Source organism: Amphiura filiformis, chromosome 16 (genome assembly GCF_039555335.1).
Source record: "Amphiura filiformis chromosome 16, Afil_fr2py, whole genome shotgun sequence".
NCBI classification, from domain to species: Eukaryota; Metazoa; Echinodermata; class Ophiuroidea; order Amphilepidida; family Amphiuridae; genus Amphiura; species Amphiura filiformis.
In genome coordinates this window covers 42482579-42610973 of record NC_092643.1, presented here as the reverse complement: position 1 = coordinate 42610973, position 128395 = coordinate 42482579, and the positions used below count along the sequence as shown (strand labels likewise).

General features: G+C 36.4%; 4 protein-coding genes and 1 long non-coding RNA gene across 5 annotated transcripts; 4 read left to right on the top strand and 1 right to left on the bottom strand.

The window, feature by feature from the left end:
- Positions 1-20943: 20943 nt before the first annotated feature.
- LOC140136027 (neuronal acetylcholine receptor subunit alpha-6-like) lies at positions 20944-51444 on the bottom strand. The gene is given in 9 exon segments (XM_072157732.1): positions 20944-24301; positions 29435-29672; positions 30363-30580; positions 30582-31146; positions 32763-32872; positions 34082-34126; positions 37627-37766; positions 50806-51144; positions 51430-51444. Coding segments are annotated over 8 exon segments (1587 nt in total). The 5' UTR covers positions 50864-51144; positions 51430-51444; the 3' UTR covers positions 20944-24088.
- A 4533-nt stretch (positions 51445-55977) lies between these two features.
- LOC140136026 (uncharacterized) lies at positions 55978-63527 on the top strand. Its single transcript, XR_011856598.1, has 3 exons — positions 55978-56026; positions 62553-63057; positions 63449-63527. It is a non-coding gene; the product is annotated as an uncharacterized lncRNA (long non-coding RNA).
- A 24-nt stretch (positions 63528-63551) lies between these two features.
- On the top strand, positions 63552-85246 carry LOC140172661 (uncharacterized aarF domain-containing protein kinase 5-like). The gene is given in 12 exon segments (XM_072195793.1): positions 63552-63607; positions 64098-64233; positions 66077-66217; positions 68271-68384; positions 73831-73962; positions 75162-75245; positions 76019-76100; positions 76986-77064; positions 77921-77985; positions 77988-78011; positions 79590-79776; positions 85168-85246. Coding segments are annotated over 12 exon segments (1179 nt in total).
- An 11971-nt stretch (positions 85247-97217) lies between these two features.
- On the top strand, positions 97218-111286 carry LOC140172660 (uncharacterized). The gene is made up of 5 exons (XM_072195792.1): positions 97218-98761; positions 105795-106006; positions 107703-107801; positions 109082-109185; positions 111200-111286. Exons 1-5 carry the CDS (start codon positions 97218-97220, stop codon positions 111284-111286), a joined length of 2046 nt encoding a protein of 681 aa, XP_072051893.1.
- A 3505-nt stretch (positions 111287-114791) lies between these two features.
- Positions 114792-116792, top strand: LOC140136025 (uncharacterized). The gene has a single exon (XM_072157731.1). The coding sequence runs from the start codon at positions 115126-115128 to the stop codon at positions 116578-116580; it is 1455 nt and encodes a 484-aa protein (XP_072013832.1). The 5' UTR covers positions 114792-115125; the 3' UTR covers positions 116581-116792.
- Positions 116793-128395: the final 11603 nt, after the last annotated feature.

The following is a 128395-nucleotide window of genomic DNA, read 5'->3' as shown; positions in this document are numbered from 1 at the left end:
TTCAATGCAGAAAGTCAAACCCAGTTTGTCCACACACAGTATTTGAGTGATAAATCTGGTGCTTGGTCTGGTTTAGCACTGTTCAATGTAAATCGAAGATACGTTTACAAGTACCTTAAGCAGGGGCGTAGCAAGCGGGGGGGACAGGGTGGACGAAGTCCATGGGCCCTGAGGGCTCAGGGGCCCTGAGCACAAAAGCGAAAATTAAATAAGGGCTGATAATGGAGAGCAGGCATGGATTTACCATTGGGCCAGGGTACCCAAAATTGCCCAATGCATCTTTCTTTTAACCCAACAGCAGCATGTTTTTTGGCCAAGATAGGACAAAATTGTAAAATTTTCCGTGCTTCGCGCGCATTTAAATAGCGAAATTCATTTTGATCTGGGGCTAAAATAGTCTGAAATTGACGCGTGCTTTGCGCGCAAATTCCTAGTAACATCGGAACAAAATATGTTAGTTTCCTATATATTATACGTAAACCAAAACTTGGCCACTGACTTGAGTGCACGTGCCTTCCTGATCTTCGGCACGTGAGTTCGGGGCCTCCAAATTTTGGCATGGCCCAGGGCCCCCATAAGTTAAAACCCGCCCTGGTTAAAAGGGCCCGTACTGCTACTGTCCATGGGCCCCTGATGCTCTTGCTACGCCCCTGACCTTAAGTAACTTGGAGTCAAATAGTACGAGTATTAATTTCGGTTACTTGTCCCCATTTCAGCATTCAAGATTGAGTGCATATAAATTTCAATATTAAAAGTCGCTCCACTACATATACACTCCACTAGTCGCTCTTACTGCAATTAATACGAGTTTTGACAGAGACGAAAATGCCAATTTTGGTCTTTACTTTTTACCTATTTTAAATTCTGAAGCACCAAATTACATCATTATATCATATAAGAATCAGGCAGTGTTCAATTGCAATCCCAAAAATGCATTGATACTTTTCATACTATAAAGTAAGAATTTATGCGAAGTGGTTTTGAGGATAACACTCAAATGCATCCCATAAACGTGGACAAACTGGATTTTGGCTTTCAGCACTGGTGCCATTTCTTTATTTAACCTTTTCATCCATTTTTGCACAAAACATATTTTTAGAAAGATGCCTTTTAAGAATATGAAATGACACGTTTAAATGTATTTAGTCTAAGTGTGTGAAAAGAGCGTTGAAAAAGTGTAAACGTAGTTTGGACCACATACAAGTAATAATAGAATGATAGATGCCTATTTTCTTTATGTCAGATCACGCGCACGAAAACGATAATTATTTTATGTCATTGAATCTGAAGCATCAAACTAAAGTAGACCTACTATTAAAGGGGGCACTTGCCTTCGTGATCCACAACCTCATCCCACCAACTTCCTCCAACAAAGTTGAGATGTGCATCCCACCAGAAACATAGGACTACAGAATTTTTGTAACCTTTCTGGCAGATTCGGTCTTTTGATCAAGAAATAGACAAAAATTACAATACTGTGACCATGTGGCACTGCAATACATGCAATTAATTCAATATCTGAATCAGCTGAAATGCTGGAAATAAGCTATTTTTCTCGCATATCTATTGAACCATACCCTAAAAATAGAATAACTCAACTCAACCCAACTCAACTCAACTCAACGCAACTTAACTCAACTCAACTCAACCCAACTCAACTCAGCTCAACTCAACTCAACTCAACTCAACTCAACTCAACTCAACTCAACTCAACTCAACTCAACTCAACTCAACTCAACTCAACTCAACTCAACTCAACCCAACCCAACCCAACTCAACTCAACTCAACTCAACTCAACTCAACTCAACTCAACGCAACGCAACGCAACGCAACGCAACTCAACTCAACTCAACTCAACTCAACTCAACTCAACTCAACTCAACTCAACTCAACTCAACTCAACTCAACTCAACTCAATTAACTTAATAACTTTTGGATTTTAACGCCCGCATACCATCAAAACAATATGTTCAAATCGCAATACAAAAACAATTTAAGAAAACAAAAGTATATATACTTAAAGAAAACATGAAGATATACAATGATGAAAACCAATATATAAAAACAAAAACATACATTATAGGGCCTAATGTTTATAGGAAGAAGTTCAAACACATTGTCAATTATGTATAGGCAGTACACATTAAGTGTGTTTATATAAGTGATTTTTTAAAACAATCAATAGTTTTGGCTGATTTGTTGTGCTCAGGAAGTGAATTCCATAAAATCGGTGCTGCAACAATTTTAAGCACAAACTGCGAGATGGATTGTAAGTTTTCAATAGTAATCAGGTGCATTTCCATTAAGACATTTGAAGACAATGAGCATTAATTTGGAGACAATTCAATAGGTAACAGGAAGCCAATGTATAGTTCTTTCAAGATGGGCGTAATGTGGCAAATATTTTTTGTTAATGCGACTCCTGGGCAGCAATTTGAAACCGTTGGGGCCGGTTAGTTGACCATGTGACAATCCACAAAGAAGAGAACTGCAGTTATCTAAGCGAGAAGTTATGCTAAAATCGCGAAATGCTCCTTTAACTATGCGGTTGTCTCAAGTTATTAAACATAGCCAATGATATCAACTCTTGTTATTACAGATTTGAAAACCAATAGCTTTGAATTGATTAATATTCTTATTCTCAGTAAGAAAACTTTAAAGAATGTAACAGACAGAATCACATGCACGACTTATTCTCATTAGGTGCAATATAATTACTGTATTCATTATAATGATCTGGCATCAGACTTGCTCTTGACTCATCACCAATAGAAGCATAAAGCTAGCGTGATATCCCCATATGGTAAAACCACAATCTTTATACCAGATGGTTTTAGTTTCGTAATAAGAAAATTATCTTGATTGAAACTCTTGATTGGTCGTGTTAAAGCGCCACATGACAAACTGATGTATGGTTGTAATTGACAAAAATGACAGCGTTTAAGAAAGTATGGTTTTACTTATCTATATACGAGCGTAGATATCTGTTAATCCCGTATTGTAGTTTAGATTGACTTCTTCTCTGATTACTAACTTGATTTCAGTATAAGTGCCTGCAGATGAAAGGGTTGGCACAGGCTCAAGCACATATTGTATGATCGCATGTTTGGATTATGTTTGTTGATTATTTATATATTTTTTCACAATGATTACAACAAGCACTGATTTCATACTAGAAACATTAAAAACAAAGACAAACATAGATAGTCTGAACAGGTCAGCTTTTAAATAATTTGGAATTATTTGCTCTTATAAGGACTCGTATAGCAAGATTTGCACAGTATTTTAGTGGGACATGAGAGCATATCAGACATATCGAATTGCATTCTGAATGTCCTTTTGATATCAAATAATTTGAATTTTTTGAAATTTGCGATATAATAAAAATTTTATGGCAAATTATTAAAATTTGATATTTTTAATTGTTTGATATTTAACAGTCCTCGAAATAAACTATATATAAATCTAATGATATGTACTTAAAGTTATGTATAGCTGGGATGAAAAGCCGACGATCAATTGAAAATGTTGAACTTTTGTATTGAAGATATGCATTTTCCCAAAATAATAGGTCTTTTGGGGAAAAAATCTATATCTTCAATACGAAAAGTCAAACTTTTCATATGATGGACGGCTTTTCATCCCAGCTACATTAAGTACATATCATTAGATTTATAAAGTTTTCTCCGAGGGCTGTTAAATGTTAAACATATAAATTGTTTAGATAATTTGCCATAAAATCTGTATTATATCACCAATTTAAAACAAACAAAAAATCAAAATTATTTGATATCAGAAGGACATTCCTCGTATTCAGAACACAATTTGATGTGTCTGATGTGCTATCATGCCCCACAAAAATACTTTGCAAACGTTGCTATCCGATCCCTAAAGGAATTTGATTATTCTAGTTGCTTTGGATATGCTCCTCAAAAGTGGTTTATTGACCTTGCAATGCCTATGCAGATGTTTTAAGATGCGCTTGTTTTCAATATCAACTAACTCCCGCAGGATCAGCGAAAGATGACTATGCCTTCTCAAGAATTAAAAAAAAAACCTCCTCAATATTCAAACTTTTCATGGGCAAGGATGATCACCACGGAACCGGATTGTATCAATTTGGATAAGTTTTATGAACAAGGGGTGGCTGGGAGTGGAAAGTTTTCTGTAGTAAATGGAACAATTATATGATTTTGGTATTCTCATAATTACACAATTGAGCAAATCGAGCGTTCAAATTGTCTTCAAAATTAATATCAATTAAATTATCAATAAATTTATGCTAAAAGTGTAAGATTTAACATGTTTTATGCTGTAAGAAATGTTATTATTCTTCCTCTGTATTATCATCCTCAAAAGTGGATTAATGACTTTGCAATTGGATATTCCACTTGACACTCAAACACCCCCTATAATGGAAGACACAACCTTAATCTTCCACACAGGGAGTGTGAATTTCAAATTGGGTTACTTGAGTGGGAAACTCCTTTTGAAATCTACACCCCCTGTGTGGAAGATTAAGGCCATGTCTTCCATAGGGGGTGTATGGATTTCAACTGCATTGAATAACCTAATCCCTGCAGGGCCGTTCCGACCATTAGGCCAAATAAGGCGGTCGCCAACGGCGGCAAACGCAGAGGGGCGCAAAAAAAAGGGGCGCAAAAAGAAAAAACGGGAATGGAGAAAGAAAAGGGAAGAAAAAAAAAAAGCGGAAAAAAAGAAAAAATGGGCAGTATACAAATAGGTAAAACTGATGAGTTATCAAGGGTAACCTGCCTTAACACTTTTTGGTATGCTTTAGTGGGGCGGCAGTGAGAGGCTTTGCCTAGGGCGGCACAATCCCTAGGAACGGCCCTGATATCCCTGTACAGATATTCATACGATTGGTAAACTTTTCATACCGGACCGGATTGTGTTAATTTAGATACAAGTCCGAGTCCGTTTATTCTACCGATAAGGTGAGGTGACTTGAAAGTGATTTAGTAAATATGTCCCAGAGTGTTAAAATAATGATGTCAATTGAATTAATTGTCAACAGATCCATGCAAAATGGATATGCGTTTCAGTACGCTTTAAAAAATGTAATTATCCTGCTCAGATATGCTCCTTAAAAGAGGTTTATTGACCTCGCAATTCCTATGCAGATGTTGTAAGAATTGGTTTATTTTCAATATCAACTAACTCCCAGAGGGTCAGCGAAGGATGCCTTCTCAAGAGTTAAATAAAACCAAAAAAACTCTTTGATATTCATCAAACTTTTCATATTATGATCACCACAGGACCGGATATTATACTTTGGGTATCCGTTTGTACTACAAGGGGTTGCGGGAATGAGAAGTTTACTCTCGTACAAATTATATGGCGCATGGACAATGCTTGGCCAAGCTAAATAAAACATTTTCTCGTAGTCAACTTTCTTTAAGATCTGATATTTTCAAAACAAACATACCCCCGTGTATGTTTCGTAATTTGGAAAATATAACACTCAAAACATCGTCAAAATTGATCAATCGAATTGTCAGCAACTTCATGCTTAAGTTTGAAGTACGATATAATTCATTATTATATTATATTAATATACATCAAATAACATAAATAACTGCACACTAGAAACATTTAAAAACACATCGTGTAAATATTCTGAGTAGCAGCTGTTAAATGATTTGAAATATTTGCTTTTATGCTTTAAGGAATATCCTTATTCTTGTTCTGGATATAATGCTCCTCAAAAGTGGTTTAATGACCTTGCAATCCCTATGCAGATGTGTTAAGAATTCGTTTATTTTCAATATTAACTCACAACCATAGGGTCAGCGAAAGATGATTGACTTCGCACAAATAAAAAAAATCTTCGATATTCATCAAACTTTTCATAGTATACAAGGAGCTGTGGTGAATGACAACATTGAACAATGCTTGGCCAAGCTGAATTAAACACATTATCATATTTCTTTAAGATGCGATAATAAAATTTAAAAAAACCTCCGTGCAGGTTTCGTAATTTGGGAAATATAACACTCAAAACACCGTCATTTTTCAAGATCATTCCTGCTCTCAACATTGTCAATAATATTTTTAAAGGCCGATATCTCAGTTTCCAATTTTATAACACCATAACTTACGAACTCAATATCTTCGCTTAGGAATGTCCGATTTCATTGGAAAAACGGCGTTGTGGAGCAAAATATCTCTTTATTTAAGATATGTAAAACACTCAAAATTGAAAACCTGCCCAAAAGTGTCTTTTTTGATATACCATGTCACATATTCATTAATATAGTCAAGCTGCATGATTTTACAACTTGATTTAAATATTACAAAAAACATCAAATAACATAAATAACTGCACACTGGAAACATTGACAAACACATCGTGTAAATATTCTGAGAAGCAGCTGTTAAATGATTTGAAATATTTGCTTTTATGCTTTAAGGAATATCATTATTCTTGTTCTGGATAATGCTCCTCAAAAGTGGTTTAATGACCTTGCAATCCCTATGCAGATGTTTTAAGAATTCCGCTTATTTTCAATATTAACTTACTCCCATAGGGTCAGCGAAAGATGAATGCCTTCTCACAAATAAAAAAAAAACCTCTTTGATATTTATACAATTGGTAACACTAGGATCCACAACATGTTCATCTATCAGGGCATAGTTCTTCAACTCCAATACATGTGTACATTCATTGGATGACCTTTGAAAATTTGGGTACAAAAACTCAAACTATGCAACTTGAGGTCAAATTTTGCACTATGATTGTTTAATTGAGGTTATTAAATTACGTCATTGGGATGAGGCTATTGTGGTATATAGTGTAAACTTTTCATGGGTTAGGGTGATCACCACGGGACCGGGTTATATCAATTTGGATAATTTCGTTTGTTCTGCTACGAGGGGTTGCGGTGAGCGGAAAGTTTACTGTAGTGAATTGAACAATGTATTTGACACGCAGCAGCATAATATTGTACTCATATATATTATTTGGCAAGTTGAGCGTTCAAATTTTCTTCAAAATTAATGTCAATTGAATTCATACTAAATCATTATACGTTTGTGTATGCTTTTGTGCTCTAAGAATTGTTATTATTCCTGATCTGTGTAATTCCCTACAAAAGTGGTTTAATGACCTTGCATTTCAGACCTATGCCGATATAAAGTTGGTGAAAATGAAATTTTGGTACTACAGTTTCAGAAAGAAAGGGTACGCGACTTATTGTTGGTCGAAGATTTTCATTATCTAAATCAATATATTATTGAAAAATAATACTTCGATGTTTTGCAAAATTTCATTCTACAAATCATATACTTTGAAAACATTTATTGTTGTTAATGAGTTATGTACGTTTTACAAAAGTGTTGTTGTTTCAGCCCTCTTTACAACATAACTCAAGAACCACACAGGACCTACAGAAGTATATACCGTATGTGATATTTGAATTCTTCTACACGCTCGCTATGAAATGATCAATGCAATTTTTTCCAAAGCTCGCTACCATTCGCAAGATGCCGTGAACGTCCAAATCGCAACAGTTTATGGTTCATTTTTGATTCCAATAAAGCCACAGATGAGGGAAACATAGCCGTTTACATGAAGGTCACAATTCTTATATACAAAGGCCAGAATTCTTATATATATATACAAAGGCCACAATTCTTATATACAAAGGCCACAATTCTTATATACAAAGGCCACGATTCTCATATACAAAGGCCACAATTCTTACATACAAAGGCCACAATTCTTACATACAAAGGCATCAATTCTTATATACAAAGGCCACTATATTCTTACATACGAAGGCCACAATTCTTACATACAAAGGCCACAAATCTTATAAACAAAGGCCACAATTATTATACACAAACCCCACAATTCGTAAAAACAAAGGCCACAATTATTATATACAAAGGCCACAATTATTATATACAAAGACCACAATTTTTATATACAAAGACCACAATTCTTACATACAAAGACCACAATTCTTACATACAAAGGCCACAATTCTTATCAACAAAGGCCACAATTATTATACACAAAGGCCACAATTCTCATATACAAAGGCCACAATTCTTATATACAAAGGCCACAATTCTATACAAAGGCCACAATTCTTATACAAAGGCCCTATTTGATGCAATGACATTAAAACATCAATTATCGCCTGTCAAATTCAGAGATAACCTTGTCACTGATTAATTTGATAACCAGGCAGGTTTGGTTCACTCCAGAAGAACTGCTCTCGTTTTGCTTCCTGTTTAATCAACGTCCAAAATGACACAATGTCCAAACCGACGATCGAGTTTTGATTTGATCCCTTAATGCTAACGTTTGAGTAGTATGCTTTAACATGTTTTTAATGCTAAAAGATATGTCATTACTCTTGCTCTAGATAATGCTCCTCAAAAGTGGTTTAATGACCTTGCAATTCATACACAGATGTTTTAAGGATGTGCGTATTCACTGGTGTTTCTATTAATATCACCGCACAACCAGAGGGTCAGCTATAGAATCGCATTATTTCTCCTCGGTACTTAAAAATCGGCAAACTGTACTGGTAACGGGATGTTCACCACGGGACATGACGATATCAAAAAGTTGTGGCCATCTACACCCAGGTTTATATGAATGGCCAAGTGGACCAAAAAACGTGTAAGATTATACGTGTAACCTTACACGTGTAAGATGGCATCTTACACGTGTAAGATTGCATCTTAGACGTGTAAGAATCTAGCGGGTTACTTAAATTGACGAATCATATATAAAGAACCCATAATTAAACCCCAAACAACCAATCATCTTACGCGTATTCATCTTCGACCAATGAAATCTCGCCATAGCATTTCTCAAGTTACACGCGTAAGAATTGCCTGTTAGTGATGGACGGTATTCCAATTTGACTAGTACATACGACGAACGTCGATTAATCTCCGTGAGCCTCAATATTGATATTCGTACCACGGTAGATTTCGCAAACGTTATCATTTTACTTTCACCTCTTGAAATTAATTGATATTGAGTATAAATTGACTCCAGATAACTGAGAAAAAGTAACCAGAAAGTGAGATAAATCGGGCTGTGACCATGACGGTCCAACAATCGGAACATTATTCCTGACAGAGTTTCGGCATACAATACAGCATATTGTAGCACTCATACAAATTTAGAAAATTCCTTGTTTACGATGTTGGAGACGAGCTCCACTTATCCTCGGTACACCGCCAATAATATCGCGTATTCGTCCATCACTAAATTCAAAATCTTACACGTACAAGAAGTCGTGGGTGTTACAAATCTAAAGACGTCTTTACATATTATTGGTCGAAGTTTGCTACGCGTAAGATGATTGGTTGTTTGTGATTTCTTACTCTGTAATTCGTCAACTTAAGAATCCCACTTCATTCTTACACGATGCAATCTTACGCGTATAAGATGTAACCTTACACGTGTAAGATGCAATCTTACACGTGTAACCTTACACGTTTGTCTTACACGTTTTTTGGACCACTTGGCCATTCATAGGTTTATAAATGGTAACGGGTTTGTGGATAAGACCATTATACCCTTTTCAGGTTCTACGATAAGACTTGCCTTGCAGCACGGAAGCCTGCCCTGCGACATTAGATGGAAAAATCCCCCGGGGTGGGGGGAGGTACATCATAAATTCATAATACATTTGGTGGGTATGCTCTCCCGGAATTTAGAGGTGGTGGGTCTTTGGAAGCTGGCGGCGTACTGGTGAAAGAGGGTCTTTTGGAGCTGCGAACAGTCACAATCAAGGGTCTTTCTTTCTTTCGGAATTGCCTGAAAAAAACCCCATAAATGTGCGGAATGAGCAATTTAGGGGTCTTTTAGAGCTGAAATGACCAAAATCAAAGGTCTATCGGAGCTCTAATTTGGTCAAATTTAGGGGATCTTGAGCTGCGAAATCCCGGTCTTTCCGGGGAAACATAGGCTCCGTTGGGACATTTGTGTTTTAAAAGTGCCCCTCTTCCGAAATTAACCCTGTATGAAAAACACTTTTAAAAACCTTACCCTCTACCTTTGTAAACATTTAAAAGTAGTAAACAAACAATTTTGATCGTACAAAATCGTAATTTTATACTACACTACCGTATCCTATACTAGTATAATTGCCATAAAATGTCTGTAAAATCGAGCCTTGTATCCCAAATACTCGCAGATCTTCTTTCATCGTAAGTAAGATGAGACTAGACTTCCAAGTATACTTGACAATAAATTGCTATGAATAAACTTAAGAAGACAGTACACTATGGACCACAATGGCCTCATCCAATTGGCATAGTTCAATAACCTCAATTAAACAATCACAGTGCAAAATTTGACCTCAAGTTGCAGAGAATGAGTTTTTGTACCCAAATTTTTAAAGGTCATTCAATGAATGTGCAACTGTATTGGGGTTAAAGAACTGTGTCCTGATAGGTGCGCATGTTGTGGATCCTAGTGGTTGTACAGCAGCACGGTTACATGCCATGTCTCAGAGACAACGTAAACCATCTGCCTTTCAACATATAGAGAGTTGCAATAGAGGATTGCTATGGGTAAACAAACACGATTGCATTCATGTTACGTGCGTTCATTAGACTAACTTGTCATTTCAATACCTACCTTTTGACAACAGAAAGAGCGATATCGAAATTGAATAACCATCAAGTTATTTATACTCCAGTCGCTGGCGATATGCGATTGGTATCTTACCAATAAGATGCGTCGTTTTTACTTATTCTAAAACTTACAATCCAGTTCATTGGATATATTTTGTCTCTACGATAAACGATTTTAGGTTGGGTATTCTTGACAAATCAGCATGATCAGGAAATATGATCTGGTATGTCATGTTTACGGCAAGCATTTCATTTCGCGTATCATCCATTGGTGACTTTGCAAAAGGTTAGCTTCAATTTAAACGTGCAATCCGAATTAATGTCATGCTTGCCGGCCATAGGATTCAACATAAAAAGTCCCAAGTTTTGAGATATTTTTTCAAATTATCAAGAGCTATCTTAAGAACCACTGAACCAATACTAGGCTATACTAGATATATAGATTGAATAAATTTCTTTTGCACAAAACCAGAAATTAACTCACGATTGACGGTTTCGTCTATCACGATCGAGTTTTGATTTGATCCCTTAATGCTAACGTTTGAGTAGTATGCTTTAACATGTTTTTAATGCTAAAAGATATGTCATTACTCTTGCTCTAGATAATGCTCCTCAAAAGTGGTTTAATGACCTTGCCATCCATACACAGATGTTTTAAGGATGTGCGTATTCACTGGTGTTTCTATTAATATCACCGCACAACCAGAGGGTCAGCTATAGAATCGCATTATTTCTCCTCGGTACTTAAAAATTGGCAAACTGTACTGGTAACGGGATGTTCACCACGGGACATGACGATATCAAAAAGCCCATTAATTTGTTCTAAAAGAGGTTTCGGTGAATGATGGGTGAACAAACTTGATATGCAGCAGAAAACAGACTGTTGCCTGTTGTGGCCATCTACACCCAGGTTTATAAATGGTAACGGGTTTGTGGATAAGACCATTATACCCTTTTCAGGTTCTACGATAAGACTTGCCTTGCAGCACGGAAGCCTGCCCTGCGACATTAGATGGAAAAATCCCCCGGGGTGGGGGGAGGTACATCATAAAGTAATACATTTGGTGGGTATGCTCTCCCGGAATTTAGAGGTGGTGGGTCTTTGGAAGCTGGCGGCGTACTGGTGAAAGAGGGTCTTTTGGAGCTGCGAACAGTCAAAATCAAGGGTCTTTCTTTCTTTCGGAATTGCCTGAAAAAAACCCCATAAATATGCGGAATGAGCAATTTAGGGGTCTTTTAGAGCTGAAATGACCAAAATCAAAGGTCTATCGGAGCTCTAATTTGGTCAAATTTAGGGGATCTTGAGCTGCGAAATCCCGGTCTTTCCGGGGAAACATAGGCTCCGTTGGGACATTTGTGTTTTAAAAGTGCCCCTCTTCCGAAATTAACCCTGCATGAAAAACACTTTTAAAAACCTTACCCTCTACCTTTGTTTGTAAACATTTAAAAGTAGTAAACAAACAATTTTGATCGTACAAAATCGTAATTTTATACTACACTACCGTATCCTATACTAGTATAATTGCCATAAAATGTCTGTAAAATCGAGCCTTGTATTCCAAATGCTCGCAGATCTTCTTTCAACGTAAGCAATATGAGACTAGACTTCCAAGTATACTTGACAATAAATTGCTATGAATATTACTTAAGAAGACAGTTATAACACTATGGACCACAATGGCCTCATCCAATTGGCATAGTTCAATAACCTGAATTAAACAATCACAGTGCAAAATTTGACCTCAAGTTGCAGAGAATGAGTTTTTGTACCCAAATTTGTAAAGGTCATTCAATGAATGTGCAACTGTATTGGGGTTAAAGAACTGTGTCCTGATAGGTGCGCATGTTGTGGATCCTAGTGGTTGTACAGCAGCACGGTTACATGGCATGTCTCAGAGACAACGTAAACCATCTGCCTTTCAACATATGAAGAGCTTTGTTGCAAAACCCCTTACATCCACTTTTGACTTTTTGAGAAAAACAGCTTTTTTTAATTGTGCAAGTATTACTTGTTCGATTTGATTCAATTTGGGATTGGATAAAGTGTTGATGAATAGAAACTAAAAGAATAGGTTTGGGACAATTTTCAAGGCTTCCTATTTATTTTATTATTTATTTTATATCGCACCTTTTGTGGATGTAAGGGGTTTTGCAACAAAATAAATTTACCCCTTTTCTAGAAACCACTTTTGCAATCAAATTTGAGCCCATTTGCTTGCACTACATTATGTAACTTGACAAATGCTTTGAAAATCAAAAAGAAAAATTGAAATATCTCATTTACTTTTTTAATTATGAATTTTTAATTTAATTCGGGAAAATGGCATTTTTTGGGTATTTCCGAAGGTACACCTTTTGTTAATTAAAATGATTTTTTCAAACATAGTGACCCAAAAACAGTTCCTTTTGGTTTTAATAGGTAAAAGACATTCCAGGCTACCATTATACATCAAAAAATTTAAAACAAAACAATTCTATATTCATTTAAAGTTCAGATTTCCGGAAATTCCCTAAGATTTCCCAAACGGGAAATATGCGATTACTCCGGAAGGGAAGGTTGTATGAAGGTCAAACAACCACCAAAATGTGTATTTTCACCCACACTATAATATTATGCCAATAACTCAATTTGGCCAAAAGTGGATGCAAGGGGTTTTGAAACAAAGCTCTTCATATAGAGAGTTGCAATAGAGGATTGCTATGGGTAAACAAACACGATTGCATTCATGTTACGTGCGTTCATTAGACTAACTTGTCATTTCAATACCTACCTTTTGACAACAGAAAGAGCGATATCGAAATTGAATAACCATAAAGTTATTTATACTCCAGACGCTGGCGATATGAGATTGGTATCTCACCAATAAGATGAATTGTTTTTACTTATTCTTAAACTTACAGTCCAGTTCATTGGATATATTTTGTCTCTACGATAAACGATTTTAGGTTGGGTATTCTTGACAAATCAGCATGATCAGGAAATATGATCTGGTATGTCATGTTTACGGCAAGCATTTCATTTCGCTTATCATACATTGGTGACTTTGCAAAAGGTTAGCTACAATTTAAACGTGCAATCCGAATTCTTTCTTAAATTATAAAAAGCTTTCGTAAGAACCACTGAACCAATACTAGGCTTGTTTGTACTCATTTTAATGCATTTTTAATGCTAATTTCATATATGGTCATTACAATTTACGATTGTTTGTTTTTAAACTTTTAATGCCGAACAAAACAAAACTAAATGCAAGTAGTTGGTGTGGTTGAGGTATAAAACAATAATCACATTTTTATTCATTTTTTTAAACAATTGACTGCTCCAATCTTGATATATAGGAATTATACGAGAATACATTATTTTCAAACCATTCAAATACTTAATGATCAGCATGGAGTACTATTTTATACCAACAGATTGAAAATTAGACGTTTTTGTAATATTATTAGAGCAATTATTGGCAAAATGTTATTCCTACACCATGATACCAACTCTTTTTTTAAGTTTTGCTTGGTTTGCGTATTATGTTTCCGACGATACCATTCTTTTAGGGACACCCTATATGTTTTATACCAGGCACTTAAACCAATAAACTGTAAATCAATTGCTTCTTCGTGCAATACAGTCAATGTCGGGAACTCACCAACGGAATAAGGATACACAACTCTTTCTTCCAGCGGCTCAATTTCAGCTTCAGATATACAGGTAAAACGGGGTCATATTTTCAAATATCTAAAACAGACCAACAAGCATAATAGAGTACAGTAAGGTTTGAAAGTAATATTGGATGTAAGATTGAAAGAAAAGGGCAAAAGGGATGAAATCAAAACTCGACCGGCGGTTGATCACCGGTTCCGTCCGGTTTCTATTGTTATAAACAATGGAAACCGGACAATAAACAGGCACTGATCAATCGTGAATTTCAAATCACTGAGTCCGGTACTCTAACCAATGAGATGCACCGTTACCTCGTGCAATTTGGGTCATACCATGCAGGCAGTGACCAATGAGAGGACTTGTTATATTGTGTAAGTTCAAATCAAATGTACTGAACAATATGATAAATGTATACGGATGTCTTTAATATGTGACCTACCACACCAAGCTACACCGAATATTGCCGTGGCAATAACCGAGCCTAAGACAAAATATTGATTGCCAACCACCGATGGCGCTATTCTGAAATAAGAATCGGGACACACCTTGAGCATGGATGTTGAGGATAGCAAGGGGATATTATAAAAATATACTTCGTGCCAATGCCCGAATCTAACTATATTACAAACGATTAAAAAAAGGCAATTTGGACATGCTATCTTCGGTAGATAGCACAGTGTTTAAACAGTATATTTGGACATGCTATCTTCGGTAGATAGCATGTGTTTTAACAGTGCATTGGACATGCTATCTTCGGTAGATAGCACTGTGTTTTAATAGAATAAACACGATGAATTCTTGTCTAATAAAATTCAGTAAACCATTATGCACAACATTACATTATTACCATCCTCATTATTATTTTAAAGTAATGAAATTAACGTAAAAGAAAGCAACAAAAAATCCTAGTCTAAGTCTTTGGCATTGACATATGTGACGTGTCATGTCAAAAGCAGACACTTTTGGGCAGGTTATCAATAAGGTTTTTACATATCTTAAATATAGAGATATTTTGCTCCACAACGCTGTTTTCCCCAATGAAATAGGACGTCCATTCCTAAGCGAAGATATTTAGATCGTAAGTTATGGTATTATAAAATTGGAAATTGAGATATCGGCCTGAGAGTAGGATTTACCTTGAAACGTGTCTAAAAAATACAAGATGCCAGTTATATTCTGGTCTGAAACTATCAGGCAATATTTTTAACAAATATCACAAATTCACAACAAACCAAAATTGTGAAAAATTCACCCCGGGCAGATTTTTGGCTATTTCTCCATTTACGATCCTACCCAAAAGTGTCTGCTTTTGACATGACACGTCACATATCACTGTCACTCTTGTCAAAAAAATAACCTTCAAAAGGAGTCTTGCTCAATTCTAAATACGTCTGTTGGCACCAAAATTGCTCAATACATTGGGCTGTTCCAGAAATTAATGGCACCCCACCCCAAGAAGACATGTAAGTTTGTACCAGAAATTTTTGGGAATAACAAGACCAAAATGTTATCAAAAAAAATGGAATTCCAATTTTGACAATAAAATGATTAAAAAATTGGGAATTCCCAGTGTCCCTAAAGAAGACAGGCACATTTTTGCCAACATTTTTGGGAATTCCCAAGCCAAAAACAGGTGTCTTTTTCTTGGGAATTCTCATGTCTGCTTTAGGGTTGCGAAAATAATGATCATTTTTTTGGGAATTCCCAGAGCAAAAAAATGGTGAAAAATTTTGGGAATCCCATGTCTTCTTTAGGGGGTGCCTTTAATTTCTGGAATAGCCCATTACGTCAAACCATGCACAGACACCTTTAATCACTCATGAACATTAAGCTCCTAAATGTGGAGTTCAGGAACTGAAGACGCTCTTACCCCTATCAAGACTACCATAAGAACATCCGCTTTAGTAATCGCTTGAATGGTAAGTTACTGCGAATTATAAGGATCACAAGCTCAGTTTTATAGTTTAGTCGCTATCTTGAATGCTATAGATACTGCGAATCATAAGGATCACAAACTCAGTTTTATAGTTCAGTCGCTATCTTGAATGGTAAATTACTGTGAATCATAAGGATCACAAGCTCAGTTTTATCAGGTGGTGTATGACGTGCAGTCCCTAAATTCAGTAAATTTTCATCGTCAACCGTGTAATTGAATGGGATTATTTTGAAATTTTAAAACGCTTGAAATATCACAAACAAATAGGCCTATGTTGATAAATAATATAAATACAAGCCAAAACCGTTGGGGTTCGATAATGAACCCCACAAAACTAACCTGAGTATATGGAAAATGCCATACGGCCGGGCGGTTTCACGAGTTGCCGGCTCGATCATGTCATCCGCCGCCTGAGTTTTATAGTCAGTTTTAGTCGCTGTCAATGGGCGCTTAATCGCACACTGATCAAAATAAGCTAAAACAAGTGAATAGTATACTTCATTGCTCCAAAATGTGTATCAGGTCTATATACGGTATAGCAACAATACGAGGGCTTGTTTTTTGTTTTTGTTTTGTTTTGTTTTTTGGTGTTTTTTTTGGGTTTTTGGTTTGTTTGTTTGCTTGGTTGGTTTTTGGTGGGTTTTTTTAAGCGAGCGCAAGACAATTTCATCTATGGAGGTCTTGCCTGAATGGAATGCTGAACTGTGCAGGTGCTACTTAGACCGCCGCCGGATAATTCCAAATGATTGCAAAGTTTTCAAGTCACTCCAGAGGACAGTATTTCATTGCAGCATGTGAAGAAAAAATATTTTGTACATATGCATAAGACAAGACAGTTTTAAGATCGAATGGTGGATGGCACATTAAGAACAGGAACTGTTTAAGCTTCCCCTCAAAGTTTGCCTTTGTTTGATTAAATTTAATTTCATTGTTGAAAAAAAAATGACCATTATACTCGTGTAGCCACACTGCAAAAACAAGTGTTACTACATTAACATTATTTGAGCAACACTTTTTAAACATGTTAAACCGTTAATGTGTTAAAATATTAACATTTGTGTTAAAATATTAACAATTATGTGTTAAAATATTAACACTTTTACACTTTTATTAACACATTAACACTATGATTAAATGAGGATGTTCATTTTTAAATGCTTTAACACGTTAACACCACTTTCCAAAAACAAGTGTTAATATATTAAGTGTTACTTTTTAAACACGTTAAACCGTTAATGTGTTCAAATATTAACATTTGTGTTTATATTTTAACACACAATTGTTAATATTTTAACATAAATGTTAATATATTAACGGTTTAACATGTTTAAAAAGTGTTGCTCAAATAGTGTTAATCTATTAACACTTGTTTTTTTTTTTTGCAGGCAATGGAAAAACTACTCTACTGCCACAATTGTATAAACTGAAAATATTTGTATGCGGGCGGTATTACGTCGATGGGCATTTCGATGTGAAAATGTTTATATTCGTGTAATAAGAGGAAGTATGGTGTGTATGACGGGGTGGGGTATGTGGGGAATAGGTGTATAAGAGGTGTGGGTTAGCGGGTGTTGTGTGCAGTGGGTGGGGGGGGGGGTGGGGTGTGTGTGCAAAAGTACGATACACAAAAAGTATACGGTTCAAATACAAATAACTAAGCCACTTAATGTTGCATAAAATAATCCGGCTAAAAGTTTGTAACTTGTTTTACTATATAGAAACCATTGATCCAAAATATGTATACGATCAGGTCTATACCAAAACTTGTGAGATTTATTTTTTCATTGTTTTCTTATATCTTCAGCGATCATCAAAAATAAAAAGATTGAAATTTGCCTTCGTCTCATTAAACTTAATTTCACTATTGAAAACAATGACCATTATGCTCGTGTAGCCAGGAAATGGAAAAACTACACTACTGCCAAAATTGTATAAACTGAAAATATTTGTGTGCGGGTGGTATTACGTCGGTGGGCGTTTCGAAGCAAAAAATAATGTTTGTATTCGTGTTGTCACACTCGCAGGGTGGGGGTGGGTGTCTGTGTATGGTGGAATAAGGTATGTGGGGGATATGTATATAGGGGCAACGCACTGAAGGGTCTATTGTTCTATTGTGTCCGATTTGAGCGCTGACATATTGGAAAATGTTGCCAATCAATATTCATGATAGTGTACATTCAACGTCCAGTTATCGAAATTGGGTGATTTGTGTTTGGCAGGTGTATATCTGTCTGGGTGCTCTAATTACGTAACGCATCAAGGTTTGGGCATCATTGAATGGCTGCCTAGTGCTGTTATATGCTTAGATTCTATAATAATAATTATTATTTTCTTTATTCATTCATTTATTTTCCTTTCTCTGCACTCAAGTCAAGTTAGCTCAAGTTAGCTCAATCGATAAGGCGTTCGACTATGGTGCGAGAGGTTGCGGGTTCGAACCCTGGCGGTGCCTAGTATGCTCTCGTGGAAAAATTGAGTTAGCTTGAAATTCCCCTGGACAAGGAACTTACTGCTAATTTGTCTCGTTGTAACCCGTACGAAACTCGGGGAGCTGATCCTGGTTGCGAAGGTTATTTGTGGAATGTCTAGGGTGTGCGCTCTTGAAGCAGCAAAGTCCCTGAATTGTTGTTTAATGGTTTATGGAATGATGTGGGGCCGTAGTGGTCAGCGACAACCTGTAAAGTGTGCTGAGGCTTGTGGATCTACGTCTAGGCGTTGTGCCTGTGCGTAGCGCACTATAAATCACTGCGCTTTTTTTTTTTTTTTTTTTTTTTAATTCTTTCTTATGCACACACTTAATATCCCTGAGCAGTGGCGTAGATGTCTTTTTGGCATGGAGGGGATTTTGTTTTAAAGTACCCGGTACAGTGAAACTTATGGTACAAATGCGCACGAAACTTTAGCATAGGCCTATTGAAAATAAACTGGTGAAATATGGGACAAAAGTGGAATAAATTCGCGCGAAGTGCTAAAAATGGCATTTTGTGGCTAAAATGGCAAACTATGAGGTTAATTTCGACAGAAACCAATACACAGGCGTCAATATTGGGGGGGGGGGTGATTACATCGACCACCCCCCTGGCAAAATATTGGGGGGGTTTATCCCCCAACCCACCCAACCCCGATCTACGCCTATGTAATATAGAGCCCTGTGACTCCATCACTCTCCTTCTCCCTCTCCTTCTCCCCCTCTTCCTTTTTTTGTCTTCCTTCCCTCCCCTAAAATCTTGATCACCTCGACCCCTCCTTCACTACCTCAATTGGCCTTGGCTTTTAAAAATGGATATTCGTGATATTATGAAATTATTTGATTTTATTGAACAGGCCTATAACCATGATAACAACATATATAGCTGCGAAGTAGTTAATTATAGAAAGTGACACAGATAGACCTAATATACCTAGCAGCAATGACACGTTGTTACGGACAATCGATCAGCAACTCCATTGAATTTATTTAAATGAGGCGCCTAAATTAAGATAGGTGGTAAATAGTTCTATATCGACGGTAAAGTATGCTTTTGTGTTTATGCGATAACTCAAGCACACCCTTGGGTGTTATTATAACAAAAGGTACCTCTCATCCGTGTAGGCGCTTTCACGTGACTTTCATTTGATCACTTATTGACAGTAGCCTGCCTATAATAATAGCGTTAATGCGCTGTCAGGTCAGTGACCGATTTAATGGCGGAAGCCCTTTGTCCCGAACAAAATGTACCTCTCGATGAATAGCTTGGCGCAAACTCTAATTGGCACAAAGGAACAATATGCGTTACGTAATCTATTTCCTCTCCTTTCTATAGGCCTATCTAACCTCCTTGTAAAGGGGGTGTGATTGCGGGGGTGTCGTGCCAGTGTGTGCCGGTGTGCAAAAGTTCGATAGACAAAAATCATAAGAATCACAGTAACAAAGCCATTTATTTTTTAATGTATACTATTGATTATATATATATTATTTTTAGTACACACGCAATTTACACATTTTTTTACATGTTGCATAAAATAATCCGGCTGGAAGTTTTTGACTTGTTTTAATTAAATATAAAAACCCAAATATAAAGTCTCTGAACATTGGGATGCCGCTTAATGATAATTATTATTTTTTACTCTGCTCATCAAAAAGTTCAAAATTTTAGCAAAATTGTGCTAAATGAGAAGAAAATATTACTAGTAAATATGGGCGATTTCCCATTCCCCCATGTTACACGGGGCCTCATATAGTGTACCATAACTTTTGTTACTGTCAATGTCCTTATTTTACTCTTTCCCTAACACCTACATGTACAGTACTCTAACCCTAAACCTAATCCCTAACCATAACCTCTTACACTATGCGGTATTTAAGCGTTTATGGTTTTGTCTTGAGAGTGCAAGAATAAGATCTCGCACCACCACAAAGAAGTCCCACAGAGATATGTACGTACTAAATTTGACTTAGAAAAACTGCATGAAAATGCCACATTGATGTACTCATACACTTAAAAAATGTAAATCAAAATATTTTTTCATCATATCTGGCTATGAGCTCAGTAATTATTCATGAGCTAATTTGCATAAAATTTACATAATTAATTATTAAACTTGCTTTTCTAAAACCTTATAGTCCAAGCTTTCCAATGGTATGCCACTTATTGGTTTTTACCCAACCGATAACACTGCAACGCAGTAGTTATTAGGATACCTCCACACCACTCAAAAAGTATACCACTTTTCTGGGGTAGGGTTAAGGTCACTCAAGCATATCTAAATATTAAGTGGTGTGAAATCAAGGGCCTGTTTGGCTATTTAAACCAATGTTATACGTGTCAGTTATCATAGGACCTACATATAATTAAAATACATGTTTGACGTCATAAATCCCCTTTCAGTTTTGATTTCATTGGAAGTGATAAGGCACGTTATTATTTATAACAACACCGATTCATATCCTTCATATCCCTCTTATATCATTTATCAACAATGAAAGGTGAATGCACATCAAGATTAATTCATTTAACAACAAACGACCTGATACGTTTATTGTATTTGCACCAAGGAGAGAAATGAATCCACTTTATTTTGTGAGCTGAAATAATTGCTTAAATCTGAGTGAATACGATCTTTTGTGACTGAAGCCACTCCCAATTGATTTCATACGTAAAAATCCGCCGTAGAAGTAGTGATTAATTACCATAGCAATAGGTGAAAGCAATTTTTGAATGTATTGCCATGGACTAGACATACGATGTGACTTTGCAGCATCGCACCAATGATTAAGATATGCATAAAGACCTGGATCGTAATTTTCATACTGCAGTTACTGTTCGTTTTCCTATACACAATACACAGTGCGCTCTCACCATTGACGCGCGACCTTTACAAATAGTGTATGTTATAAGTATAGGCATTTGCCTAGTTAACTTCACTGTGTGAAAAATAACCGACCAATATTTAAAGTATTCTCCAAACTTCTAGCAAATATATATCTCTAACATGACCTAAAATTACAGCTAGGTTAGATGTTCAGAAATATTCGCACTTTGGTAAAATATGAGTGAGGGCAAGGCATAGCTAGCTCATAGGTAGCCAACTCCCCGTGTTAATTGAATGGAGATTTGACCGAAAGTATTGGTAACGGACTGCTCACTTCTGAAGGATGCCACAAAAAAAAAAAAAAAAAAAAAAAAAAAAAAAAAAAAAAAAAAACGGTACAAGCTACATTTAAAGTATTCTCTGAAATTCTAGAAAATATAGTTTTGTAACATGTCCTAAATGTTTACCTAATTTAGGTGTTTGGAAGTATTCGCACTTTTGTGTTTTAGGAAGGATATGTAAACGACAGATAACACCAAAAAATATGCAGAAATTATTTCCAAACCGTGTTAAGTCAACAATCATTATGTTGCTCATTTTCAAGAATGCTGGTTAACAATAAGCAGACCATTGTCTCATTTCGTGAACAAAGGCCCACATACCATTGTTACTTTGTGTTTCCTTTATAATCGGTTACCCAACTGCAACTATAATACCAGCTCATTGCGATGCCGCGCAGGTAAAACAGACACATGTGCACAACCAGAGAAGATCTGATTTAATCAGTTGAGCTGTTTCCAATGAGTGTTATCTTGGCTTAATAGCTTTTAATGGGGTTTAAGTCCTGCAAAGGTCGTGGTGAATTCTACTGTAGACATGACTGCATCATGTATGGAAATTTGACATTATGCAGAGTCCGTGTATGAGTCACTCGCACATGTACAATTAGTGTCTTTGAAAAGAGCTGTGTATTCAATCTATGATTGCACACGTGTGCAATCATATACAAACATGACAGGTGATGAGGGCAGCCTACTTATAGTGCAGGGCAATACATACAAAAATTGTTTTCACCTATATTATTATGGTAATTAATCCCGTTATATCATTATTTCTACGGCGAATAAAGATGTGATCTTTCCTAATTATTGTTCCCTAAAGCCTTTTTCTGTTCCTAAGCAAACAAGGTGAAATAAATCATCAATACAGATTTTAAAATAAAAGATATACCAACAAAAGACAACGAGCAAAATAATGTTACACCTTAGTGACAAACACAGCCTGTGATTTTCGGTTTTCCATTGTGATTTGCCGTTGAAAAGATTAGCTTATTTCTTCTCCCTCAATTTTTTAATGCTGATGGGCAGAAGAGCTATGTTTTTTAGATGAAATTCGCGACGGACAACAGAAATCGCCGGTAGCATTTTACACGTAAAACCCCCACCATACTTTTTTCATTACGTACGCGTCGGACAGTTTCACAAAGAATACAAGTATAGTTGCTTGTCAATAATTACACTTTCTCTTGTTACACTTTCACTACTCAGTGTCAGAAGTGGGTAAATACTATGTGTAATAGCTGCCGGATGCCTTGTGAATATTTGGCAATTTACACACAGTATATATTGTACACATCTACACATGCGGACATGCCAACTATTGCACTTACCCACTTCTGGCACTGAACAGTCGACTTGTTCTCTTGAAGAGACTGTGACAGTTTACCAAACTTTTTTCGCACAACTATATTTGATGTTACAACAGTAAAATGCTTATAGGTCCTAAAGGGGAATCTAACTGAAGATTTTATTGCATCATACATGTAGGTATACTGAGTTAAAATTAAATGTACGTTACAAAGAAAAAGGTTGTTCTGAATTTAAAGCATGCCCATATTTAGCCTCACACAATATTAAATCTTGATTTCCTTAGAGGGCTTCATTCTTAGTACAGAAATATCAAAACTGTGGACGTGCAAGTGTAACCATGTAAATATCCAATTCCATATGCGCTTAGTTTATCCTTCTGCCTTTGTAGTTCATTGAGCCACAATGAAAATCCCTGACATACAGGGCACGACATCATTAACATGGTGTATTTTTATTGATCTCAAGTCGTGATCACACGGTAGGACATAAGTCACTTATTACCGGTAATAAGTCACTTATTGCGGATAATAAGTGACTTATGTCCAATCGTGTGAACACGACTTCAGTTGTGAATGCTTAAGATTCAACTCGGAAAGTTCAACTTTCCTAGTGATTAGGTTATTCCAGAAACTAAATGTACCCCCCCCCCCAAAAAAAAGAAGACATATCATTTTCTACTTTGGAAATTCCCAAACCAGAATTTCATTGGCAAATGGGAATTTCCAGTTTTGGAGTATTCCCTTGAAAAATTGAGATTTCGCAGATAAAAAGATAAAATTTCAAGAACATTTTTGGGAAATCCCATGTCTCCTTTAGTCATTTGAAATGTATATGATACATTTTAGTGAATCCCATGTCTTCTTTACAGGGGGTGCAATTAATTTCTGGAATAACTCATTATGCGAATTCTATTACAAGTTTATAATTCAAGTCATGGTTGCATTTATATATTCATTGTACGTTAGCGATTCCAGGATGATGGGTTCTTCATACACAGGCGTGTTGTGCACTCCAGCTGGTTCCCAAAATAATGGCGCTGGAAGGATAATCGCCATACTACCAAATATGGCTATGAAGAGAAATATCCACAGGAGACACCGATCGATTACCAGACCGACGTATCGCCACTCTTCCTCAGACTGAAACATAAGCAAATAAGAACTGGATAAATACTTTTTGTTTATAAACCTAAGGCAATGGAGCCAACTTAGTTCGATCCTTTAATCGACCACCGATGCTTGTTCTATCCTTATTAGTTAATGGCTATAAGTCTTTTGTTAATGGTTAAGTGATTGAGTGCAATTTGAGAAAAATGGCAAAAACGCGTTTTTCATAGTTTTACGTGATAAATAATAAATTTCGGTGTTTTATATAGCGCCTGTTCCGGATCTAAGAGGGATCAAAGCGCTGTAATTTCGCTGCCATGGTGGATCATCACAATCAGATAGCATCAACTAGGCTGGTGATGAAGTAACTAGATTTCGAGTATACTGAGACTTTAAAAAGGTTTGCTAAGAAAAATTTGTCTAATTTTGTTGTTTTGCCATTTTCAAATACTGCTAATCTAAGAAGGCGATCAAGTCCATTATTGGACCTGGCCTCCTTTTCAGATTAATACAGGGTGAGTCAAAAAAAGTACAATAGAGAAAAGAATCCATTTTTATTTAAGAACCAATTTGAACCGTTTAGGTTTTAAAACATTTTATAAATGATATATCCATTAGTGACCTTGTGTGAAAAAACCAAGGAATTAGCATTTACCGTTTTGTTTTTATGACACATTTTATATCGATACCCAATTTTAATATTTGTCCAAAAAACATCTAAAATTTGAATGTCAGCCCACTCTGTGTAAGGTAGATTTGGAACAACTGCTATTTTCTTAACCTCATTGGGATTGAAATAAAATGGAGCACCCAAATTGTTATTTTCCTTGGTCTTGTTTAAGGAAAAGAAACAATTTTGTTGTTATTTTCATTTTACCTTTACTTTAAAGATGTTTATTCTCTATCAAAAACATACACATTTGTAGGCGGATTTTTTCAAATGTCGAAATGAAATGCGCTCAAATTGAAGTGGAGTGACTTAGAAAATATCCAGTAGGGGGGGCCTAAGTTGGACATATTGGGATTTAAAAAAACTGGAGTTGAAGTTGAGTGAGGTATGAAAGACTTAAAGTAATGTTAGAAAGTTTGTTTGAACAGAAAAAAGAAATTGAAATAACGCAAAAATCAATCTTATTTAAGTTAAAGTCAGTTTCAGAGCTGGTGCCTTTATCGTGCATTGTGTGCTCTCATTCAAAATACATGGTACCTCGTGGACAAATAATTGGGTATCGTAGCAAAAGGACTCATAAAAATTAAACGGTAGATGTGATTGACTCCATTTTTCACAACGGGTGCGTATTAAGTGTGGCATTTATAGAAACTATCAATAATTGGAAAGTTCAACGTGGTTCTTACATAAATATCGATTCTTTGCTCTATTGCACTTTTTTTTGTCTCACCCTGTACAATGAGTTGAACATAAAACCATCTTAGTTTTAAATTATCTATAAATAAAATGTTTTTTTTTATTAAACATACTTTTTTTTTTTTTTTTTAAAGAAGGAGGTCACTATAATACCACCTTTATTTTAAAATATTAAAAGTTTCGATGCAAGAATTGAGGTGGTTATGTCCATGTAGTTTCAATCCAAGAAGGTGACTAAATGTCCACGTGTGTGGACTTGACCCCTCAGGTTGTACCTCTCAGTACTTTTGCACATGGTTTATCACATCATATCACTATAAAACCAACTCATTATTCATGATTTTGTCACCTAACCCCCATTTTAGATCCCGGGTCCTCAATGATGATAAATATTGCATAATAATGTATTGTTCAATGCATTTTTACCGTTAATTCTGACAAATTAGTCATTATTTTTAACAAGCATCGAATTAGGAGCATCGCTGATCGATTCCAAGATCGTACACATCTGGCTGTCATGCCTAACACAAAATGTCATAACAGCAACAAACAAATCTTGCATTGATAAATCAGCCAATAAACGTGGAGAATATTGAAGTGATAACAAACTAGGTTTGTCTAGAAAAGACTGTGATTATTACAATTAAAAATGGCTAATAGAGTTCGAGATGGCTAGAAACCTAGAAAACTGATCAGTTAACAAAATGAAACTATTCCCTCAAGAATTACAAACAAGAGTAGAGCGAATACAAACAAGTACTGAAACTAGGTCGTTGTTCTAGATATAAAACCTTACGGGCCGGTTTCTCGAAGCATGGCTTGTGATCAGGCTTCCAAAGCCATCAGGCTTAAGCCCAATTAGTCATAGTGCTTACAATTTAGCCTCAATTTCACAGCCTGCTGGCTTAGGAAGCCTGATCACTAGCCAAGTTTGTTCAAGAAATCGGACCCCAGCAGACACAAAACGTTTTCGACATCATTCGCAAAAGGTAATAAAAGGTTGTCAGAAAACGTTTAAATGTCGGGTTTTATAAAGGGTACATAAAAGGTATAAAACGTTTTCATAACATTAAATAACATTTGTTGGTAATTTACTGCACAGCAAACACAAATGTTTTACAGAAAACATTTAAATGTCGGGTTATATAAAGGGTATAAAACGTTTTAATAACATTCCAAAAACATTTCTGAAAACTTGGTACAAATCATTCTAAACAGAATGTTATTTTGGGGTTGAAAAAATATTTTGCAAAACATATTTGCCCAAAATATTTACAAAAACGTTTTTAAAATGTTTTCACGACCTTTATATAACCCGACGTTTAAATGTTATTAAAATGTTTTGTAAATAACATTTTAAGAACATTTCTGTGTTTCTGGGGGCAAATATTTTAACATAATGTTATTTTTAAAAGTGTTGACAAAATATTTGGCCAAAAATGTTTGCAAAAATAGTTTACAATGACATTTCGAAAACATTTTAAAAATATTGTTGTAGTGTGTTTTCATACAAAACGTTTTAAAACGATTTCATGACCTTTATAATATTATAACCCGACATTTTAATCTTATTAAAACGTTTTTACCTAAACCAAAACCCAGAATATAACTTATTTAAAACGTTTTAAAAACGTTTTTGTGTTTGCTGGGACCTTACTGTTTTTCCAGTGTGGTGGTTAACAAGTATTTTGTTGCGCGACATTTATTTGTTTGTTTGTTTGTTTGTTTGTTTGTTTGTTTGTTTGTTTATTTATTTATTTATTTATTTATTTATTTATTTATAATCATTAGTTATGTGAAAAAATATATAAAATTATGAATGATTTTTGATGTTATAAAGAAATTTAAAGCAACATTTCAGTAATATTGTTTCGATAGAAGTATCACTTTTGGAGTTCATTGTGCTTAAAATCAGATTTGGAATTGACACCCTTTTTATTTTATATTTTTTATAAGTACGTTGTCACTATGCCACGATAATTGCTTAAGTCATTTTTTGTAATTTTAAGAAAAAGTGCACAAATGGTTCAAGCATCCATTCAAGGGTAGACAAGGTAGTGTTGGTCGAAGCAACCTAAAAATCGATTTTCATTATCTAGTTCAATATATATATTATTGAAAATTAACACCTTAATGTTTTGCAAAAGTCCATTCTGCAAATCGTATACTTTGCAAAGTTGCTTAATTTATTGTTGTTAATGAGTTATGTTCGTTTTACAAAAGTGTAAAATTTTTTTAGTCCAATTTTTTTTATCAATTCCATCACATAAAATAAAAACCAATTAGTCACGGTGTTTGTTTTATTGTCTTATTTATATAACTCATTTAAAGATCCCGGTCAACGTGGTCATTCGTGTGGAATATAATTTCAATGCCCTAATGGAAATGAAGGAGTTGAATTAGTTGAGGAAATTATGCTTTACGTCTTAAGAAAGTGTATTTTTGAAATCACCATACACGAGAGTTGTTGTAAATTAAATCACACGCGTTACACATTGCAAGCGGTACTCATTACATGCATGCTAATCATCTGTTCCCGTTCGGATTCAGTAACACTTCATGAAAATAATTACAAGCACTGAAAAAAATCACTGAGATCTAAATGAGCACTGAAATGAGTATAGCACTGAAATATTTCTGCTTCAAAAAATGCTTTAATGGTGTTTCAGTTATCATTTTCGGTGGGATAAGTGAGTTTCAGTGTGATAACTGGAATTTCCTCGGACACTTATCGCACTGAAACCTACTAATTCCACTGAAATTATTAAATTTTCAGTAGCGTCAGTAATCATTTCAGTGTTACTCATTTCAGTGTTGTTTTGTTGTTACTCATTTTCATATTGTTTCAGAAACTGATAAGTTCAAATTCCATGTGTTTCGCCTCAAAAACGTATCATTTTTGAAATTTTAAGGCAAGTAAAAAATGTTATATTTTTGACATTATGCTCATTTCCCTTGATTATGTCACATTTTAACTGCTCAGTGACAGACGTGGATAAGTGCAATAGCTACCATATTATGTAGATGAGTACAATAAACAGTGTATAAAATTGCCAAATGTATAGGAATGCCAGTGGCCTGATGTGACTTTGCAGGAACCCAGGCAAACATTTAGGCATGAGTCATGCCCATGAACATGCCGAGATCATGCCATGAACATGCCAAGAACATGCCCTATTTTCGCTGGCAACGGGCATGAATTTTCATGAATTTGGGAAATTTTGATGGGTTGTTCATGCTCACACATGAATATTCATGCCCTTGCATGCTTTTATTTTGTCATGCGTTTAGTCAGAGCCTTGGCATGTTCAGGGCATGTTCATGGGTAACTCATGGGCATGAATCGTGGTCAATGTCAAATTCTCTCTACTTCCATGCCCATAAATTCCTTATTCATGGGTAACTCATGGCATGAATCATGGTCAATGTCAAATTTTCTCTACTTCCATGCCCATTAATTCTTTATTCAAGGGCGTCAATTACAATTTTACAGAGTTCAAAAATAACTATGAATCCTTGGCAGAGGATTTTCATGCCATATATAAAACAAAAGAATACCATGTTCATGGCATGAACATATGCTAATTGTTATGAATTCCCGTCGTAAAAGCCTATCCCACAATATGGCATGATTTGCATAGCAACCAGTAGCGAATTTTGGGAATACCCATGGTTTTTTTTTGCCTGGGAAAGCCTGAAAAAGTGCGCGAATTTGGGCAATAAAGCCTAAAAACGGACTGCAAATGTTCAAATGGCAGCTATTGTACTACCCACTCAAGCAGTCGATATGTCCAACCTACCTGGTCAACTATATCGTCCATTCTCAGATTTTCTTCAATAAAATTCAGCCCATGCAGGAGCTCACGCCATTCTCTTTTGATTGGTTTCTTCCTTCTAGAATCGTAGGCGAGTAAGCTTTCATCCATTTCAGAGTCTCTGCCTTCGATTTCTTCCATTAAGGAAGGTGGCATGCCACCCATGCTGTCATCAAGTTGTTTGTATAGGCGATTGTTTTGGACAGACGATTTTATTGGATAACTGTAAAGAAAGAAATGCATTACCAAATAATTGCTGCCATTCTTATGTTTCCGTAAGTCGATCTTATTAGGGGACTTCTGATAGCCACAATTCACTCTTGGAAAAAACCATACAACTTAGAACTTCCCCCTAAGGAAACAAGGGTTCTTCATATGTTCTAAAGACCATTTGAAGACAAACATTTAAAGGTTCACCCGAGGACAGCCAACGAAACCTTTTAGAACCTTTTTTTAAGCGTATTGTATATAACGTCATTTTTGAACATTTAGGTAAAAATAATAAAAAACAACTTTAATTCAAAATGAAACTTTATTTCTGTAACGAAACAGAATTCTCGTTATGGCATGCATAAAAGGTTCAATTTTTACAACGCTTTTATTTGTGCTATAAAGATTTAAAAAATATCATCATAATTATTGAACGGGATTTCGGCTCTGTCACCATTTTGTTTGTCGAGTCCCACTCGCAGTAAACGTGATGACCCATGTTGCAAACCCAATTCGAAAAAAAGCCCACTTTCTTCTGTAAAAAATATTGAAAATCATCCCTTTTTCGAGGGTTCACAAAAGGTCCGTTTTTCTCTATAAACGTTAAAATCAACCTTTTAAAGGAAAAATTCACAAAAGATCCACTTTTTACCCAAAGAAATATCTTGGCTACGAGCCTGGTTATGATCTATTGGTTCCTTACCTGTTGTATGTATGGTTAGTGCGCATTGATTTCTCCATCTTTTTCTTCATCTTTTTCTCTTTCTTCTCCTTGAGAACTTCCGGTCTTTCCATCATCAGTAACCATGGCAACTGTTCCAAAAACACTCGCCTCACCCAAGGTGACATAACGTGTGTGTAGACTGTTCTGAAATGCCAGTTGATGGTGACAACGGTTGCCACAATGGACAGAGAACACTCGCATTCCCATCGTGAACAACATGTATTGTCCAATTAGGGGTATCGTCTTTGACGTTGGCGGAATTAGATCCGGTATAAGCAGTAAGAACACAATTAAAGCAAGGAGGACTGAGATGGACAATGTAATCTTTTCCTGAGCATCGGATGGTAGGTAGAAGACTAAGACCGTCATAAGTGAAATCAGTACGCATGGGATTACCAGAGTAATGACGTAAAACAACGGGTTTCTATGCAAAACAAAATAATACGTCACGTCAATGTACGTTTCCGCACAACAAGGGTACTTGATCGTGTGACGTTCCACGGGCGTCTCGACCATTTCCCACTCTCCGTTTTCACGATAATTTTCACGTTCAACTTTGTCGCTTAGAGGTTGTAAGTCGACCAAGCTACCATCGTATGTCCATGTGCCGAATTTCATACGACATTGCTGTTCGTCGAATGGGAAGTATGAGATATCGATACTGCAGGAGCTGCGGAAGATGGCGGGAGGATTCCATGCCACGGTGCCGTCAAATCGTATGTTAGCACTGTTTGTTACGTCAACTGCATAGTTGCCTTCAGCTCTGAAATGGAAAGAATTTGAAGCAGAATATAGTTATAATAAAGAATGTTGTGCATGATGTGTATTAACTAAAACTTCAATAATCTTCTTCAGGTGTCTTACTTGTGTTTCAGTTTCGGTATCCCTTAGTTTCTTCAACACTTCACTTGTCCGGCACGGTAAACCATAACCATAACCCCAACGCTAACCCCAACTCTAACGCCATTGCCCTAACATAACCGTTTTAAAAGTTCTAAGTTATCTGGTCTTTGTTGTTGATTGGCTACCATAAATTCAAATGTTGTACCGCGGTACCGTATAAGTTCTCTTAGATCAGTATATAATAGCTAGAGCAGATATTATTTGGTGTACTCTTCTAGCTATTATATGTATTTTAGAGTTAGTGCTCGTACCAAACTGAAGGATCTGGGAAAAACATTCCCAGTTGTTAAAGAATTTGAGATGTAATATAATGTGCACAAGGAGAGTACATTGTATATGTAGAAACAAAAGCATCTAAAACAGATCCAGAACACAAGCACATGCATAGATTATCCACACACTGGGCAAAAGTATTCGACAAACTGTAAGTGCAACATCCATCCAATATCCTGTCGAATTACCCGGGTCGAATTCACATTACCATAATCATGATGATACATACTATACAATGTACTTGCATGGACATTAAAATTAGATTTATCAATGTAAAGGAAGGTGTCCACTGTGGTGACATGCCGGTATCCCTGTGACGGAAGGACAGAAATCCGTACAGAGAGGAAGAAACTCCATTCCACCAAATGTCCAGGTGAGTTAAGAATGATAGCTAAATGGTTTAATTGGTCATTCTGCAATGTGTCTGGGACAGGTAAATGGTGGTGGGAGAATTAGTAATTCACAGATGTATCGGGTGGAAGAAATCAACAGCCGTAGAAGACAAAGGTCCCTCAAGGTCTGGGGAAGTTAGAAGAAAGAAAGGTACGTGGCTACCCCATAAGGCACCAGATGACCTTGAATCAAATATATTGGTTTGTGTGTTAATAACGTGTTTAAATGGCATTTCTGGAATAACCAGGTGACCTTATTAATGCAATTAAAATTCCCGAGTCTCCCATCTCTTGCAAGACGTTGGCCATCTTTAACTGTTATTTCTCCCGTGCAAACTTAACTCATAACCAATTCTCTAATACGTTGCAGAAACCAATTATACCACTTGTCGACCATAAGGGGATCTGAATATTTTATTTCATCCTCTTTGCGTTCAAACGGATGTCCTTCCGCCATTGTGAAACTCGCATGAAGAAACCGTATAGCTGACAACATGCCTTTCAATTCATCTGATCATGCAAATAACATTACCATCTCTGGTACGTAATGTAAAATCAACAGGCTTTTGGATGAATGTTCAAGTTTCAGTTGGTCAAATTCATCTTTTTCAGCGATGTTGCAAATACTTTGTCAAGCCTTAGAATACGTAGCAACATTGTCCTTTAACTTTAGAACAGGGTGCGCGTATAATGTACTGCCTACTCCTTGAGCGCATTATATCGATGATATCTTATTTGTGGAGTAGCTTGGCTAAGGAGAACAACAAAATAAGGCGTCTGTCATAGGTATGAAAAGTTGATGGATTCTTACGTATTGTAAAGAACGATATCAGGAACCCATAGTTGATCAATAGGTATTTGCATTACTTCGATGCCCTCAAAGTCTTTCGGATCCCACACCAGCTTGTAATCTTTCCATTTCTGAAGTGAAATTAACAAAATTATAAACAAACTCATTAAGCATCAGTTGTAAATTAATTATATTATATTATTAAATACTTTCACAAAACTTTAAAATGATATCGTCGCAAGCCTTTCCTTTCATATCAATTGCGAATTGCTGAGTACGTATATTTGGTATATCGTTGGTACTTTCATCAGGTTCTCACCAAAATCGGTTTCAAGCTAGGATATCAACAAGTACTGTACAAAATAGCAAACTTCAGAAAAGGGCAGCCCACCGTTGAGCTATGCGAACATCAAAGTTCAGTGATATTTGTGACTATATTTAGGTTTCATAAAGAAAGCGCCATTCTACTCTTCGCAGGGACAATGGGTCAAGCTTTTATTTAAGGGATGGGGTATGAACGTTTGGACAGTATTTATTGTAGGACATTAGAGCACATCAGACATATCGAATTGCATTCTGAATACGAAGAATGTCCTTCTGATATCAAATAATTTTGATTTTTGAAATTCGCCATGTAATACACATTTTATGGCAAATCATTAAAAATTGATATTTTTGACATTTAACAGTACTCGAAATAAACTTTATAAATCTGATGATTTATACTGGAGGTGTATGCATGTGGTGTGAAAAGCCGACGATCAATTGAAAATTTTGACCTTTCGTATTAAAGATATGGATTTTTTTCCCAAAACACCAAAAAAAATTAGGTCTTTTTGGGGAAAAAAATCCATATCTTCAATATGAAAGGTCAAAATTTTTAATTGATCGTCGGCTTTTCCTCCCAGCTACATACACTTTAAGAATATATCATTAGCTTTATAAAATTTACTTCGAGGACTGTTATATATCAAAAATGTGAAAAATATCAAATTTCAATAATTTGTCATAAAATTTGTATTATATCGTGAATTTCAAAAATGAAAATTATTTTATATCAGAAAGACATTCTGCGTATTCAGAATGCAATTCGATACGTCTGGTGTGCTCTCATGTCCCACAAAAAATACTGTCGAAGCGCTTAAAACGCTCATTCCAGATCCCTTAAAAAGCCAGTGAAAAGTTTAAACTTCTTTTTGCTATCCACAGATATAATAAAGCTACATCTACTTTCTTGTATACATTTAATGCATTCTTATTGACCCAATTCCAAAAGTTACTAAGAGATTATAAAATATTTTTAATGGAATATGGTTTTTTTTCTGTATATATAAACTAACCTGTTTTAGCCACACACTCGTAATCATGATCTGGTTCTTCTCATCCTGTGAAGTAATAAAGAATAAAAAGCTGAAATCATATTTTATTAATTGGCAAAGCAATATTATCACCGCGATATAAGTGCGTTAGTGTCATAGAACAGACGGGGAAGTCCTCTTCTGCTTTATGCACTAGCACGCTCGCCACAGGATCGTGAGTTCGAGGCTCGGCAGGACAAAGTGACTCGAATGGCGCAGGATACTTCGATGAATATTTATACGCCTATGGCTGGGCGGTTTGTGACAAAATGGTGGCAGCGGTGGGATCCTGGTATTTCTTAACACCAGGAGGACCCATCCATTGGAAAGTGTAAAAAATGCCTGATCGAGTATGCCTTGTATCAAGGCCGACCAAACCTGAAGGCGCATGGACGTGCTTTAGGAAGAGGAGGGGAAGTATTGTCACCGAAGTATAAGTGTGTTAGTGTCATAGACCATACGGGGAAGTCTTATTTTGGTCTACGCATAGTGCGCTCGCCTTTTCACCATAGGATCGTGAATGGGTTTGATTCTCGGCAGAACCAAGTAACTCGAATATAGCGTAGGATACTTTGATGAATTTACGCCTAATGGTTGGTCGGTTTGTGACAGGTGGGATCCTGGTGTTTCATAACACTAGGTGGACCTATCCATTGGAAAAATGCCTAAGTGACCGAGTGTGCCTTGTATCAAGGACGACCAGACCTTAAGGCGCGATGAGGTACCTTAGAGGAGGATAGGGAGCATTTTCACAGAGGTATAAGTGCGTTAGTGTCATAGATCATCAGAACCAAGTGACTTGAATATAGCGTAGGATACTTCAATGAATTTACACCTAATGGCTGGTCGGTTTGTGACAAAATGGTGGCAGCGGTGGGATCCTGGTGTTTCATAACACTAGGTGGACATATCCATTGGAAAAATGCCTAAGTGACCGAGTGTGCCTTGTATCAAGGACGACCAGACCTTAAGGCGCGATGAGGTACCTTAGAGGATCAGGAGGATAGGGAGCATTTTTACAGAGGTATAAGTGCGAAGGTGTCATAGATCATAGATCGGCAGAACCAAGTGACTTGAATATAGCGTAGGATACTTCGATGAATTTACACCTAATGGCTAGTCGGTTTGTGACAAAATGGTGGCAGCGGTGGGATCCTGGTGTTTCATAACACTAGGTGGACATATCCATTGGAAAAATGCCTAAGTGACCGAGTGTGCCTTGTATCAAGGACGACCAGACCTTAAGGCGCGATGAGGTACCTTAGAGGAGGATGGGGAGCATTTTTACAGAGGTATAAGTGCGTTAGTGTCATAGATCAGACGGGGAAGTCAGGGGCGTAACCAGCTTTCTTGGTGGGGGTGGGTAACAATTCCAGGTGAATCATTTTGACCCAGTGTTATCGGCTGGCTACGCTATTGCTTAGTTCCCAAATTGTTTGTACGAGTGGAATATTTATGAACCAGATATGGATTTAATGCAGATGACATTGTTTAGTCCAGCTTTCCAGGAAGTGACCGCATGAGCTTTTTGGGCTAAAACGTTGGTGAAATTTGACCGATTTGTTAAGGAGTTCCTAGCGTAATGAACTGAAATCAGTGACCAATTAGCTGGATTGTTTATTGTTGCTTTGGAAAGAACGGTCTATTTCATTGGTCATAACAAATCGCTTTTTGCTAGCGCTTGAGGTGTTATCCAGAAGGGATTAAGAGAAAGACAAACGCTTCATTAAATATACAGTTTCATGTTGAACACCGTTTTAATTAATCGTGTTAATTAATACATTACATGTGTGATCAAGTCATGTAGGGCTTCCAACTGTTATTAATTAACTTATAAAAGCAATTTATGATGGTGGTATAATATATCACACTTCAAGTTATTCACGATAGGCCTGCAATTTTTTTATATTTAATACTGTTGACAATTTCTTACTTTACCTTTTACATAATCTATGAAACGTAGTGTACTATTTTCAACATGTACGTTATATGTTAATCATGACAAAAAATACACAGAGTCAATAGCAATAAGCGATGTGACATTATGACACCCATTAATCAATTCAAAATATCGACATCGTGACTTTGAAACCGTGATTACAGGGACAATGACAGTCAGGGATATAATAATACAATATAATGACGTGGAGGAGGGGCACCACATGCAGGTCCGGCAAGGTCCGTAGAGCTGGCAAAGTAATTGCTTGCGGGCAACTCAACCCAAACCTCCACGTGGTGTCGGATGGATAACGCTAACTTGGGCTCTCGGGGGGGACAGGCTTGGATGCGAGGAAGTCAAGCTAGCGTAGGATCATACAAAGTAATTTGACCACGTTTTAGCCCTTCCTCGGCTGACTCAGCCTGGTGTGGCTCTGAAGAGACACCGTTTGGTTTTTACCACGCAGACAGAGGAACAATCTGGATTTTAGTGTACGAGCAGATACTCAGGAGATATCAACGAGCTAGGCATGAAGAGGATAGAAATAAATATGATGCAGTGAAGCAGAAAACTACGTATTGTGACTGAATGGAATTATACAGGTGCAACTTGACAAAGGAGTGAGTACTGGCGCAAATAACCTCAGTAGTTGAAAGCGCCATACAAATCAACCAAAAAAAAAAAAAAAAAAAAGCACCACATGCAAAAGGTAAATCGGGACGTTCCACTGTGAAACACCTGCGTAATCTATCAGCTCAACACGGGTGTGTCAAAAGACAAGGATGAACAAAGATAATCATTAATTCAGACAATCAAAGAACAGGCAATTGGAAAATTAAAAAGGTTTGCTAATGCAAACGTTTGATCTATCACGTATCATGACACGTGATACCCCATTTAATTCAATGCGTCTTGATTTTGTGTAAGACGGTCATATGATTTACATGCAGCTAAGTTTTAAAAAACTTATTATTTCATAGCGCAAAATTGAGATTTTATCAACACAGAACGCTTCTGGAGCATTAAGGTTTGTTTAGTGTTCCAGGATTTAGGGTTAGGGTTGTTTTGAAATATTTTTAGTGTGTTTTCAGCAACTTTAGGCAATTAAAAAAAAAGTTAAGCAATTTTGTGAAACGTTTAGTAACTTAATGAAATTTTGAGAAAATGTTAAGCAATTGAACACATGAATACAAAACCCACCCAAGTCCATACTTTGGCCAAATTGACTTATTAAAGCATGGGAAATTGTTGCTTATACATAGGCCTATAACCCGATCTTCGTGCGTCTATTGGGCATGTGAAATCATGTATATGTATACTCAGTATGTATGATAGACATTTTTTTAGTTTTCTCAAAATCACATTCCAAGGACTTGGGTGGGTTTTGTATTCAGGTATTCAATTTTATGAAACTTTGAATAACTTAACACGATTTTGAGAAAGTTTTAAGCAAGTTGTTGAAACTTTGAGTAACTTTATACTATTTTGACAATTTTTGACAACTTCGGGCAATTTCCCCTGTGGCATGGGGCCTGATATGTTGTGTGCTAAAAAGCAGTTTTGCTGACCAGTACATGACTATACTTACTATATCTACTAACTGAGATAACGCCACACCCATGTGCACAACGATTATTTCGGAATTGTTGGCCACTGGTCTAATAAGTGGATTGTAGTTGTTCATAAGTTTCTTATACAGGAGATCAGCGCTGCGTGATGGTAGGCATCCTGTAATAAAATAAAACATAATGAAGCAATGTGGTGATTTAAATGTAATAATTTCAAATTATCACTGATTTGTAGGAAAAAAACAGGCCCAGACAAAAGGCAGTAGGCCTATAAAGTAAAATCAGATTGTTAGATTTTCTCAAAAATGTTAATTTTTGCAGGAATTTGCTATGCTATAGTTGGATTCCTTGCATCGATCATTTCTTTTTCTGAAAATGTATACTTTTATATACTTCTCATCATTACATTTAGAGATACAATAAAAAAAACCCAATATCTAAATTACTGACTCGAAAAAGGTATACAGACTAGGCAAGAATTAAAGTTATAAATGTGTGATTTGAAAAGAAAATGTATGCCAAACAGTAAGTATTCTCCCCTGTGATTTGAACTCATCCCAATCATACTAGAATATTGTTACGAGTCTGATACGAGTAATTGTTGACATTGTGGCTTATTTCTAGGTGTAATTGAATGTGCAATGGTAGCTGTAAAGCTTTGCGCCACAGTCCGAATTATTCGACGAGACACACTCCGTTCATGATATACTGGTTATCATGTACAGAACCAGCTTATTTAGTCCCCGCACTATCGGGGAATGGAATCTTCTGCCTAAAGCAGTTAAATGAAGTTGACACTAATTTGGAAGAAGAAATAAGGTAAATGGGTTGAGGGGCAGAATTTTTTGACCAGTTATTGGGCATGGTATATTTAGCAGTAGCACACTTTTGCATCGCAACATAGCATAGAAAAATAGTTTTGTTTTTAAAAGAGAGGCAAATTGACAAAACGTGTGATTTGCTGTTCGCTACACCATGTGCACATACATCCAGATCCTTCATCAATACAATGAAGTTGACACTAATTTAAAAAAGAGAGTAAATGGATAATAAGGGGTAGAATTTTTTGACCAGTCTAATTGGACATGGGTATATTTAGCACACGGCGCTTAAGGCGCTTTTGCATCGCAACATAGCATAGAAAAATAGTTTTGTTTTAAAAAGAGAGGCAAATTGACAGAACGTGTGACTTGCTGCTCGCTACACATGTGCACATACATCCAGAGCCTTCATCAAAACAATGAAGTTGACACTAATTTGGGGTAAATGGATAGAGGGGCAGAATTTTTTGACCAGTCTAATTGGGCATGGGTATATTTAGCACACGGCGATTAACGCGCTTTTGCATCGTATAAAAATAGTTTTGTTTTAAAAAGAGAGGCAAATTGACAAAACGTGCGACTTATTATTATGGTCGGAATGCAGTTCTTCCCTTAATGAAATCCTAATTTGTTCGAGTAACACTTGTAATAAATCTTACATATGATATTCTAATCAAGACAGATTACCACAGAATTATGACACATTATTGAGTAATCTAACGACAAGCTTTCCATGGTCTCGTGAAACGCATCTGGCCAAACGAACGCCTTCCATTAAACAATTAAATAGTACATTTTAACCCCTTGAGCACTACCTGCCGATCTAACATTGCCTCTGATTGGTCAATTACGTGATATCTTCACTTTAATCACCAATCAGAATGGAGCTTTGCAAATAATTCACCACAATATTTTGGGTGGTGAAATTATTCTAACAATGTTGCTGATTGGTCCAATTGATAATGAAAACTTCTTTTTGACCAATAGGCAGGTAGTTCTCATAGGGTTAACCAAGCGGCAGTGGGAGGGGCAATCAAGAATATAGGTATAAAGGTGTGCGGCAAAAAAAGTGAATATTATTATGTGTTTTTTGTGTAGGCCTGTAATATTTTGGAAAATGTATTCTTATTTGCAAAAAATAAATAGGCCTACGTTCTGGGATAAAGTATAAGTTTGTTCTTATAAATACCAATATTTAGTCTATATTTCTTGAGATAGACTCTTCCAAGTAAGGCACTCATTAATTAAACACCTATTTTTTTTTAACCCTTTTCAATTTGGTAGGCCCTACCTATATATGATCATCTAATATGATTTTAAATTCTCGTTGATGCATCACACATGATCTTTCCTTGTTATCATCTTTGGCTTTTCTGACAACTTATTTGTTTTAAACCAAATATTGTTAACGTCTTCCAGTTCTTCAGTTTATTAATTAAAGGAAGTCTCCGGCAATCACAACTTATGCCTTATATGTAAGAAAAATAATTATCAAGCACAAATCAAGTGGTTTTATTTAAAGCAAACTCATAATTGACCATCAAAACGAATAAAAACCTCCGTCTTTCATCAACACGCGATATTCAAAATTCCCGGGCGCCGAAATTATCGTGCAATGATGACGTCCCATACAATGAAGGATGACGACAATTGATCACAAATAACCATTACGTTATTGCCGGATACTGATTGCCGGAGACTTCCTTTAAACTTATTTTACTACTGATATTTTCACTTGAATGCAGAATTGTGGTGTCATCAGTAAGTAGTTCATATTCAACTTACAAAGTCATAAATCAGCATAAACTCCATAGAATAATATTTGGAGAGTTCAAGGCCGTTCAATTAATACGCGACGCTCACATAATGCAGATTAATATGGTAGTTAGTGCTGTTCATACATGGAGTACCCGGAAACGGAAAATCGACATTCATGTAATTCTTGCATCTTCATTTATTTTTATCGTATCTATAATGTAGGCCTATGTAAACCATAAAGATTATCGGATAAAAATGAATGTAAAGATTGATTTGGATGAGGAAGTGGAGCCAGACATATTTTATAAGTGCAGATGTACGCAGTGGCGTAACTGGGGAGGGGGGGGCAACGTGCCCCGGCGCTACCACTAGGGGGGGGCACCAAAATCAGCCTCACTTAAAATATGCCGATGCCATTCCCATACCCACGCGTCTAAGATAGGCCCTATTTCAGTTTCAGTTTATCTAGTTACGCCACTGGATGTGCGTAGATTTTACACACGAAAGATGTATTAATACGGTCTATGTCTTTAAAAAAACATGTTAAATTTGAATCATCTTTATGTATATAGAGATAATTAATTTTGTTCTCTGTACGGTTAACGAAAATGCCTATATTAATCCATTCAAATGTCTTTCCACAATATGGGCACATTTCTTCCGCTGTATGTATATATCTTTTATATTAGTTAATGAAATGTATAAGGGTTTACTGAATCTCTGGAATTGTGTTTATAAAGCATGCATGCGTATGACCTTGGACCAGTAGTAAGCTCTTTAATTGATCGAGTTCATTTACCGAAGACACCATCTTTCGTCATGAGATCATGTTCCGCTCATTACCAGTAGTAAGCTTTTTAAGGGGGTACTACACCCCTGGCCAATTTTGTGCCTATTTTTGCATTTTTCTCAAAAATTATAGCGCATTGGTGACAATTAAGATATGCATGTTGTAGGGCAAGGACTACAACTATTGCTCTGAAAATTCAGCAACTCAAGTCAAGTAGTTATTGATTTATTGATCAAATACTGGTTTTCCCTCATTTTTGACTGCAACTCCACAACTGCTATATGTGCCGAAATAAAATTTTCAGTGCAGTAGTTGTAGTCCTTGCCCCTATAATATACATATCTTACTTGTCACCAATGCACTATAATTTTTGAGAAAAATGCAAAAATAGGCACAAAATTGGACAGGGGTGTAGTACCCCCTTAATTGATCGAGTTCATTTAGGCCTACAGAAACACTATCTATCGTCATGATATCATTCCGTTCATTGAAAACCTAACCACCAGACTTGATATTAAGTATATGGTATATATATATATGGAAGACTAATCTGAATATCTGGGGTGTGTCGGGAGATATGGTGTCAAATAATGTTTGATAGAAAATGTGCTTTCCATAATTTTAACATTGTGTTGCTCATAATGTATGGTGGATTTAAGGGTACATGCTATAGGAATAAAGACCAATCGAACATATTCTTGTTTATGCCATAATATTGTAGTCTTTCAACCCTTTGAGTTGTGTGGGGGAGGGGTGTGTCTGGTGGGGGTGTGTGTGGCGGTGGAGGGGGGTTAAATTGATGAATTTCTGAACGTTGTTCTGATATTATCATTTTTGGCCTTCACAACTACACAACTATAAACAAATTCTTATTTTTTTTCCCATTAACAATACATCTGAAGTGAAATATATTAAGCATAAACAAGTATTTATATAGAATTTCTGTCGTTTGGAAAGGTTAGTTCTGCAATTAGGAGTTGTCTTTCACACTTGTCTGGTTGCCAGTTCAATGGCAAACCTTCTGAATAAAATGAAGAAATGAAAAAGGTATATGACCGGGCAAATCAAGACAGTTTTTGCTGTGTAATTCAGCAATTTGTCAAAATGATTATCTGTTCATCATAATATGCTTGTAGGCTATACAAAAGCTGTAGCTTACAATTATGTGGAATCAAAAATGAAAATGACACCAGTATCGGCTTATATTAAAACTGATACAAAATTAGAGTGAATTTAAAGCCATACAAACGTTATTTTGAAATGAATTATTTTTTTCCCAAACCTGCAGATTTGTTGGGATATTATACACATGTCACGACCTTTACCATCTATGACTTAAGGGGGTACTACACCCCTCGATAAATTTGTGTCTATTTTTGAATATTTCTCAAAAACTAATAACACAGTGGTAACAAAATTTATGTATATTATTGGAGCAAGGAATCCAATTACTACACTGGAATTTCAGTGACCCAAGACAAGCGGTTTGTTATTTATGATAAGAAATAAGGTACCGATAGGATGTACCTCATTTCTTATCATAAATAACGAACCGCTTGTCTCGAGTCACTGAAATTTCAGTGTAGTAATTGAATTCCTTGCCCCAATAATATACATAACTTTTGTTACCAGTGTGTTATTATTTTTGAGAAAAATACAAAAATAGTCACAAATTTACCACAGGGGTGTAGTACCCCCTTAATTATATTCAGCTAAATTCGTTGTACTGACAGGAAAACATAAAATAATAATTGTCTTTATTAAGGGGTGTGGTATGACAGTATTTATTGTGGGACCTGAGAGCACATCAGACATATCGAATTGAATTCTGAATATACGAAGAATGTCCTGCTGATATCAAATAATTTCAACTTTTTGAAATTCGCGATATAATACACATTTCATGGCAAATGATTAAAAATTTATATTTTTGATATTTAACAGCCCTTGAAGTAAACTTTATAAATCTAATGATATGTACTTAAATGTATGTAGCTGGGATGAAAAGCCAACGATCAATTGAAAATTTGAGGTCTTTTGTGGAAAAAATGTAAAATTGTAAAAAAATGTAAAATTTGTATTATATCGCGAATTTCAAAAAATTCCAGATTATTTGATATTAGAAGGACATTCTTCGAATTCAGAATTCAATTCGATATATCTGATGTCATACTAGATGTACTCTCATATCCCACAAAAAAAACTGTCGAAACGTTCATACAGAGCCCGTAAGATAATGAATCCCAAATAGAACTCCACGTTAAACGACCAAGATAGTAAGTGGATTTTCTTTTAATTTTTACCTCGTTGTGCGGCTCTGCGTGCTAGCCATGCGCTTCAATAGAAAAAGTTCAAGTTTTGAAATATTTTCTCAAAATATCAAGAGCTATCTTAAGAAGTACTGAATCAATACTAGGCTTGTTTGTACTCATTTTAATGTATTTATCATGCTGATTTCAAATATGGTCATGAAAATTTACATTTCTGACATTTTTGAATTTTTAATTTTTTTTTGAAACTTGTCGTCTGCAGTCGACATCCAGGTGAAGAGAGTTAAAATGATCAGAAAACCTTCCTCATAATTTTGGCAAAGAATATTGATAATGACAAAAGAAGTCCAACTGGGCGATAAAGGATGCTATTGCTGATGAGAAACTTTGTAGTAGCCTGCTCCGCAGACGAATGAAATGAAATGAATGAGTGAAATAATAATTAAAAAACAATTCGAAATCGTATGGCTTTAACAGGTGAACACCTTTCAATATCCATGCAAACTGTATTATAATGTGGCATATTTTATTTAAACATAATGACATTATGATGATGGATGCGTTACACATCAGTGATGATGTACTCCGGGGGATGTGATGTTTTACGCCGCTGAATCACAACCCACTTCAATCAGTTGTAACACCCAATTATTTCTGATGTTTATTTTCGGTCCAATTGACCATGTAGATATCCATATTAGATAAAATAAATATATGACAATTTATTTATATTAAAATTATGCAACTTGAACGTCCATTTAATGAGATTAAGGTTAGCAACTATTTTAAACACAGCATCTTGCGAATGGTAGTAAGCATTGGCAAAAATTGCATTGATCATTTCCAGGATCACAGATATACTTTTGTGGGTCATGTGGTTCCTGAGTTATGTTGTAAAGAGGGCTGAAAACCAACACTTTTGTAAAACGTACATAACTCATTAACAACAATAAATCAAGCAAGTTTTCAATATATATGATTTGTAGAATGAACTTTTGCAAAACATCAAAGTGTTATTTTTCAATAATATATCGATTTTGATAATGAAAATGGATTTTTTGTTGCTGCTTCGACCAACAATACTTCGTCTACCCTTATAAGAATATGAGTCAAGTAAGCCAATACACACATTTATATTCCATATATTTCTTTGCCGTTCGAGAGCCATTTACCACATATTCCTCTTGCATGTCAGCTTTTTTTGTCTCAAATATTTGAGTGCCAACAACATTTTAGGTAATACTCCTCTCTGACCCACCTTAAACTTAATTAACTATGTAATAGTAATACCCAATGTATCGTGTCATTGTGTTTATTTAATAAAACTAACATGTTCAATTTGATATATTGGTATAGCATAATGAAAAACCTTGAAAGCATAATTATTATTTTTGCATTGTGATCAAATGCTATCTAAATATCGATCAGTGAAAGCTTCGAGAGTACCATATCATTGGCAAGGAAATAACTATTAATATTATCGATAATGCAATCCCTTTGCAAACATTATATTCCTGAATTCTAATACCTCTGACTACATACATGTATATGCCTATACGGTATAATACTAGTCATATTAATATACTGTTGGTAAAATATAATCTTTTGTTAAAAATATTAAAAGGGCATTTCGTTTTCCACGGCCTCATCCCACACTTTTCTCAAAAAAAGGTGAGATTTTTATACCGCTGGAAACCTCTAGCTACATAATGTTTAAGTACAAAAAAATTCTTGAAGATTAATTCGTTTAGAAAAAATATCGTCAAATTTAAATTACGTTATGTATACCAGAACGAACTTACAACAGTGGCCTACGACCGAGCAGTGTAATACACATAATGATAAAAGTCGCAAATGCAAAATCGGAATCAACTGAAATTTTGGGAATGTCATAAAGAGAGGATGCTAGGATTATGAAATACTCCTTTAAATATGTTAGCTTATTCTTTGGTAATTCAGTTAAAATATCACTCTTTTATTGAGTAATAGGGGCCTATTAAATATTTTAACATATTCTTGGGTAAAGATTACCAAAGAATAAGGTTTTTTTCAGTGTATGGCTCCAAATTGTTTCCTTTGGCTATTTAAGTCCCATTCAGCGCATTTGCTCATTGGAAAAGAGTTGGCTCCAGTAATCATAAATGGATATATATATATTGATATTGACCATTGAATTTGAAAGGCATCATGCGCTCTGAAGAATATTTGTTTTCTCAATTACGCCTACATGTTACTCATTTCGGCAACAAATGTACGGTTAATTATGCCCTCCATAATAAATGCAAGTCACTTACATTTTCTTATGGATGGCATAATTAACCGTCCATTTGTTACCGAAATGAGTAACATGTAATTGAGAACACAAATGGACATATCTGCTTCTGGCTCTAAGCCCTCGATTTGCAGTCTCTGAAACTCCGGTAGAATCATACTTGAAGCGTTCTTTAATTTAAAGAAAGGATTCTGCATAATTATCGAGCACATTTAAGACTCAAGTGGCTTCATTTTATAAGCCTCCTTTTTTGCTTAGAGTGTATGGCTGTTGTTATATTTAAATTCAATATAGGGCCTACATCTATGTAGTTGAAATCTAGCACTCTCCTAACCCAAAATCCGGATAATAACCAGGACATTTTAATCTGCAGTAGCTTGCAGTAGAGTATTTTTTTACATGCTCGTATTATATATAAACTAAAACAGGTGGATAGTGTATGCAATATACATTGTCATCTTCCAACGCGGTAGTCGATCAGTTACTATTAAAATAGTTAACGGAAACCGAGAGGAAATTGAACAATTATTACCTTTAACAGTATTTATCAAAATATCATAACTTAATATTCTGCAAATTGCTATAATAGCATAATCAACTAGGAGCTATAGGACTGAGCGGTAAGCCAGATGCAGAGCATTTTCACAGCATGTTTTTGTGTCATTTCAAAGTAACACCACAGAGATATACAAAGGGATAAATACAAGTTTTTCTAATATAGAAACAGACCTACAAATCAAATGATTTCTTTGTGCGTAGAAGAACGTCTTAATTAACTTTATGGTAAAAGTCAACGCCGAGGAATCGGTTATCCCAAGCGGCGACAAATATTACGTGAGCTGAACAAAAATTTAATTTACGCATCCACGTGGTTCTATAAATAGTTCCTATTGCAGCAGAGATAGCTATATGAAGTTAATTTTGAACTGGGCTAAAATATTGCACAGGGTTTTAATATTGGTTTCAAAGTTAAAATGCCTAAAAGAAGAAGATACGCTCTTTACACTCTACACGCCTGTGTTGACTGCAGACGACAAGTTGCCATTTTTTTCATTCAAAAATTTCAAAATGGTAAATTTTCATGACCATATTTGGAATCAGCATGAAAATTGCATTAAAATGAGCACAAACAAGGCTAGTATTGGTTCAGTGGTTCTTACGATAGCTCTTGATATTTTGAAAAGCGAAAAAATATCTCAAAACTTCGACAATTGAAGCCTAGATATCAATCATGGCTAGAGCATAAAGCTTGCTTAATACTGAACTGATAGACCTACACATATTTGTGAAATTAATGTATTTTGTCTATCATGCCTGTCTACACGTTTATATCAATTATAGATGGGAATGATCAATACATAAAAATATATGCATCGATATATTTTTTAAGATGTTTTATATGGTTAAGAAGTTTGAGACGACAATTTCATAAAGGCTACAGTCATAACGCGTATATTAGCAATGATAATTGGCTTTCCATCGGAACATTGGATTACTACGTCTATCATCATTATTGTCATATAAACTTTATGCGCATCACTCAGACTGATCATAAAAATATGACACAACTTACATATGGACTGCTAATGCTAGCGCAATTCTTACTTTACTTCCTTGTATGGACATACCATATCCCTTGTAAGATGCATGCATGCTATCGAGTGCTTAATGCAACAACGTACCATCTGCATGCAATAGCTGCCATGTGCTTTAGTTTTAGATATGTGTGTACAATTTAGAATAAGGAAATTGCCAAATGTCTACAGGGCAGCTACTGCAGATAAGGCTTTCTTGCCCTGACCTCTCGTTACTAATAATCACATTAATATACATCTTGACTCCGCATTGTTTAGCAGCGTAGTCTTACCGTGCATTGGATACCCTAGCAAATCGAATCCAACGGTTCAACATAATATTAAACATCGTCTTAATCTTATCTTGAAAATACATCCCATAGATAACCACTCCCGGTAACTACTTTTCCATCTTTATCCATCTTCTTTTCCTTCTTCTACTCTTCTTTTTCATCTTATGCTTTGCCCTCCTCTTTTTTTCATTTTCTTCGAGCTCTTTCGCCTTCTTCAATTTACTTTTTTGTGTGTTCTTCTCCTTCCCAGCTTCTTCCTTCTTCGTCGTTCTTCTCCATTCCTTTCCTTTACTTCGCTTTCTTCTGTCTTTTGACTCCTTTCTTCTTCCTCTTCACCATAATCATCGCTTCAAATCCTCTTTCAATTCTTCATTATTCCAACATTTTTCTTTATGTTCTACTTCTTGCGTATGCGAGTAAATGTTTACTGTTTTTCTTCTCCTGTTTGACGTTTCAGATATTAAACCACGTACTTACCGATTAGATCTATAGATGTCTTGTCATACAAGAAGACATACACATGTATCATTTCGCTTACCATTATACTGATTGCTAGCTTCCCTTTCACTAATTAAAAGGAACTTTTTAACATTTTTGTGTTCAAAATAAATCATCATGCTTACATGTTTCTGTAACTGAAAACCATAAAATATTTTTCTGACTCATTACAGTACCTTTTTTTTTATCTCTGCTCTTTTAAAAATGAAAGTAACTCTCGTTTCACTTCTTTTCTTCGCTTGAATATATAAATACTTCTTAATTTGATATTTCATGAGAAAGTCATTATACATTGTAATATGTTCCAGCTGGTGCCGTTATTATGGTAATATGGGTGGAATAGAATACAATTTTGGTTAGTCTTTAAACCATGGTGATTTTGTTTGTGAGTGTATTAAAAGATCAGCTGGTAGAGCGAAAGAAATTTAATCAGGAACACGTATATATTTTGAAAGGACGCGCTGAATGAAAACTTTGATGATATGAGTATTAGAAACATAATACACATTTCAGTCGCGAAAAGGGAAAAAGATAATTTCGATTAAAATGGTTAATTACCATTATTTGTAATTACACTCATCTCCATCAGTTATTAAAACATTTCCTATGTGATAAAACATTTTTTCATTATACGTGTGTGAAATCGGGATGAACACGCACTTGAGCACCAAACTCTGTAATAAAGCATTTTGACTAAATTACTTAATGCATCCTTTTGGAACGTCGTTCGACAAACATATAGCCTATGTGGCATAAACTATAACACTAAAATGGGCGAATGACGCAAGAGAGCTCAGACTAGCTATCTCCTTTTTGCTTAAAGCGAGTTGGAGGGGACCATGACCTGGCACTGTGTTTGCACTCAAAATTTGATAATGAGACAAATAAAGCTGACCCACAAAAGGAATGGAATGGGTTCTACCAGGGATATCCCAAGTTTTAAAGGACGATTTTCTCGGAGGAGGAAAAAAGCCGAAAACTCGTTTTTATGATTAATATTATTGGCCTTAACTCAAGAACCGCAAGATCTATGGCAATATAAGGCGATTTATTAGCTTCCTATTTGCTATCAAATCAATGAATTAATGTACATGTATTAATGTTAATAGAAGTGCACTGTAGTTTGTTTTAGTTAAATGGCTAAACCGGGAAAATTTACCTCCTATCATCCCATCCCACTCGCCTTAACGATTTAAACTGACGGTGGTGGTCGTGACATTTTGCACGCATACAGTCACTGGACCGATTACCATTTAGGCGAAAAATCCCAACCTCCTGTTCCAGTTTCTTCATCCAATTTGCCAACTGATGTATTAAATTCTGTGCGCTCATATGGTTTCATCTGTACATGATATGACATTATGCGATCTAGGGCGATCTGGTTATGAAGACCTTAAATGGTAAATAAACAAAATATATTTGGTACTATGAACCAACAAGTTCTTGACGCATGCATATGAAATAGTGAAAATTATTTTTGCCAAAGCCTATATCAAAACCAACCCAGGCCCACTTCCTCACCGCACCCACCCCTGTGAGTTCACGAACACACCCCACCCTACCCCCATACACCCCTCCCCACACCCAACCACGCATAAAATGATCTACCAAAATAACGAAAAGGATATAAAAACGCAGATCTCGAGTCAGTATGGTCATATATCCGTTTAGTGCCCATCATGGACCATGGCTATTTACGACAATCAATACAAATGCATGCAAAATTGATTTGAACCAACAGTATAAAATAATCGTTACAATAATGCATTATTTAAATAAATTCATGTAAAATATTATGTAACAGTATCGTTATTAACTTAAGGTCATTGTTGCGTATATTGTTGTGCACGTGACGTACTTTCAATGATCGTGATCGTGATGCCCGAGTGTAGTCACATCCTCATCAACGAAAACTTGAAATGATACATTAATAATGAGTAAAATATCTTTATTGGATAGTATTTAAAGGTATGACTATATTGATTTATATAATGTGACAGCATGCTTAAAAAATACATGACAAATGAAATACCTATGTGTCAGAACAGTGTCACTTGATTTTTTTAAACATTTTACCCCGTTCATGTTATGCAAGTAATGCAAAAACGTCGTGACTGCATTTTTGTCATTTTACATGAGAAGGGTTTTTGTATGTAATTTGTTTACTAATTTATTATTTTTAACTTTTTTAATTCTTCAATTAAAATTCAAGTAAACTGAGACTTGGAAATAACTTGAAATGGGCACATTTAGGCCTACATATTTTCATATAATCCATTAATATTAAATAATAACTCAATTTCGTCTTTCGTCTTCTGAAAACCTTGTCTAACCTTAAGGGTATTTAAAGGGTATATAACATTTTATAATATTCAAAAATATTTTGAAAAAACTTGCTGCAAAATATTTTAATGTGTTTATTTAAGTGATATTTGGTAACAAATGTTTGTAGAAATATTTTACGACAACATTTTAAAAAGGTTGTTGTTGTGTAATTTTTTTATACAAAATGTTTTCAAAACGTTATCATGACCTTCGTATAATGTTATTCATATTAAAAACGTTTTTACCAAAAATCCCAACCCAAATATATAACCCGTTTAAAAGTTTTAAAAACGTTTTGTGTTTGCTGCTTAACATGGTTTAGGATTTGAGACCAAAACGAGTGCTGAAACTTCATTTCATTTTGAAGTCACCGGCGTCATCGGGTGTTATGGAAACCGTGTTTATACATTTGTAAAAAGTACTACTGTAACATAACGGCCTACCGTAACATTCGTACGACTCAAAATCAAATCAAATTAAGTTATACATAACAGAGCCATAATTTTGATTTAAAACAAAAAGATACACCAGAGAGCATTGGACTCCCAGCTCCCGACCCCTACTAATAGTAATACATCCGAATTTACCCTCTCCTTACCTGTCATGAAGCAACATACGATGACACATATCAGATGCAGTACCAAATTGGAAGACATTGTAACACGAAATCTTCTCAGTCGTCTTAAAAAACACAATTTATTTCCTTAATCTAATCTCTATTCGATAGTACTATCAAGTTCAAATCCCGTCAACTTTGAGCGGATTTCATGACAAATGTTGCCGTGTAGTTTGAGGCCATTTCGTCACCACCAGTGTCCTAGCTCTAGCTCCGGTTTACTTCACTGCTTTATTATTTGTCATGATTGTATCATTCGGCTCCACAGCACTTAGCGAGCGGCGCATCCCATATGCATTATTAATAAGCCGTTGTAAGGATCTGGCAATTGAAATATTTTATTATGTTGAATATTTGCGTGAATCATCTTCTGTTGAAATGTTTAACCCGGACATTTTCTTACAAGCTTGACACCATGTAAATGACTAAGTGTAGACAGGAATGCACAAATGTCAAGTTTATAGGCCTATTTCAAGATGCGCATTACAAAGAGCGCGTTGATTTTCGAGATCATATATTTATGCGTTTTATTTTTTTATTTATTTATTTTTAGTTTAAGCACTTATTGATCATTAAACCATATTCCTTTCTGAACTCAATGCATACTGAAGTCTTTTTCATGGTATCACAAAAGAAGTGTCCTTGGGCACAATTATATGTAAGCACGCAACAGCAAACACGACGAATTTTATTTAAGGGTTTTAGTTTTGCTTGAACGTCTTTGTCAGAGTCTGGTAAGTTTGGTAAGGGGAAAATAAGTCGAAATCGAAGTTGAGAACAAAAGGTCTGTTTACCAAAAACTGGACTGCAAATCCGGGGTAAATAGTGACTAAAAAGATGAAGAAATGCTCTAGGCGGAATACAAATGGTCATAATAAACAGCAGTGTAGCCAGCCTTTTGAGTGTGAGGAGCAAAAGTCAAATTCGTCCCCGGGTTCGTCCCCATTTGTCAATTTTTTGTTCCATTTTTAGTCATTTTAATGGCACTATATACCCTTTGTCCCCGTTTTATCACAGTGGGTGTGTGGGTGTGTGTGTGTATGGAGATCTTCCCCAGCTCCACTTGCTACCGGGGAGTACTTGGATTACTTTTCGACGGGGTGTGCGGCCCGAGCTCTCGAACCCTTACCCATTTCCAAGGGCAATTTTACCGAGAAATAGGGAGGGACCCATATCTAAGGATTTTCCGAAAATTGGGACCCATTATCTATTTTCAGAAAATAAGGATTTTCTGCAAATTGGGACCTATATCTATTTTCAGAAAATAAGGACCCATTTGAGCTTGAAAATAGTAAAAGGATGTCTAAGGATTTATCGTGGAAAACCTACCCATTTGGGCGGTACATCCCCGTGTAGCGTTTGTACCCCCTGGCGGAGGGGGGGGGTTACACTGATAATAAATGGAAACAGGGCGATACTTGAAAGAATGACGAGTGAGCCTTATATACTAGCCTTGAACACAACGACATCTTTAAAAGTTTTCGTGCAAGCAATAGCCTATATCTCGTTTTTTTAGCAACTGATGTCAAAGCGGCCACGGTAAACTGAACTCTGAATTGAACGATGAGCGACTTTTTGGCGCCCTCTACGGAGGCGCCAAAATATAGGCATGACTTTGTGATTCTTTGTAAAAAGCTTCTAATTTCACTCTTGCTAGATTGACTTCGCAATTGTTTTGCTAAAATTATGCCCAGCTCAGAAATAAAACCACAATTTGCTTGGATTTTATTTTATTATTGTTTTCTGATATGCACAGGATAAAATGGTGAGCGTATATTCTTTGTTTAAAATACAAAATTAGGATTTATAAAAACACCAAATAAATCCTGACCTTTGTATGGGTTCAACCAGTTTACCGTGTGCCTTAGAAACCCGATAGACGGTGACATTTGACCATACACTAGGATCCACAACATGCTCATCTATCATGGGAACAGTTCTTAAGCCCTAATACATTTGTAGGCCTACTTTCATCCTTTGAAAATTTGGGTACACAAACTCATACTCTGCAACTTGAGGTCAAATTTTGCACTATGATTATGTAATTGAGGTTATTGGACTATGCCATTGGGATGAGACTATTGTGGTCCATAGTGATAACTTAGATCAATTAACGAGGACTCTACTGATGCCTTTTGTTTGCTAATTACCATAGAATCTATATAGCGGTTATTGCCAAAGTTGCAATATGGTGGCACAATTGGGCGGAAAACTGTATGCAAACAACACGGCATATTAATTATACATGTTCTACATTGTTGTATTTTAAAACACTGAAGACCAAAATTGACGTTATTGCCATGATTGGATCATGGAGGTAGTAAGCCTACTACAACTCTGGCGGAAATTCGTTGCCACACCAGGGCCACACCAGCACGTTCTGGTGTTAAAAGCACGCAATCGAAGCTAAATATGGGATAGTTCCGTACTATTTTGTATAATAGTTGCAAATGCACATTCAGATTACACTTGCCCCTTCCCCACTCCCCACCCCCATTTTCCAATGTTGGGAGACTGTAATGTAGAAATGATGACGATTTTGTCCAAATCAACATTGCAATAGGGGAGCGGGGAAGGATGTTGGCCAATTAACGCTCAGGTGTGGCAACATTTTTCGCCAAGGTTGTAGCTATACTACCTCCATGATTGGATTAAGTAAATCCTGTTATCTACCCAGCAATGTTTGCTTATCATAATAATTGTAACAAACTGTAGACAGAAAAGGCAAACAGACAGAAATTTAGAGTTTTAAATTAGAGAGTTGACAGGAAGTTATAAGAGTTAAATTGTTATGGATATGATTGGTGTAAGAACGAAAAGTTGAATGTCAGATCAAAGTCATCCGAGGTGAATTAAGTAATGTCAATCACAAATTGTTACAGGTCATTTGAGGTGGACTAAGTTTATATTTGGATTGTCAGAACACCTTCCCCAATCAGACACATTTCTCTTGTTTGGCTTGACTTTGCAAAGAGCGTCTAATTTCGGTCAAAATTAATGGACTTCTTTCTATGCTAATATTACATTATTGTTTTAAAGAGAAAAAAAAAAGTATCCAAACAGTTGGGCGCCCGCATTCCTTTTTTAAAGGAATTTTTATTTAAAGCTCCGTAGCCTATAATTTCCAAAATTTCAGTTGTGTACCCCCGGTCTCACCATGAAATAGTAGGCTAGATCTACTATTTTCATGGTCTCACTTCCCAGCAAACACAAAACGTTTATAAAACGTTTTAAGGCTCTCAGTGGTATGAGCGTTTGGACAGTATTTTTTTGTGGGACACGAGAGCACATCCGTATCGAATTGCATTCTGATGAATGTCCTTCTGATATCAAATAATTCAGATTTTTTGAAATTCGCGATATAATACAAATTTCATGACAAATTATTAAAATTTGATATTTTTTAAATTTTTGATATAATAACAGTCCACATACACTTTAAGTACAGGGTAAGTCAAAAAAAGTGCAATAGAGAAAAGAATCCATTTTTATTTAAGAACCGAGTTGAACCTTTTAGGTTTTAAAACATTTTATAATTGACATATTCATTAGTGATCTTGTGTGAAAAAATCAAAGAATTAGCATTTACCGTTTTGTTTTTATGACACATTTTATAGCGATACCCAATTTTAATGTTTGTCCAAGAGACATCTAAAATTTGAATGTCAGCCCACTCTGTGAGCTTCTGTGTAAGGTAGATTTGGAACCCTCAACCATTGCCATTTTCTTAACCTCATTGGTATTGAAATAAAATGGAGCACCCAAAGTGTTTTATTGCCCTTGGTCTTGTTTAAGGAGAAGAAACATTATTTGCTGTTATTTTCATAATTCCCTTTTCTCTATCAAAACCATATAAATTTGTAGGCGGGTTTTTCAAATGTCGAAATGAAATGTTGAAGTGGAGTGAATTTCAAAATATCCAGTAAGTTGGACATATTGGGATTAAAAAAAGTGGAGTTGGAGTCGAGTGAGGAATGAAGGACTTAAAGTAATGTGAGAAAGTTTGTTTGAACAGAAAAAAAAAGAAATAAAAATAACGCAAAATATCAACCTTATCTAAGTTAAAGTCAGTTTCAGAGCTGGTGCATTTATCGTGCATTGCGTGCTCCCATTCAAAATACATGGTACTTCGTGGAAAAATAATGAAATTGCAATGGGTATCGCAGCAAAAGGACTCATAAAAATTAAACGGTAAAAGCGAGTCACTCCCATTTTTTCACAGAAGGTGACAATTGAGTGTGGCATTTATAGAAACTTTCAATAATGGGAAAGTTCAACATGGTTCTTACATAAATATCGATTCTTTGCTCGATTGCACTTTTTTTACTCACCCTGTACATTTATAAAGTTTACTTCGAGGACTGTTAAATATCAAAAATATCAATTTTAATCATTTGCCTACAAATGTGCATTATATCGCGAATTTCAAATAATCATCAAAATGATTTGATATCAGAAGGACATTCTTCGTATTCAATACAATTCGATATGTGTGATGTGCTCTCGGATCTCATGTTCCACAAAAATACTGTCCAAACGCTCATACCAGAGCCCTTAACACTTTGGAGTTTGGTTATTAGGCCTATATAAGGGTCATGTAAACGTTTTAGTATGAAAATGTACGCTACAAAAATATTTTAAAAAGTTTTCAAAATGCTATTGTAAAATACTTTTTTTAAAACATTTGTTGCCATATATTTTGTCAACACTTTATAAAAAACATTAGGCCTATGTTTAAATATTTTCAATAAGTTATCAAAAATGTTTTTGAACGTTATGAACACGTTTTATATAACCCGATATCAAAACGTTCAATCAATCAATCAATCAATTAATCAATCAATCAATTAATTAATCAATCAATCTATCAATCAACCAATCAATCCACATTGAAGCATAGGCTACAGATATTCAAGATAGGAATGCAAATCCTCAATAAAATGGAAGTTAAGGAATAATTTTTATAATGAAAGTAAAAAAAATCCGAAAGCAGAAGAAAACGAATGTTTAAAAAAATAAAACGAAAAAAAAAACCACCCAAACCCCTAAACAAGATTAAACAGGGCGTGGCAAGTGGCAACTGTACAGCACCCCCCCCCCCCCCACATAGCAAAAGTTCAGCCTGGCAAAAGTTGTAAAACATTTACCTGTACTACGAGCTGTGTATACCAGTAAAGCGAACCAGCCGGAAAAGTCAGAATTGGTAGGTTTTGTAAGTCAAAAAAGTTACATTTGAAGGTTTATTTCGTGATTTGACACAAAATAATCTTAAATTTTGTTTTATAGACTTGTATTGTACTGTATGAACAAAGGCACGTCTTTGAGAGCTAGTGTATTGCCATAGAAAACGATGGCAAACCGGTACTGCAGAATTTTGCACTTTTTAAGCTTACCTCCTATAATCAAATTAAGTAATTCTTGGCCAAACTAGAACAATGTGAACGCTAGTGGCTCCGCGATATACACACGCGAATATAGCGTGGTACAGAAGAAAGTATACACGCGCCTTACACTGCGTACACGCTTAGTACACTACATGGACGCAACCCGCATGTCCAGTTTGGCCAAGAATTACTTCTTAATTTGATTATAGCTAGGCTAGCATGTTATACATTGTAGTGAATACTCGCCAGTAAATGGGAATATAGATATAAGTGGAGTTTTGCTGTTTGTTAATGTACTCATTGCATGAAAAATCTTGAATGATGTACTATGATAGTGGGGATTATGCACTTTCTGTTTCTCACACGTTTGAATGGGAATTGGATTGCGTACTTTCCCAATCAAGGGCTTAGGCAGCCAGCCGTGTAGGGAGTGTTTTACACACCCAAATTTGTAAATACACACCCAGTTTTTGTCTACATTATGTGTACATGTACACAGCCATTGCCATTCTATGGAATGGCTGTGTACTAGAGAAAGTCTCTTTTGTTTCAGCCAATTCGGAGTCTACCTTGTTTACATTTCAGAACATGACTTTCTACACCAGTTGTAAGCAAATTAATAGTCCAAACTTTTAGATAGTACCAAAAAATATATAAATCAACATTTAAGAACTTAAACTTAAAGGTCCGTAACCCGATCGACAGCATCATCCCCCGATTTTTTTTCATTGTTGATGAGGTTTTGGTATCACATAATAGATACTATTTTTCTCATTACTATCCTGAAATTTGACGCTCCAAGTCTATGTATTTCGAGAAATCATGAAACACAGCGGATTTTACAGGCTACCAGTTGTTCGCATTTTACACGACACGGGAGTTTTGGGTAGTCATAGAATGAAATCGGAAAAGATTCGGAAGACTTCACCCCAGTACCAATTACGTCCAAAAAAATACATCAAATAGGCCCCCTAATGTCAAACTATAGATGGCGCTATAATGATATAAAACAAAAAACAAAAATAAAGAAATACATAAGAGGCGAAATAAATAAGGAAACATGACCTATATTGTCAAGTATGATACGAGGAATATGAAAAAAAATATGAGAGCACCTCCCCCCCCATTAAAAAATTAGTTAAAAAATAAAACAAAGAAAAATCATAAATATGTGAAAATGTGCATCATATAGCTAAAAATAAAGAAATAATTAAGCGAAGTAAATACAGCTTGGGCTATCTTGTCAAGAATGATAAAGAGCGCAGTGATATGTAATGTTTTATAAGATTAATCAGTATGAATAGAAGGGTATAAAAGCGTACAGGGGCGAGCCGGTTTTCAGTGCCAAGGCGAACACTTCCTGTTTCCACCGGGACATGCGCTCGGCCGTTGTTTGGGGATGCCTGACCAGAATGCAATTCACGCGTACCAGTGTATTGGCTTGCTAATATGCTAATTATTCACATTTATGCTGAAATTGTTCCCGTTTTCTCACATAGATTGATAAAGGGGACAATATTTGACATTGTATGTAAGTTTGAAGAGAATCCATATCCTAAACCGATAGGGTTACCCCCCCTTTAAACTTACCTATTTGCAGTATTTCCTTCTATTTTGTGGAGCCTTCTTATTGTACATGCACAAAGGTATCCTGGTACAAACAAGTGTTTCCAATTTCTGCACACAGTTGTTGGTGCATGGAAAATACTGTATACACATTCACAAGCTAGGATATTCCTCCCATTATGCACACATATGCATGCCTGGCAATACCAATTTTGTATTCAGTGGCATTTTAAGCCACACCCACCCACATGTGCCACATGGCATCTTTCATTGAGAATCAGTCATGCATGCCTACCACATGCAAGAATTTGTTCAGAGAACCAATGACCATGAGGCCACACATGTTTTTTTTTATGTGTGGTGCAATATTATTGGCTGATATCGGGCATATCATTAACCTGTATTGTGTGAATTATCATGAGAGGTCAACTACCATGGCTGCCAGCAGTATCTTACACAGATTTGACTTGAATGCACTGTCTATATCTGCTGTGCATAGTAAGTGAAATGTTGACATTGTGTGAGGTACCTAAATGATCACTGCCATGCTGGCTAAAATTGCAAGAGAGAGTCACTGCAATTTTGCCCTGTTTTTATCAAAGTTTATGAGCAGAAATGGTAATTTAAAACAGGAATATAGGGGAGATTGGGGTTAGTTGGAACACTGGGTAAGTTGAAACATTGTATTTTTTTCTGACACAAAAAATTAATTTGGTAAAATACTGGCACCTAGTAATAGGTATTAGTAAGGGTCATCCACCAAATTAGCAACAGCACTGATGCCCCACCAGTGTTGGCTTGGGAAAGGAATATCTGTTTTTGACTAGCTGACTAATTTTATACCCCTCAGAAAAGATGTGTTATCTCCATGTTGTTTGAAGATTCAGGGATTATTTTTTGAGTATCATAAGCACTAGTAGTAAGTCCCAGAATAATGTTAAATAAAAGTTTTATTGTATTTCTTATTTTGTGTAATGAACTTTGAAATGTAAAAATAGGCATCGGGGTTAGTTGAAACTTTTGAGGTGGGGTTAGTTGAAACGTGATAATCGCATAGAAAAATATGGTTAAAAATTTGACTGTTTAAAGATTTGTAAGATGGTTACCATTTCTTCAATATTGCTTTAATATGGTTAAAAAGCAATAATACAAGCAAAAAGTGCACACAGAAAGTACATTTTATAATATTTTAGGCTTCTCATATTTTTGTCCATGCTGACACTCGTCACCTTGTGTCCAAAGTATTGACCCGCGCTCCCACATATTTATTTATTCATTTTTTCACACTGATTGTATGTTAAAGGGTGCCTTCAAGGGAAGTATAACCCTAATCAACACAATAATAATTATTTTGAAATTTTTACAAGCCATGTTTCAACTAACCCCACCCTATGTTTCAACTTACCCCAGGGGTGGGGTTAGTTGAAACACTTTTTTTCAAATTTTCAAATTGGATTATATGAAAAATCATAAGCAGGTCCAATAAAGTTTAAGGCTGTATTTGTAGCATGTATGTATATGTTTATACTGATATGGTTAGTGTTTCTTGAAAGTAATCGGTTTGCGTTAAAAAGACGATTTTGTGAAAAATGTTTCAACTAACCCCAATCTCCCCTATAATAGAACCACAGCTTGTTAAGATAGGATTCAATGGTAAGTGGAATATGTGATATTTCTGTAGTAATAGCTTGCTGTACATTTTCTCATGTGAATCTTTGTACTTCACAAGGATATTTCTAATGAGCTTTACTCAGTGTATGCCTACATGGCCTATACTTTAGTACACAAATCTTAAATTTACACACCCAGTCTTTTGAAATTATACACCCAAACCTTCAAATCCTGCCTATGACCCTGTTCCCAATGTTTGGTGAGCACATTTCTCCAATATTTTGAGAAGTTGGCATCAAATTTTCTGTTCTATATTGTTCAATGTACACATTACATGTACACATTTTATGGCAAATGAATAAAAATTGATATTTCTGATATTACAGTCCTTGAAGTAAACTTTATAAATCTAATGATATGTACTGTACTTAAAGTGTATGTAGCTGGGATAAAATGCCGATGATTAATTGAAAATTTTGACCTAAAGTTCGTATTGAAGATGGATTTTTTCCTCCAAAAGACCTAATTTTTGTTTTTGTTTTGGGGAACAAAATCCATATCTTCAATACGAAAGGTCAGAATTTTCAATTGATCGTCAGCTTTTCATCCCAGCTACATGCACTTTAAATACCGTACATATCATTATAATTAGAAAGTTTACTTAGAGGACTGTTAAATATCAAAAATTTTAAAAATATCAAATTTTAATAATTTGTCATAAATTTGTATTATATTGCAAATTTCATAAAATCAAAATTATTTGATATCAGAAGGACATTCCTTGTATTTAGAATTCATTTGATATGCCTGATGTGCTCTCATGTCTCACAAAAATACTGTTGAAATGTTCTTACCAGAGCCCTTTAAGCATTATTTTGCTACAAACAAAGAGATTTGAAGAGCAACAAATTTAACCAGAGAAGATGTAAGAAAGAGGAGGTTGATCCAGCTATCCTCAAATAAAATATGTGTGAGACCACCCATTCAAAATGAATCACCCTATTTAGCTGCTTAACAATAGAATACCACAATGGGGTTTGAACCCTTGACATGTGTGATACACAAGTTACAGATAACTACTTTAAGGGATAGGTCAGTGCTTGCATTTCATTATGCCATTCATACCATACATGAAGGCCCTGTCATTCAGTCAGATTTCAGATAAAATATGACTGAAGTTCCATAACAAATTACAATTTTGCTACTTGTTGTCACTTTCAGGTTCTATTATTTATTATAGAGAAGATTTTCAATTATCAGAATATCTTTGATAGGTTTACAGGAAATGACAGGAAAATACATAAAAAATAAAACAGAAATGATCAACAATCACCACTTCTCTAAAAAAAATCCTAAAAATGTCTTCTTTTGAAAATTATACCAAAACGGGCGGATTTTGAGGGAAAATTTACAACACTTGATTTCTTTCTTGTATTATCCACTTGTGGTATCCCATCCAAGCAGCAGGTCCTTTAACACACGCGTTTCATACTTTTCAACAAATTCTCTATATAGAAACATTGGAAATATTTCCAATTCTGGAGTGCAAATCAGTCAAGCGTGGACGGTCACACACATAACATCACAGGATATTTCAAGTGGATGTCTAACTACTTAAGAAATAAAGGGTAATGCATGATCCTTTACACGAAAATAATGTGTCCGAGGCAGTAAAAGCGTAAATAATGGGTGAGGCACAGCCGAACCCATTATTTAAACGCTTTTACTGCCGAGGACACATTATTTATGTAAAGGATAATGCTGCACCCTTTATTTCTATTCTATTACCACAAAATAGTGTGATTTAAAGAGAAAATATCAAATTTTTTGCCCAAATATTTCAAGTTGTTTACCTCAAGGTGGAGCGCATACGTGTAGCCAAAGCGTATGCACATTCCAATAACACAACCTAACATTCCATTCTCCCCTATAAGCAGGTATGCACATACAATAACACACCCCTGACATTCCATTCTCCCCTACATAAGCAGGTGTGCTGTGCGCTCTGCTGTGCGCTGTGATGATAGAAGAACATAAAGTTCGTTGCCCTTGACACTTTATTGCTAATTAATGGTCTGTCACGTGACGCGTTTCAACAAATCACAGTGCGCGATTTTGAATAATGGGTCATGGGGGTAATAGAATTGAGAATAAAGGACTATGAATAGATGCGACAGGATAACCTATGAGATTATCTCAAGGATATAATTTTGTTCTCTCTCCTTTTCTTACATCTTCTCTGATTAAACTAATACTTCACTGATGTGTCAACAATTTGGAGTTACTAGATGCATTTGAGCAGTTTTTACTGTGCTTTACCGTTCCAGATCTGCAAGATCGCTAGTTTTAATCCAAGTCTAGTCTACAAAATATGCCAATGTAACAACTGAAAGAGGAGGTAATTCCTCAAGATGGCAAACAAGAAATGCCTCTAATTTGTACCTAGACTGTCCCACAGTCTCGGTTCGGTCCGGCCTGGATAATGGAACGATAGGCCTACATAATAACATAATAGCCTATCAAAATATGTCATAGTCCTTCACCCCCGATTCTAAATACACAGCGCCCAAAACCAATTCACAGCACCCAAAACCAATTCCTCTTTCTACACAAATTGATGCCACTACACTAATCACACCTCCTATATTGAACGCTAAATTTCAGTGACCGCTCCCCACGTTGGGTTGGTTTTTAATGCTATGTAATCTACATTACCAGTCGTTCTCCACGGACCCGAGGGAGGGTCTAATTTGTACCCTTCTTACGTGTGCATGTCGCTCAATTCTACAACTATGCACCCATGTAAATAAAATTTTGTGCAAAAAAAATATAGTACGGTAATATTTTTGTCAACATTAATTTACTCAATTGAAATTAAAAATTCCAATTATGATTTCTCCCTTAACACCATTGGTGTCCAGGCTGTTTACAGTCACAGTATACATATCACACCATACTGTTCCAATAATTCATATGATTGCAAATTCATGTCACTACATGTGTTACTCTTATTCAACAGGCTTAATAACCCGGTTACCCAATTGCTGCCAGCACTACAGCTTGAATGGTAAAGATCAATCACAAATTACTTGCTTGCCACCTTATTACACACATAAATCTTTGTTTAATTACCATGCTGTTTAATGGTTTTGTTTCTTTACATTTCAGGAAACTTGCAGACATAAGGAAATCTATGGAAAACAACAGGAGGCTTCAAGAAAGCAAGAAAACTACTGTGCAATAATTATCCCCGCTACTGATCACTCCTAAACACATCACGCACAAGAGCATGGTATGCTAACTGCAGCTTGTCTAGCACCTTTGATGATCCAACAGAAAGCATGCTGATAGTTCATTTACCTCGTGTATGTATACGTCATATACCAAACATTCTCACTAGGACGCTTAGCACACATTCTCTCAGCAGAACTCCACATTTGTGCAAAACTTCACAAATATGTCGGCAAACATATAGGCTGAAAACTGATTTGAGGAAGAAATGTATACGAGGGTTTTACTCAGAAGCTGAAGCAAAGCCGCGGATATTTGGTAAGGTGGTGGCTGCACTTGGTGTTATTAATTTATTGACAATAGGAATTGTGTATAGCGCCTTGGACACTCCACAAAAAAGACTTCTATTGGTTCACATTGGATCTGTTGGAAGATTTGTAGGGTAAGTTGACTATCTAAAGATAATGTCCCGGGGGGTACTTGGTACAAATGACCCTACGGGGACGTGCCGCAAACATGGGCAGCATTTTCAGCCTTCTGGTACATGTATATCCATGACCCCTTTTTCTAGCCCAATTTTGGTATATGGATATTGGTCCTTTTTTTCAAAATTTTTGGTATATCGATGGGTCCAAATTTCTTGAATAATTGGCATATTGATGGGTCCACTTTCAAATAATGTACTAAACAAATGAAATGGTAATATAAAAATCTTTTTGTCAGGGGGAAGATCCTGTTGATCACAAAGTATTGTTTACAATGAATGTTTTTAAAGATTGGCTTTATACATACATAAACTTGTATAACAATGTTCCTGTTTCTGTATCTCGTAGCACCGCTGTCACCGGTCTTCAAATATCTCTAGATTACTGGTGGACATTGTATGCGGATTGGATGCCGACTCTGATGACTATGCTAGCCTAATTCAACCATGCCATGAGAGAGCAGCAGATAGGTTATACCACGCTTGCATCAAGCATGGAGGACTCTATGTAAAATCAGGAGGGTGAAAGTGCATATAGGAACAATGCCAAAAACTACGTCACGCCGGTCACGCTATTGTTCGAGTTAAACTACATCATTCGCCATTTTGTAAATATTAACGCATGATCGTTGCTTTGAAGTTTCCACGGATAGTCTGTGGATAGCGCAAGAGCATGCTTTGACCATGCGCAAAAAATGAATATCATGAAGATGTTTAAGATTGATTCTTAGATGTTTCAAAAATTACCGTCATATTGCATAGATTCATCAAAGAATGGTTTGAAGTACTAACCTTATTTAGTAATTTTAAAAATCGGAGAATTTTACAAAATCAATGTTTTTACCTGTCGGTATTACAACTCGTGAAACACATTAGTGATGTGCCTGGGTGACCTAATCTACTAACCTTTAACGTTTCCTCTATGAACTCTAACCCTCCTGCAATATGGCGCCTATTGTCTAGAGTTAAACTACATCATTCGGTGTGTTACGTAATAGCTACGATGCCTATCCCTTTATATCCCTGGTAAAATTAGGCCAGGGTTTAGCGTCACTCAACCATATTCTACCAGAGGTGTATGTGACAACTCTGCATAAACTGGAAGACCAGGCTTTGGTTCGAAGACCAAATGAGGTAATGGATACTATTGGGTTATTCCATTTGAAATCCTCACTCCCCCTGTGGAAGATTTAGCTCAAGTATATCACAGTGGGAGTATGAGTTTCAAATAGAATAGATAATTGAGTATTACTTCCATTTGAAATACTCACTCCAGTTGTGGAAGATATAGGTAAAGCCATAATACAGGGGAGTATGGGTTTCAAAATGATGAACTCTGACCAATTACATTTAAAAGTCATGCTCCCCCTGTGGAAGATACTAACAAAATCTTTCACATGGGTTGTGTGGATTTCAACTGGAATACCCCATTGTTATTATCTGTTCCAGCTCCAATGATACATGTACCTTATCTATGAAAAGTCAATGTACGAGGGTCATTCAAAAAGTTCTACCTCCATTGTCATATTTCTGTTATCTTACATACCAGGAAGTTGAAATGGCCCATGATTATACTCTTAAATCTTGGCTACAAAATAAAAGTTACTTTGATTAAAAGGTTGTTTAGATATGTTGTTTAAAGCAAATACAGATTTGGTACGTCGCGAACGGTCTGAAAAGAAAGGCTGATTTTGATTTTAAAAAAGGTAGGCCACATCTATATGGAAATCATTACAGATTTATTTCTGAAAATGATTAAATTGCTTTATTCTCATTTTCTGTATTTTGTAAGTATATACAAGGTTATTAACAAATTGTTCATCTTATTTTCATGTCAAGGTGCATCCATTGCTTAAAATAAGGACGTAGTTATGAATTGCCCTTATTAAACATGGTTTAGTTGAAATCTGGCAAATTTCACTAACATTTGTGTGTCTGTTGAACCCATGGTTTAAATTATAGAGAGATTGCGATTTCCAAATGTATGTATCGAATGCCTGTGCAATCTATTCAAAATCACTCTCCTGCGACAGGATTTTGAATAGATTGTATGGGCGTTCGATACGTACGTTTGGAAATCGCAATCTCTCTAGTGTAAAATACAATACTTTTTGTACGCTATGCATGCACTTTGTCTTGTTAAAACACTTTTCACCCTGATCATGGGCCATACATATGTTAAAATACAAAATGTTTGCATGCTATACCAGGGCCTAGATTTCTTCTTGGTCTGCAAGAATCAAAATCCATCATAATCACTGCACTTGCTGTATGATACAATGAGAGAAGTTGATTCTCGCAACTGAATCCTACGATAATCATTACGAGAATCGATTCTGTGATTATCGTCGAAATCTAGGCCCTGCTATACACAACCACTGTCCCAATAAATTCTTGTTTTGGAAGCTCAAAGACTTTACATGTACAGCCTCTCTCTAAAAAATGGTATGTATATATCCCTCCGATAATATGCAGCCGGGATTTTTTTGTCTGCCCCCGACAAATTGAAACCTGTCTACGCCCCTGCACCTGACCTCCTTATTTATAGGTTAATAAATGCGTATTACTTGTTGCTCTAGAAATTGTACAAAATAATACACTTGTACTGAGATGTTGCTGCGTCTAATGCACTCCCCCCCCTTCGGGGCTCGTGCATTAGACGCATCAACATCTCAGTACGCGTTATTAACCTATTTCATACACGAGCTAAAAGTGATTTTTGCTCATTTTATAACAAAATCGTCACAAAAAATGTTGGAAAATACGAGCAAATGTAAATGCAGCGACCTGCAAGGAAAATGAATCAATCCTACACGATTCGAACGCGTACGGAAGCACTGCGCGTAGCACGCGGAGTTCGTGTCCGTGCAGTTATACAATATTAATGCACTCCGCGTATTTTTCTAACAGCTTTTCTGATTGGCTATGTGGTTCTAAGAGTGTATGAATATATATTATGCTTTTTGTAACCCTTTAGTTGGATAGATTATTCCATGAAGATTTTGGTACCAAGCCAGAGGAGTTGTTTGCTGATTTTGACCGTGAACCTATAGCCGCTGCTAGTCTAGCACAAGTACATAAAGCTGTCACTCATGAGGGGCAACAGGTTGCTGTCAAGGTATGCTTTATCTTAAGGGACCTTTCAGAGATCTGTTGAGAAGCAACAAATTCTGTAATTTAATTCAAGTTGGTCACTATCAAAATGTGTCTTTTGATAATATAAACCAGAGAAGATGTAAGAAAAGGAGGGAGAACAGAATTACATCCTTGAGATAATCCCGTAGGTAATCCTGTCGCACCTATTCATAGTCCTTTATTCTCAAGTAGTTACACATCTACTTGAAAGTAGCCTTTGATCATGTTGATGTGATGTGTGCTGCTGACCACGGTTGATTAATTTTCACTCCAGAATTGGAAATATTTCCAATGTTTCTATAGAGAATTCCTTGAAAATATGACACGTGTGTGTTAAGTAGCTGTTGCTCTGATGGGATATCACACGTGGATACTGCAAGAAAGAAATGTAGTTTTATAAAAATTCCCACAAAATCCGCCCATTTTGGAACATTATATTAATTATTTAGGGAGAGTGTTTTAGGATTTTGTTAGAAAAGGGATGATGGTTGATCATGTTTATTTTATTGTTTTATGTTTTTTCCTGTCATTTCCTGCAAACCTAATAAAGATATTTTGATAATTGCACATAGTCTGTATCATAAATCATAGAGGTTGAAAAAGAGTCAACAAGCGTGAGAAATTATAATTTGCCATGGAACTTCGGTCATATTTTATTTGAAATATAACTGGATGTTAGGGTCTGCATGCATGGTATGCATAGTATGATGATATACAGACACTGACCTTTCCCTAAAACTAGTAAGCATCAACTTGTGTATCACACCCATCATGGGTTTGAACCCCTTTGTTGTATTTTATTGTTAACCCTGAATAGCGTGATTACTTTTGAATGAGCGGCAGCACACATATTTTGTTTGAGGATAGGTGGATCTATCTCCTTTTCCTCACATCTTCTCTGTATAAACATGAAGTCTATTCTAAATTTTAATTCTTTTGTGTTTTTTTTAGCATGTTGGCTGAATCATATACAGTAGAAGAGTAAAAATGTTCCCAATTTCTTACTATACTTGGGTTCACTTCAACAATGCGATAGACTTTTTCCTTGTCGTGCCGCAGGGCACAAGCTTTTGACAACCGCCCTTTCATGATTGTGTGTATGCTCTGTGTGATTAATGGGTGCACCTTTAGATTTCCAGGGGGTGGCATGGGAGTTTTTTGAAGAAAAAAAATTGCCCGCTATAGGGAGACAAAAAAATTCCCTTACTAGTGAGACAAAAAAAACTTTGCTTCACTGATGAGTAAAAAAAATTCCCCCAACTTTGTATATAAGTATACATTTAGAGGTTAATAACTGCGCATTAGTTATTTGGAGGGCATTGTGAAAAATCTAAACATTTTGCCTTTGGAACCAAGGGATATTCCGAGGTCCAAAGCAAAATGTTTAGATTTTTCACAATGGCCGACATATTACTGATGCAAAGTTATTAACCTCATTCATAACCGTCACTTTAATCTCTTCACCTTACAAAATAACGCAAAAATTTGCTCAAAAGTTTATAAAAATAGATGATTTTTACAACTTCCCTTTCCAAAAATCGATCAGGCTAAAACAAGACGACCAATATCACAATCCCTGCAAATATGGTAGCGCGCAATCCAAATACGGCAGCTAGCGTGCGCGCAGTTTGTTTGACGCACAACAACACGCAAACGCCGGTCAATTGTGTGCGACATTAAAACAATTACGCATTTTGCGGTCAATTGTGAGATATTAATGACCTCGATTTGCGTTTCACAAATAACTAAATGTAATTGGATCGCACACATCGCGTTTATTAATGAGGTTTTGAATAAAATTTAAAACAAAAAAAATTGATGCTAAAAGCAGCAATGTGGCAAAAAAATCCACCTCACCCAAACTCCCATGCCCCCGGAGAATCAAATGGTCGACCAAAGCGCATGAACTGTTGGGAAGGGAAGGCAAGCCTCTAGTGAGTATTCATGATCACCAGTTTGAGACTGGAAGTCTTGTCACCGGTCAATAATGATGAAATCCTAATGGATTAATTTTCATGTATAAATATACCTTGCAGGTGCAGTACATAGATCTTAGAGATCGCTATGAGGGAGACATACGCACCATTGAGATCCTGTTGGACCTGATTGGATGGATGCATCCAACATTCAACTTTAGATGGGTACTAGAGGTGAGAAGAAGGTCATATGCAAGATAGTTAATTATTCCTGGATTGATTGATTGGCATAATTGATTGATTGATTGATAAGCAAGATAGTTAATTATTCCTGGGTTGGTTGATTAATTGATTATTGCTTGATTGATTTATTACTTGATTGATTTATTACTTGATTGATTGATTGGTCGATTGATGATTGATTGATTGATCAATCAATTGATTACCATTAATTGACACCCTTTACCTATAGAAAATTTACAACTTTCCCTTTTTGTTTTGAAGCTGAATAAAGCATGAAGGAGTTTTACATAGAGTAGCAATATCGTAGGGTGCATTATACACTGACGGATGTTAAATCCAAGGTGCATCACGTATAGTGACGGATGTTGATCGCAAATTTACCAAAAAAATGGGCATTGGGAAAACTTTGAATAGGTAAATTGTATAAACTTGCCATTAATGTTCAGTAATTCATGTGTCTGTTAAGTAGACCCTTGATTCGTACATCTCACATATATGTAATAGATTGCCAAATGTCACTATGTTTTGCGCAATTTTTTTGAGAGCTCAACATCCGTATGGATTTTACTGTAAAATGTAGAGCCATCACTATGTAATGCACCCGACGATATAATATACTTCCACGGCATGGCATCGTACGTATACAGAAACTTTAGCGTATAAGTGACTGTTTTTGTTTGAACAGAATCTTCTGGGGCCTGTTGGGAGTAATTTACAATTTGCATGTTGATAGGTAAGATTAATAAATTAATGTTGTTTGATATGCATATCATGCTTTAACCCCATGAGAACTACCTGCCGATTGGCTAAAAAGAAGTTTTCATTATCAATTGGCCCAATCAGCAACATTGTTAGAATAATTTCACCACACAAAAAAATTTGGGTTGAATTATTTGCAAAGCTCCATTCTCATTGGTGAGTAAAGTGAAAATATCATGTAATTGACCAAACCGAGGCGATGTTAGATCGGCAGGCATGCTCAGGGGGTTAATCGCTTATGTCACTCAAATGATGAATATAGAATTTTAGACCCCGTTTACGAAGAGCCCAAAGTTGACTTAAGTCAAATTTGAACTCAACTTTGTTTGTGTATAAACAAGGGTTGCCACGTTTTGAACTCAAAAGTCGACTTCTAATGATGACCCAGAGCAATTTTTGTCAAATTCAAATTCGACTTTTGCAGTGTAAACGGGCATGCAATCATAATGGTTATTTGAAGCATGAGCAAGTGATGGCGTATAAGTTAAATAAGAATTATTCACAATTTGCTTTGAGGTCAATTACTAAATGATTTATGCTAATCCTCAAAGTTGTACTACATCCCCTGATAAATGTTGCGATCTATTTTGCATTTTTCTCAAAAAATAACTACACACTGGTAACAAAAGTTATGTATATGGCAAGGAATCCAATTACCGTACTTCACTGAAATTTCAGTGATTCAAGACAAGTGGTTCATTATATATGTTAAGAAATGAGGTACATTCTAGCAGTACCTCTTTTCTTATCATAAATAACGTACCGCTTGTCTTGAGTCACTGAAATTCCAGTGTAGTAACTGGATTCCTTGCCCCTATAATATACATAACTTTTGTTACCAGTGTGTAGTTATTTTTTGAGAAAAATGCAAAAATAGTCACAACTTTATGAAGGGGTGTAGTAGCACCTTAATCACCATCTGAATTTGATGTCGCAGTTGAAGTCAACTTTTCTCTGTGTAAATGGGGTCTTATATGAGTGATATAAAACAATATTAACTGTCTTAAAGAAATACAATCATCGACTCGGTGAAAGAGGAATTATTCCGTGTCATGGAATAGAATGGAAGAATCCATCTTTAACCTTGTGATTATATTTCAATCATTATATACACTCATAGACTAATTCCAATCAGCCGTCTACACTTCGCTTCGTAGTGACGACTGATTATCTTACAGCCAATATCATGACGGACTTCTGAAAACTATACAATGCGACTTTGGTTGTGCGCCGTAGCGCGACTGACTAGCGGCGCCCGTGTACCGCGTCGCTGTACCGCGCCGCTGTGACAAGATCGCGCTCTGAACTTCTAAAAACAACAAACTCGGTCAAAAGGTCAATTTGGACACAACTGCGCATGCTCTATGCCACAGGAATCCTGTTGCAAAATCCGTCACTTTTTTTCCACGTAGTTTTCTCAGTCGTCAATCCAGACGGTTGACGACTGAGGGCAGCAGTCTAATACACTCATAGGCAGTTAATATTTGTATACCATGCTTAATTAACTGGGATAAAATAATAACATGTGAAAAAGAATATTATACAGGTTGATATTAATTCATCCTTCAGGAGCAGATCTAGAAACTAGAGGTCCTAAAGTGTATAGCAGGGGTCTAGATAAATTTCTTCAAGTGCCACCTTATAATGTAGAAAATTCAAAAGCAGTCAAATTAGCTCAATCGATAAGGTGTTCAACTGTGGTGCAAGAGGTTGTGAGTTTGAACCCTGGCAGTGGTTTAGTTAATTGAGTTAGTTTGAAATTCTCCTGGACAAGGAACTTACTGGTAATTGTCTTGTTGTAACCCATACAAACTCGGGGAGCTGATCCTGGATGCGAAGGTCATTTGTGGAATGTCTAGGGTGACTAAAAAACACACAAAAAAACAACTTTTTCTAAAAAAAAACTTTTTTTTTTTTATAGGGCTACTATATTTATGAGTGCAGAGGGGATTGACTAATGTGTGGTGTTCATTGGCTCACTTTAAGGCCTGTGGTGGGTCCATCTCCCGGTGGGTCCAGGGGGCAGAGCTCCTGGAAGTTATTGGATGTTAACCTTTTTATATGGCTTAGGATGGCTCTACTTGGACATGAGTTCTTGATTAATCAAGGTACAAAAACACCTTTTTTCCCATAGCTGCCGTGTTGCGGCACTGCACCCTATTTGTGAATCCCTGGTGTATATAGCATAGTTCATTTCTTTGTTAACCCAAAATATTGCTCCTGTATTAATGGTATAAAATGCACATATATCCTTTTTGCATTCAATATATAGACTGGAGCATTGCTTTATACATAACATTGAGGCACAAAGACGTAACTCTATTTTTTGCAAAAATTAGATTTTGATATCTAATTTTTCAGAAACATGAGCACTTTCCAATAAACGCATAGAAGTAATTCCGTTTAGAAAACCATTGAAATCAATGGCCAGTGAAGCATAAGTCAATGTGGACCATTAGCTTAAAACTCATTTTTTTCAGAATGGCCAAAATGGAGTTACGTCTTTGTGTCACTGAGCTGACCCTCGACATGTTAAACGGATTTATACTGCTCACCCCATAAATCGCCTGTGGGACTAATTAGGTAGAGACTAATCAATGCTCTTATTATTAGAATTATATAGCTCTTCATTTATATGCATCTTTATTTGTTTGCTTCCACAAAACAATTGGTATTTTACTCATGGATCGATTTGCAATTTCAAATCAATATCCACTGGTGCATGCAGAGCCTACATCAGTCTACATGCATAGCATCTGTGTTACATGAATCATTGCATTTATCACCACAAACATTTTTTAAGCCATCGCCTACACTTCTTGCAGCATTTTTGTGAAATGCATAAGTATCACCCCACCAAAATTAACATAAAATAAGGAAAAACATTTTGTAGTCATTATTAGTATTTAATTATAGCAGATGGTCACAGTATTTTTACACTAAAACTGCAGGTGAACGGCAAATGAATACATGCACGCACAGAGTGTATGTCTCTGAGGAAAAGTTACATACACAGAGAAAATATCTTTATTGAATATATGCATTAAATGTATGTGTACATCGAAAGCAAACCGTGGACTTTATTGTAGTTATCCATTGCAAAACTTTTTGTAATTAATAATTATACTCCTTCTGCTTGCTAGACAAAACTGGAATCAATGTAACACTCATCTAGAATATTTGTGCTACCATTTATTTCACAAAGAAGATATCTTACCCTTTCCAGAATCCTTTGCAACATGATGTTACCTCATTTCATCAATGACGCTCCCATTACTCTGCAAAGGTTCCCTTTGTTTTCATTTTGTGGACTGGTTAAACACAGATTGACAGTCAAGAAATAAACACATTTTGCAAGATTTGGATCAGCTCTGTTCATTGAGGTATATTTCATTACTATCGACCCATGATGCACTGGATAGCAATTCAGTACAGGAACTTAAAATAGGAGAAATGCATTATGGGATGTGTAATATATCTTCTCTGAGCAGTTCACCTGCCTCAGAATACATTTACGCTGCTATTCTCATGTGGTTCATGGCATTTTTGTAATAAACGCAGTGTTGGTAATAACTGGGACAATGCTGTCTTTTTGACACTGATGAGCTATGCTTGTATGTACATGTAGAAATGTTATAGCGAATTCGCAAAAAGTCGCAAGTTGGTAGCTTTGAAACATCCTGGCTGACTGGGTTGATGTTGTTTGTTTGCTGTGCACCTGTTCAAGCCAGTCATATGTCTTTCGTGAACGGCCCATTGTGCCCCCATTCACGAAGGACATACAGACATACTATTGGCTTGGACAGATGTGCATGTGACACAAAGAACACCAACACAGTCAGCCAGAGTGTCTTGAAACTACCAACTTGTGACTTCTGATCAAATTTGAAATATGTAAATGGGCTTATTAATATCCATAAATATGCAAATAACCTGAGACATATTTATACAGCACAGAGGATCATACTCTATCATAGTAATGCAGTTTTTTTGCTCTTTTTTTGTTGATATTTCTGATTTTAGGGTATTTCAGAAAATGTCACAAATATTTTTTGGTCCTCTACAGATCTTTAAAAGCCAATTTAATGATTTTGCTTTTGCCTGCCTGCACAGTCAACCCATTGTTGTGAGGGACCAAAAAACGGATAAAACTTAATGCCAATTTGGAAAAAAAAGGGCTGTTCAATTGCAGGAATATAGTGTATATAGTTGAACTATGTGTTCTGGTGCAATAGTAAAGTAGTTGTGTATTTCTAATTCAATACTCTGCATGCTAGCCATATCTTCAACATTAAAAGTCCAAGTTTTGATATATTTTCTCAAAATATCAAGAGCTATCTCAAGAGCCTCTGAACCAATACTTGGCTTGTTTGTACTCATTTTAATGTATTTTTCATGCTGATTCCAAATATGGTCATGAAAATGTACAATTCTGAAATTTTGAATTTTGAAAAAAAAGAAACTTGTCGTCTGCAGTAGACACCCGTGTTGAGAGGTTAAATAACAGTACAGTTGCATTGCAAATGCTGCAAAGAACCTTATCGCTGAACTTGTTTGTCAAATACCCAAAAGTAAATTTGAGAAAATATCAAATATTTCCATCTTAGTCATCATATTGATGACTGAGAGAAATTATTTAATCTTTTCATTGGTTGCTATTCTTTCTTTTGTATTCCAGGATTTAAAAGATGACTTAAAACAAGAACTAGACTTTGAATTGGAGGGTAGACATGGAGAACAATGTGCAGCTGACTTAAGTGGTTTTAAATTTGTCTATGTACCAAATGTACATTGGAAATACACAACTAAGGTAAGTCTGTTATATACTGTGCCAAAAAAGTATCCTTACACTTGGAAGAAAAATCCTAATTTTAAAACTAAACCATATTTGGGTAAATTTATTATTATTATTATTAGCACATTATGACAACTCATCGGGTGCAGGTCTTTTTTTCTGGGTGTTTTTTGCCCCAAGAGTTATGGCTCTGAATGAGCATTTCTCTTGAAGGTCTCTTGAGGTTTTCACTCAGAAAGGTTATTATTCCAAACGGTCATTGCTCCGAAAATGACAATTTTTTTGCTCCAAAAGGATTTTTAAGTGTCATTTCTCCAAAAATGTCGTTCAAAAAGGTTTTTTGCCGCTTCTGTATATCATTTTCGGACTAAAGACCCTTCAGACTAAAAAGCTTTTGGAGTAATGGTCCGTATACCATTTTTGAACTAATGCCATTTGAGAAAACCTTTCAGTTTAGATTAATGGCCATATTTTCAGACAAATGACACTAGGGCTAAAAACCATTTAGACAAACAATGGTTCAGAACAAAAACTTTTCGGAGCAAAATCACTTCAGAAAATTGCAGCTGTTCCTGTATATCAGCTCTGTTACATGTACATGTGGAGTCAGCAGGTCTATACCTTGTACAGCTAACCTCATGCGGGGGGAGGGGGTGACTTTGATTGGGCAAAATTTCATGTATAAGCCTGCCTGCTGTCTTGGGAGTACTCTAACTGACTTTAGGGCTGGTAATAGATGCTGTTGAGTGTCAGAAAAAGTTAAAACGTAGGTGGTCCGATTGTCTGACATGATGTCTTCTACCTCGCATTTAGGACCATATTCCAAGTTTTGATTTATATTGCTCCAGCTGTTTGGATTTTAGAAGCAATAGAATAGTATATGACGGCTAGGGCAGGCCCACCAACAAGGGTGAGTGCAGGGGATGAGGGCATTGCCTATCTTAGGGGTCCAAGGGCACAAGGAGGGCCCAAAGGTAACCCATTTCAAACAATTGCTTTTAGCAGAACTATATATTTGTGTGTGCTTCATGCACATAACATGTTTGTCTTCAATCACCAATTGTGCATCTCTGTATTAAACCTGAAGTTTGAGTGCACTCCGGCCCAAGCTGACTGTCGTTATAGTGTTAGCCCTGCTTGAATGGACTGAAAACGAATTAAATTATATTTTGAAATAATACTCATGTATTTTTATTTTGACTTTGTTATGGTAGAGAGTTCTAACAGCAGAATACATTGATGGATGTAGAGTGAACGATATAGACAGTATTAAAGCTATGGGGCTTTCATTAGCAGATGTAAGTATTGTGAAGAGATTTTTGATTTTGATCCAAGTTGCCCCCGTTGAAGATATTTCTAAAATCTTCCACAGGGGTAATGTGACCTTTAAAGGGAATAGCCCAATGCATGCGACTGTGACATTAGGCGCATTATAAATGCCGTGTTACTTACTTACTTACTTACTTACTTACTGACAATCTTGGTGTCATTTCAAAGCATTTGTATATATATTTATGTGTTGTTCATTTAATACAAACACAGTATCAGTCCCTATTATATTGGCATATTTATGCTTGTTTTGAATTAATTTAGCTTTCAAAAAAATACTATATATGCTTGTAGACAAGGTTTTACGGTATATGCAGAGGATACCCTCAATGTTTTTCAAAATTCGGATTTTTATACAATTTTAATGTACTTTAGCCCCTGCAAAAGCCACGGCTTTAGGTGCAGCAGTTGTGACAAAATCTGAGATTTTGAATAAAATGATGGAGTTAGTCGTTTAATTACATGTATTATGATCAAAATAATAGTCAAATAGGGACGCAATGTTCATAACACTGTATGTGTACATGGTGTGCAGGAAGTTCATAACACATCAAAAGGACCAACCTCAGTCAGGATCAAGAGATCTGCTCAGGTCCAAATAGAAAAGGGATGTACCTGACAGTAAAAACTAACATTGTGTGGAAGAGAAATACAGTTCTATTTCTTTTAGAAATGTTACAATATGGCTGTAACTGGAATGCATTTCATTAATGATAATTGATATCAATTCATATTATTGCAGGTTGATGAGAAATTGATCAAAGCATTTTCACATCAGATTTTTCACACTGGATTTGTCCATGCAGACCCCCACCCAGGAAATGGTAAGTTTGATATCAATGCAATAAGTGTATACTTGGGTTCCCGTCAAGTTTGGTAGTGACATTTTTTTGGGGGCTGACAAATTACAAATTGCTAGTGTATGCGTTTCTTATGTTCTGCATGATTAACTTTAAGTGTGCGCTTCGATACTGCCTCCAGCAAAATGTGTGCCTACCGAACTTGAGGTCTCAGGAAGTGAAGTTGCTTTCAAGGAATTGGGAACACTTAACTTAATATATTCATAGGATAGGACCAAGAATTCTGGAGCTAATTGCCTTTCTCTTCAACATACAATGGGCAGATGTTGAAAAGAAGTATTGCATTCATTCCATTTAGTGCCTAGGTCTCTTCATTTTTGTCTTATTTTGTCTTTAGTAAAAATAAAATACAACTACTTCTTATACTGACTTTCTCCACCTGGTGTGCTGATTATAGGGCGCCATCTGTTCAAGTAGTTTCTTGATTAATGATGGTGTTGTGGCAAAACAAGCCATTCAAAATTTCAAAGTCACAATTTTGAGGTCAAAGCTTAAATCCCATTTATAACTTGGAAAAGGTTGTTTTATTGGTCAAATTGGGATGTGTTAATGAGAAGTAAGCTTATAAGGAAATAATTTGAGGTTGCAGTAATTTGATCATATTTTTGCAAGTTATAAACTGCTTGGGCATGGTGTTTAATGAAATCTACAGTTTTGCAAAGTTTTTCCTAAAAAAAAAATAAAATGGGCTGTATCCACTGTGGAACCACACTGTATAAAATGCATCTTAAAGGCCCATTCGGTGATCACAGTAAAGTGTAAAAACATTAAAATCATCTATTGGAAATATTACACATGATACTGGTAATAGTAAAACTCTGTAAAACTCCTATTTTTTTGTAATTTCAGTTTTAGTTAAAAAAGGTTCTAATGGGAAAGCACAGCTAGTGTTGTTGGATCATGGATTGTATCAACAAATATCTGACAGGTAAGGTAATGGGCTATTCCACTTGAAAACCACACTACCCCTGTGGGTGATTTTGGAAATATCATCTACAGGGGGAGTATGTTTTTCAGATGTAATTTGGTCAGAGTTAATCATTTTGAAAGCCATACTCCCCCCTGTATAATGGCTTTACCTATATATTCCACAACTGGAGGGAGTATTTCAAATGGAATTTACTCAATTGTCTATTCTATTCAAAACTCATACTCCCTTAGCTAAATCTTCCACAGGGGTAGTGTGGATTTTAAATGGAATAGCCCATGGATCCAGTTTTGTTCGATCCATTGAATTCGATCATCAACCATCGATGCTTGATCAATTGATCCTAATTTTGTTTAAATATCAAATAAAGGTGTATTTTGTGATTCTAGCATCTTCTTTTTATGGTATGTTTGAGTAGATATCCACAAAAAAGTTTAAGTACATAATTTCAGTTTATTCCTATTTTGCGTTTACGAGTTATGGATGATTTAATATGTATATGACATTGCTCCATAGGCCACTGTGCTGTAATTTCATTCTGGGTTAATAGCAGAATGTAAATACAAATTTGAGCAAATGAATCTGCAAGAAATTTTTTTGCACACAAACATTATGTAGCCAGAAGTTTCTGGTGGTATAAAAATCTCCCTTTTTTAAAGAAAGGGTGTTGGGTGTTGAGGTACAATCCTAAATGCCAAACGCAAATAAATTTGACATTATATTTTCTTCATGTTCTGGGCAGTATTATGCATGTCATAATTGTCTTCATGATATATTCCCCCAAAACCATATTCAAGCAAGATATGTGCATATCCTGACAAACCTGATTTACAAAGTTCAGTGTTGTTTTTTGCAGTGATCGGGTGGCCCTGTGTGATTTTTGGAGAGCCATTGTAGAGAAAGATGAAGAGTCCATGAAGATTAATCAAGGAAACTAGGTGTGGAGAGTAAGTAATCGTTAAATGAGTCCTGAGCATTGTGTTAAAATGCTCTCAACAGGTAACTTTAATTTCTTCATAAGCGGACTTTTCACTCTGTCACTGAGGGATGAGCAATTCATTTTTAGAACTTGCCAGGTGGATTACTGAACCACTGTATTTCTATTAGCAGTCAAGTTAGCTCATTCGATAAGGCATTTGACACTGTGTGAGAGGATGCAGGTTAAAACCCTTGTGGTGGTTAGAAAGCTCTTGTGTAAAAATTGTATTGGGATGAAATTCCCCTGCACAGGGAACTTACTGCTAATTTTCTCCTTGTAACCCATACACAATTCAGGGAGCTGATTTTGGCTGTGAATTTGTGTCTAGGGTGTGCGCTACTTGGCTGCAAGTCCTTGTGTTGTTGTTTATATGGTTTATGTGGGGCCATAGTGATCAGGGGCAACCTGAAAAGTGTGCTGAGGCTTGTGGACCAATGTCTAGGCGTTCTACCTATGCATAGCGCACTATAAACCACTGGTATTCTTTTTTTTAACCAATGAAGCAGAGCGCTTTTTGTTACATAAAAAAAAGCATGCTACTTTATTGGTCAAAACTAATCGCATGTCACTCAGTAATATAATGGAGTGTGAATTTACGTGGGGTTCTTTTCACAGTTTCCCACCCACCAAGATCTTTTGTGCATCCATTACCATTGCATCAATCATTGCTTATAAGCACCTTTACTGGGTGATTCAAAGTTGAGTTATATGTTGATACTAACAAATTATTTTACCAATGTGATGATTTATTCGTTACATTCCCCAAATTTCAGTAACATTTTGAGATGGATACAAGCTTAAAGCACATAAATGAGACCTGTTTTCACAAAATGAGGGGAAATTGCTGGGGAAGAAAGGGCAATATGGCTCAATGAACATACCAGAAAAAAATAGAAAACAAAACGAAAGAGTTCTTCACTGAAATATGTGACCCGTTCTGGCATTTCATGATTTGAATAAAAATGTAAGCACTAGACAATAAGCTTTAAAATGATACCAAAGTTATATAAATAGTATCAATACTTTTCAAGATATCATTAGATATGGATAATTTTGCAAATGGTATCTTGATATTTTTGCCAAATTGCTATTTGGAGTAATGGGCCAATTAGTTTTCTACCTTACACAGGATTGAATAGGGATTATCATAGTTCAACTGTTATTTATTGATTAAATAAACTTCTTTTTAACAAGTACTTTCAAGGATTTGAAAGTCTACTTAGTCCCACAGTCAAATATCATGAAATTAAGAATTCCAATATGGGAATGTCATCTTTAAAGGCCTATAACACAAAAACATGTCTGGCAACTTGTTCCTGATTTTGTTGGAGCTAGTCACATATTAATATTTGAATAGCGAGTGAGGGATCAACCCTGGCAAGTTATATATCACTTTAAACCTTATGATCTAGAGATTATGAATCTGGGTATACCTGGAAAACAACATTGCAACTTTGCTCGCATTGTGTAGAAGAAGGTCTCAAATACAAAATTAAGGTGTTTAATATAATAATGACTTACACATAACTTTTTACTTCTGTTGCAGACTACAGTCTATTTGCTGAAATTTTGACTCAGCGACCTTTGAACCTCAAAGCCAAGAGAGGTCACCATATGACGAGAATGCTTTCAGAAGATGGTGCTACTTACTTCAAAGAGATGTCAGCAAAACACTTTGATAGGATCATGGAGATACTGAAACAGCTCCCTCGCTCTATGCTTCTAGTATTCAGGTAGGCATTTGTGTAGTTTGACAAATCAAAGGTATATGAATTAAATATGAGCTGTTACATTTAAAGTCCACACTACCCCTGTGGAAGATTTAGCTAAACTCTTCCACAGAGGGAGTAAGAGTTTCAAATAGAATAGACAATTGGGTAACTGCCATTTGAAATACTCACTCCAGTTGTGGAAGATATAGGAAAGCCATAATACAGGGGGAGTATGGGTTTCAAAATGATTAACTCTGACCAATTATATTTGAAAAACATACTCCCCCTGTGGAAGATATTTCCAAAATCTTCCACAGGGGTAGTGTGGATTTCAACTGGAATAGCCCAGTGGTTCTGAGATCTCAATTAATCTTGTGTAATTGACCAAAGAATACGGTAAAAAACAGATGAGTCATTGTCACACACACCGTGACAGCACACAATTGTGCAACTTATTTAAAAATGCCAAGTAGCAGTATTATCATAATCCTACTGGGGATGAGAAAATGGCGAACAGCAAAATACTGCCACCAACCAACTTCCTGTTTACAACAAACAGGCATGCTCTCAGTCAGTGGCGGCACCAGGAATTTTTTCGGGAGGGGGGGGGGCAAAGTGAATTTCAGGGGGGCAAAATCAACAAATTTTGCGCAAAATTACTGCAAAAAGTGAAAATTTTCGTAATTTAGGGTTTTTCTGGGGGGCAACAGGGGGGCAAGAGTTCTGACGGGGGGCATTTGCCCCTCATGCCCCCCCTGTGGCACCGCCACTGCTCACAGTACACTTGGTCATAGCACCTCTTGACTTTCAGGTTCTGTTTACTTTACGCTTTTCATCTACAAGTAATCCATTAAAAATCCTTAGACATGGGTCTCCCTTTTAGATTTTTTGTGCTATGTGTGAAAAACATGCGGTAAAACATGGGTCCTTATTTCCTGAAAATCCTCAGATATGGGTCCCTATTTTCGGAAATCCTTAGATATGGGTGCCTATTTTCGGTAAAGTTACCCATAGAAATGGGTATGGAAGCTCAGGCCGCACATTCCTGTTGAAAAATAATCCAAGTATCCCCCCGGCAAGTCATAGGTAACCATAGACAACTGATGGCGGTCTTTGGTGACAATTGTCATTGCAGAACATCTAGTTGGGAGTATGTAATTTATGTTTATATATCTGCACAATTAAATCTAAGGGACCCAGGGCAGTAAGTAGGAAAAAAAGGGCTTAATGTCCACATAGTGAGCAATTGTAAATTTGCAATGTTTATGTGCATGTGTACAAAGTATTGTGTTCGAATCAATTTTGTGAACTTACCATTGGCTGTGTGTTCGCAATATTTTACAAAAATAGTTAATCAACAAATTTGTGGATTTACCTAAACTAGATACAGTTATTTAAGAGAACCTAAGCAAAGTGCGGGGAAATGTGCAACAACTTGTTTTGACAGTAAATCTATTCAGCATTGTTGATTTATAATTAATAGAACCAATGTCAGAACTAATTAGATATACACTGATTTCTTGTAACCTCCACCCCACCACCATCCTCCAAAATGTCATGTCAAGGACTCAAAGAGGGTCAATTAAATATTTGTCCTCACGTACTCTAGAATTTATTTGTTATCAGCTCAAGATAGTCAAATGAAAGTGACACAGCTGTGGGACCATAAAACTGGTTCAATGCCATCAAAGCCTTGTCCTTACCAGTTACTACAAAGTATTGAATAGTCAACTACATGCTTGTATATCAAAATAAGCCAGAAAAAATCCTGAAAATATCACGAAATCCTCCTTTAAACATATTTAAAGGATGAAGGAGGAGAATGTGAATACTGTAAAGCGTGTTATTTTTGTGGTATTGATTTTTCGCAATGTGAACTATGTTCAACAGGGATACACATTGAAGTATTTTTGCGGATTTTTAAATTCACTGTTCTGAAATTAACTGCGAAAGCACATAAATAAAAATAAACACATCATGAAAATTTCCCACAATGGACTATTCCAGTTGAAATCCATACACCCCCTGTGGAAGATATGACCTTAATCTCCCACACAGAGGTGTATAAAATAGAGTTTGTTTGTTTGTTTGATTTGTTCGGGTTGTGACAACCCTGGATAACCCAAGAAAGCCTCTATTGAAGCTTATTTCCATTGGGGTCCATTTGAACACCGGGACGGGTTAGGAACAGTCAGGGGTTAACACCCTACTCTTTTCGAAACTGACTGCGAGATACATGTACAGGTATGGCTCTCTGCACACGGACCGACGGTTAACGTCCCCTCCGAAGGACGGAGTACTTTCATGATTCATTTACCCAATTCTAAATGAACCATGGGGAGAGCGGAAGTCTAAACTTAATCTACAGATGTTGCCAATTAATTTCAGACTTTTTTTCCAAGTCAATATCCCAGCAAATCGCCACCGCTGAAATCGAACCCGGGACCTCATGCACCAAAGGCAAGTACCCTAACCATTGCGCCACGCTCTCTCTCACGAGTCCCCCACTTAGGTAACCCCATTTGAAATTCACACTCCCTGTGTGGGAGATTAAAACCATGTCTTCCATAGGGGGTGTATGGATTTCAACTGGAATAGCGCAATACAGAAAGATGAGAATGAACTTTCTTGACATTCTGGATTGTGTTGTTTTTGAAAAATTGCATCAAATATTTTCCAATCAATTATATTAACTGTAATTTGCAGATACTAATTAGACACGGACAAGGACGCATTTGGCTGTGCATCTTTTTTGGAGCTCAAGGATACACATTTGAAGCAGGTGCTCCCTTCAATGAAAACTTGCATTTTTTCATGGTGGCCATTCACAGCAGCTGACCCATGGTCTGATTTGGCTTTTCCTGTTGATATCCTTACACACCATGTGGAAGACATGACCTTTAGAGAGTGTCAATTTCAATTGGGGTTACCAAAAATGGCGACTCTAATTGAAATCAACCCCCCTCTGTGTGGGAGATTAAAGTAATGTCTTGCACATACATTGTAGGGGGTGCATGGATTTCAACTGGATAAGTCATTGGGGCATCCACTCTCATATTCGTCAGTGAAAAGCTACGTGTACAGTCTCTGTATAAGGCGGTGCTCTTACAGAGGTGCTTTTTCATGACACTATACAAATTTTACCCTATCAATAAAAATATTCTAAATAAAGCAAATTTAACCCTAAATTTGGCAATGAAATGACACTCATCTGATTTAAATGGTTAATGCTGTTTTTGCAAAAGCTAATGAATAACTTTGATCCTTTAATTTCTCTAACCATGGTCAGACGTACATAATTGCATCATCCGACCATTGTTTTACTTTATGGTTTGACTATAGTTGACTAAACAATGTAGAGTCACACCACAGTGTACTATAGTCGGATAATAGTTACTAAGAGCTTGATCTCACACTGAAATGCATTATCGGATGACGCATTGTGCAGGTCACATGGTTGTTTGTACTAACTATATATATAGTCCAACCATATAGTAACTTGGGTGTTAACGATGCTAATTTAGTAATTAGCATCATTGGGGAAAGATGGTACAACTATAGTCTGGCCATGCAGTTGTAAACACACTATCCGTAGCATGTCTGACCATCTTTACTTGGTAAAAACATGCACGTCTGATGACCGGGGTCTCTGATTGAGTTTCAGTTTCCATTTATTTATTTATACCATATCAACAGCATAATGAAAAGATATATAATACTTACGGATGACCCCAAAAAAAGAGCAAAGCTCAAGAACACTTTGGCCAGCCTGTAGAGTAATAACAAAATACAAAACAGTGCAGAGACAAAGACACCATTTATGTGTATAGACAAAGACATTTGACCTACAAGTGGGACAGATATTTGCTACATGTTGGCAACAAAGGCAGATCTATAAATAAACCACACTCTCAGACAGTTGGGCAAGACCACAGGGAAGAACAAAACAAGCATGTAAAAAGGAAAAGCATGAGCAGCATTACATACGAGCAAATGACACAAAAAGGACAGAAAGGTCTGGAAGTGCGGACTACAGATAGATAATACTATTAAATAACTTGAATAGTTATCAGTACATAAAATAATCACCACTTAATGATAATTCGACAGCAAATTCGCTTTATACATTAATTGCTGGGACCGGGGTCTGAGTAGTCTATGGGATGATTTAATTATTTAACTGAATGAAGTGATGTATAATCCATATTTAAGGCAGAATCAATCATTATTAGAGATTTTAATAACAGAATTGTCCTTGACTATAATATAATAATAAGTTAGAAGTTAAATCAATATGCATCTGCAAAACTGTTAAGTTTGATGTCTTGCTTTGAGGCGGGAAATATATGCAAATGAAAAAAAAATACTAGGACAACTGTGCCCTTTGAAAAGGGCACAAGGTAAGTTAGGCGGATTACTTTGATGACCTGATCACACAGCAATGCTGTGCTGGATAGGATTAATTTTAATAAGACTTTTTCATTAATTGCCGTTTTAACATACCTTGAAAGTAGAAAGCTGGCATTTAAAAAAGTTGACCTTTGACCCCTTTATGACCCCTTAATGACCTTAAATTAATTTTAAATATGTTTAGGATGTCATAAGGATCAGTTCAATTGGAGCATTTTGAAAATCTGACCTCATTTTTGACCATGTGACCTCTAATAACCCCAAATTGACCTACAAAACCATAACTTTTGTAGAGGGTGTAAAGCTTGTTCATATGCATGAGTAAAATGATGACGATGCTATGCAATCTGTAGGAGGAGTAGCATTTTCGGTTATAGTGACCTGTGACCCCTTGATGACCTCAGACGTTAAACTACCCACAACTTTTGTAGCCAGCTACCCAATACTGCTTTTGACTAAGTTTGATTGAAATCCGATCAAGGATGTGGAAGAAGTAGCAAATTGTGAGAAAGAAGAAGAAGAAGGAAGAAGAAAGAAACTGGCAAGAAAGAAATAAGTTAGGTGATTGGATGCCTACTAACTTAAATATGTGTAACAAAAATATTTCTCTTGTTTCTTTTTTCCCCACATCTTATTATGAGGTAATTATTTTATTTATTTTTTCTTATTTTTGCTTGTTATATCTCAATTAATTCAAAATATCTAGATTCAGCCAGAATGTCAGAGTATATTTGTCCCCCATCAGTGGCGGCTACATTTAGGGGAGGGGGCAAGGAAGGGCAAGTGCCCTACTGCCCTGGGTGCCTTCATCAAAGGGAGGTGGCAAATTGACCAATTCAGTGCCGCCTATATAGATTCTGCACCCTAGCGGTGAAAGTTAAATTTTCACACATTTCAACATAAGAAGTCATTTGAAAAACCATTTTAAGACCAAAATTCTACTTGATTAGTGGTATTTGTGCAAAATTTCACAAGTTTTTGTACGTTTCTTTTTCATCCTAGGAATGTAAACACTGTCCGATCTATCAATCGTGAGTTAGGTATGCCTGTCAACAGATACAAATTGATGGCTAGGAGGTGAGTATTACACACATGACACTCCAACATATAACCATTTTCCCCACACACCACACCCAAACACATTTCCATGCATTATTTTATGCATATATTTCGAGAGGACCTGAAAAATTACCAATTGAAGATACACATTTTTGTACATAAAAAATGTATATCTTCAATACGAAAAGTCAAAATTTTCAAATGATCATCGGCTTTTCATCCCAGCAACATAAGAGTAAGGTAACTTTTGGGGGAATGTGGAGGCGTGCAATTCGCCGGGCTCGGCCCTAATTATGTCACACTGGAATGAACCAGTCTGCCAGCGGGGCGGGTGTCCATTCATGCGTGTTTATATCATTAGATGTATCAATTTTACTTCGAGGACTCAAAATTCAAAATTATTTGATATCAGAAGGACATTCTTCGTATTCAGAATACAATTCAATATGTCTGATGTGCTCTCATGTCCCACAAAAAATATGTGAAAACATCATTATCTGACCCCTTAATACAACCTGATATTTAATTTAAATTTAATTATATCAGTCCTGATGAACTTATTCAAAGAGTCACTTCAATTCAAAGTTCTTGCACTGATCATGCTGATAGATTTGAATATCATTGTTTACTTGATTATCTTCCTCCTTTCCCATACAGCGCTGTGTGCGCACCTGACACAGGATCAACATGTAGGAATAATCACCAAATTACAGACAACCTACCAGTGGGTTAAATTTGAAATCAGATTAGGGTAAGTGATATTGGGCTATTCCAATTACAATCCATACACCCCCTATGGAAGACATGACTTTAATCTCCTACACGGGGGTGTAGATTAGAGTCATCCATTCAGGTAACCCCATTTTAAATTCTCATGTGTAGAAGATTAAGATCATGTCTTCCATATAGGTGGTGTATGGATTTCAGCTGGAATATCCCTATTTTTGTATATTTCCATCTAACAGACAAAAAGCGACAAGAAAAAATATGCACAAAAATGCAAGATGGATTAGGTGCAACTAAAAGTTGAAAGCCTGATACATGTTGGAAAACCTCTTTACAAAAAGACATCAAATACAAATGCAAAAAGTCATAATTGTAATTCCTTGAATTTTTTTGGATATAAAGTTGTTTTGACAAATGAATCAGCCTATTTTTATTATTGGGGTTGATCAAGCCACTAGATGATAAGATCCGATTGTGACAGCAATTAACGAGTAATCATGCCCGGAGTAGGTAATGTCCGTCATCTTTGATACAATGGGCTTAACCTATGTTAGGCTCAAATGGTACCGACAATTCAAAGAGAATGACTTGCTTGCAGGCCAAAATAAAACAATGGCTTTTGGGATGTGGCAATTATGTTGGGCGGTATTGTACCGCCACCAATGGTGCTAATTAACCGATCTTTAATTGTAAAGGCAATTCAGTCCATGTCTTAGGACCTGTACATAGATACCTTATTCTTCTTCTGGGCATTTCTCAGTCTTATCGTGACATTTTCAGGGACTGTCTTTTGGAATCTGCTGGAGAGCATTAAATAGCTCTTCTGCAGCCTTCAAGGAGAGCTGTATTGAGCATTTACAATAGAATGTAAGAATGGTCAACTAAGGAGAGCTAAAAATCACTCTCCTTTATCAGATTTCAGGAGAGTAGTAGAGAGCAATTGCTCTCGCTTTGCTCAAGAGGCAGTTCCTGCATTTTTTCTTGACATAATGTTGCACCCATTATGTTTCACTTGCAGCAATTTATTTGCATTCAAATTAATTAATTAATTCATTCATTCATTCATTCATTCATTCATTTTATTTTCAACATCATCAATACATATATAATCAGCATAACAGAGATAAGCAATGTGATGTGATTAGGTAGATGCATTACAAAGCCAAAGGCCTGAAAGACAATGCATCACCTTTACATTGAATATTATATATATGTGACGCGATCAAGCAAAATCAGTTGGAACTCGTAAATATTGATTTTTAGATATAGCCAAACAAAGCAACTATTCCCTTTTGTTTCCTTTTGTTTTGGAAACTCTTTAATTGCTCATATCTTTGGAACTAGTTGTTCAATTTCAATGGGGTTTTCTGCAAAATCCAGCTTTGTAAATGTTTTTTGCTATCCTATAAGAAACTGAAAATTTAATATTTCCGAGTTCCTACTGATTTTGCTTGATTGCATCACATATATACTAAAGATTAGATATTTACACAAGAAAGAAAAATAAGTAAAAACAGTCAATCCATGAAGCACAAAACTCACAATAAATCACCAGCTAATCTTTTTCTTTTCTTTTCTTTTCTTCTCATAGGTCAGATAGACTGGTGAACTGGTGTTTGATGTCATTACTACACTTCTTGAGTTATGTGGGTTGGCTGCCACACAATATGAACACAGAAATGAGGGAATATCTACAGTCTTAACTTTATTTTATCATAAAGTTGACTCTTTCACTGATATTAATTATTATTATTATATGACATGCTATATGACATTATTATATTGAATATTGCAGACATAAAAAAGAAGTTTATTATGCAAGTTACCTGTGTCTTAAGCAAGTTTACAAATTCATTTCACATCCGAAATATAACTAAGGTTTTCTATATATCACCAAGGTGACCATATGTGATGTGATCAAGCAAAATCAGTCAGAAGTCGGAAATATTGATTTTGAGATATAGCAAAATGAAGGAAGTATTTCCTTTTGTTTTCTATAGTTTTGAAAAAAAATTTTAACTGCTCATATCTTTTGAACTGGTTGTCCAAATACGATCAGGTTTTCTTCAAAATATAGCTTTGCAAATGCTGTTTACAATGTTATAAGAAACTGGAAATTGAATATATCCAACTTCAGACTGATTTTGTTTGATCACATCACATAGAAACATAAGCCATCACTAAGGTTTTCCATCAGTTGCCAAGGTGACCGAAAATCCTTACCAATGTTGACACCTCTTTAAGCAGTTTTGGAGCAATATCACAAGCAATACACATTATATGCTCTTGTTATAGCAACACCACTAGCAGTATTGGAGCACATCAAGCATTCTCAAATGGTCTAAATAAGTAGTATCACAAGCAATACACAACATATGCATTCTTTTAGCAATACCACAAGCAGTAAGCATATTGCTTATTACAACTGATTAAGCAGTATAAAGATTTTAATCCGTCTACATTCATTTAACAAGTTTAGTCTCCTTGAACTAAGGTTTTCTATCTGTTACTGTTGCCACATTGGCATCTGCTTCACATACTGTTGTATCTCAAAAGGCTGCCTTATATGATTTAGGCTGCATTTTATGATTTTGGTATATTTGTCATATAATTATTGTGAAATGATACACAGAAAAATTAAACTTTATACACTCATTTGGAGGTGTTATCTCAATATTACAATCTCATGTCCATTCATAGAAGAAATAAGCATGCTGAAATATAAAATAACAATAGGAAATACAACAATGATAATAAAATCACATAAGACAGTCTTTTGAGATACGACAGAATGCGATGCAGATGACTATATAACTAGAGGCAACTTGTGACTGGCCACAACTGGTTCCCTAGTCTGAAGGCTCCTTAGGCCGAAGGTTTGCTAATCCGAACACGTAATTTACCATTCGCTAGTCCGAATATAGAATAAGGCTCGCTAACCCTAACCCTTCCCCTAACGCTTCCCCTTACCCTAAACCCTAACCTTAACACTAACCCAAGGTTATTTTATATTCGGAATAGAGAACCTTCGGATTAGCAAACTTAATTTGGTTTTCGGACTAGCGACCCTTCGGACTAGAAAACCTTTGGACTAGCGACCCTTCAGACTAGAGAGAAGTCACGCTTGTGACCCATACGGACATACATAAGATTGACCATTTACGGTCATGTATAGTTCCTACGGTGGCAGAAAAGTTCTGATTGGCTAATTCAACCATCTCGCAATCATTAACAGGGTGCTTGTGTTGATCAGACCATCTGTGAAGTATTTGGTTGTCAAAATAATGACATGCACATTACATAGGATATGCTACTAGTACTTGCTACACATGTATTGGGCTATTCCATTTAAAATCCACACTACCCTTGTGGAAGATTTTGGAAGTATCTTCCTCAGGGGAGTATGTTTTTCAAATGTAATTGGTCAAGGTTAATCATTTTGAAACCCATACTCCCTCTATATTATGGCTTTACCTATATCTTCCACAACTTGAGTGAGTATTTCAAATAGAAGTTACCCAATTGTCTATTCAAAAATCATACTCCCTCTGTGGAAAAATTGTATATTCAAAAGTCATACTCCCTCTGTTGAAAACTTCAGCTAAATCTTCCACAGGGGTAGCACAGATTGTAAATGGAATAGCCCATTGCTTGATCATTAGCGCTAAGAAAACATGTATTGTCTGTCAAGTTTTCTCAAGTAGTCTAATAATTTTAATAGTTAATTGATTATAGAGGTTATCCACTTTCATCATGCGTGACTTCTAACAAAAGGCGCTGGTTCCCGTAGTATTCCTCATTCAAACCAATTCAATGAATGACCTCGGAGTTACCTGCATGACTTTGGCGGGCTATTTTGAAGCAGTCATGGTTGCACATGCAAGTACTTCTTTTGAAAGTCCTAAACAAAGTATAGCAGTCGCTGATAGGATATGCAACTTATAGAACACGGATAACCTCTATGGTGTCAAATATGTATTTTAAAATTTGGAATTAAATATGTTTTTATTCAGTAACGTTCTATAATAAGTATACATAATGTTGAAACAATTTCACTGCAATGTGTCATGACCAATAAAGTATTACGGTGCATAAGAAGCAAGAATTTTAAGCTTTGCCACTTATTTTAACCAGCCAAGTGTAACAGTTTCTTGATTTTAAAGTTAAGGAAATCATGGAGGTAGAACTGAGATCTACTCCCCATTCCAGAAAAATACAGAACTTAATTTTTTTTTTGGATTAAAAATATTATCCTGTTTTGCCAAATGAAACATAGCTAAATCCTAATCCTTTATTTAGTCCTAATTAGCAATAAAAGTAAAATTTTAATATTTTTTTCAATTTGAGGGAAAATGGTCCGAAAACATGCAACTTTGCATGTTTTCTTACAATTGTAGTCACAAAATTTCAAGACTTGGCACATGTCTAAGCATTCAAAATCTTGAGTATAGGGTAAGATTTAGCTCATAGTTTTAAGAGTATATGTTATTTTTGCTAAAAGATTGGAAAATGTGTTTTCCAAAAATTAGAATGCATAACTTGAAATTAGTCTTTGTGTTCAAGTGTTTGACCTTGATTGTCACAGAATACAAAAAAGGTCAAAAAACGCCGTAAAAATGCATGTTTTTGGCTCTTACTATTTCCAAAAATTGACCAAATATTGAAAGTTTACATTCATTGCCAGTTAGGACTAACTAAAGGATTAGGATTTAGCTGTTTCATTTGGCAAAAAAAAAAAATAATAACTCTGTATTTTTCTGGAATGGGGAGAACCTAAATCCCATACCTACCTCAATGGTGAATTCAATTGCAGTTCGGCAAATCAAGTGTGTATTTTAGCCTTTCCTTGATTATATTAAAACAAATAAGAGCGTATTCGACAATTATCTTGAGGTTATGGGGGTACTACACCCCTGGCCAATTTTGTGCCCATTTTTTGCATTTTTCTCAAAATTTATAGCGCATTGGTGACAAGTAAGATATGTATATTATAGGGCAAGGACTACAACTACTGCACTGAAAATTCAGCAACTCAAGGCAAGTAGTTATTGATTTATTAATCAAATATTTGTTTTCCCTCATTTTTGACTGTAACTCCACGACTGTTGTCTGTGTTGAAATACAATTTCCAGTACAGTAGTTGTAGTCCTTGCCCCTAAATATACATATCTTACTTGTCTCCAATGTGCTATAATTTTTGAGAAAAATGCAAAAATAGGCACAAAATTGGGCAGGGGTGTAATACCCCCTGAAGGAACGGAAGTAGAGCAAACCTTCATCAAATGTACCCAACAAAGGATGTGTATAAACACTCCTTTTTCCCAAGAGCATCACGGGAATGGAACAGCCTGGACTCAGAAACCAAGGAAGCCAAGTCATTAGATATCTTCAAAAGCAGAATGTACAAACTCAAAACCAAATCAACAGAAGCAACCAAGATAAGCAAAGAAGAAACCAAAGCCACTGAGGTAACCAAAACAAGCAGAGAAGAATCAAGAGCGAGTGAAGTAACCAAGACAAGCGAAGAAGACACCAAAGCAACTGAAGTAACCAAAACAAGCAAAGAAGAAACCAAAGCAACTGAAGTAACCAAAACAAGCAAAGAAGAAACCAAAGCAACAGAAAAAACCAAGACAAGCAAAGAAGAAACCAAAGCAACTGAAGTAACCAAGACAAGCAAAGAAGAAACCAAAGCAACAGAAGCAACCAAGATAAGCAAAGAAGAAACCAAAGCCTCTGAGGTAACCAAAACAAGCAGAGAAGAATCAAGAGCGAGTGAAGTAACCAAGACAAGCAAAGAAGAAACCAATGCAACTGAAGTAACCAAAACAAGCAAAGAAGACACCAAAGCAACTGAAGTAACCAAGACAAGCAAAGAAGAAACCAACGCAACTGAAGTAACCAAGACAAGCAAAGAAGAAACCAAAGCAACTGAAGTAACCAAGACAAGCAAAGAAGAAACCAACGCAACTGAAGTAACCAAGACAAGCAAAGAAGAAACCAAAGCCTCTGAGGTAACTAAAACAAGCAGAGAAGAATCAAGAGCGAGTGAAGTAACCAAGACAAGCAAAGAAGAAACCAAAGCAACAGAAGCAACCAAGATAAGCAAAGAAGAAACCAAAGCCTCTGAGGTAACCAAAACAAGCAGAGAAGAATCAAGAGCGAGTGAAGTAACCAAGACAAGCGAAGAAGACACCAAAGCAACTGAAGTAACCAAAACAAGCAAAGAAGACAGCAAAGCAACTGAAGTAACCAAGACAAGCAAAGAAGAAACCAATGCAACTGAAGTAACCAAAACAAGCAAAGAAGACACCAAAGCAACTGAAGTAACCAAGACAAGCAAAGAAGAAACCAACGCAACTGAAGTAACCAAGACAAGCAAAGAAGAAACCAATGCAACTGAAGTAACCAAAACAAGCAAAGAAGACACCAAAGCAACTGAAGTAACCAAGACAAGCAAAGAAGAAACCAACGCAACTGAAGTAACCAAGACAAGCAAAGAAGAAACCAAAGCCTCTGAGGTAACCAAAACAAGCAGAGAAGAATCAAGAGCGAGTGAAGTAACCAAGACAAGCAAAGAAGAAACCAAAGCAACTGAAGTAACCAAAACAAGCAAAGAAGAAACCAAAGCAACTGAAGTAACCAAGACAAGCAAAGAAGAAACCAAAGCAACAGAAGCAACCAAGATAAGCAAAGAAGAAACCAAAGCCTCTGAGGTAACCAAAACAAGCAGAGAAGAATCAAGAGCGAGTGAAGTAACCAAGACAAGCAAAGAAGAAACCAAAGCAACTGAAGTAACCAAAACAAGCAAAGAAGAAACCAAAGCAACTGAAGTAACCAAGACAAGCAAAGAAGAAACCAAAGCAACAGAAGCAACCAAGATAAGCAAAGAAGAAACCAAAGCCTCTGAGGTAACCAAAACAAGCAGAGAAGAATCAAGAGCGAGTGAAGTAACCAAGACAAGCGAAGAAGAAACCAAAGCAACGGAAGTAACCAAAACAAGCAAAGAAGAAACCAAAGCAACTGAAGTAACCAAGACAAGCAAAGAAGAAACCAACGCAACTGAAGTAACCAAGACAAGCAAAGAAGAAACCAAAGCAACTGAAGACTCTGGAAACAGAATAAACATCTAGCATATAAGAATCGTGTATCTCTGACAACGCAAACCTCTGATTTGAAAAGTTGGCGAATATACAGCATTCAGTCTGAGCATGCCGACTCAATCGAAGAAGAAGAGGTTAATGACTGCGCATCAGTTGTTGTGAGGATATTGTGAAATATCTAAACATTATGCTTTGGAACCGAGGGATATTCCGAGGTCCAAAGCACAATGTTTAGATATTTCAGAATACCCGAAAAATAACTGATGCAAAGTCATTAACCTCATTCATAACCGTCACCTTACACTTTTTAAATTCAATTTACGTCAAATTTTCTTCTTTTAAATTTGAAAACAAATCAAACGCAATCAGGCGAAATACGGCGGCCAGTATTGCAGTCATTGTTAAGCGTAATTTTAGCTACGTCACCAGACGCGGTCATTATATTTTTTGAATAACCTGCATTTGCGTCCGCATATTTTAAAGTTATTATCTGTGATTGGATTAAACACATCGCGTACATTAATGAGGTCATGAATGTTTACAAATCTGTAAAATGCATTGGAAGCAGAATTTATTTCTGCGCATTTTGACACCTCATTTGATACGATAGCCCAGAAAACAATAAAACACCGGTCAATTTAATTTTAATGTACTGCGGTCCAGATTTGAAAGTCGCACTTACAACAATACAAAAAACTCAGATATCATTACACTGATTTACTTCCATCATTCTGAATACAAATCGATAGAATTTACTGCAACTTTCAAATCTTGGGTTACATTGATTAAATGTACGCTGTGACGTCAATATTTAGTCAACTGCTGCAAATGAGGTGTCAAAATGTGCAGAAATAATTTCTGCTTCCAACACATTTTACAGATTTGTAATACAATAGCCCGTTTTTGAATAAAGGCCATTATTTAAAAGGGGGGGGGGTAGTTCCTTTTTTTGAGATGTTTACCTCATTCACATCCTCGATCCTTGCTTACATCACTAATTTACAATGTAATACCTCCTTCACATCCTTGATCTTTGCTAAGAGATTATAATACCTCCTTCACATCCTTGATCCTGCTGCAACACTAAGAGATTATAATACCTCCTTCACATCCATGATCCTTGCTACAACACTAAGAGATTATAATACCTCATTCGCATCCTTGATTGTTGTACATTAGGTTTCTAATCACTAAATATTGTAGCAAGGATCAAGGATGTGGAGGAGATATTGTAATCACTTAGCAAGGATCAATGAAGGTATTACAATCACTTAGTGTTGCAGCAAGGATCAAGGATGTGAAGGAGGTATTATAATCACTTAGTGTTGCAGCAAGGATCAAGGATGTGAAGGAGGTATTATAATCACTTAGTGTTGTAGCAAGGATCAAGGATGTGAAGGAGGTATTAACATCACTTAGTGTTGCAGCAAAGATCAAGGATGTGAAGGAGGTATTACAATATCTTAGTATTGTAGCAAGGATTAAGGATGTGAAGGAGGTATGATAATCACTTAGTATTGTAGCAAAGATCAAGGATGTGAAGGAGGTATTACAATCACTTAGTGTTGTAGCAAGGATCAAGGATGTGAAGAAGTTATTAGTTAGTATTGTAGCAATGATCAAAGATGTGAAATAGGTATTACAATCACTTAGTGTTGTAGCAAGGATTAAGGATGTGAAGGAGGTATTATAATCACTTAGTGTTGTAGCAAAGATCAAGGATGTGAAGGAGGTATTACAATCACTTAGTGTTGTAGCAAGGATTAAGGATGTGAAGAAGTTATTAGTTAGTATTGTAGCAATGATCAAAGATGTGAAATAGGTATTACAATCACTTAGTGTTGTAGCAAGGATTAAGGATGTGAAGAAGTTATTAGTTAGTATTGTAGCAATGATCAAGGATGTGAAATAGGTATTATAATCACTTTTGAAGTATTGTAGCAAGGATCAAGAATTTGAAGGAGGTATTATAATCACTTAGTGTTGTAGCAAGGATCAAGGATGTGAAGGAGGTATTATAATCACTTAGTGTTGCAGCAAGGGTCAAGGATGTGAAGGAGGTATCATAATCTCTTGGTGTTGTAGCAAGGATCAAGGATGTGAAGGAGGTATTATAATCACTTAGTGTTGTAGCAAGGATCAAGGATGTGAAGGAGGTATAATAATCACTTAGTGTTGTAGCAAAGATCAAGGATGTGAAGGAGGTATTATAATCACTTAGTGTTGTAGCAAAGATCAAGGATGTGAAGGAGGTATAATAATCTAGCAGTGTTGCAGCAAAGATCAAGGATGTGAATTAGATATTATAATCACTTAGTATTGTAGCAAGGATCAAGGAGGTGCAGGTATTATAATCACTTAGTGTTGTAGCAAGGATCAATGATGTAAAGGAGGTATTATAATCTCTTAGTGTTGTACCAAGGATCAAGGATGTGATGTAGTCATTATATCACTTAGTGTTTTAGAGAATGTACAAGGATGTGAAGGAGGTGCTATAATCTCATTGTTGTAGCTAAAAACCAACGATGTGATTATTATAATCACTTAGTATTGTAGCAAGTATCAATGTTGTGGAGGAGGTATTATAATCTCTTAAGGGGGTACTACACCCCTCGATAAATTTGTGTCTATTTTTGCATTTTTCTCAAAAACTAATAACACAATGGTAACAAACGTTATGTATATTATAGGGGCAAGGAATCCAATTACTACACTGGAATTTCAGTGACCCAAGACAAATGGTTTGTTATTTATGATAAGAAATAAGGTACCGCTAGGATGTACCTTGTTTTGTATCATATATACTGAATCGCTTGTATTGAGTCACTGAAATGTCAGTGTAGTAATTGAATACATGAATACAAAAGCCACCTAAGTCCATAGGAAGTGATTTTGAGAGAAAAACCTGTGTATCATTTTAATTCATTCAGTTAGATTTACCTGGTCAATATGGTAAGTTTTACGTGCAAATGAGTGGATTAACCTGTATTAGGTATGACGATTAGCATTTCAGGGACTTCGTGGGGTTCATTTTAAATTTTGGACTTAGGTGGTTTTTTGAATCATATACAAAGACAACAATGTTAGAATGAGATTACCACTAGTAAGATAATACAAAATAAAGCACACAGGTATGTATAATGTTGATAAGCATTCTGCCATGTAATGTAAACCACACACTTTCCTTTATTAAACCCATTTTTTGTTCAAAAGTCACTCTCTAGCAATGAATGTGTTACAAGTGGACTTTTATACATACTGGATTTCAATCAATGTGTTACAAGACTCAAATCATGGAATTGGGTGATTCTTTCATAAATGCTATTTTTCACATGCTTAATAGACACAGAGAATGAATTTGAGTTGTTCTTTCATGCATATAACAGGCCTATGTATAGCAACAATTTCCCATGCTTAACTCAATTTGGCCGAAGTATGGACTTAGGTGGCTTTTGTATTCATATATTCAATTGGATTCCTTGCCCCAATAATATAAATAACTTTTATTACCAGTGTGTTATTATTTGTTGAGAAAAATGCAAAAATAGTCACAAATTTACCACAGGGGTGCAGTACCCTTAATAATAATAATAATAATAATAATAACAATAACAATAATGACACCTGATAGTATACAGGGCATTTCAACATTGTATAAACATATTTTTTAATAATTAAAAAATGTTAGATTACCGACGGATATCATGGTTTGCTATGTATTTGATTTACCATCAGTAGGTGACCTATCCCATGTGGAGCCAGCTGCAAAATCGTGTGAAATAATACGTAGGTTGGGAGTTCAATCAGATAATTAATTTATTTTTAAAAGGAAAACTCATCAAAATGAGACAGTACTGTCAATCGATGACTGCAGATATTTCAAAAATTTAGCTATGTTAGAGTCCATCCGTTCGTTTAGAAAAGTCAATTTCTGACATATGTTTTGATTTTTATCCCTGAAAACTGAATTGATATTGAGTTGAAGCAACCTTGAACCACGAGTGTCCTTCCCACGTATTTCTGCATCGCCTCTAAATAAATGGACTTCAACAGCAGTATGCCCAGCAGTACGGCAGGTGCATATAGTAGCAACTAGTTCTTCGTGTAGTTACCTCCATTACAAATCAAGTCATGTGAAGTTCTGTGTGATTTTTGGTACCCATCATGGCATCTACAATCCCTTCCACCAGTACTACTACTCCTACCATAAGTACCACTACCCCTACTATCAGGACTACTACCCATACCATCAACGGAGATTTATCTATAGCACCACCCGCTCACGACTTACCATCTGCTAATAATCACTTACCCACTAACAGAAAACGATCGCTTGTCATAAACAATTTCGGAAGCCAAGGGAACATAAGTGTTCTTAGTTTTGAACATGGCAGAGAAGTCAGAGAAATGCTTAAAAAAGTTGACACTAAAGGAACTCAAGAACGTCTTGCAAAAACTATTATTGTGATCATTATACCATTGATAACTCTTATCGCCATCTGTATTGTATCTTTAGCTGAAAATATTGAAATATTGAGAACAGAAAGCCAAACTATTTCAGCGATACAATCTAGCAATCAGTTCAATCGAGTCGTACTTCGTTTAATGGCGGAAAGGGGCTTAAGTGCCATTTACCTCGGTTCTGATGAAGCGACAACAGAGGAAGTGTACATACAACTAAGGCACACACGATCTCTTACAGACGAGGCTCTGGAGAACCTCATCGTCTGGCCTTCAGATGGCCTAAGAACAAGTGCAGGACATTTTCAAACAAAAGCAGGTTTACATAATCGTATTCATAAATTTCGAGATGTTATTGATAAACGCATTAATGTCACTATCGAAGAAGATGTTAATTTTTACACATATATCACACAAGAATTTATGAAGGAAGCGATTTACAAAAGCAGATCCCACGACGGCAACCTATGGCCTGGAATTGTTGCACAAGAGAGCCTACTGCAATCGGCAGACTACCTCGGAATTACAAGAGCCATTGGTGGAACACGTTTCGCTGGTTGTTACCTTCACTCCACACTCTCATCTATGTTCAAAGAAGCTTATGTGAAGGAGGACCTTCTGATGAATATTGCTCAAACCTATCACAACTTTGTTGCAGAAGGCCTAGAGAGTGAATTTAAAAACATTGAAACAGCAATAGAAGTTGTTGCTGACATGACAGAAAGCATATTTGAGAATAATGATGTCTGTGAGGTGTATGGAGTAGAACTTGCTACAGAATTATCACTTTATTGGTATGGTAATGTTACCGCGATTATACTTGCCGTCAGTAATGTACGGAACTCGCTATCGGAACACACCAAACAAAGGTCAGAAAACAATTACAATTTGGCGGAAACGAAAGTGGCTATTTTGGGTACCGTAGTTGGAGTTATCGTGTTAGTCTGTCTGGCTTTGGGTATCGTAAACGCGCGTCAAATCCATAAACTTTTGTCCACAATCGGTATGTATGCGAAAACGTTAGAGGGCAAAACACTAGAACTGAGAAGAGAAAAGAAACGTACCGACCAACTACTTTATCAACTTCTCCCTAAAGCTGTAGCAGATCAACTTCGTCTAAACAAGAGGGTAGAAGCCGAGTATTTTGATTGTGTTACTATATATTTTAGCGACATCGTTGGGTTTACGGAACTTTCGGCAGAGAGCACTCCAATGGAAGTAGTGGATTTATTGAACTCCTTGTACAGGTAAGCTGAGCGCATGTAGAGCATGTAGCCAGAGCGGGGTGCTTAATTTATTTTTGCTACCATATTGGGCCACAATGCCACCAACCCTTTAGGTTAGGTTTAGGGTTTAGGGTTACGGATAGGGTTATGGTCATGGTTAGGTTAGGGTTAGAGTTAGCATATGCGGTCCATTATGGTTGCATAAAATAAACACGCGACCGGGCGGCCCTACTAGAGCGCAGCCAATTTGTGCTCCAGTGCCTTATGCTCGGTGACTTGTGTCATACTTCTGATCCACTCATTTGTTTTTCTGTCTCTTCTTGTAATCCCTAGCATGCTCCTTTCTATACTGTGTTTAGCCACTCTCAACTTCTGCTCCATTCTCTGAGTCATGGCCTAAGTTTCTGAGCTATATGTCATGGCTAGGAGGACACACTGGTTGTAGACTTTCGTTTAAAGACATACTGGCATATTACTCTACATCACGTCATTCAAGTTTCCAAAAGCACCCCATCCAGCTCTTACTCGTCTTCTAACTTTGTCAAACTGGTTGTAGCTCATTTTGACAACTTGACCCAAGTCATATTCTTCTACTTCTTCCAGTGCTGTTTGGTGAATGTAGATTTGCTTCTTGATGACAAATCTGTTAATCTTCTTTTTTGGTCTTGCTCATGTTGATCTTCAGCCCCACTTAGTTACTTTCATTATTGAGGGCTTGCAGCATAGACTCCAGATCATCAGGGTTTTCTGCAAAGATTATAATATCATTATTTTGCAAATCTCAGGTAGCTTATCCTCTCGATCTCCCCATTGATGTTGATCCTTTCTTTTCCCAGTCAAGGTTTTGTATGATGACTTCCAGAGCTGCGCTAAAAGTTTTGGTGATATAGTAGAGAGTTTATGAAATGAAGTTTGAAAATTTACTTTAACTGGAACGGCAACTTCAGAAATATCGATTGGATTTCTTGCTCAAATTTACTACAACGCGAACGTATGATTGGTTACTGCACCAACAGCGTCTTGTCACTTAAACTCGGGACATGTGTATTATTGTGCGTTCAAAAGAAGGGCATGTGTAGAGCTTGTAGCCGACTGCATCAAAATGTATCTTTTGTTTAGTCAAGTGGTTATTAGTAGGAATGACCAATGAACCCGCCAATGAACCATCAACTTGATTAGAACACTCCCATAGACATGCAGGGAGCTCAACTGTGCACTGCTTACACAGACATTTCTAAATTGATCTCATTCTTTTATTTTTCAATATTTTGTAACTATCTTGCAAATTACAGCAACATAACTTATTTCATTTTCCTGTAAGTGCGAGTCAAAATTGGTCCATCGCCACAGTGCGCTTAATTGCCAGTGGCTGAGCTCAGCACTGCTCAAGAAAGGCACAACATATTCATGTCAATAAGATCAGGTGAACAATGTAGCCTACTGAGCTGTAATTTGGCAGAGTTGCCAGTAATACCTCTATCATACCCTCTGTAAAAAGGTTAAAAAATTGAACAAGTATATCTCGAGTTACAAATTAAATCACCAGCTTCCCTTTGGAATTTCCATACTCCTTTCAAATCATGCTAAGAAGACACCTTTCTGAACATAAATGTGAAGTTTCGTGCTCATTCGATGTATTTTTCACCTGATTTCAACCCCAAACGTTTTCTTATATATTTAGGCCTATATCATCTACAACTTGCTGCTGGCTATACCTTGTTTAGAACTTTCAAAAGAAGTACCTGAATGTGCAACCATAACTGTTTCAAAATAGCCCGCGAAAGTTATGCAGGTAACTCCGAGGTCATGCATTGAATTGTTTTGAATGAGGAATACTACGGGAACCAGCACCTTTTGTTAGAAGTCACACATGAGCATGATGAGTGAAGTGGATAACCTCTATTGTTGTGAATGAGTCAATGACCTTCAATGACACTTAAGATTTTCTTTGCATGCACCTACTAATTGGTCATATTAAACCCAATAACATTGAAATTTTTGGTTGTGAAAAAAAAAAAAAAAGTTCACCTGGACTTAGTGCAATTTTGATTTTGTGCCATATCGGCCATCTTGGATGATTTTTGGCAAATGTTCTCTAAAGGCATGATTTCAATGCCTCGGTTTGAAAAAATAATTTATGCCATTGACTAGTAAAGTGCCATTTCATAAGAAACCCCTTTGATACTTTCACAATATGCTTGTTTCATGTTTGCATATATATTAAAATAAAGAAATATATAAAGGTAATTATATGCTTATGCCAATTTTGCTCCCAATTGCTATTTTTGGAACTTGTCATTTTATTTTGTTCCAATGACCGGTCAGAATGGGAAACTTTGAAAATTCATAATTCGAAAAGTTTTTGACCGATTTTGACCATTTAACCACCAAAATACTTCTATTGATGAGTTCTATCCAGAAAACAATCTTTTGTAGCAATAGGGGCATCATGAAAATTTGATGGTTATCCCTATTATTAGTCCCACTTCAAGACAAAAAACATCTCAGGCGCTTCGTTTGAATAAACATGAATGAACTCGCGGTACCACTCAACGAGGATTATGTCGGGACCCAGTGCTACTCTCCTTATCATATCATTTTAAAACAAGCTATTCGTTTCAATTAATATTCTTACGATATTCATAGGCCTATATAATATAAAGGCTCGTCAGCTTTGTCAATTTCATATTCCAATTTACTACGCAAAGCCTAATGTAGAGTGGCAAGTTTTCCGTGTCACGGAAAACGGACAAATTCACGGAATTTAAGAAAAACGGAAAACACGGAAATTCGCGGAAAACGTGTTTTTTCCTTGCGAAAAATAAAAATGAAGAAAAAATAATGTGAGGTTAATATAATGAAATTGAAGTCAGTCTTCAAAGATATCAGGCTTGAAAACAACTAAAAACATAATACAAGTAGGGCCTAGCTTCTTTTTACCCCGAATGTGAACACGGAATTGAAATTACATCACGGAAAATCACGGAATTTAGTATTCAAAACCACGCACGGAAAATCGCGGAATTCGGTGTTTTAAATCACGGGAAACTTGCCACTCTAGCCTAATGAAATACCTATTCTTTATTTCTTTCCCCTCCTTCTCAATCTCTCTCCCCCTTCCCCTCCTGTTTCCCCTCCCCTACCTTATCCCTATTTCCCCCTCCTCTCCCCTCTATCTGTACTCGTTCTCTCAAACTTGACCCCTCCTATAATACCCCACTCGCACTCCTGTTTCCCCCTCCCCAGTGACTTTGTCGGAGGGCGTGGGGAGGTTCAAAGGAAAAAATTTTTACAAAAATGGGCAAAATATGGCAGAAAAGGCCTAAAAGCATAAAATATCATGGGTGAGCTGTCCCCCCTGGCTACCGTCAATGCACCTTCCCCTGTCCACATCCAATAACCAGGCCATTTTTACGGGAACTTAATCCACTTGAAGTGGAAGTAATGACAAAACTTCGTTTCGCAAACTGATTTGGTGTACGTGATGAGCACACACAAAACTATACAAGCGTGACGTTTGGACCAAAAATGTATTTTAATGTAATTCATTCAGTAATTTTCAGTAACATGTGGCATGTTTTTAGTCAAACCAAATTAGATTTGCAATAATTGGTCTATTAACTAGATAATACATAAGAGGTAATTATGTAGTCTGTGAGGAAATATGCAAAACTATTGTTCTTAAATTGGCGTATTTTCATTATAATTTACGGCACACTATAGATTCTTGGGTTAACTTCCACTTCCAGTGGCTTTAATGGCAGAGTGGTTTTATTTAAACATAATCCTCTATAATCCTCTAGACGTTAAAGTTTGTGGATTCAAACTTCATTTCGCAAACTCTCTAGTATCTCCTGTCGAACCCCCGGTGAATGTTGATTTTGTTGCTCGCAGAGTGTAGCCGGATGGAAGTTGTTCCTTTGCTCTGTGTGTGCTCTCGAAAACGGAAAACGTATGGCTCTAAAATATATATATTAGTAGTTGGCGTTTAATATAACCATATCCCACGTGCTACAAAATGTAATTGTCGCAATATACGTCTCACAATAATGTTTGACGTTCTTCTCTGATACCAGGCACTACAATAATATCAAAGACCTTGAAGATACCCAGAAGTTATCAACTGAAATGACAGTTAATACATTGTAATTGAAATTGACAAGTTGTTTTCATCAGCCTATATACATCGATCAATGTTAATTATACAACTGTTTGACCTATCCATCTTCGTTGGAAACGTGACGCTTAGTCATTGTCAATTTTGTTGTCCATTGCCCCCTCTAGCTCTGTAAGGTACCTGGCAACACTTTCATAAATCAGCCTGAATAATAATACAGTAACCTCAGTGTTTAAGTTCGATCAGTTTGAAATGTAAACACTATGAATTCACTACCAGGGACAGTACAGGGCGCATTTGGTAGCCAAGGCAATATAAGTTTATCATCAAGCGAGACCAAAACGATCGAATTTAAACAGATGCTCAAAGAAGTTGACGACAATGGCTCAAAACGACGTCTTGCCAAAAGTCTTGCTGTTATTGTGGTACCATTGTTAACAATTTTAATTATCAACATAATTTCATTGGTTCATTACGTCGAGATTCTAACTACGGAACAGAAGACTATTTCAACCATAGAAAGTGGTAACCAACTGAATAACATTGTATTACGATTAATGGCAGAAAGAGGTTTAAGTGCAATTTACACAGGATCCAGTGCCGATGATTTAAGTCACGAACAAGTTCATTCATTGTTACACAACGCAAGATCAGAAACCGATCACGTCTTTGATGGTGTCAACTTTTGGCCAAGTGATGGTTTAAAAGTAAATGACAAAGCTTTCCAAACTCAACACGAGCTTCTAAATTACATCCATGAATTCAGAATTAAAGTAGATGTTAAAAATAATCTTACCATTGAAACTGAAATAAGATTTTACTCTAACATCACTCAGGCTTTAAGCAGGGAATCTGTTTTGAACAGCAAATCACACAATGGACATTTGTGGCCTGAACTTGTTGCAGAGAACAGTTTGCTCCAATCAGTCGACTTTCTTGGGATAGCAAGAGCAGTAGGTGGGACACGTTTCGCATCCTGCTATCTTGATCATACCTTGTCGACTATGTTTGCAGAAGTAATACTTAAGTCACATACTTTGGTTACTTTAGCTAGCACTTACGACACCTTCGTCGCCGATGCTCTACAAGCAGAAATTCGCCTGGTTGATCCAGCAGAGGCAGTTGTTAATCGCTTGACTGACAGTATCTTTCGAAACGATAATGTCTGTAATCTACTTAAGTGGAAGATGCGATTGGTTTGTCTCTAGCCTGGTTTGGTAACATCACATATATCATCAATTCGGTTAGTAATGTGCGAATGGCTTTAGCACAGCATACCAAGCTGACTTCTGAAGCTAATCTAAAATCAGCCAAGTTGAATTTAATTATCATGGCTACGGTCGTATCTGTTATTGTTATAATCTCAATAACAATGGGTGTGATAAATAACTATAATATGCAACGACTTATGAGCACTATGGGCAAATATGCCATGAAACTGCAGAGTAAAAAATCAGAATTGAAAAGTGAGCAGAAACGGACTGAAGAGTTACTCTGTCAACTGCTACCGCGCAAGGTGGCTGATCAACTCCGTGCAGGAGAATCGTTTCAGGCAGAATATTTTCACTCGGTTACTATATATTTCAGCGATATTATTGGATTTACCTGCCTTTCTGCAGATAGTACACCCATGGAGGTTATCACACTTTTAAATGCACTATATAGGTAAGTTATAGGGTAAATGCTGGGTTTTGAACAACAAACCAAAAGTTCGATGGCGTCTTATATGCGAACGTCCTTTTGTTAGGGATAGGCGGTCACATAGTCCGATAAAACCTAGTTGAAATAGCAATCAATGTTGATCTTTCGACTTCAAGGTTTCAGGGAGAGGTTGGGGATCAGTCTACCTAGCAGTCAAGTTAGTTCAATCGATGAGGCGTTTTTTTCTATGGTGCGATATGCAGGCTTTTATGGTTAGTACGCTCTCGTGTAAACGATTGTAACCCGTACGAAACGGGAGCTGATTCTGGCTGCGAAGGTCTATTGTGGAATATCTAGGGTGTGCGCTTCTTAGCTGCAAGTTCCTGTATTGTTGTTTAATGGTTTATGGAATGATGTGGGGCCGTAGTGGTAAGGATTGACAAGGAGGGGTAATAAAAAGGGTGTTTCATTGTGCTTTGTGTTTGGCTCCTGACATAATCCCCGTTGAGAGGGTCATCATCGCCTGACGAGTGCATTCCTGTTTATTAAATGAAGCGCCTAGGTAGAGCCTTTTACTTGTAGTGTGATCAATAACCCACTTGACCAAACAAAAGGGAGAAATATTGCAGTAGTCCCTTACACATGCATTTCTTTTGATCACCCCTTTGATACATATGTCCCGATTAAGCGACAAGACGCAATTACGTGGAGTTCGTTGTCGCGGTTTTAGAATAACATAATTTTGCTTTGACAACAAACACCACATTTAGAGTTTCATGAAGAAGATTTCATGATTACGTGTGAATCCAATGGCGACGTAAAAATGGCGATATCGCATCCGCTCCCATCCCTGATGGTTGTTTTATTTTATATTTTTTTCAGAAAAGTATACCAGATTAAATCGTCCGTATTCTGTGAATATGCAGCAACGTCGCCCTCACCATCCATACGATAAAAATTAATTAATGGACGGGTTATATATCGTCACTTTATACACAGGCAGTGGCGTAGCGTCATAGAGGCACGGAGGGGGCACGTCCCCCCAATCAATCTGAAATTTTTAAAAATCCCATAGGAAAATGGCCGAAAATTGGCTTGTGCCCCACAGTCAGACCCGGTGCCCCCAATCATGGTTGGTGCCCCCCAGTCATGGTTGGTGCCTCCCAATCTTGGTTGGTGCCCTTCCCCCAATATGAGGACCCACGCTACGCCACTGACACAGGACGGTATCAATTCCAATGTCAAAGCACTCCTTTTTGATGGATTTTGGTAATGTCTTTCTTTCTTTTTATATAGCACTTTTGATAGTGTTATCGAGAACCACTACGTGTATAAAGTGGAGACAATAGGCGACGCTTACATGGTCGTGTCTGGCCTACCAGAGCGCAGTGATGATCATTGCTACCAGATCATATGTATGGCATCAGATCTACTCAACATGGTACATGATTTTGCAATCCCACATAAACCGCATCAAAGATTACGACTCAGGATTGGAATTCATACAGGTAGATAATTGTTATAAGTATTTTTATAGTGATCAATATAATCAGCTATATATACTGCGCCAATAAAATATCCTTACACTTGGAAAAATAATCATAATTTCAAAACTAACCAATATTGAGGTAAATTTGTTTTTTTAATAGATGCACTATCTAATCCTGCACATTATGACACCACATTGAACCCAATGTGACCTCAAGAAGTAAAGATACAAGCAATTGAATAGACGACGGTCCGGTTTTAAAAGTGACAAACTGTCCTATACAAGACGCAAAAAGATTCCAACAAACGCAACAAAGAGACAACACAGTTTCTTCAATGAAGCGTTATTTAAAGCAGTTTTTATTTCAGTTTTTACTTCTCTGTACTTTTCATAACTTTCATGTTATTTGTCAGTTCTTTTGTTTCAGTTTTCTTTTGTTCCTTTTGTTTTAAATTAAAGCCAAACGCATAAATTAGCCATTCACCACTCTCAAACCAGATGTCTAGTCTGTGGAGTTTTGAATAGGCCAGTTTGTCACTTTTAAAACTGCACCTTCGTCCAATCAAATGCTTGTAACTTTGGTTCTTGAAGTCACATTGGATTCAATGTGGTGTCATAATGTGCAGAATTAGATAGTGCATCTATTAAAAAAACAAAATTACCCCAATATTGTTCAGTTTGGAAATTGTGATTATTTTTCCAAGTGTAAGGATACTTTATTGGCGCAGTAAAGTATAGTATGGACAAGCTAACTAAACAGACATTTAATCTTTGCCTTATCAATAGAGGTGAGAATGCTGTTGAGAATGCCAAACTACAAATCCCCAAGCATCCCACTTACCAATTTTACAGTTCTCATTTGACATACGAGCACACTTTTAACTGTGCAGAACATTTGATTTATCATAAAAATGTGCCAGAGATTACTTAAAAGGGCATTTCGTGATCCACAGCCTCATCCCCCCACTTTTCCCAAAAAAAGTTGAGATTTTTATATTACTGGATACCTAATATCCATAATGTTTGTGTACAAAATATATCTTGCAGATTAATTCGTTTAGCCAAGATATCGTGAAATTTGAATTACGTTCTGGTATACCAGAACGAAATTACAACGTATTGTCTATGGGACAGTGTAATACACATAATCATGCATAACTCGCAAACGCAAAATCGGATTCAGCTGAAATTTTGGGAATAGGCTTTTTTCGTAGATATCTACAGAAAAATGTCATAAAAAGTGGATGCTAGGATCACGAAATACTCCTTTAAGCTGTGAATCTGGCCAGGAGGGGCAATTATCAAGATTGATCAGACTATACGTGTTGAAAGCAAATGTTTCCGATCCTTGGGTGTATTAATTGGTTTGACAAAATGAAGATGATTGACTATGATGACCGATACTCTTGTTGTTGTTGGGAGAATGATGTTCGTGATGAATTGTATCTAAGGACATGGACAATTAATAATCCACATCAGGTGTATTTTGCGGATAATATGATTAGACGAAGGCAATCAAAATTTCGGTAGTGCCCTTTTCAAGGATAATTTTTGAAAATTAGAACAGGTACGTGAAATCCCACATTTTGGTAAAAATAGAGGGCGAAGGAGGAGGGGAAGAATAGAAACAGTAAAGGGCGAGGACGGAGGATTTTGTTGCCGTTGATGATATTAATGACAACGTCGCGTCGCGGTCTTTATTCTCTTGTGTACAGGTTCTTGTGTAGCTGGTGTTGTTGGTATGAAGATGCCTCGTTACTGTCTCTTCGGTGATACCGTGAATACTGCAGCTAGAATGGAGTCTACTGGTGAAGGTAATTATACCTTAAAATGTGATTTGCTTTCTAAAAGTAAAGCCCAATTCAAGAAAGACATTTTCTGAGCTGATGAGCGCAGGTTGCGCTTGCAAGTACAATGTGCATTAAGGTCGGTGGCATTATATTGAGGTGTAAGTCAATCGATTGCTTTGTAAGTTATAGAAGTTCCAATTGAAGCCTGTAGAGAACTGAGCAGGAAGTCTGTCGGTATGTTAAGACGTCTTTGTTGGAATAATAATTCTGGCAATTTCCATAGTCACGTTTTGCAGAGAGAATACAGCACAAATGTAAAATATATACCTCTTGATGTGACTGATCTTACACAATTAAGTATAGTTGGAATGGCTAATATTTGAAATGTGCTTTGAAGAGAGTCATTTCAATGTTTTAAGTATTTTATGTATTGAATTTTTCAAATGCCATTTCAGCTCTCAAAATTCACATCAGCAAAGTAACTAAAACACACCTTGAAGAATTTGCTCAGTTGGTAAAGCGCCGGACTATGGTACAATTTCATGTTTTCAAAGCGCTTGATAGTAAGCACATTATGCTAACTATCGAGTTTTTACGGTATGTTAAGACGTCTTTGTTGGAATAATAATTCTGACAATTTCCATAGTCGCGTTTTGCAGAGAGAATATAGCACACATGTAAAATATACTTCTTGATGTGACTGATCTTACGCAAGATCAAGAGAGAATATAGCACAAATGTAAAATATACTTCTTGATGTGACTGGTCTTACGCAAGTAAGTATAGTTGGAACGACAAATATTTGAAATGTGCTTTTGAAGAGAGTCATTTCAATGTTTTAAGTATTTTATGTATTGAATTTTTCAAATGTCATTTCAGCTCTCAAAATTCACATCAGCAAAGTAACTAAAACACACCATGAAGAATTTGCTCAGTTGGTAAAGCGCCGGACTATGGTATAATTTCATGTTTTCAAAAGCGCTTGATAGTAAACACATTATGCTAACTATCGAGTTTTTACGGTATGTTAAGACGTCTTTGTTGGAATAATAATTCTGACAATTTCCATAGTCGCGTTTTGCAGAGAGAATATAGCACAAATGTAAAATATACTTCTTGATGTGACTGATCTTACGCAAGATCAAGAGAGAATATAGCACAAATGTAAAATATACTTCTTGATGTGACTGATCTTACGCAAGTAAGTATAGTTGGAACGGCAAATATTTGAAATGTGCTTTTGAAGAGAATCTTTTCAATGTTTTAAGTATTTTATGTATTAAATTTTTCAAATGTCATTTCAGCTCTCAAAATTCACATCAGCAAAGTAACTAAAACACACCTTGAAGAATTTGAGTCATCAAGGCGAAACTTTCTCATTACATCTAGAGGAACAGTGGAAGTTAAAGTAAGTTTCAACAAAACGATGCAGTCAGTTTAAAAAACAAACAAAACAAAACGGGAAAGCAAAATACATGTTAGAAAGAAATTCGATGATTGAAATGAACAACAAACGTACTGCGTGCAGTGTTTTCAAATGCGTAGATTGATTCATTTTGCTTGAAGGCGGTGGAATTTTATAGTACTTGAATTGTCTGCTTTTGTAATTTTTCATTGAATATATTATTATAAAAATAAACGGAGGTGTAAAATTTGTCTAAAAAAGATTTAAAACTATGTATTTACTTGTTGTTTGAGAAATTGACTACAATTAATGCAATTGTGAAATCATCTCAGTCAGCGCGCACGTTCATTTGTCCAATTTGAAAAGTAATACGCATATTTTACCTATAATTAAATGATTTATGGCTTTTAAAAGGGCATTTCGTGATCCACAGCCTCATCCCCCAAAAAAAAAAAAAAAAAAGTTGAGATTTTTATATCACTGGAATACTCTGGCTACATAATGTTTATGTACAAAATATTTCTTGCATATTAATTCGTTTAGCAAAGATATCGCGAAATTTGAATTTCGTTCTGGTGCACCAGAACGAAATTACAACGTATTGTCTATGGAGCAGTGTAATACACATAATCATGCATAACTCGCAAACGCAAAATCGGAATAAACTGAAATTTTGGGAATATGCTTTTTTCGTGGATATGTACTGAAAAATGTCATAAAAGAGGATGCTAGGATCACGAAATACTCCTTTAAGTGACACTCACGCCCAGATAATGTTAACATGCAAACCCTGTTAAATGCAGATATACGTACCTGTACCGCTACTTTATTATATTATACTGTGTCTCGCCTGAAGGTGAGAGTAACGCCATGTTGGATTTCGTAGTGGCAGATTCAAATCGGGGCGTATACACACGCGTAGAAGGGCGATACGTCCGTACGCTAGCAACCCACTCGCGTAAACGCACTGATTCGAGTCTGCCACTACAAAATCCAACATGGTGTTACAGTCCTCTTGCTCTATGACAAAGGGATGTTTATCCAGGACCAATTACTAGTAATTACCCCCTTTGGTCAAATAACTCCCAGCTGGACAAGCCCACCCTAAATGATAAACCACAGTAGACAAGCCAAAAGATATGTAATAATGGTATTATGGAATCTGTTGGCACACTTTTCAAACCGTGTTGATAGCTACATAATAGGGCATCAGCAGGGGATAATTGGATAGATTAGTGGTTTTGATAGTAATGCATTTTTCGTAGAGCAACCTGAGTATACTCTCAACTTCAGATGAGACACAGTAACCGACTTACTACCCCCGGGTTTTAAACCATGAAAATTTGATGTAATTTGATGAATCATAAATATAATACTTCCGTCACGTACTAGGAAGTCGCAGTGCTTCTCTGCAACAAAGAGATAAGAAAACGATTAACCCGAAACACAAAAACAGATACGAAAACTGAAAAAAAGAAGAAAAAGGGTCAATAGCTGTTCCTTTAAAGGGGCATTTAGTGATCGCCTCTGGATACATAATTCTTTTAGGAAAACTTTGAAGTGCGTTCTGGTGTACCAGAGCGAAATTACAACAGTGGCCTATGGAGCAGTCTAATGCCCAAAATAATGCCTAACTAATCGGAATCAACTGAAATTTTGGGAGTAAGCTTTACAAATGTAATAAAAAGTGGATGCTAGGATCACAAAATACTCCTTAAATTAGGATTTAAGGATGGCGGCGATAATGTAAATGACCAATGGGGTGTGATTGTTCTGTATAGTAAGAAACTGATGGTAGAAAGTGCGACACTCCAATTTGAGGGCGCTCTTCAAATTTCCCGCAATTGGGTTCAAAATTTCTTTGGATCATTTACAGAGACCTGTGGTCCTGTTACTCTTCTAGTAAGTTTTTCTTCAAACCGTTGAATAGGCATTGTGCTGCAGCAATAATGTTTGATGAGAATTTAATAAATTTTTATCCTGTTTTCTTTCTTTTTACTGCTCTTCTCTATAACAGGGCAAGGGGATCATGGAAACATTTTGGGTGCATGAAATTGAGAGTACTGCGCCATCACAACACCACGCAACCTTTGACGTTCATTGAGCTTCTGCACGTGTTGCTATAATATTATGCTACTATGGAATTGCTGGAAACTGGCAGACGACACTACCAGTATATAAACTCCTCAACAAAAGTTTGGAAAAATTTTTCAGGCATCTCTATCTCAATTTATTTGTGACATATTCATATCGTGTTGCATATCAATAGATAGCTACAATACTCCCTTTACAATGACACCCCATTTGAAACAATAACATTTTTGACGGCTGAGTACACGCCTTGTGAATGTATTGAGGTCTCAAACAGAATTTGCCAAATTGAGCATTACTCTGTGCAGCAAGCTGCAATCCCATATCTTCATAATCTGGGACCGAATGCAATCCTGCAAGATGACAACGCTCGCCCCACAGAGCCACATAGTCAACGACTACCTACAGAATATGGGAGTAGAGCCAAAATTACCTACCATCTGGCCAGACCCGGGGGCCAGACCTCAACCCGATTGAACACTTGTGGGACCAGCTTGATCGTGCTGTACGTGCCAAAGAAGCCCATTACAACCACATTGATTGACCTGCGACGAATCATTGTTGAAGAAAGAAATGCCCACAATAACGTGTAACCAAGTCGGTGAGCAGCATGAGGAGAAGGTGACTGACTATTGTGGTTGCCTGCGGTTTTCCACTCGCTATTGAGGTTAGTGGCTAGCGTTGTTTGAGCACAGAATAATGGTCAATTTGGCAAATTCTGTTTGAGACCCCACTACATTCACAAGGCATGTACTCAGCCGTGAAAAATGTTATTGTTTCAAATGGGGTGTCATTGTAAAGGAGATTATTGTAGCTATCCATTGCTATGCAACAAGATATGAATATGTCACAAATAATTTGAAATATAGATGCTTGGAAAAACTTTCCAAACTTTTGTTGAGGAGTTTAGTTTCAAAACAATACAGAAAATGTGCCCATAACACATGTTACAAATAATAAGGCTGATGCAGAGTGCAGCCAAAATTTGAAGGAAAAACAGTGTTAATCAATTAAAACAATATTGTCCTGTCAAATCCTATAGACTCCCAACGCCACAGAAGTAACTATAATTTGATTCACCTCAACTTCGGTAGTGACGTATGTGCGTATTTCGCTGGCCACATTATCGAATCGCACGCGTAAAGTTAATTGCGCAGAGCGTACTCGCACGCGTACAAGTTCGGTTTGTCGGGATACTTGCGGCGCAGCAACCGCAATAAAGCATTGACGTCACTACCGTAATTGAAGCGAACCAATGTATACCAATAGTAACCATACACGTGTAACACCGAAGTGACGAAATTTCACGTAAAAACTTCATGGAATGGCGTTTTGTTTTCACGTAAAGTTTTAGAAACTGCCAGATATGAAAACATTACATTGGAATAGCAACACAGAGGGAGGCATGATAGAGATTTACGAAACTTCCTTATTACATATACGTTGATATTGTGAGACCGAAATTAACCTAATTGGGGACACTGGCTAGCGAGGTACCGGGAAGATTACGACTGGGTTAGGTCGGTACATACTGCAGTTACTGTTCATTTTCCTATACACAATACACAGTGTTCTCACCATGACGCGTGACCTCTACAAACAGTGTATGTTATAGGTATAGGGCTTTGCCTAGTTAACGTCACTGTGTGACAAATAACCGGGCAATATGTTTTGTACTCTCTGAAATTCTACAAAATAAAGTTTTGTAACATGTCCTAAATTTTTAGCTAATTTAGATGTTTAAAAATATTTGCACTTTGGTGATTTAGTAATAAAGGGCACGCATAGCCTGCAAAATTCCCTGTGTAAATCGAATGCAACTTTTAGTGACTATCACTCACTTGTGGACCGGTCTCTTCCGAAGGGCATTAAAGCTAAACCACTTGACGGATATTTTTTGTACTTATTGTCAATCAAGAATAATGTATATATTACATGTAGACTAAAAAACTGAGTAGGTGGGGCATCTGCAAAATTAATGTTCGTACCTCCCTGATATGTAAGTGACAAATTACAGCAAAAACAACTCCCATATCTGTCCATAACTTTGGTCAGTGGTGCGAGCCAGGGGATTTCAGGTGGGTGATTGATTGGCAAGTGCCGTATTTTGGCATAAGTACAGTCCACCATTCAATGTGGAGGATGGGCTAACCAGGTACTGCAAAGGTCGAATCATGTTTGCTGTGCAGAATAACTGCACTATGAAACCTCTTGGGTGGTATGGACACGACTTGACATTTAGTATGGAATATATTTTTGGCAAAACTCCAAGACTCGTCTGGAAGGGGATCTGCATAAACCACACGGGTGCAAAATGATTGTTTGATAGAAAATGTGCTTTCCATAAGTTTACATTATGATGGTCATAATGTAGCGAATTTGCCTAAAATGGCGGATTTAGGGAGGCTGAATTTGAGCTTTGTGTGCGCACAATTTCAGACTTTATGCACAAATGTTCTGTTATTATCAAATTTATAGGGGTTTGAGGTGATATTTGCCATTTATTCAGTAATTGCCATTTATCACAGTCGAAATACACTTAATGAGTTTTTATACTTAAATTTAAACTTAAATTAAAATTTGAAATAATTTGTAGAGAATAACTTACCAAATAGTGTTTACTCATTCAATCAATGATCAATAATTCTGTAATGTATAATTTAATATATTCTACGCACAACTCTTAAAAATCCATACTATGTATGTTGTATTATATATTATGTATGCATTGCTATATTCTGCTTATAATTATTCATTGTTTGCAATTTATTCAGCAATTGCCATTTATCACAGTCGAAATACACTTAAGTTTAATTTGAAATAATTTGTAGAGAATAATTTACAAAATAGTGTTTACTCATTCAATCAATGATCAATAATTCTGTTATGTATAATTTAATATATTCTACGCACAACTCTTAAAAATCCATACTATGTATGTTGTATTATACATTATGTATGCATTGCTATATTCTGCTTATAATTATTCATTGTATCAATGGCAGTTTGTACAGGGCAGCGACACTACCTAATTTGCATATCCAAATGACCCGTCTCCTCCGCAGCCAATTTGGTTCCGCTCCATCGAAATCAAGCTGGTCACGGAGGAGACTACCCTCCTTTGTGTTTGTTCATTTGTGTATGGAGAGCCCTTTTGGAGTCCGGAATGACTTAGGCTACGCTCTCAGCTAGAGTCCGACGCTGCATTGCACTAACAATACCTTTTCTGTGAAATCGCTATAGAGCCAACCGGGAGCACGTATTCGTTTTGAAAATATAGCATTAAAATTAGTATCACCCTTGTGGCCCCCGTGCAGTGGAAAACCTTAATTCTTTCATTAAAAGGAAATGAAAATTAAAAAAAACATGGTTCTACCTGTGCACCAATAAAATTGGCACAGCAATTTGTCTCAATATGAATGAATTTTAAGAAACATACGGGGTATGATGAACATTGACCTGACGCCATGATAGTAGGATCTATTAGTCGTTTTATATACAATGTATATACCGTATTATATAACTCATCCATAGATTCTAGTCATTTGATTGGTGAGATTGTAACACATGATCATTTATCATTTTTACCATCGCATCATCCGTGGTGATGGTAAAAACTATCACCTGCATCTGTTTAATAGTAAACCATCTCTTATCCAGTCCCGTTCTGTGCGCTAACATTATTCATTCTATATTAAGTAGCCAAAGCAAGTCGTTGAAGAGATTAAATGTAGTATTTAATCTCATGCTAAATGCAAAGTGGTCATGTCCTATTACAAAATTATGAGCATTGAACTTCACCTTCTGGTGATGACTATGTAAATTGGTGCAGACGAAATTGTTGTAATAATCATGGCGGCGGTCAAAAAAGTTGATCCACAAGTTCGCTTTGCTTTAATCGAAGATGACGACCTACAGACGCTATACGATGCTGCAGACAGTAAAAATACAAAGAGACAAATAAAGTACGCTGTCAGGATACTAGCAGAGTATGCACAAGTAAGAGGAGGAGCCAGCCTGGTTGAGGTAGAAGCAATGACAGCAGATCAGCTGGACGTGTTCCTCAGCAAATTTTATGCAGCGCTACGCAAAGAAGATGGTACCTTGTACACCAAAAAATCAATGCAAGGAATACGCTATGGAGTCCAACGTCATTTTCAAGACCTTCGAGGATGGGATATTGTCAAAGACAATGAATTTACAGAGAGCAACAAGAGCTTCAAAGCGATGTTAGTTAAGCTTAAACAAGAAGGACTTGGTTATGTGAAGCACAAACCAACAATTCCGAAGCCAGACTTTGAAAAAATACAAGCTTCGATGGATACATCTTCTCCAAAAGGTTTGCAAAACAAAGTTTTTGTTGATATTATGCTCTTCTTATGTAACCGTGGCCAGGAAAACCTCCGTTCAATGAAGGAATCGGACTTTATAATTGAAACGGGTGATGATGGCTTAAGAGCAATAACACGTCGCGACGAGCTGACGAAAAACAACCGTGAAAATGCTGACGAGATTACTGGCGGAATGATGTGCGAAATTCCCGGAAACGAACGTTGTCCCGTCAAGTCGTTCCTGGCATACACGTCTAAATTAAATCCAAACTGTCCTGCCTTCTGGCAAAAGCCTAAAGATCAGGTACCCGATTCCGAGGACGAGCCCTGGCACTGTAACATGCCAGTCGGCGTGAACACTCTAGGTAAAAAGGTAAAAGTAATATCACAAGATGCAGGTTGCTCAAAGGTGTACACAAATCACTGTTTGCGAGAAAAATGCGTAACGGTGTTAGATCGACATGGATTTGAGAACCGAGATATAATGTCTGTAAGTGGCCATCACTCGGAACAGAGTATAAAGCACTATAGTAGAACGTCGGAGGACACGAAACGGAAAATGAGCGCAGCAATAGCACGCAAAGTCATTTCTCCTGCAAACCCAAGTCATGAAAGTAGTCATGCTAAGCATGCTAAGCTAGGCCCGGAGGCTAGGCCAACACGTACTGAAGCTGTTGAACAGCAGCCGCAGCCAGCGAGTACCGGAGCTGGCACTAGTGGTAGTATTGCTACGGCTAGGCCTAAGCCTGCAGTTGGAATGGATATTGTACCGGTACCTAATAATGAACAAACCATGGGTGATGGTGATCTTGGAGACCTTGCAGTATTGACAGATTCACAAGAGAATCGCATTTTGCAAGACATTGACATTATGAACAATGCGTACAGCATGAACAGTTCATTGAATACTAGCAACCGTCAGACTCTCACTTTAAACTTCCACGGTTGTTCAGTTAATTTTTACAATCAGCAGTAGCCTAATTGATGGCTTCTTGTACATATGTTGGAAACTTGTTTTGGATAACTTGCTTTGGATTTTGGTGTTTATTGATGTTTAACTGTATAAACGTTACTTGACTTTTGAACTATGGATTTCGGTGTTTATTGATGTTTAAGTTAACTGCATAAACGTTACTTGACTTTTGAACTATGGAACCCAAACTAGCTGGCTGGCAGTATGGATCATACCATTATTGTGGGGGATAAGTAATAATTCATTCATATTATTGATAGACTTTTTGCCTTTGAAATCTTGTGATAATACAATATCAAATGACTAGAATCTATAGATGAGTTATATAAAACAAATATTAACTGCTTTTATTCGTGTGATGGTAAAAATATACCAGCCCTCATTGAAAGATGGATTGTTCCATTTCACTCGCCGTTCCGGCTCGTGAAATGGAACAATCCATCTTTCAATTCGGGCTGGTATATTTTTACCATCACACTCATGAGCAGTTAATATTTGTATATTGTCATAATACCAATATTTGTCATTATATATAATGAGTAATATTTAGAAACGTAAATGTGCAGTTCATATGCACAAACGAATACTGATCTTTATGATATTCAGGTTTTTGTACATCACATATGTGACCCCTCAGCACAAATGAGCCCGGAAGTCGCCAATCATCATTTTTGAGATATTCAACCAAAATATTATGCTTGAAATTAGCTTTAAAATGATGTATATCATGTCTATAGTACTTGACATTTAAGTAGTGAAAAATCAATAAAACAGTCAATAAATCCTTTGTTTCCTATTGTTTATTGTTAAGTTCAATGGAGCATATCTCAATAGTGGCACTGGCGACATCCGGGCTCAGTTGTGCTGAGGGGTCACATATAACATGTCACATAGGAGGTCATACGTGTTGACCTTCATCTATTGTATTTGTTCATCTGTGTATGGAGAGGATTAGCGCCATTAAACGCCATTAAAACTCCATCAGTATTAGGGCGTAGTTCAGTGAACTCACCGGATGCTATTCCAAGTACTTTGATAATACAGATAATATGTATTAATGGGTCGAGGCGATTGCATTGAAAAACCCAATAAATTATTCATAACAGTTACGTAATCAATCGATAGTGCGGACACTTTTCATTTGCAAACCACCAAAATTCGTGATCTTTTAGCGTTGGAAAAGAAACCACGTGAATAGAGTGCCCTCTCAAGGAAATCTACTCTCTGGTTTGTAGCTGAATGTTGTTCTCGGATTATATTGATTTAATTTAATTGCACTACTTGAATCTATTGATATTCCATTACACCAATGATTACACTGGCCAACAAAATTTAACTTTTTTTCTGGTGACTTGGATTTAAGAGTTGTTTTTAACTAATTTGGGGTCGCTGATTTCAAATACGGCATCAGTTTTTCCCTATCAGGTCAAGTTTTTTTCTATGACAAATGGTGAAATTTCATGAATTACTATTTAGAACACATATGTTTAATAAGCAAGGACAGGATGAGTTATACTTTTTGCCTATGTCATGTTTGTCTTAAAATATTGTACATGATACATGATGACTGATAAATACAGCTTTTAAGCTTTTAAAATAGCAGACAATCATACCTTCCCATGATGCTTTGCACCACATAATGGAGCTCTGAAACACATGGAATCTTGTATATTTCTACATGATTTATAGTCATAGAGTGAAAATTTGACGTGATATGCAAAACCTAATGCTATATTTGAAATCGGCGACCCAAAATTACCTAAAAACAACTCTCAAACCAAAGTCACCAAAAACTGTGTTGGGCAGTGTTATCTACCAAAAAACGTTTCAAAACGTAAAAAGCGGCCAAAGTTTAAAAAATCTTTGCTGTGTGGCTTTTCACCCTTTTTTAAACTTGGTCCCATTTAGTAAAGTAGTATTAACATGAAGAATGAGTCCTAATTTTTACATGCAACCTGCATGCAACAATGTACTCTTATAGGTTTAAGACTGTTCGAAAGCGGTGCAATATGACGTAGGCTACCGTATGTATTATCAAAAACATTTCAAGGTTTATGTTTTATTATATTGCGTGATCATAAAGAGTAGTAGAGTATTATATATACTTAGCAAATTGACTGTGTGTCAACCTGCTACATATAGGCCCTACATCTGTACATAAGGCGCAGAATCGCACATGACGATGAAGAATTTAACAAAGTGAGTATTTGCTACAAAATACATTATAACGTCTATACGGAAAAAAACTTCAATTACGCACGGACATTAATTCATTTGCTCTACAAAATAAACATTGACAACTAAGAAAACCAACAAGTAGCCTATAGATGACTTCGTATGGGTCTTTAAAAACATTCATAAATGGGACCAAGTTTAAAAAATGGGTGAAAAGCCACACAGGAAAGATTTTTTAAACTTTGGCCGCTTTTTACGTTTTGAAACGTTTTTTGGTAGATATTAATTCTTTTTTTGAGGTAAAAAATATTGCGCGCTAAGTGGTTCTTTGTAGCCATGCGAGGTGAACTAGTTGGATATCCATATTTCGCGGTTAATGGTGCTTTGTAGCCCTGCGGGGCAAACTAGTTGGATATCCATATTTCGCGGTTTGTGGTTCTAGTGGTTTTAACGACCCGTAACCACCCCAGTCAGCTGCATACCGCATCCAGCTATTTTAATTATCAAAATACTAGTTTTTAATGCTATGGGGTAACAGAATTATTAAAAAAAATAATAGCTGAACCCAATAGTTCAGCCAAGGACTGGAAACGACATATTGATGACTTTATATAGAGTGTATTCAATAAACCCAAGGCGGAACGAGAGTTGCTAAGTAACCGCTATCCGAACCATAAACACACATGCATGATCAGACAACGAGTATTCAATTTCCTCATAGCATCCCACGTTGTACACACGTCAGTCGAATTTGGCGGTGTTGGTTTGTTAGCCCTCCAAGTTATAACATCGTTCACTTTGTGTTGAACATTGTATGTGGGCCTCGCTGTAATAACATAAAGATCAGTATGATCAGTGTGGTATCACAGAGCAGACCCTTGAGAGGGTCTGCTCATTTGGCTCATTTGCATGGCAGTCGGACTCGCCATTGTATTTGATCATTTGTGTATGGAGAGCAATGGCGACCCGTCATTGTATTTGTTCATGTGTGTATGGAGAGCCACTCTTGGAGCCCATGGGACTTAGGCTAGGACCTCAGGTAAAGTCAGACGCTGTATGTACTAGAAACGCCCATTCTTGATTCTGCGTTCATTCAATGTTAGCATTAAATTTGTATTGCCCGGCGGCCCCGCGTAATGGAAAAACCTGAATTTGTTACATAAAAAGAAATGAAAATTAAAAAAAAGCAAGGTTCCACCTGAGTACATATTAAATTGGAGTAGAAATTGTTTTCAAATATATATATGAATTTAAAACAAACATACGGGATATAATGAACCTTTGACATGACGCCATGATGACATGATTTTATTAGTCGTTTTGTATATCATAATTTTATATTATATAGAACTAATATTTTGCATCATAAATGCGCAGTTCATATGCACAGACGATTACTAATCTTCAAGACTTCAAAATAACATGTTACTAAGCAGGTAATAGGTGCTGGCCTTGTCCTATTGTACTTGTTCATTTGTGTATGGAGAGCTCACTGACCTGTTAATAGAGGTCAATGGGATAGCTTCTTTATGGGGCACTTCTCCATCGGTTTCAGGGCGCAGTTCATTGAACTCAGCGGGATTCTATTGCAAGTGCTTTTATATTATTACAAAACGGATCGTGGTTATTGCCTTGACAAATCTAATACATAATTCATACCAGGGATTAATAAATCCAGGGGTGCGGACATTTCATTGGTCGCAAACCACCGGGATTCGATACAAGTTTGCGTTGTAAATGAATGCGTGAATAAGAGTGTCATCCCCTTGGCGCGATATTTGACTTCTGAAAATACTCAAGTTGCCGTTCAAAATGCCTAAAAATCATCAAGATATTGCAATACTGTCTAAAGTGATGTAAAATTGTGACAAATTTGTATGATTTATCGCGCATAATTTCTGCGTAGCGTGGAGAATCATTTACATAGGATTTTGGAGAAAAAATGTGATAATTTTAGGGAAATATAGAATGGCGGAAGAAACAAATAAAACATTTTCCTGGAATGTGTAGACCATACTCTTTCTGTTCCTATTGATTTGGATACTGAAATAATTCTTAAAATGAAGCTGTTGGGTGATTTATGTTGGCGTTTCTAGAGTGTGTCATTATTGGCAAACATCTAGGATATTGTTGAGAGGGCACTCGATTCACGAGATTTCTTTTGCAAGAACGCCAAAATAGCACGAATTTTGTTGGTTTGCGACTGAAGAGTGTCCGCACTATAGATTTCTGCCATGCAAATTAGCTAGTGTCAGTGGGTAAGAAAGTGGCATCTTTTGAATCGTTAAGACAAGCCACATAATCTTATGTAAAACTCTGCTGGGTGTTTCGATCATGTATTATGCGTGTTTGGTCAAGTGAGGGTAATTTGTAAAAGCATCAACTTGTGAACAAGTCATAGAGGGTTTGATCATGCTGATGATGTTGCCATTTTGGACGACCTCTGAGTGTTTAAAGCCCAAAATGAATGAATAAAATCGTGTATGAGATATTTGCGGGGATATTTGGGTGCATTGGGCACTTATGGGTTGGGTATAATAGATTTCTATGTGTAGACCAATCCAAATACACGCATCCCTACACCTGACTAGCAGCCTTTAGTTGGGTCCCCGCCGGCTACAATGCATCCAAAATGTGAAATGATTTGGCCTTGGTGGAAATTTAAACTGCATTCCATCACCCGTTTTACACCTGTCGCGAAAACACAGGTAGACAAAAGATTGATTTAAGTTTACAACACAATACAGTTCCAAAAGTTGTGCAAATAAAAGCCGCCTTACACCTAGATAAGGTCGAGGAGGGTTAATATAATAATACAATAGAGATAATTCCGCAGGTAATCCCGTCGCATGTATTCATAGATGGATGAACAAAAGGACTATGTATGAATAGATGCGACATGATTACCTCTATTGTATATATTATTATATTAACCTTCCTCGTCTTTGCATCTTCTCCAGGTGTTAAGCGGCTTTTATTTGCACAATCGGGCGCTCAATACCCCAGGTTGGTGCTAGCGGGAAACCAAAGATGGCCGACCAAATCCTGACCATGACTTGGCTCGTTGGATTCGTCTATACAATTAAGTCTGATATATTTTCGATGGAATATATTATTTTCACTTGAAAAGTTAGTAGTTTTCCGAATTGCAATTTCTGAATATTATATAAAAGGTGAGAATAAGACTATAAATGTAAGAGTATGGGATAATTTTGATTGTTAATAAATGCGAAACGCCGGCGGTAGACATCAGCAATATCAGGGATTGCCGCGATTCTTGCAGTAGCTTTTATGAATAGAATAGAATAGAATACAATAGTGGATACAATAGCGGATACAATAGCGGAACAATAGAGCTCTCTGACGGGCAAATAAACCTCGCCGCGTTTTGCTAAATTTCACTTCTTCTTTTTCATGAACTAACCAATTTTTTTTTTTAACTTGTGGCAAAACTTCGACCGAAGTTTTTAATTTATTGTATTTAATATTATTATTTCACATGTATCCTATTATGTTGTTGAACTGCACATATCATATCGTCGGACGCATCACATACTGGTCTATCTCGAAAAACACGCATTTCGAGAAAATCGCAATTGAAAATCTTCGTATTAAGTTAACCTTTCTATAATTTAATTAGACTATGGATTTTAATGAAAGTGGTTTTAAATTAAAGCATATACTTAACAAATTTATTTAAGTGGAATTTTGAATTATATTTATGTATGCAGTATTGCTTAAAACTACACTAAAGTTGTAGTTCTGTATGTGAAATAGTTAATTTCCCGATATCATATTTAAAATTCGTTTCATACTGGTCTATCTTGGGGGCTATCTCGATTTCGCGAACAATGATGTGACTTTAGACGCATCACATACTGGTCTATCTCGAGATAGACCAGACTTTCAATACGATATCGGGAAATTAACGATTTCACATACAGAACTACAACTTAAGTGTAGTTTTAAGCAATATTACATACGTAAATATAATTAAAGATTCCACTTAAATAAATCTGCTAAGTATATGCTTTAATTTAAAACCACTTTCATGAAAATCCGTAGTCTAATTAAATTATAGAAAGGTAAACTTAATACGAAGATTTTCAATTGCGATTTTCTAGAAATGCGTGTTTTTTTCGAGATAGGTCAGTATGTGAAAATACGTATTTTGAAAAATCATAGATAGTTTAAATTAAACATTTTATAACTAATTATCTAAGAAAAATTGAGGTCTGTAATTTGTTGTATTTGAAGAGCTCCGTAATAAAGAACTATATACCAATTTTCTCAAAAAAGTCAAAAATTCAAGATAGACCAGTATGTGATGCACCCGACGATATGTTACTTGATGAGTGATAAAATAAAATGAATGAATGAATGAATGAATGAATGAATGGATGAATGAATGAATGAATGAATGAATGAATGAATGAATGAATGAATGAATGAATGAATGAATGAATGAATGAATGAATGAACGAATGAATGAATGAATGAATGAATGAATGAATGAATGAATGAACAATCAGCAATAATATAACCTAAATGTCTGAGTGGGGAATTATATTAATTCACATACCAAATATGAAAAGAGAAGTTGCTTCCTTTTTACATTTTAATTAAACAAGTCATGATGATAAAATACGCACACCGGAGCGTAGATGTGGTGGCTCGAAGGTCGCCTTCCATCTGTCTGCCCAGATCCCCATTTTCTGCAGGTCTCTGTTAAGGCTAACAGTAACGGCTTCAGGGTTGTCTGTAGATGTAATCTCGCAAAACAAGGTGGAAACATCTGCGTAGAGGTATAACTGGTTTTCACACTCATCACCAAGGTCATCAATGAAGACGGAGAATAAAAGTGGGCCAAAAAGAATAATTATTATTATAGAATCTAAGCATATAACAACACTAAGCAGCCATTCAATGATGACGAAACCTTTGTGCGTTACGTAATTAAAACACCCAGTGAGATATATTTCACACCTGGCAAACACAAGTCACCCAATTTCGATAACTGGACGTTGAATGTACACTCTTACGAATATTGATTGGCAATATTTTCCAATATGTCAGCGCTTAAATCGGACATAATAGAACAATATACCCTGCAGTACGTTGTCTGGTACCATAATAGCTTATAATAGATACCCCACCGTAAATAGCTCTCTTCATTTCCTCGCTGTGCCAATATATACGCGTAATTTAAGTAATTTTGAGACATATTTTGTTCAAAAACGATAGTAAGGGAATTTTTTAGCCAAAATGTTAATTGGCTGACAGCAGATGCGCAATGGTACCGGGAAGTGTTGCAGAAAGGTAAGCGTACTCATTATTTATTCAAAATATCATATATTAATTGCATTAAGGGATTGACTGGTCGAAATTCTCAACCTAGAAATATTGTGAAATAAAATCAAATCAAATTTAGGTTCCACAACCAACGTCCAATTATTCCCATTGGTGTTTGCTACATATGATAAGTTATGATTAGCTAATCTACCAGATGCATAATAAATTTCCTGACTATGATATTTAGTTGTGGGAAAAGATTACTTTAAAATTTTGAGGGATTATTTCCCGCCAAAATGTTCAACCAAAAGAGCATGTAGCCTTAATCTGATTCGTCTTAGGCCTTAATAACATTTAAATGTTGGGTTATAAAAAGATTTGTTATATAATACTTGTCTACTTATTGATTAGGGTGGATATATCTGTGTGAGCCCTGATCAATATCCACTTCACTTGTTTAATATAAAAGGTGTACGTGCTGACTTTTAAGTACTCTGAAGTGCCTCTTCTACATTTCATTTCTTGATTTTGCACGTATACCACTACTGCAAGAATTATGAGTGCTTTAATACAGATACTGCCTCGGGCTTTACTGCTCCTCACTATAACATTATGTATGTGTGCCTTGTGCTTGCATACACCCTAGAAAACCATTCACAACAAAACTCGAAAAAATATTGTTAAATTGGGATACAACATGTCATCATAAATCGATCATCAAAATAGCCCTTCGGAAATTTCTTGAATCTAGTCAAATACAAACCAATTTATGTTCTACAGAGTAGTGAAATGATCTTCTAAATGCAGGGTTTTGTTTGCAAATTTGTGGTATGGATAATTTCTTATAGTTCAGTTGTTCGAGATGTTTCGGAAAGTCCCCAAAATATTGTGGTCAAACTTATCCGTATATCAAGAGATGGCGCTATTTTTAGGTAGGGAAATATCGCTGTGCGTTTTGAGAATCGATATTGTAAATTGCCGGTATTTGATGATATTGTTATAATTGGTAATAAATTTTGGTTCAGTTACGATGTAATCGGTGACCAAACTAATTAACCACTTGAGCAAAGCACTTGAAATTGGCCACCGCAAATTGCTGTTTTAAGGGTACTTGCCCATCGATACCATTCAGGGGCGTGTTTGACGCAGCACAGCGCATTATTAAAAAGAATATAAAATACTAAAATCCACACCGGGGTTCGAACCACTGGCAAGGCACTATGAATGTTAAAGATGCCTACTGTGCCACGATGACTGTGGTTAACATTCGGCGATTTTCACAGTTATACATATCAACACGTTTCTAATGTGTTGGAAAATAGGATTTTTGTTGGAATACAGTCATAAAAAGACATATGACCCTACTTGTCTGTTTGTTTTTCATTTAATACAAATTAATTTTGATGAATTGAACTGGTATGACTCTTAGGACTCGTGATAAACGACGACTAATTTTGTAATAATAAAATGAAAACGCTGGGTCATTCACGACGTCATTGTGAGGTGAGGTCAAAACCTGGGTAGCGACCACGCACATACGTGTATACTTGCGCGATCGATACTCAATGATCCAGACAATAGGGCCTACCATTTGAATATACCGCCCTTATGTATGCATCTGCTTGACACATCGGGTCACTTGCGGGAAGATATACTATACCCTAATAGCTTATAATAGATACCCCAACGTAAATAGCTCTCTTCATTGCCTCGCTGTGCCAGTATATACGTGTAGTGCAAGTAATTTTGAACCATATTTTGTTCAAAAATGATAGAAAGGGACTGTTTTCAGGAAGTGTTGCAGAAAGGTAAGCGTACTCGTTATTTATTCAAAATTTATTTATTTATAAAATCCAGAGTGAAATCCGAAAAAAATGTCAGGTCAAAATTCTCACCCTAGAAATATTGTGAAATAAAATCGAATCAAATTTAGGCTCCGCAAACAACGTCCAATTATTTCCAGAGGGGTTTGCTACACGCGTATATAATAAATTATGATTTGGGGCTAATTTGAGAAGAGTTATGCCTCAAGTTTCAAAATACACAGAGTGCACCTTTTTTGATCAAAAACCTCCACAATTCAAGACTCTGTATAAATAAATCAAGAATTATCTGGGATAATTGCAACTAAGTATGAACGTTATGATCTAAGCTACCAAATGCATCATTAATTTCATGACTATGATATTTAGTTGTGGAAATATATTACTTTAATATGTTGGTGGGATTATTTCCCGCCAAAAAGTTCAACCAAAAAGAGAAAGTACCCTTAATGCACAATCGATATTGGGGTCATGCTTCTCCGTCCAGGTCTTTGAATTTCATCTGGTAGCAGGGTTACGAAATCCCCGGTATCGTGGTACCGGCGTTCCCAGAAAAAAATTCATAGTCGCAGAAAAAAATACAAGACGGTACATTTAATACCATTTTCCTTCAGACAGGGCTACGAAATCCCCGGTATCGTGGTACCGGCGTTCCCAGAAAAAAATTCATAGTCGCAGAAAAAAATACAAGACGGTACATTTAATACCATTTTCCTTCAGATCTGAAAATATTCTGTGAAAACCACCTCTTGTAAAATATATTTCTGCGAACTTTGAGAGCTTTTGAGGATAGCTCATAGCTGATCAATAAAATTAAACGTGAGGAATATTTGTAAACAAAATATGAAAATAAACAGATGCCTTTTAATTTGTTGATTTTAAATTGTGTATGACTCGATCCACTATAGTGTCTAACGCTGCTGCGTCAACAAGAGCTCCAGACCAGACGACACCGCTGGGATCCCAGAAAGTAAATGCGGTAGAGTCCATAACTGTCATCTTGTTTTTCAAGCGTTCATACCACTAAATCCGCTATATAGTCTCAACTTTGCATAAAAATTGTGCAAAATCGGTACAATATTAACAATTTTAGTGTTGAAATTTATGTTTGCTGGAACTTGAGAATGTGATCTCAACAAATTTGAAATGAAAACACGACAATTTGAGTGATATTTACGATTATGTGCGCATGAACAGACGAGGTCAAAACATGGTTAGTAGTCGGATGCCACACGGGAAAATCTGGCCTTTTTATATGGCGCTAATTTTCTCAAAAAGTAGACCTAAATTCCGTACATAAATTCATCAGGATTAAATAAATAAATGTAGATATTTATATAGCGCTTTATGCCGTAAACAGCCTCAAAGCGCTTTACATTTATTCCGCCGTAATTAGAATATGTCGGAACCACGTTTGCAGCCTACAAATGGCGCAGGATTCATCAGTACGACGACTGTGACTACCCCTAACAGCTTCCCATTGCACCTGGGTGGGGTGAGGCAAGCGAGGCAAAGCGCCTTGCCCAAGGGCGCAACACGGTGGTGGGACGGGGACTCGAACCCACGCACGTCGAGCAAGCTCTAAGATTATGAGTCCAAGACCGTAGCCACTGAGCCACAGTGTCCTCAATTAACCATTGTTCTTGTGTACAAACCCAAAAGTATTTCGGTATAAAGATCTTAAACATATCTCAATGACGTATCGTACTACACCGTATAGTACTTTCTCAAATTGACTGTATATTTTTTTTTTTAATTTTAGATGTTTGGTATACATTTTTGCAACCTGCTTGTTATTCGTAGTTTCGTGCAACGGCCGGCCCCTGCCCGGACCCCCGCTGGGGCTTCGGCCCTGGACCCCACCCGTTCTTACCCCACCCGTTCTTACTCGTAGCCCTGTGTAAAACAATGTCTATCCGTAGTGGATACCCTGACAATTGTACTTTTGAAATTGATGATACTGTTTTATAATCTTTGCAGGATGCTCCCGAAAAATTCCTGGGGTGTATGATCACTTTCAAAGGTAAAACCAAAGAAACTCTCGATAAGGTGAATGAAAAGTTAACTGGTATTATCCAAAACATCGATAACTCTTCAATTAGAAATGAATACAAACTGCGTATATATACTGAATATGCGGCGCCCTCGTTGAGATTCATGCTTACAGTCCACGAGTTAACCGATACCCAACTTCAGCTGCTGGATCATGTCCATACTAATGCGATCAAAAATGGCTTGGTCTGGCGATAAATGGCGCCACCCAGCTTTTATTCATAGCCCGGTGGGTCTAGCTCTCCCGAGACTTTCAGATATTTATCTGGAATCTCATTGCTTGGCCCAGGGCTACGAAATCCCCGGTATCGTGGTACCGGCGTTCCCAGAAAAAAATTCATAGTCGCAGAAAAAAATACAAGACGGTACATTTAATACCATTTTCCTTCAGATCTGAAAATATTCTGTGAAAACCACCTCTTGTAAAATATATTTCTGCGAACTTTGAGAGCTTTTGAGGATAGCTCATAGCTGAT

Bases quoted from the DNA above. Each gene is read 5' to 3' on its own strand.
- LOC140172660 (XM_072195792.1), top strand. From the start codon at position 97,218: ATGGCATCTACAATCCCTTCCACCAGTACTACTACTCCTACCATAAGT. The intron at 106,007-107,702 runs GTAGATAATTGT...TCTTGTGTACAG, and splicing joins CAGGATTGGAATTCATACAG to GTTCTTGTGTAGCTGGTGTT. The intron at 109,186-111,199 runs GTAAGTTTCAAC...TCTCTATAACAG, and splicing joins GAGGAACAGTGGAAGTTAAA to GGCAAGGGGATCATGGAAAC.
- LOC140136025 (XM_072157731.1), top strand. From the start codon at position 115,126: ATGGCGGCGGTCAAAAAAGTTGATCCACAAGTTCGCTTTGCTTTAATC.